The following is a 144,179-nucleotide window of genomic DNA, read 5'->3' as shown; positions in this document are numbered from 1 at the left end:
AGGTATTTTAATTTTAAATGATGGAAATAAAGTGATATTCTTTGTAGATTCTTTCGTGGCTCGCTTGGAATGCAAAGATTTTGATAAGGATCATCAAGGTTATCCTACTGGGTGTACTGACGTGTTCATTAAGTGTGGCGATGATCAAATTCCGAAGTTTCAGATTGTTGGCAATGAAATATTAACCACAAGAAATGCCATTGATTACAGCGCTTGTGACGCCAGCTACACACTCATTGTTGTTGGTGTGGACAATCCCTCGCGTGGAAGCCCTAGAAGTGGAACCATGACCGTCTCTGTCAACATTGAACCAGCACACTAACAAGGAAAATGTCGTTGAATGAAAGTGTTAAAGACTTTTTCCTATGCTAAATATCTTTAGGGATCTTTTTAACAAATCCTTTTACGTGCAACTAAAATAAAAAAATAACTTCGTATTTTATCAATGTAATCTATTTTTAATTTTATATTCCCAGGATTTTCATGCATTTCTGCTTAATGTTTTTCTCATGATTTTGATATCGACACTGAGTAATTATAGCCCATCCCCTAAACAAATCCTTCTTTATTATATAGATTTTTTAAGGATAAAATTATGCCTATTGCTAGTTCTTGCTATCTAAGCTCTTATATATTTGCTCTGTATACTTGTAAAATAAAGATTTTGTACAATGTTGTTATTCATATATTTTCATTTATATTAATATCAATATTATAGTGATTATGTGAGCAACTCAAAAATGTACATTTGGAGTTTAAAGACCAACAAGGTTATGGAAGCTCTAAACACTGATCACAGATGGGTTATAATTTTATGGTAGTTTGAAGTATTATAAATAAACAGAAGTTAACGATAACTGTAAATGCTAACGAAAACGAACAGTGATTAATCTCATAAAGCCTGTAAAGAATATGAGTCGTGAATTGGACAAAATCGCGGACCTCTAGAAACACAGAAACACCCGAGGTGGCATCAGGTGTCCAAGTAAAGTATCCCCTGACGACCGATCACATCCACCGTGAGACTTCTGTATTCCTTAGGTAGCAAACGTAAATATAAAAACATTTATCTAACAATTGTAGGAAAAATATCAGACAAAAATGACATTTTTTGAAATAGATTATGTATAACATTATACTACGCAAAGATATTGTAATTAAAAACATTATTTGCATGTATTTTCCCAAGGTAAGTATACAAAATTGATTTCTTTCAAGTTTTAAACATTTTTCCTAGTAAAATATTCCAGGTATCTTACCTCCAAATCGTCAATATGCAATTCAATATATGATGCAAGTTTCAAAACCAAAACATTTTCATTAGTGTTTAGAGTTTTCTTATCTTTACCATTTATTTCAAAGTGGATGTTTGTATTATTCTCACAAATTATGGTCTGTACAATGGCCTTGTCAACAAATACAGTCTGTCGTTAAGTCGAATGTTGACTGTCATTTTTCATACAAATTGTTAAGCTATTATTTTCAGACTTAATTGTCTATGGATTTTTCCATAAAGAGCACACGGCGAATAATGTGGGCGGTCGACAGGTGATGTTTATGACATCTGATCCTACCTCTAATGTTCTTAGGAGTCTGTATGCTCTTTTCCAATTCGTATTGTTCCAATGGACTTTAAACCTTGATTTCTGATCGTTATATTCCATTATTAGTTTTTTGTCTTAATTTTCTGTTTAAAAAAGGTGGTTGCAGAATTATTCATTAATGCACACTTTGCTGAGGAAATGGGAAGTAATGATTGCATTTTTAAAAAATAAGAAAGGTGATAACACTAGATATACAAGTTTCTTCTGAATTTTTAATTTCTTAAATAAAAAAAAGATCTTAAAAAATCCTTTACTTTCGTACGGTTTTCAGTTCTTTTGCTTCTAAATTAAATTTATAAACTCCATTTGTACAAAAGTTACCTAATGTCATTGACTCGATCGAAAAAAATATAGGTTAAATACGGAGAAAACGAACAGTATTCAAGGTCCATGCAAACAAAACAAATCAGGAGCAGAGAAAACTCGGACCTCTAAAACATCAGAGGTGGGACCAGGTGCCATGGAGGAGTGAGCATCCCTAGTCGATCGATCACACATTCACACCCGGCGTGTGTTCCTTGTCATGACCGGGAAAACGGAAAAATCCGTAGAAATTTCAGTGAGCAAATAATAAACAATAAGTATGCAAAACATCAGTCAGCATATGACTTAATGATAGATTGTATTTGCTGACAAGGTCATTGTATCGACCATAGAACTTGCAAAATGTTAACTTCAAACGAAACTGTTGTTATTCTTGTTTCAGGAACTTGTATGCCGATAGTTTGCCTCATTTTAGAAATATTAGTTGCTCATAAGTAGAGCATACTCTTGCGTATCGATTTAACTGAGAGACATAAACCTTCTATGTAGGTGATAAAGGTATATTAATGTATTTATATAAAACTGCAATGTCGTGCATCACTTTTATTTAACACGATATGGACGTTTTAAATTGCCTGTCTCAGAGAAAACCATGGATAATGGTTTGGAACCACTTTTCAGATAAAATAAAGATATTTAGCCTATATAATGCATACTATAAAGTTAAACTTCAGCGACTAAGTTTTATATTTATATTCCCAAGGAAAGTAGTGCTATACAACAACATATATATTCAGGCCAATTGAAGATAAGAACAATACAAATATTTGAATTTTACCATTTTTGGATACAAATATCAATAAATTTACAAAAGATACAACAAAATTAAATTAGTTTCTCCAAAATTGATCCTTCAATGTATCATATCTGCAAAAAAATTTCAATTTTCATATTGCCAAGTATTATTTGATTGTTTTACTATGAACATATCTGTCATGTATTAATTTTTTCCCAAAATTTGCCAAAGTTTAAGTACCTGTTTATCCTAAGATGGAATGTATATTCATTTTTTAGGCATATCATCTTTCTGTACTATCAAATGGTAATAAAAAAAATAAAAAATAAAAAAAAAATAGATAAAATAAAGTATGTAGTTCAGCTACAATATATCTTATAGTAGGGATCTACTTGAAGTTCAGTACCCTCCAGAAAATTGAAAGTATCATGAACTAGATAGAAAAACGATAGTCCCGGCTGCATTTTTTTAAATTGCTTGTCTTTTACAAATTCATCGTCAAGATAAATTTTTTACACTGACATTGACCTTGAACTTGCCCATATGACCTTGAATTAAGGTATTGAAAAGCAATATTTGTACGAAATATGAGGTTCCATTGTATTTTTCCATAACAAGACCATAGCAAGGAAAGGAATTTTACTTTATTCTTCAAGCGATCTTAAACTTGAACAAATTTCATTGTTAAGGTCAGGACATACCCACTTTTTATAAATAATCTTTGCGTAAAGTATGAATTTCCAATGTTTATCTCTTGGAAAGTTATCTAAAAGACACTTTTTGCATGTGATATATCAAACATATTTCTAAATTTGAAAATGCTTCAAGTATTTCTTTTATGTACAATAATTTCTTTTTTTTTTTAAATATACAGTTTTTAAATAAAAACATATACCTGCATGTTAATCTGCATGTATGATACTGAAAAAAAACCATGCTGTAATATCGTTGTGATCTATTGCTGATAGTATGTAAAATGAACTCCTGTAAATACATTTGTTAATGGCATCGTTGTTGCTAAAACTTTTGCAATTAATACTGTATCATTATTTTTAAAGCAAACTTTGCATTGTTTAAAGTAGGGATCATCGAAATATAATATCGTTGTCGGCGAACTTCAACAACAACTTTCATGGGGAAACCATTATTAAATCATTTTTATTAAACAGAAAACAAAAATATTATAATAACAGTTTATGTTAAAAATTATTGTTTATTTAATTCTTTAATTACATGTACCTTGTCTGGCTTTACAACGGTGAACTAGATAGCGTCAACTAATTAGCTGCTTCACTGACCACATGCACCCGTGGCAGTGTATAGAGATAAATGACACTTTGAAATGGACGTTTGTTGTGAAGACAGGGTGGCGGATGATAGTATGCGAATTTGGCGTTGTGAAGAGAATTTTATATAGCAGGGAAAACGTTGTTTGGAAATCATGGTGTTATTGCGAGAATGGCGATAAATCGAATGGCGATAATTCGAAAATTGACAGCTTAAAATTCTTCTTGAAATTAAACAACTTCAAGCTGAACACAATTCGTGAAAGGGAGATTTTTTGTCCGCCATATTAGTCTCCTCAAGACCACCCTTCTCCAGCCCCAATATAAGCCTCAGCTTTATTCACGGCTGTTCAATGTATTTCGCTTCGCAGACTTCACCTAAACACATTGTCATTTTGATATACTTGGGTGACAAAATGAATTCTGTATGCCTCTGCCAAGTCTAGAAAAAAGTTACCAAGATATTCGATATTAATTGCACAGATCAATGTTTAAAAAGGAAATAAACACAAATGCACGTTCAGTGAAAGAGGAGACCAGGTAAAAGCATGGGAAGGGTTTAAATGCCCTAGTACTGATAACAGAGATATGATTTTATATGGCGTATGCATTTTTACGAGTCGTGTTTAGCTTTAACTTCATCCTTCATGATTCTAGAAATATACTCTATCCAATGCACCATGCTGGATAAGGTTGGGGACACAATCTTTGAATAATATTTTTTGAGCGTAACACAGAATTACTCTTTTTTCTGTCGTTGAAAATTGATCTATCTAAAATTGAGAATGTAAAAGAATCTGTTATTGGAACTTCTCACTGGGTCTTTTACAACGTATTTTACGGTATATGCATTTTCAAACCTGAAAGTGTTAATGTATGATTAATTTCATTAACTGCGTTTTTTTTTTTTTTTTTTTTTTTTTTTTTTTGAGGGGATGGTTGTTTCATTGAAGATAATGTTATATATACAGTATAATACAATAGATTCCAATTTTATGGTTATTATTTTTTGGCCATTTTTTTGAGAAATCGTTATTTTAACTTTAATTTAGGGGTACTTGGTTTTAATTCTACGTCTGGAAATCCAGCTTATACCCACAGTTCACTTTCTAGGGATGAAATTCTTCAAAATCACATTTAAGTGTTTTTAACAAACTTGTAACATTCAAGTCAGCCAAGGTGACTTTGATCTGCCCTACCTTTACTGGATTCCTAAACTTTAAAAAAAATTGTGTTGCCAACGAGTACCCGGTTAACCGGTTAACCATCGAACGATGGGAGTATCGGATAGTAAAACTGCTACTCGGTTATTCGGATATACACAATTTTACGCAGTATTTTTCTCATTCAAATGTTATGACCAACAGGTTTCGTGACAGACAGACCGACAGACTGACAGAAATATATGAGCTTTGATGTACCCTCACTTTCGCGAAAGCAGGGGACAAAAAAATTCCTGTAAAATCGTGGATAAAGCGTTTTTATCGAAAAATAATGGGCGCACTAAGCTGAAATTTTCAGCAAATGTTAATTTATCATATTTAAGAGGCAGTCCACCAAAAAACCAGGCAATGGGTGGCACATCGCATGTCATGGATTTTAATTATTTTTTGCATGTGGACTTATTAAAGCAAATGTTTACACATGGTAACATCAAATTTTTTTTTAGTGTTCCTCTAGTCCTATTTTTGGTAAGTGCTTAATTTTAAGTGCAAAAAGGTCAACAAGTTGGTTAAAAATTTACTACGTTTTTGTTTTGTTTTATTTGAAACAGATACTCAAATACTGGATATGTCAATAAATATTATTTATAGTATAAGCCCTTACCTTTTATAATATCAATGAATAAGACACCAATTTATATTTCTTTAGGAAAAATTATGTGGTCTAAACTTGAGTTGAGCAAGTGACTTAATGAATTCACTATCCAATTTTCATTACGTTCTAAAATCCAATACATTTAAATGTCAAAACTTTCTCCTCATGTTATTATGAATACAAAGTACAAATTGTTGAATCAATTTAAAAAATTGGTGGGAACAGGTGTATTGAGAGAAATAAGAGGTGTCAAGTTATCTACTTTTCATAAATTTATCCAAATTAAACCGATCCCGACCGGAATTATATAAAGATGAAAGCTACTATGATTTCATTATGAAATTTGGTTGTTTTGTTTTAATATGGTTTACAAATTACTTGATTTATTTTTAAACATGTTTGCTAGGTGGCAATTACCATTAATTTAATTACTTAATAATTTTGCATTAATTTCGATCGGGATCGGTTTTATTTCAATCGGGATTGGTTTCCATATTAAAAATTAGAAATATTTTCTAAAATCTGCTCTTCGTTGTATTTTATCATAAGAATATGTCTGTATTTTATTTCTTTTCTATGAGTTACATGTTTTTAGATGATTTTATCCATAGATTACATATATCTTAATTACTAAATGTTTTTCAGGTCCATGAAGATCTTTTTAATTGCTTGTAAAACATCTGTTTGATTTCTTGATACACACCTATTTAAAAAGATATTTATTTCATGTAACAATTAAAAGCAAATTTTAAGCTTAATAAAATATCTAATTTCCAAGAAAAATAATTTTTTAAATTATCTAGAATAAAAAGAAAATCTAAAAAAAAAATAGTCCTGCAGTGGCGAAATTATACATGCACGTACTTTAATCCAGCAAGTATTTTTTATGTGTACAGCCTCGGCTTTAATCCATTTTTTTCATCCATTCATCATATTAATGAATATTTTCCTGCTTTGAGAAACTTAATTTGAAATAAATAAGAAAAAACCTGTACACTTACATACATATAATCATGATAATAGAGCCCAGAAATGATCGCACGAAAAAAAAGCGGGGGGGGGGGGGTGTTCGTCTGGGCGGCATCCGTTTTGTAACTGGTTTGATAATAATGAGATATTTTGGAAATTTACCAACCTACTGACTTATTTTAACTCCATATAAAGTATAAGGATATGTGGAACAATTGTCAAATTTTAAAACCGAAAATAAAAAAAAAATGTTCCATTGAATCATCTGCCGTTTTAGTGTCAGCTTGAAGTGGGGGCATCCAGCAGTAGTACATTTTATTAGAAAGATTTTCCTCTGGCTGCGGGAAGGACATATATGTCCTTTTACCGCTCGCTGCGGCAGGGACATATATGTCCCTGACGACGTCATATATCTTGAGGCGTCATTTCCCTCGAACATTATTGAAATATATAATATTAAAACTATTTTTTGACTGCATTTTTTTTTTGTTGAATTAAAAGATTTAAGAATTTTAAAGCTCCTGCCTTTTAAAACAAATTAAACGCTACAAATGTATTGTATAATTATTCATGTATTTTTTCATGCATGTGATTAAATCTAAAATGCGCAAATGAAATTCTTTCTCACATGTGCACTTCAATTTAACATATACCTGTAAAGCTTAAATAACGGTAACAGTCCATTTTGTTGAGGAAATAGTATAATCGTGTATGATAAAAAAAATTGTCTAGATATACAATAGTTATTTTTTTTTTAACATTTCCAAATCAGAGCAAATGAAAATACCCCCCCCTTTCAGGGAGAAATTCGCTTTATAATTATAGTATTTTCCCAAAATCACGTAATGTTTTCATTAACACATACAGTGTAATTTTTCCGACATGGAAAAAATCTTCGAAAATGATCCTATATTTGATCATTGAATCAGAATTCGACAGTGAAGAGGTTCCTCTGTCATCAGAGAGAATATGGACAGATCTAGGAGTAGCTACGATGTGTGAATGATTTTGCTTATTCGCATGCGACGAAACGATTTTCCCGACACATGGGCTCTGTTAACCCACTTTACGTAAGTATTTTTAGTATCAGCTTGAAATGGGGGCATCCAGCTGTAGTACATTTTATTAGAAAGATTTTATGTATCAAAATTTGTTCTCTATGCTTGGACTTCTCAAATGAAATACGGTTAAAACTAATATTTATCAGACCCCTTGTTAAAACAATAAAGTGACTTCAGGCCCATAGCAATGATTTAACAAAAATGGGGGGTAGGGGGTGTTCCCATCCCAAAAAATCTGACAAGCAAAAAAAAAAAACAAAACAAAACAAAAACAAACCAAAAAAAACCCCACCTTATTAACTGCACTATTCTGGAATTTGCCAGTGCTCGACCTAACAACAACAAAACGTGGGGCGGGGGGGGGGGGGTAGAGAGAGAGGCATCTAAAGTAAAAACTACTATTATATAAATAGTGCACGTTTTTGAGGGTAATATTGTACTCAGAAAAAGGAGGGGGGGGGGCGCTTTCTACGGGCCAGGAATTTACGTTAAAATAAAATAAATGAATAAATAAAAATGTCCTTGTCAACTGATTTCTTCTTTTAAAAATCACTACGAATAGCTGCTTGCTTTAGTTTATAAAATATTCCATATAAATATTATGGCGAAAATTACATATACATTTGTAGATCTCTTTGTAAATGTTTATATGGAAACAGAACGTAAAATTAAACCAACATTCTAATAGACCATGACTAGATTGGTTTCTGACATAAAATTAAATTTTGAATTCTCATTGTCCTGACAATTTCTCTAATAAAATAAAACATTGTTCGTGTGTGTGTGTGTGTGTGTTTTAACGTACAGCATGATTTTTACACAAAATACAAAAGTGTAGATTGTAGAAATTGATGTCCCCGAGGTCATTCTTTTGTACAAGAAGATAAGTGGTGTCGACATGTCCGAGAAATCGATCATTGGAATTGTTAGAAAAACCCCAATATCAAATTCAACATGATATACATGTAGACGAAAATCCGCATTTACTTTTTTCTGAGAATTTCGTGTATATCAAATTTTGCTTCCGGTAAACTAAAAACATATTTCTATATGAATTTAACATAGATCTCATGTATAAAATATCGAATTACAAAATTAATGTTGATCAATTAAAATAACATGTACCTGTGACTTTTTTCAAACTACAATTTATCATCTTTCTTTTTAAGTGGTCTATACATTTTTCAGCTATAAGATTGTAATTTATCAGTTTTCTTATGTCCAGAATTATTTTTGTTTCAAAAACGTACGCGTGTTACATGTATATAGCCGATGTCTATGCATAATATTTAATTTACCGGCAAATCATGGGGCTGCAAACAAAAATGAGCCCGATAAATTTTTACTTCCGCAAATTTAAACATCAGACCGGAAGGTTTTTTTTTTTTAGTAAATATCGGCCCTTTTGTCAAATTAATAGAAAAGCGTGAAACTAAGCAACTTGATGGCAGATCTTTTCCTAATTCTTGGATGAATTTATGTAATCGGATATCCTATAATGAATCATTGAAAGTCAACATTAATGCCTAAATGAAATATTTACACAACCTCTGTAGAATTAATTTCAATAAATTTTAAGTCGAATTGTTTGTTATGAAATTTTTCTTAGAAAAATATTTTTGGATAAATTTATCTTGGTTTTAATTTAATTCTTGACGAAAAAGAAAAATCTGTGCGGAAAGCATAATCAAAATTAAAAAGTGGTACACTTCTTGCAAAGTTGGACTTTTTGTAATTTATTTTTTAGAACGCACCTCACCGTGAGAAATTGAATGCAGATGAAGAATAAGATAAAATATATAAGATACTCTTATTGATCTATATACGATATTGTTATTTTACGAGTACTTGATCATGAGTTAACAAATTGCCCATACTGATTAGGATTTTAAAGTTTAGTTGTATTTGTTTCCGATTTTGATAAATTCTTTCTTCATAACCGCTTATCGGTTTTATTTCATTGGAAATATAAAAAGAAAAAGAATCATAATATGATTAAATTGAGTAAAAAATATAAAATTAAGTCAAAATGTATAAATAAAGAACTTCTTAATAGTTTTGTTGATAAAACAAATAAATAAATTTCCTTGTACTCATTCCTATAGTGTTCTAGACGCGCACTTGGCGTAATTCTGAAATATTTTTAAAAATCCCGCAAAATAATGTCAAACAAATTGTGACGTCGTTTTAATCTCGCAGTGACGTTATATTTTCTGTACACTGACGTCGCAGCCAGAGGGTTAAGTAGTAAATTTATACATTTCTCTAACTTTTTTTTTTCTATTTCAGTTTTTTACATTTTTAAAAAATTAAAGTCTAAACAGAATCTGAACCACCGACACTAATAGTAAACAACCATTGCTAATTAGTGAAGTTGGATGTGACGAGTACTTCCTTCTTACAACTGTTAAAACTTATTCGGTCCGACAGTCGATCGTGAGCAATCGTATAATGCTGCATTTGATATTACTGCATATAAGTTAACATATTTAAGGTAAAGATCCATACCATGCTTTGAAAATAAGGAAGCTACAGATTTCTATGAAACTTCTCAGAATTTTAACTAAGTATGTGTCCTTTCCAGATCTGTGTAAATTTTGAGGTCAACCGGACCTCCTTTTGCAAGGACTGTTACTTTATTATTTGTTATTTTACGTGGTATGGATCATTACCTTAAGTATTAACAACACTTCATGGAGTACACATCTCGACTTTGTTGCGTAAATCTGGAATATTCATCATTACTGAATAATAAGAAATAATTCTTAATCTTTTCACATCCAAGTTTTATCAGAAATGTTCATAAATTACATTAGAAAAATTATTTTTAGGAATAATAAAATACCAGTATATACATGTGCTATTAACTCATTTAAAAAAATTAAAAAATTAATCCTTTTGTGATTACTGTAAAGACGTTTTGTACATGTATAAAATTCCTTATCAATACTGACTTGTATAATTGTTTTAAAACATCTATAGCTGAGGCACCGCCCGTGAAAATACATTCTGAGAAATTATTTAACTTAACTTTTTAAAAATCTTTTTCTTCGCACGTTTAATTAAATTTACCAACTTCCGCGGAATATTTGCAACTATTGTGACGTAATATTAGAAAGGTATTTGACGTCACTGATACATCAATGGAAACGTGGATTCAACCTGAATAATAAAGCAAATTTTAAACTAAATATTATGTTTGGAGGTGAAAATTAATTCCGTTTTTGAAAATAAACCAATTATTTTGGGTTGAATGATATTCTTTAGCGTATCAGTTCTAATTATCTCACAGGGATTCTGATAGTAAGATGTTTAGCCGATTTCCCGGTGCTACGGGAGATAACTCTTGCATCACAGAATTTCATAAAAATGACTGTCTATTTTGCAAGAAAACTACTATTGAAAATATTTTTCCTACTGATTTTATTTTTTAAATTGAAAAATGAAATATTTCTTGATTTAGTTGGGAGTGAATTATAAATCTGTTGAAAATGTATTAGAATTTACCGTTCTTTGTTTCCGACCTACATTCAATGGTTTATATAGGGGAATTCAAGAACACAAAACAAAACGATATTTTAGTAAATAAGCTATTTTCAAACAAATCTTTACTTACAGTATTCCATATGGACTACATTAATATCATTTTCAATAAAATATCAAATATTCGTCACATTCGATGTGCCGCCTATTAATACAATATTGCCTGGTTTTCTGGTGGACTGCCTCTTAAGTACATCTTAAGTTTTTTGATAAAAGGTAGACAAAAATAAAAATTGTATAATACTTGAATGTGTACAGGGTACAGTTCTATGGCGCATGATAAAAAATGAACGTTACATTAGAGAATACGCAAGTATTATTTCGAAAAAAAAAAATATGATATGGATATGATTTTCACTTCTTCTAGAATATGTTGTATGGCACAGTACCTCTGAAGTTTCTCCTTTACAGCATTTAATATTTTTTTAAGGAGGAAAGATAAGGGATTGGTAGAGCATTTGATTGGCATTTGTTTATAAGGATTTTTTTTTTTTTAGTGTTGTATGACTTTTATTAACCGGTTACTCGCTTAATTTTCCGATCGAGTAACCGATTACTCGGATGGTTTTTTTAAGACTTCAAAACATCAGTGTCTCGGTATAAATACTCGATAGTACTAAACTGTAATATAACGTCGTTACAATTTCTATATTTATCCGATCATTTGTGTACGGTAGGCCTATATATAAAACATAAATGCAAGGCATTTGAACAGTAATACGATTTTCAAATTTAACGGACCCTCTCCACACTAAACGGAAATGTCTTTTGGACATTGATAAAATTATAATGTATAAAGGTGTTAACATTTAATTTATCTTGCTTTTACCCCCATTAAAACTGTCAAAGTCAACAAAGGTTTGATTGACAGAAATCACTGTTGTCTCCTAAGTTGAGAAAAAGCATACAGATGACGTGTTCATTAATATATTTTTGCCTATCAAAATGTTAAGAATGCTTGAATTGATAAGAAATTGATTGATAAACTGTAGATTTCAATTTATTTTATTTTAGATTTGAGGGCAGATTACTCTAACTACATAAAAATACCACAGAATCACTCCCGCACTTGCACCATTACGGAGATCCTAAGGAGTTGTAGCCCTCTCCCAAAAAAAAAAAAAAAAAAAAAAAAAAAAAAAAAAAAAAAAAAAAAAAAAAAAAATCGGAGAGGGCTACATTATTGCAGCTGGTATCCTATATGTTGATAATGATATTTGAAAAAAAAGTACACGTGTATTTATACCTAATGTATTATCTCTCAATTAAAAAAATCATTTGTAAAGATGCATAGTTACATGTAAATTGGTAAATAAATTTAAAAAATCAAAATGATGAGTTTATGAAGATCTACATGTATATATATCATTCAATATTTAAATCTGCATGCGTATATGTGTTTTTTTTTAAATACAGACAATTCAGAAATGAAAGAACATCGGATTCAATTTAAAAAAAAATATGACATCATAAAACAGAGAGGTAACTATCAAAATCAGCCTTAATTCAATTGTAACGACTTTTAAGAGAATTAACATTTGTTAAAAAAATCGCTAAATATTCATTTGATTTGTAGCTGAAGATAAAATTGATGGAATTCGCCGTCCCAAGACTGGGGGAGGTCCACCACCGGCACCAATGACCCCAGCCGAGGAAACCCTCTATCAAGCTATGGATTCGAGACCTAATATTGTCGGATTGATCGGTGGGATTGATTCAGATGGTAATAATTAAGTTTTAACCAGGTTGATAATTTTGAGGGGAGAAATTCATGAAAATTAAAGTAACAATGTCCTTATAAAATATGTATACATCATTTTTGTCAAGAGTAGAATAATCATGTCATTACATATGTTGACCCATCAAAGTTCCGCTTCGAGTTTACATAAAGCGTAAGCATATATCTCAACCGATTGTAATCCCTAGTTTTCTACCAATTTGTTCATAAGATTTGACCGTTTTTTGTTTTTTGGGATTTTTTTTCTGAACAAGAAGAAGATTTTCAATGCGTAAAAATAAAAGTGAATTAACAAATAAACAGGATTTACAGTTTTACTTAGAGAACGTTTTCTTATGAAACTCAACATATAAACAGGACAACACTGCATGGCCAAGGACAAATGAGAAGTACATGAGCATTAATACATGTGTATTTCCATAACTACCCTGTTTGTCACTTTTGGTCACAAAATTTATATGCAAATACCTGTCCATTTGGACAGCTGCTCGTGTTATAATTTTTCTAACACTTCAGTACTAGTGTTTGCGCTGCTTCGTTTTTTCTTGGCAAAAATTAAAAAAAAAGGAAATAATGAAGATTTAGCATTGAAATCATACGACGTATAAGTATTAATTATAGGGGGGGTCAAAAAATCGTAAAAATATCTGGTAAATCGGGGAGTAGGCAGGTTTGTCTACGTTAACCCAGGTTGTACATTATAACTTTGGTAGCTTGAGTTCTAAGGTAAATTTCTTTTTATTTTTTACAATTAACAAATAGATATTTCACCGATTAGTCACAAAATGGAGGATGGGCCAAGTACTACATGTATCAATGGAACTGTAGAAGCCAGTGGTGACTGTAGCTCCGCCATCAAAGGTACGACGGGCATCATTCTATGATTTTTTTAAAAATATATATAGCATTTAGTTCAGGCAGGGTGATTATAAAAGTGTTGATTTTAATTTTTTTTAAAAAAATTTATATCAGACAGTCAGCCACATCGTGTGAGTCGAAAGTCCAACAACAAACAAAGGAACGGAAGGAGAGAGATAGAAGACGCAGAGATGGAAAATCTACATCTAGAAAATGAGAAAATGAAAGAAGAAATTGAAAAAATTAAATTAGAGAAAAGAAAGTTGGAAATAGAAATTGATTATATTGAAACAAAAAAGTGTATCTTCTATACAAGCTTAATGCTGAATTTCCATAAAATTTGATGGATGTACATGTGACCAGTTCGTAAATGAATTAACAAACGACAGCCATATGAGGAATGGAGAAGTCGTAATATTATTTATTAATATTTTTCAATTTCTTTATTGTTTTCAATACTGAAGACGTTGAATTGTCGTCATGCGTTTGTTTTCTTAATCCAAATCTTCTCTGTGTATTGCAATAGCATCTAAAATCAAAAACATTATCACCAATACCACCATCATCAAGTATTAACACAATATATTAAAAAAAAATACTTCCATGTTAAATCTATTTACGTACGTCTATCCAAAATATGCGTTTGCTATATAATCACGCATGTGGCTTCCCTCTTGAGCGTTGTAGGCTATGTACATAGTGATCAGCTTGATATGCATCTGCAGCGTCACAGGCTTTGTCCATAACATCGCCCTTCTCTATCCCCAGATTATGCAAAACAACACATGCGACAACATATGTTGCTGCCTGGTCAGGATTTGTCCTACAATATTGTAAACATGTAAAAATCACATCCTAATATAATTTTAACTGAAATATCCAAAAAAGTATTTTTTCATTGATCAATTTGCTTCATGCATTGTAATGAAAAAAAACTTGCATAAGTGTTGCTTGAAGGCATGCAAAACGCCTCTTTATAATCCCAAAGCTCTGCTCAACTAGCACTCTTGTTCGACAGAGCGAAGCGTTAAAACGCTGTTGAGCATCAATGGCTGGATTGAGGTACGGTGTCATCAGGTATCTACGGCAAGGATATCCCGAATCACCAAGAAGAAATCCATTATGTTCACCTGTTGTAAAAAGCTGTATATGTATATGCAGCAAGTATCAGCATTCAGCAGGCATTAGTTATAAAACTGTTGTGTATACATTAAACCTGCAGGCTTCAGAAGGAAATTAGAAGGGAAAGGTCACAAAGTGATGACTGACGGTTGGTGGGGAAAGGGGGGGGGGGTATTTTCAGTGTTGAAATATTTACGTTTTCCGAAGCATTTCCCCATATCAACGCCTCAATTATGCACGTACCTTGTTCAAACTGTCGACACAGGGCAGATTCCCTCCACACTCGGCTGTAGTGCACGCTTCCTGGCCAGGTAGCGCACACACTGGTAAATTTAAACTTTGCACCACATACCATCTAAACCAGAAATATTTATTATACAATTATTAACATTTTTGTTATATTTTTATTCCAGTATTGTGTATCTAAAATAATTAAGTACATGTACCCGAACATTGAGTGAGTGGAAACCCTTTCTATTGACAAAATCGGCTTCATTCTCAGATGGGCCAATAATTCTTACGAAAGTCCCGTCTATACATCCTAAGACGTTTGGAAACCCTTTAAAAAAGCGTATCAATCATGACTGATATTGAATTGTTTTGTTTGTGTGTGTGTGTGGGGGGGGGGGGGGGGTTCGTTTTGTTTTTTGTGGGGGTTTTTTTGGTTTATTATTAATATTTTTTTGTGACTTTCGGTATTTAGTTGCTCTTACAAGTATAATGTGTAAAGAAAGTTTGTAAATGAATACTGGTCAGTATTATATATAATTAGAAATTATGATTTTATATGAGAAAATGCATGAAACAGACACATAGCAACGGTTTTTGGGGGGAAGGAGGGCAACCTGACAAGCCAAAGATACAAAAAAAACCCCAACCCCGAACCAACTTTCTCACTGGAAAGGGGGGGGGGGTGCAAAATTTAAAAAAAAAAAAACACCTAAAAATATGAAGGCCAATAAAGATACTTTAATACAGACGATTATATAGAAATTTAAATGAATGTATTATATTCTCGTTGGAATTTCGCCATGACAGGTCATACTGACAAGTTTAACAATTAACTCTTACACTGTAGGTTAGTAGTAAAAAGTCGACTTTCCGACGTACGAGCTTTCAAAGATAATATTGTGCATTATCTCTCTTGTAAATTCTTAAAAAGAAAGTAAGGCCAGATAAATTTAAAATTTAGATTCTCATCTTAATTTGCTAAAAAATTGGGGCGGGTGGGCGGATTTTATTTTTTATTATTGAAAATATCTACATAACGCTCTTCTTACACAAAATTTTCACATTATGTTAATGCCAATATGAATATATTTTATTGTTTATTTTTTTCAAATATCTACCGAAGATTCTTGTTATAGAATATTAAATATTTATAGTTTTTATTAATGAATTTTCAAGTACACAGATACGGCACACGCCACACAAAATGGGGTGCGGATCCCAATAAATTGCATATGCTGTATGTAGTAGTCGTCACTGGCGACTTCTCATCAGCCTTTCTCCAAATACCTTTTAGTTTTACCAACAACTCCTTTTGTTTTGTGTGAAATATCACTGATTTCCACTGTCCTCGTACTTTCGTTCTTGAGACTTGACACGTTCAACATTAAAGAATGTCATTTTTGCAAAACAGGATCGATGTCTAAAACTGTAAAATATTCTACTGAAAAGCCTATGCTCAACAGTTTTAAGATTTACATGTACCATTTCCTTAGCATTATTATCCTCTAAAGTCTGCCAGCGATCTTTTTTTTTTCTTTTTTTTTTAAAGACAAAATCACATACAACTGGCGATTATTATTAAGTTGTAACTTGACCAGATGTCATTTTCTTCGTCTGTTTTTACTTGGTTAAAATCTCTTTAAAAACTTGCTCATGCCAGTGATGGTATCTAGATGTATTTATGTTATTTTTGCTTTTCTGCCTTCTCTATCCTGGCAAATTATCTTTTCCCTACATATTTAAACTGCTTTTATTGCCGATTTTTCTCCATTCTTCACATGGCTTTTGTGCTATAAATAGCGCCACGCGACTTTTAATACAGACGGGAGATAACTCTTAAATTTTGACTGATTCTTGCTGAGTCAAAAATACATGTAAATACTTTTGAAAACCAAAATAAAAAACAACGGGGCGGGGCACTTTGAGAGGGGCGGGCGGGGATGAGAATCTAAAGTTTAATTTTATCTGGCCTAAAGGCTAGCAGACTGGTTTTAGTGGGGGAAAGTTTACCTGCATTTTTCAGGAATTCTTGTTTGGTTTCTCTGGCCTTATGATCCTTAGGGAATTGAATAAAATCGCCTCGGACGCTGACGATTGCACTGGCCACCGCACGACATCTTCCTACCGTGCACTCGGACACATTGAAGCTATCCCCAATAAGTTTGTGGAATGCCCCGGTAGCAAAAAACCGTAAACACACCAAAAGTTGCAAAAGTGGAGGTAAGGCATTATTCCTCGCACTGCTTAAAAGATTGTTTTCAATTTTCTACAGAATATGTATGATGGTAGGCCGCCTAAACCTGAAACGCTCAAACAACTCATCGTCAGTATAAATTTTAAAAGGATTTGTTCTGTCTGTCTCTAATTGTCCTCTTCGATGGTTGATTTCTTAAACACAAAAACCTATTATACTTCCTACGTCTGCGACGTCTTTCCGCCATTTTTGTTCTTGAGGAAGATTTTAAGGTTACTTTAGAGCTACTCTTAAATATTCGAGTATTTACTCAAAATTCGGTTGAGGAAAACTCAATTTTTGCGTGGTGACGGTGACTTGAGGGTGAGGTTATGAATTTGAGGGAAAACCTCAGAGTTGAGGCTGAGTATTGAGTTGAGGATGTTGGTGACGGCGGGGCCAGAACTCTTTAGTGTGCAGTGTATAGAGGGGTTCTTAATCGACAAACGTAAAGAAAATTGTATAGTTATTTTTTTTTTATATAAATGTATCATCTTTCCGTATTCGTATCCGACACCCAAAATCAATGTTACTATGACATTATGGTTTTTTTTTTTTTTTTTTTTTTTTTTTTTTTTCAGGGTTAGAAATTCACTATATACAACTCGCAAAACGCGAGTTAGAATTCCCAAATTGCGAGTTAAAAATTAGGTAACTCGCAAAAACTTGCAAGTTGATTTTTTTTTTTGCATTGAAACTGTAGCAAAATTATATAATATGACAGAACACAATGCTTTTGATTTCAATCAGTAATTCAAATAAAAGTCACACTGTAGTTGTATTTTTGTATTGTACAGTAGTTACTTTTTCCTTAAGTTACATGTATTTAATTTATATAAATTTAACTTTATATGAAAATTGCGAGTCTTATAAAATTGCGAGTTCACTTTCTTGGTACTCGCAATTAATTGCGAGTTGTAATTTCAGGGAGTTTCTAACCCTGGTTTTTTTTTTTTTTTTTGGTTCAAGGTTACAAGGTTTTTACTGATTTTTATTTCTCATTACCAATTGGCAAAGAACTGTTACAGAAGAAGGTTTATCTTGTTGGTGTGCTGAAATAAAATAGTTTGTCTATTACTAAAGAATTGAAAGATGTTTAAAGTAGGTGAAAAGTTGCAAGATGAGGTGATTTGAGATGGCATCGAGAAAATGAATGTGTTTTAGTCCAATGGAAAGATTGTAAAGAAGTTACATTTATGTTATCTTCAGCCACAACTATCTGTGATAGAACATTGAAATCAAGGTTAAAATGGGCCAAGACAAACCTAATGTTTCTGTTTCAAATGCAATCAACACTTGTATTCAACAGGTATTGGATAAAAGAAAGAATCGTGTTTATTGTAATGCAGTAGCCATTTATATGAAAAAGAAATGTACAAGTTATAAAACATATACTTATTGTCCATTTTGTGACGTTCCTTTTATGCTTGACAGGGGAAAGAATTAATTTTGAAAAGTTGCACAATGAACAATGAGCATTGCTTTAGCAGTGTGTCATATATATGGAGAAAGTTAAGAATAATATCATCTTTCGAGACACACATATATGTTCATGTGTATTAGTACATATTTCTGCTTAGAACGCAGGATGAAATTCTGGTAATTTTATTAACGTCCTCCATTTGTCGTACGGATCACGGAAGACTAATGGCAGCGTTTTTGCTTCGTGGTCAGAAGGCCCGGGTTTCATTGTCGTTCGCCGCGCCGCTTCAAACCTTTATACCTGTAAACATAGATAGTGACTGTTCCTTCGTAAAAGCGCCCTTCATTAGTAGTGTAAGTCATGGGTCTTTCGGATGAGACCTTTAAAAAACGAGGTCCCGTGTCACGGTAGGCATTGGATCGAAAAAGAACTCTCACTGCACTGGCCCTGAGTGCCGAGCATAGGTCCAGATTTTAAACCCTTCACCGGAGTACGGTGACGTCCCTATATGAGTGAAGAATGGGACATTAAACAACATACAATCAATCAATCCATTTGTCTTAGCAGGTATAAACGTCCTTTTGGTCACCACTGAACAAAAATAAACCATTTCAACAACGGTATATTTGGAATATACAAGGAGTGCGGCTTACAGGGAAAAAGATAAAAAGGAGTTGAGTAAAAGCGAACGCCGAGTTCGCTCTAGCGCACCTAGAGCTGACCTCGAGCGAACTCACAAAAAACCCAGATCGCACCCAAAGCGCACCAATTTTATTTAAATAGCGGACACCGAGCGAACGCAAAGCGAACCCGGGGTTCGTTAGGGTTTGCTCTGTTATTAAATTGTGTCTGGTCGGTACTGTATACTATAATTTGATTAGTACATGTGATTTTTTTTCTGTTCATAATTTCGCCTTTCCTGAGTTTGTAATTTCCTTCATCCTACAGCCCAGCAATACTAAACTTAGAGACAATTTTTTATGCAAAAAATTCTATGATTTGTTTTATCAATTCCTTTCCTCTTTCTATCTCTCTCTTTTTGGTAGTTTTAGTCAGTTTTTGTTTTCATTTAAATAATACAAATACCTTTTTAAATTAAGCTTTTAATTTTTTAAGTGTAAACAGAAATTAACATTTTGTTTTAAATTCTCACTATAAAGGTATTAATATGAATGTTTTGTTTAAAACATTCCGTGAAAGCAACAACAAAACTATTCTAAACGTTTTTGTTGCGTAAAAATATGACGTGCTTTGCCAGTTTGGAACAAATTTCCATTTCCATAAAGATTAAATTAAATGGGGCACCGTCTACAATTTTATGGTGATTTAAAATAAAACTGCACTGACATGCATCCTTTTTTGTTAAATACGACATGGAACTTAAAGTGATGACACAGCCAAGGACAATTATCATTGTTCTTGTTGTACTGTTGGGGTTCTATGTTAAAGAAGGTGAGTAGATATAAAGAAAAAAATCATTTATAACCTTTTCTATTACTTTTTAAATTTAGAATATTCTACTTTGCAGCTGATATTAAGAAAATGAAAAAGGAATTTGAAAACATAACCTGATTCCAAAACAGGAAAAAATAATATATCAAAGACGTTTGATTTTTAATATATATTTGGCTTTTCGAGGAAGAAGTCTTTCAAAAGAGTCTGGTGTTTAATCTACATCTTTTTCTACACCTTTTTTAATTTCTTCAAAGAAAAAAAAAGTGATGAAAGACATACTTAAAATATGATGCTAATGTAAAACATCTATGAACGATTCTTTGTTTTCTATGTCTTTATTTTTTTTTTTCTCTCTCAATTTTTTGTATGATAGAGGGAAATGTTGACACACAATTTTATATTGATAGGAACAACAGCTGCAGTATGTACATACCCACCAAATAAGGGTGGCGTCACTGTAAATGTGTCAGAGGCAGAAGGTGTCGGATATAGAGTTTTCACTTACTCATCTACGGGTGGAGATATATTCTATATATTTGGAAAAAGCGATTATTTTGAACTTTTTGGAAAACAATTACGTTTAAAAAAGTCCCTGGATTTCGAACAAATTGAAAGTCATCGTGTTGGCAATGTTGGGTATACTTTTATCACTTAATTTAATAGTAGAATATGAAATACACCAGAAATTGGAGACAACTCTCTAAACGGTATCTTGCACAACTACTTGAAATAAGGAAAATGCATATTCTATTTTGACATTATGATTAAAATGAAATTCATCGTGTTAATAATATCTGGTGTAATTTCATAAATTATATTTACAGTAGAATATAAGATGAGAAATCGGAGAAAAAGTTCTTTTGCCATCTTACATAATTAAATTACTTACATCTGTAAGAAAGTGCACTTGCTCTTTTCTATATATATATATGTAGTCAAAAGTTCGGTGCGCTAAATAGGAAGATTCATTTACATAGTATTAATCTGCGTTAAGTGTTAACGTTTCTATTGTGCTGCCTTTAATTAGCAGCATAGACGAAAATGACCCAAAGCTTTTGATTTCAATTTATTTGAAATATAGGAAATAAAAATGCCTCATCAATCTATTTATATTTCCCTTCTTTAGTTTTATATTGATATCTCTTTGTTTACATATTATATTATATGATAACATTTGGCAGAACTTTTTGTGTTTCTTGTTAATTAATATAAATTATAAATTAACAAACATCAATAGGGTACGAGACCCCCCGACATCTGAAGCTTTGGGAGACTTTTGCGGGCCTGTGACAATCAACGTTCTCCCGGCAAATGAATATCAGCCTGATATACTCCCGAAATCTCAGACAGTCCAAATTCAGGAAAATCTCCCGGAGGGTTAGTAAATACATCTATATATAATTTTTCTCATTGCAGGTCTTTCTTTCAAAACGAAACCAATTTTGTATTTGATAATGCCTGATAATGTTATTCATATACTAAAGAACTGTGCTTAGATTTCTAGTTTCTGAAATTAGGCATTCGACTTTGTGCAAAAAAAAGCATGTTCGTTCAGTTTCATTTACTGACATACATAATTTGATATTCGATTTAAAATAACATAAAAAATATGTATGTAAATTCAAAATCCATGGAGAATCAGTTTTTATAATATTTGAATATTTTTATACGCTTTTTGTAAAGACGAATATCATTAAATGTGATGTCAAAAATGATGTAACTTTATCACAGGAAGACTAAATTTGCTAGTTCGGTAAAATCGCGGACAAAGCATTTTTATTAAAACATAATGTGCCCACTGAGCTGAAATTTCAGCAAATGTTATTTATCATATTTGAGTTCATCTTAATTTTTCTTGAAAAAATTTAGACAAAAATAAGAATTTGATTATACTTTAATATGTAGAAGGTATGGTCCTACGGTGCATGTCCAAAAAAAAATCCAGGGTTTTATTAGAGAATACGCGAGTATTATCTTGAAATAAAATAATTAAATAGATAAGGTTGGATAAAAAAAATTAAGACACCTATCGTTTCGTCATTTGGAAAAATTAAAAATATTTGCTATATTTTCGACAACTAACTGAGCATTTGAAATGAAAAGGCGGTAAACCAACACGCGAGAAATGCCAAAGTTTGATGACGTTACGGCGCATCGGAGAGCGGTTCTGTTTTTAGGTAGATTTAGTGATGACGCCTTTACAGAATTAAATATGATAACAGAAAAAAATAAAATAAGAAAATATGTTGAGGTATAAAAGTGGAATTAGCGTTTCAAGGAAAGGCGTTTTCATCGAGTCCGCGATAGAGCAAAACATACGGATGAATAGCAACTGGCGAAATACGCTATATCTCTTCAGAACTTTGAAAAAAAAAGATTGCCTACTTAGTTGTCTGTAGTAAAGGTACTGTCCATATGATTACTTACTACATGTAATACAAATCGTCAGAAGGTCCATGCGTCTGTGAGGTTGGACCTTTGCAAGTTTATTGAGGAATAAGGACTACTCGAGTGTGTGCATCAGTAAAATTCCAGAATTTGAGTGGGCTTGTCAAACTTTTTCGCAAAGGTGGAACGTTACATTACTTGAGACACTTTGACGTTATCATGCATGCGCTGTAAGGGCGATACCACACATAACATAAAATCCCATATTTTTTTTAAATTGCCATGTATCTCAATAAAAAAAGTACTAAAGAATCGTAAAAATTTTAGGACGCTGTGATGATTATTTTTTACTCTAGACAACTTGTTCACGAGTTAACCATACAATCCTCGTAAGTAGTATACGTTAAGAAAGATACTACAATAAGAAAGATACAATTAAAAATAAGATTTTTATCCAAGGAACCCCAGGAAAAACAAAATAAATGCAACCTGCTCAAATATGTACGAAATAAAGAATCATGTTCAAATATCTAATAGGAATATAGATAAGGGTTGGTCATTTGATCAAAGCCGAATAAGTATTAGTCAAATCCGTTGGACACGTCGACTATTTACTGCATTACGTCAATGAAAAATTATGTCTATAGGTAATGACTTAAGGAATTTATGATTACATGACAAACTTGTACTTAAAGTTTTATTAATATTTTTACATTCAGTTTACTTTTCTTCGTTGAAATCCATTTGAAATCTAAAACGTTCAATCACCTATGAACACGCTCTAAGCCTTGTCACTGGCGCAAGAATACAACAGGATATATAGAGGATATTCAATGTTTTGTAGATGAATATGGAATTTATTTCACGAGTGGGACAGGATTTTTTGATATTTTTCACGAGTGCGAAGCACGAGTGAAAATATCAAAAAATCCTGTCTCACGAGTGAAATAAATTCCATATTCATCTACAAAACATCGAATTTTCTGTTTATTACATTTTCTTTGATTTTCCCTTTGCCTCGGTCTTTTCTTAACACAGTGACATAGGCCTGACGTAATAGTTGAGCGGTTGAGACGTCATAGCTTAGCAGTTGTGTGATTGAAAACATTACATAGCATGGATTTTAGCAACACATTTGGGAAGGAATTTGCATTTAGTTACTATCTCTATCTTATGACAGGCCAGAAATTATTTTTTACTAACTTTGATATCTTTTCACACTGTGAGAGAATATCATTTTGGTATCCTTTCACACTGTGAGAGAATATCACTTTTATTAAATAAATAAATCACAGTATTTCACTGTTGAAAATGTAATAAAAATACATTTTCTGTAAGGAACACTATATAATGTATATTGTTTTTTCTCAATTAATTTGTAAATAAGTACCCTATCAAATTCTTGTAAAATTATAACAATTTTACGTTCAAAAAATATTTGTCATTTTCTTCCTAGAAATATTTATTTGAATTATGTGAAAATGACTCTTCCGTCTCATTAATCAAACATGCGCATAGTATCAGAGGGACTTGGACTGCCCCCCTTTTTTTTTTCAAAATAATGTTCTACTGTTATTTTAATATGAAAATCTTTATTGAAAGGGCGCTCGGCCCCCACACTTTTTTGTAGCATAGCCAAATCCTCCAATGTAAATGTTTTGAAAAAAAAAATGAAGAAAAAGTTGGAATATACCCTCCCCCAACCCCCCACCTTCACCCCAAAACAGTTCAAGTTTGGACTATTACATTTTTCTGCTTGACAAAGAATTTTCATGTAAGTTGTCAATTATTTTTCCGTCCCCACTTCCCCACTATTAAAAATGATACTTCGTGCCTGCCAAACCAGTTCTGAAAGACGCTAAATTTAAATAAAGATAAATGAAAAATAACATCTATAAAGAGAAAGAATAAAAGAATAAATATAAGCATTGTATTATTATTTTTGGATGTCGTCAGTCAAATTACAGCACCTGGCTGGCCAACAAATTATCATACCGCGCAAACGCGTGGTATTCTATTTGTCGTACAGACCAGATGCTATTATATGACCGACGACATAAAAAAAATCAAAAAAATAATAATTCAATGCTTGATAAATGCATTGTTCAAATAGTGTTACTTAAGCAAAAAATATTTGTAAATGTAAATTTAAAGATGAAGATTGGGGGAAGGAAATGGTACATCATTTTCTGCAACTAAATTCGTATACAAACAACAAGTATCTTTTTTTGAATGTATTATACATCTAGATTTTTGGTCAGCTGATGTAGCTGACATGCTCAGCATATAAAAGACTAAATATGAATTATTCTTTTTTTTTACATAGCATATATACTAATTGCAACTCCTTTTTCAAGATCTGATGCCATACATATTATAGAGAGTTTAGAAAACAAGTTGCAACAAAAAGTGTACGGTAGAAGAAGAATTGGCTTTTATGTTTTCAGATAAATTCGTAGCCACGTTTAACTGCAGTGATAAAGACAAGGAACCAGACGGTAATCCTGCTGGTTGTTCATCAATTTATATTGAGTCAGGAGATGATCCCCTACCAAAGTTTAAAATAGTTAATAATAACACAATCTACACCACTAACAATGTCATTGATTACGACAATGGTGACGTCATGTACACGCTAATTGTGGTTGGTGTTGACAGCTCGACCCTTGACCCTCAGAAAACAGGATCTATGACTGTAACCGTCCACATTGAACCAGTAAATGAGTTTACCCCTTTTATAGATGGACAACAACTAAGTATAAATGTAAGTAAATGCGTTAAAAGACTATAATTTGTAATCAAACTTTAAAAACTTTTCTTTAGTCACTTATCATTTTACATCATTTGTGCATGAACAAGTAATATAATTGTTTTGGTAAATAGCGCTGTTTTCGATTTGTATTCCTTATGACCTTTATGAAATTGATCACTATTCGACTTTTTCAATCAATGATTTAACCCTGTCTTATAATTTGTGTGCAGAACTTAAATTTTTTATTGCAAATTTAATTGATCTCTCTTGAAGACAATTTTTTGCGATTCCACTAAGTTATTCAAAAATCCCGATCTGCATAAGTCAATTTTATGATTTGATAATTTTGGTGGCTCGATGAAATGCTACGATTAACAATGACATATGATACATTTAAACAGTATAACACGCTTAAACAATTCAATTATATACATTCTTAAGAAAGATATCTTCATGTATTTCATTATCTGTTAAGATCATCGTGAACGGTAAACCATTTTCTTGACTTTTCATATCAAGCTCAGAACATTCTCAAAAATTTTCAGTCATTCAAATAATGAACATTAGAAACTCATTTTTGAAAATTGAAATTAACAAAGGGAGACAAACTTTTTTGTTTGTTTGTTTTTATGTTGATCTTGATCGGCAACTCGAATGCATTCTGCGGATTTTTTGATTCAATCAAATGAAGAGACTTAGATTTATAAAAAAAATAATAATAAAAACTTGTTCTTTTTGTGATTTTACTACAACATTTTTCTACAATATGTATTACTTGTATCACAGGTACTTCTTTCTGTAATAATTATTTAACCCATAGTATAATAATGTTATTTTTCTGTTATGGGTTAAAAAATATAATTGAAACTGGAGTCTGTGCTTTGTATTTGGTGCTAGATATATTCAAGGACCTTAAAGAATTAAGAAACAAACCATTTGGAAAAACTAAATATTCCGTCAACACTTACAATGTGCATCTATATGTAAGTAGTAGTTGACCGTAAATGCCTCGCTTAGCTGTTAGAAAATAAAGTAAATAATGTATTACTATACTTGGTTAAGTTACATTTGGAGGAAATCAAGATCTTAGGGCTTAGGGGTATTTGCGGGGGGGGGGGGGGGGCTTGCTCCGATTTTGAAGATATTTTCACCCCCCTTTTCGCCGATATACAATCCCGGGATAATTAGGAGTGTTTTCCTCCACAAATTATATTTATTAGACTTTTTAATCATGTATACCATACATTTTACACAGTCGCTATTTTTTTTTTTTTTTTTGCTATTTCCAGATTAAGTAATCTGTTGTAATCTGCATTTCTTTGTATAAATTTGCGATGCTCCCAAGGATAAAACGTTTTATAGTCGGTTAAAAAGCTCTACAAGGCTTACATGTTATATTGTTAAATTGTATGGTATATAATGCCGATTTTAGATAAAAAAATTTTTTACAGAAATTACAATGATATTGCATTACTAGTATTTCATATTTACCACGATCAAAACATGTTTAAGGTAAATAATTAATATTTTTTCTCACACTGGAACTTAATTTGATTACTTGTATCGTTCAGACAAGGATTGAAGATGTTGATGAAATTCCTTAATTTTAAATTAGAATGCATTGTTTACATTTTCCAAAGATTAAGACAAATGAAATGCCTGTTTAAAATCTCTGTTCTTTCTCACAATTTTTCTCACAATTTTCAGTAATATAATTGTAAAATAATTGATTGTTTTCTGCATCAAGAGGCTAAAATGGCGCGAAACTCAGAATAATGACGGAGCGTCATAATCAGTTTTACTTGTGACGTAATGAGTTAACAGTAGGTCCAAAATAGGCCCATGGCACTTAACGTAGTTTTTGAAAATAGGCCCAACATAGGCCCGCGGCACAAAGAATGTTAACGTCCCTCTCGAGAATTTTTCACTCATATGGAGACGCCACCACTTGCCGGTGGAGAGCTGCAAATTTTGTCCTATACTTGGCACTTACGGCCATTGAGCAGTGAGGGATCTATTTCGTACCAGCACCTACTGCGACACGGGACCTCGGTTTATACGGTCTGATCCGAAGGACCGGTCTCCACGTCCCACAGTTGGATTCGAACCCGCGACATAAGGATCAACTCCTTTCTCCGCGACTCTAGAGCAGACATTCTAACCACTGCGCCACGCGGGCGACGAGACAAACTTTAATAACATTTCAAATTGTACTTGTCTCTATGTAAATATTTCAGACAATTTGCAATCTTTTGATTAATTCTTAAACTGTTTCATGATTAGGCGGCCAGGTTTTCTTCCTCAAAACAAATAAAATTCTGATATTTCTGTTCCAATTTTGTTTGAAACAGAAAGGAATATTTGTGCCAATCATACACTAATGAATGCAACCATGTTATTACAGATCCCGGAGACTACACAGATAGGTACAGAGATTCTACCTGTGACAGCTACAGACAACGATACAGATATCCACGGAGAATTGACGTACAAGATCACAGGTAGTGCCTCCTTCATTTACGGCGATACTCTCATTTGTTGTAAATATATTTGAATCTTTATGTGTAAATCAAGGCATGTTCTATAAGAATTGCGTAACTGAGACTGATACGATCACGGATATCCTTAATGGACCTGGAGCTAAAGTTGAAACTTCTTACATGAACATCAAAGATGAAAATTAAGGCACAAACAAATTATATGTATAACTGCATGTTGAAATGCGCCATATACAAGTAAAAAGATGCCTAACAATGCCTTTTTTGTCAATTCAGTCCTTATACCTATCCCAAAAAATATTAAGTGTTTATTATCAAAGCACATTGCTGACAAAAAATTTAAAGTGAAGTAAATGGAAAAAACAAAATTCTGTCAAATTGATAAAAACTTCTTTGTTGGTAATAAAGGTTATGATTAAGAGAAAAAATACAGCTATTGCATGTCAATTTATATAACATTCAGATGAAGCTGTTTAAAAAAAATGACAACAACGATTATCTGCGTCGAGTCACCTTTCTCTTTCTGACTAAAACATAGACAATTACGCAAATTTAATACATGTATTATTTCATCCATTGTAAAGCCTATTATCTCATCAAATTAGATTTTAACAACATGTTAAGCATAACGTTTACAAAAGTACCGTGTTTTTCTTGCACAAGATGATATGATAGTCTGCATGTAAAAAAAAATAAATAAATAAATTTAAAAAAAAATTCTATCGTGACCTTGTCCAATCACCGGGGATCTGAACATTTGATTTTGATTTTGAATTGTACAGGACATAGTTATTTTTTTGCAAACTGGCATTATTTATCCCTGAGAAGATATTTTTTTTAAAAGGTATTTTTTTCAGTATGTACTTTAGAAAAAAAATAGCCTTTTAAGACTTTACTAAGCCACAGTGGCCGAGTCCTGCAAAGTGTGGTCCTGGGCATGATGTTCTTAAAACAGGCCTTAAATCCATGAATTGATAAATTTTCGTCGAATTTCAAATTTATATCAATTTGAAACGAATTTTCGTTTGTTTGTTTGATGTTAAACGTTTCTCTCGAGAATTTTTCATTCATATGGAGACACCACCACTTACCGGTGGAGGGCTGCAAATTTATACCCATACTCGGCACTCAGAGACGTTGAGCAGTGAGGGATCTTTTTCGTGCCAACACCGACTGCAACACGGGACCTCGGTTTATACAGTCTCATCCTAAGGACCGGTCTCCACGTCCCGCAGTGGATTCGTACCCGCGAGGTAAGGATTCCTTACTCCGCAACTCTAGACCAGACGCTCTAACCACTGCGCCGCGCGGGCGACTGAAACGAATTTAAAAATTAAAAATAGTTTGGATTGGAATTATATTCAAACTTGCAATTTTTAACCCTGTTTGTTAAATAAAAATCAACACATTCAAAACTTATAATTTGACTTTATTTTGGTCTCAGATCATTGTTTTTGATCCTGATTTCAAGATTATCCCGATATATGCACATGTAATACTTTTTCCTTCATTGAGGCTTCAATTGTGTCCTGTCCTGTTTACCCTGATTTGAACAAATTTGATTCTTTACTATTTAGGAATACACGAATAGTAATATAACTAAAGGTGTTTGTGCTGTTCTTAAAGGTGCTTGGACACAGATTTGAAGTTAATATTTTCTCAAATTTTCTGTATGATTTCATGACTTATATGTTGCTATAGCATTTCATACTAAAATATATTAAAAATCTTATTTCATTTCGAAGTTATTAAAACTTCGAATTTCAGGACGCGTTGGATTGACACATCTTTGCGCTTTCACATATTTTAATTTTATTCTTAATACTTAAGAAAAGTGGTAATTTTGTTGTGTATTTATGAAAAATATTAAAACTATAACCCAGAAAATTCAGAGTAGAAATGTTCGAAAGCAAAACCCACTAACATTATTGTAAGTCCGTGCTCAGTGGTGTGTGCAGAGTTTAACAATTGAACACACCCGGTGAATCGTAAACATTAACAATAACAAAGCTCGTGCCCTGTTTACAAAAACAGTTTACGTTTCACAGGTGTGTTCAATTTGTTAAACTATATACACATCACAGAGCGCGGACTGACAATACTGGTGAGTTGGTTTTGCTTTCGAACATTTCTACTCTGAATTTTCTGGATTATAGATGTAATATTTTTCATTAATACATAACAAAATCGCTTCTTTTCTTAAATATTAACTAAGGATGAAGTTAAAATTTGTGTAAGTGCAAAGATGTGTTAATCAAACACGTCCCGGAATTTGTAGTTCCCATGATTTCCAGATAATATAAGTTTTTAAATATATTTTCGTGTGAAATGCTATTGCAATATATAAGTCGTGATATTATACAGAAAATTTGAGAAAATATAAAGTTCAAATCTGTGTCTAAGCACCTTTAAGAGTACCTTTTACATATTATTTTTTAAAACAATATATTCTTTTCTTATATTTTGACCTCCACCCCCATCTGTCATCTCACTCCACACTCCTAACGCTATGTATTAAAATATTATTACAGAAATAGAGAATTAGAACCAGTAACCACAGAAAGACATTAAATACTAGCTCGATGCCACCTGCAACTCATACATTCGTCTTCACAAAAATGTTTCGTTTTGGACAAATTCATACTAACAATCATGAAATAGTTTTCATATGATAGAGTTTATAATACTTGATGCCTTGGGTTACAAGACAAACTTACTGAAGTCTGTTAGGAAACAGAACGTCTCAGAAAAAAAATAAAGTATCTGGTTAGATTTATTTTCTAGAGATGAAATTTTGATATTAACTACTTATGAAATACATCACAAAACTGTGATTTGCATGTTTTCAAGATGTCATATTTATTTTTTTCATAATCTAAACGGTACTTTTTTAATGTATGAAAAGCAGGGGATCCCACCAATATATTTCTGATGAGTAAAAACACAGGGAAGATCTACTTACGGAAGTTTGTTGACTACGAGGCCTTGGCAAGCAACACATATACTCTAACAATAGAAGTAGTTGACGGAGGAGGATTGAGTTCCACAGCTACTGTTGACATCACAATTGATGACGTCAATGATAACGCTCCAATTTGTTTACCAAACGAATTCAACAAAACTCTCAGAGAAGATGCAGCGAAAGGCGGGACCAAGGTATGAAAATCTAAAAGGTAACAAAAATTGTTCTCATTTATAAAGGATTAAAAATCAGTGCACAAACTAGTATATTTCAATTCGTTGTATTTGTTTTATATAAATAAGAATTGAAGAAATTAAATTTAACATACAATAACTACTCCCATTCTTCTTCCTGTTAGATTCTTTCCATTTCGTGTACTGATGGTGATGCTAATCCCTCTTTCACGTATCAGATATTATCTGGGGATGGAAATAAATTTCATGTCTCGTCCAATGGTGATTTAGAAATAGCTAAAGGTAAGAAAAAAATAAATTATTTTCTTTATAGTTGTTTCTTTCTTAGTCCCTATGAAGTATACAATGTTCCTTTCCTATTCAGATCTGGACTATGATCAAGGTATCACAGCTTACTACATGACGATTCAGGTTTCAGATGGTATTCAATCAACATATGTATGGGTTCTGATTCAACTCTCTGCAGTAAATGAACACAGACCAGGGTTTCTATCAAATCCAAAAATTACCGTAAATGAGAATTCTGCTATTGGAACAATGATTTTCAAATATGAAGCAGACGATGGTGACGCACCACCTCATGGGGTGACGTCATATAAGATATTAAACGGTACATTTCTTAAGTTATAAAAAATGTATTTTCAAAATCAAAACGGTAGTAAACTCGTAAAATTAATATTAAATAAAATTGGTTTCATATAAAACATTTCTTTTCCAAGTGAAAAACGGAAACCAAAATTATTTTTTACTGGACAAAACATCTGGAAAAATCTTCCTGGGAGAGAAGCTCGATTTTGAGAAAATACAACAATATGAAGTTGTTGTCATGGCAACAGATGGCGGTCGGGACACAGTAAGATGATTAATTATTATAATAATACAAATATGAAAAAAGGAAAAAATAGTAATGCTTGAAATAAAACTTCTCATCAGTTTGTGGATTTTCTTGGAAATTAACCAGCAGCGTTAATGTACTTGAAAGGTTAATAGAATAAGAGAATTATGCAAGAATTTTTATTGCATGTTTTTATATCTCAAAATTATTTTAGTCTTAAGCATGATCGTTTCATTAGCTATGCCTAATTTAATTCTATGTTCATCAGACTACCGGCACAGTGACAATCAATATAGATAACGGAAATGACCACGCCCCCTTTTGCAAAAAGTCATCAGATGCAATCAGTGTATCTGAATCTGAAGGTAAGTCTTAATGATAATTTTATCTTTCACTTCAGGTTTAAAAATATAAGAAAAAAAAACAAATCTTTATTTGGTGTTGTTCTTCTCGATCATTGGCGTAAACCGCAAAGTGTTTATCGGATTTACTTAAAGAAGCATGACAATAAACTGTCCGAGTTATTGCTATTTATAAGCTCTCCACTTGGACACTAGTAGTAAAAGAAAGAAATTATCCTCCGTAAAGTTAAATGTTATTTTCTGTGACTCCAGCTATAGGTCACGTGGTAGTGGCGGACTTTGGATGTTATGACGTGGACAATAATCCTCTTACCTTCTCCCTGAGTCAGAATCCATCAGATAACACCTTCGTGTTGGACCCTGCAACTAAACAACTCAAAGTGAAAGGTAGTAGGTGACTAAGGATTGTGTTTAGAAATAAAAACAATCTGATATTTCTACTTCTATTTTCTACTTCTAAAAGTTTTATAACCTAAACCCTAGTAGCAAAGGAAGCAGATCGTTCATTTAAAATCACCTGAAAACAAACTCAAAGCTTTGGTTCAATTCTTTTAAGGCTACATTTAAACACTTGGAAGATGTGCCTTGAACGTGCATGTATCAAACGTTCGGTGTCCATCTTTTTCCTAATAACAATGTTAAAACAATGATCATTAAAATGCTTCCTTTATGATTCAGTTATGATTAATTAAAGAAAAAGATGTATGTCGTTCATGTAATGGATATAATTTAAGGTACCCTTGACTATGAGCGCACATCTTTCTACAAGATTACAATTACCATATCAGATGGGATATTTTCTACGTCCCTCAAGCTTTCAATTAACATTTTAAACGTTAACGAAGTTGCTCCTCAATTTATTAAGCAAGGTAAAATTCTCTCTCTCTCTCTCTCTCTCTCTCTCTCTCTCGTTGAATTATTTGACTAGTATATGTCTTGCAAACTATGCATCTATGAAATGAAATACGAAATGATTTTCTTTTTGAAGATTTCCAGTCTACTGTGAGTGAAGCAGCCACCATTGGAACGTCTGTCGCTACTGTTTCTGCTACAGATAGCGATAACGATACAGTCACATATTCCTTCCTGGAACTTTATCCACATTTTGTGCTCAATCCTAAAAGTGGAAAAATCATCCTCCGGGCACCTGCTGATAGGGAGACCAGTCCTACTTTTATCCTGTATGTCTTGGCTTCTGATGGAGAGAAGAGTTCCACTGCCACCGTCTCTGTGACTGTAGAGGACATTAACGAACACCCTGTGTTTAAACAATCCAGTTATCAGTAAATCTCTTTTTTCTTTTAAGTTGGTCATATAATTGATAATTCTCTGCAAGATGAATATTTAAAAAAAAAACAAACAAGAATAAGAAGAACGTTCTTCAATTGCTCGAGCAAATTTCGAGAAAAAAATATTCCTAATAAAACTAAAAATATCGATATCAAACCATACGATACGTAGTAAACTTGTGTTTGTCTGATTATATGATTCTACTGTTTGTTTTTGGTACATGTCTGTGTTTGTTTACAGGTTACTGGTTTCGGAGAATACAGCGACAGGGACGACAGTCGGTAGTATTTCCGCTGTTGATGATGACGAAGGAATCAATGGACAAGTCCACTATAGGATTGTATCGGGGAATGACGATTCTAAATTTCACATCGATATATCTAAAGGCATTATATCCGTCGTTACGCCTATAGATTATGAAGATATTAAAACAGTTGTTATGGCAATTGAAGCCTTTGATCTTGGTTCTCCATCATTGTCTACAGAGTGTTCGGTAATTGTTAAAATATTGGACAAAAATGACAATGCACCAGAGTTATTACAAACTGTCTTACAAGAGCGAGTTTCAGAAAGTGCTCTGATTGGTCAGTCAGTTATCAGTGTGTTTGCTGAAGACGCCGATTCCTCACTTAATGATAACAATAAGATTACATATTTCTCCGCCTCTTTAGTGCCCTTCCAGGTGAACCCAGTCAATGGTACTGTAACTGTTACAGGTGATCTAGACAGGGAAACCAAAGACAAGTTAGTTTTATTGACATAAAGTACTAGTAGTTTACTCCTATTTCATTTTGAAAAAAAAATATTTAGCCTTGAGATAGACAACAATTTGTTTTAAAGAAAAAAAGTACAAATGATGATAGTTTGAAATGTAGGATTATCACTGTTCGGGATATTTAAAACAACCGCAATGTTGATTCTCTTACAGACATGATAGGTATACGATAAGTTTTTAAATTTTATTTCCAGATATGAAATGGTTATAACTGCCACTGATGGCGGAAACCCACGTATGACGGGAACCCTGTCACTAAAAATAATTGTATCTGACGTCAATGACCACGACCCAGTCATAACTGGGAGCTACGTCACCACTGTATCTGAAAACGCCCCGGAACACTCAGTTATTTTCAATATTAGTGCATACGATGCTGATACAGAGAAATTTGGAAAACTTAACTATGAAATCATTTTGGGGAACCTTAACTCAATCTTCAAGATTGAATCAAATACGGGAGTCGTGCAATTAGCAACAACATTAGACAGAGAGTATAAAGACAGATATGAGTTGATTGTAAAGGTCACCGACAATGGTGTCCCTCCAAGGTCGTCTACTGTGACCGCAGTGGTAAATGTAGGAGATGAAAATGATTCGCCTCCCGTTTTATCGAAATCTGTATACGAATTCAGCATACAAGAACACGTGAGACAAAATACCCTTGTCGGGAACATTGAAGCCACAGATAAAGATATTGGTAAAAATGCTAAACTGAAATATAGTATAGCTACAATTTGGAAAGGAAACACGGGAGTGTTCGATATAAAAGAAATGACTGGTGAGATCTTAACCAATGGGGTAGTGGATCGGGAAGCTTATGATGAATATTCCTTACTGATGAGAGCTAAGGACAGTGGAACACCCACCCTATTTTCTGATGTAATCGTAAAAATTAAAATTGACGACATTAATGACAATCCACCAATATTCAGACGACAAGAATTTTCAACGGCTATTTTTGAAAATCTTGCTGTAAACAGTAAAATTCACACGACTGGAGCCACCGACCGAGATGTAGGAATAAACGCTATAATTAAATATGAACTTGACATTTCGAACAAAAATGGCTTACTCGCTGATTATTATTTTGGTGTCTATGGAAATACAGGAGACATTTTCCTCAAACGTAGAATAGACAGGGAAGCCTATGACGAGTTGACATTCACAGTTATAGTCAGAGACACAGGTGTACCATCATTATCCAGCTCAGCAAACGTAACTGTCCAGATCCAAGACGTCAATGATAACAGGCCTGTTTTCTCCCCTGTGTTTTATAACTCTGAAGTCTCCTCCGTTAAACTCTGTGATGCTGAAGTAACAAAAATTACAGCAACGGACGCAGATTTAGGAAAAAACGCAGCCATAAATTTTGAGCTGGAAACAAAAGATCTACCCTTTGTCGTGTCTCCACTTGGTAAAAGCTTATCGAGTTATTTATAGTTTCATTTTTATCATTATCGGCAATTTAACATTTGCATAATTTTTTTATAATACCTGCCATTTTATTTTAGGAAAAGTAAAAGCTAACGGGAAATTGGTTGATTCTAAATACGTTTTCAAAATCATGGCACATGATAATGGTAATCCCTTTCTGACGTCATCAGATCCAGCCCTGGTCAGGGTTGATAGATTTGACCCTAATAAAGTTGTCATCACCTTTCATCTTGGTATGACCTTAGCATCATTTTATCAAATGGAAACGAACTTTCTGCAGCAACTAGAGGAAGCGCTCCTGGTTAAATATGTTACTCCTTATGTTAAAAGATGGTGTGTGCTAGAGAATAAGGAGTAAGTTTCATAAAAATAGACTAGATTTTTATCTTTTTTATCTTTTTTTGTACTGTACAGTCATTGAAGTAAAATAAAAATTAAAAAAAAAAATTAAAAACAGAAGGAAAATATTCAACAATTTCACACTTCTCTGTGCAATATATGGTGTACTATTTCAGATCAGTTCTTGTTTATATCTATGCCGTAAAGACTGAACTCACGAACGACATTAAAAACTTGCACAGAAACAAGGCATTCTTAACTAATGGCGAATTTCTAGACCTCCTTGAAATCGATGTCAATGGTAGACCATTTATAGAAGGTAACTTTGTGATAGGATTATGAATATGAATTTCAAAACTGTGTATCGAAAAACAAGGAGGATGGATGAATGGATAATTGCATTGTATTTTTCTACATAAAATCGATGTTGACGTATATATAATATGCTTAATGTGAATCATTTCAGATGAGAGGTGGGATGAATACAAGATTGAAAAGGTTGTTCCTTACGGAGGTAAACGTGTTAATGCTGACCCGGTGGTCTCCCCTGTGGAAGAGAGTGACACCAGTTTAGCGGTACCTCTGGCCTTATCTCTGCTCTTAATCATTGGAATAATAATTGCAGTTCTGATACTATGTCTGGCTTGGAGAAAGCGATGGTGTCGAAAGAAAAAGTAAAATTTTTGTGTGCTTTCAGACTATTTTGAAACAAAATAAGAATGAATAAATTTAGGATAGCAGGTCATCAATATGATGTTGATGTTGTAGTTTTTTAAGATCTTTGCATTTTGAAATCTGAATTTATTGCTAAAAATGAATGTGCTGGAATCATTTGTACACAAATTTAAAAGTAAATGAAGAGTACATAATTTATCACATTGTACATTTGATGTGTTTAAAATATCCTGTTATCAAATGAGTAATCTCTGCCAATTCACTGATGAGATGAAAAGAAAGAAACTATGAACATCTGATCCAGAGTTTTCCACTGTTGTGTCATATGTATTTCAGAAAAAAGGAAGATTTAAAAACCCGAGCACATATCATAGAAAAAATGGGTCAGGAAAATGATGGAACAGTCTTTGAGAAGGAAATGGAAAGGGTTCCATCAACAATTAATCCAACATTTTCTACTGCGTTCCTTTCTGCTAACACAGTTGACGAGCCATTAAAACCCACAAAAAATACAGAAAATACGTCTGCTGGAAAGGGACACGAAGGGGAAGACAATAGAAATAGTGGTTAGTAGTTGACAATGTTTTCTCCATTTTTTGCTTTTAAAAATATTATATTTTGAAATGCATAAAGTATATATTATCTTATATTCCTTTGTTATCATTTCAGAACCCAGCCCTTTCAATAGTTCTAAATTTGCCAAGAGGAGCCTTGTATCCCCGGCTTATTCAGGGAACGAAATTGTTAACCCCGTACCGACTAATGGTGAAAAGTTGACCAATTATGTATTAGCAACTTCTCCAAAAACGACAAAGCGCGGGAAAGATATCGGTAACTACACGTGTAACTATTATGCAAGAACATACCACACTGACATTTAAAGTAGCCGTGCAGGTATAATACTAAGGCAGTGCTCAGATCATTTTTCGGCGAATTTAGACTATTTTTCATAAAATGTAACATTGATCAATCGGAAAAGCCATAGATAAATAGCCATAGATTTAAACATTTACTATTATTATCCTTTGTATAGACGTCATTGAGTCTTGAGCAAATAGAAGCACTCCACTACGACGTCATCACGTGACGTCTATGAATAGAAAAATTGCCTTAACGAAAAAGTGAAAAGTTCAATACTGCCCCGGGGATAATTTATTTCTTTTTGTGAAAATAATTATGAAAAATCATGGGGAAAAAAAATGAAAAGTGCTGCTAGAATTCTACTCGCCCGAAACAGAAAAAAAAATTGTTCCAAAGTTTTGCACGAAACCTTACCATAATTTTCACATTTTTTACATACGATCTAGGAATTGTCATCAATTCATGTGAACCACACGATTCTAGCAGCATTTTCCAAGTAACATAGAATATAAGCTTTCGATACAAACAAAAATTATGTTTCAAAGTATGCGACGTAGTGTTGAACTTTCGCATCTTTGTTGTTAGAAAGCAGGGGAAAACTGCCTGTGATCATTATAAGAAAAAAATGGTAAGTATAAATCAGCGTACCTGATTCTTAATCTTTTATTCCTTATGAATCACACATGACATTCAGGGTATACATGTGTGCTTTAAGACCCCCATTTCATATTTTTTTACACGAATTCTCGTCACGTTTAATTTTCACCCGGCAAATATTTGATCAATAGTTATGACGTCATGGGTTTGGTATTTAACCACCGTGGTAAATACTAAGCTATTTATACCACCCAAAACGACAAGATTTAGTTTATATTATGTTTTTGAATGATTCCATTCACTTCTTGGACGAATTTAAACTTTAAATATAGATGTTAAGAAATCAGTATCTCTAAAGTTCACGTCATACAGCTTACTATGACGTCATACTGTATAGCCAAGTAGGATATCTGAGTGCAGCCTTTACATATCCGCACGACCCATCATAGCCTCAGAGAATAGATATGTTTTGACTGAATATCATTTTATTTAGATATCATTTTCATGTTAAGTATCAGTATATACGAGCACAACATGCCCTATTTTATGACCTTGTCCTGTCCTTGAAGAGTTATTTCCCTATGATTTTAAGCAATAAAAATCTATTCTAAAAAAATCTAGCTGGTTAAAAAATAGTTTTCAATTGTTTTCTATCCCTCATGATTAATTACATCTTTCCAGCACAGCATTTCTTGTTATTCTTTTATTATTTTTTATTTTCAAAAATTTGCTTGTCCTCATAGATATTGATGCAATCTTTATTGATTATTTATTGCTTAGATAATTACATTTTTTGAACTTTTCTTCTTGATAAATCCTTTTCTACTTTAAAATGCTTTAAATTAATATGAGTATTTTAAACATGGGTATTTGTGGTTAGAAAGTTAGGTCCTAATATGGGTCAGATACTTTTTTAAAAAGAATCTGCTCCGTGGCTATACTTTTTAAAGGTACCTTAAAGGTTAAATATCCTTTACAGTAACTGGATGGATTTATGAAGAGGATCCACAGACAAAAGTCAGGAATTGGATTCGTACACCGACTGGCGAAAATCAATCATCATACTTTTACTGAAACGTGTTAAACATGTGATAGAAATAAGCACTTGAATCATTTGTGATGAACCTCGGATAGAAATTAACACACACACAAACTATCAACATATCTGTTGATATGAAACGACAAATTAAATGTTTCACTTGCAAAAGCATTCTGTGTTAATTGCATAGTTACTGAAAAAGTTGTCTTTCCAGTAGAAAAAGAAAACAAACCTCTTCTCAAAAGAAATGCATGGATTCTGTATCATACGAAATCACAACGTCGTAGAATAAATCAACTTTTAACTTTTTTTGTTTTTATATTGCACATAAATCATACATATCTAACTATTCACAGGAACTTACGTTAAAGTATCCATAAAATATAAGAATAAAATATAAACATAAAATATAAATATAAAATCTGATGTGGACGATTCTAGTTCTGATTATTAAGATCATTACAATATCGACATAACAAAATGAATTAGACAAAAATAGCTGTCTCTCTTAAGAATTCAAATTCCATAACAGTAATCAAAAAGTTTTTGTTAAAAGTTTTATCATCTTTGGAAAGAAATACTTAATACTTTTAATAAAAATCTAGAAACAACTTTTATTTGTGTGTTCTTTTTCTGAATAATTATAAATCATTAAAGGAATTCAATTCTCGATTTTCAGAAAACTTAAGACCCCTTCCATTTATTAGATCTTTACCTTACAACATTATTTTCCATTGAAATAACTATAATATTTAATGAAAACCCGGCTTTCATACACAACCTTCGATGTTATCATCAAGGTCCCCTTGATCATGATATAAGGTAAATACTTAATGTTCAGAACACGTGTTTCGCTTTTCAGAAGACTACATTATACAATTCATAATCAAATATATCTATAAAATTTGTAAAATTTCTTCATTGTTGTAGGCTTATGTTTTTCATTGTGTAGTCCTTCACATCAGTAAATTTGTTTCTGACTGGTGTTTTGGTTTTATTTCTAAAAAAACGCCACATTTCAAAGACGTATTTTTTAAGCATTCTTTGTATCTCTCTTTAAAAAATCTAAACAATGTCGTTTACTCGCAAAGTCCTATAATTCCATAGATATTTTATACAAATTGTTTAAGACCAAAATGTAAAAAAAAAAAAAAAGCTTTGACACTATAAATAATGAAAATATTCAAGAATTGTAATAAATCAAATTGGTGACCTTTAATACTAATTTTGTTAAATAACACTGATCACGATAATGCTTAAGCTCTCAAGGCCTGCCTTAAACATCTTATCATTTGTCTGAGATACATCATGTTCTCACAGAAAATCTGATTATAAAGTAGACATAGCACTTCATCCATACCTCAGTTTGACAAAATGCAGTCATTCGCGGTTTTCGTTTTCTTCCTAGCGGTAAGTCTTTTCAGAATTGTACTTATTTGTATCTTCTTCTTTTTTTAAATTTTATTATAGAAAGTTCTTATATTTTTGTACTAATATAGCAAAATGTTTTTTTCTCTCTTGAAAAATCATATTGCTGCTTGTAGAAACTTATTTTTGTAATAACTGATTATCCTATTCTTTTTAGATGAACTATGTTCTCTGTGAACAAGTTATGTACGATCAGAAGCATGTAAGTATCATGTAGATATTTATCATATCATTTCATTGAGAATACTTTTAAGTCATGTAAAATCTTTATGTTCATTTTACAAATGATACATCTAATTGAACCACAATATCAATATGAATTGTCATATATTCACAGCCAATTGAAGCAATTAGGCTGAAAAATTATTAATTTTATCAATAAAATTTTAGAACTTTTATTACTGAACATAGATTATATATTCTCCTATGTCTTCATGATGAAATTTAAAAGAATATGTTTCAGAAATGTAAATATTAACAAAATATGTTTTAGCACAAAGCCATCATATACCGTCCCGGAACCGGATGTTATGAGTATCACATGAATCACCAGGAATCTCAGGATTCTTTTGATGATGCACTTAGACCAGATCTTGAGGTACTTTACTATTCTTACTACATCCTCTATTTTGCGCTGCATTCTGCAAAACAAGGAATATGTATTTTTAAACACAATCGAAATTTTTGTCTGTCAGATTTTCTTGATTCAATGATAACTTCTATTTGATAAAATTGAAGAAAGAGCCCATTTGATGAAAAATTAAATTGAAGACAAAATATGAATACATCCCTCACTCTAATCTGTCATCAATTAATTTTCCACCATAAATATTAAAAAAAAAACAATCAAATGTGTCCTTATCTTTCAATCAGTTCTAAAGCTTCTGTAATTACTTTCCCAATAAGAAACTTCTTAATAAAGTTTTCTTATTTAAGCTTGAAATGATTAAAAGAATTTGAACACAAATATTATGTCATATTATCATTATTGATATCTCTTCCAGATTAAGATGATCGAGAAATTAAACTGCAGCACAGATATCCATGAAGTCGGCCATCACAGTATAGATCATCTCACCACAGAAATCCGGAACGCTTGTGCTTCAGTACCTGTATACAGATTCGATCAGACGGGATCCGGATGTGCTACAACAACTGAATTGCCAACCATGTCCGGCTCATCTATTTCTAATCCAATGCCATAAGTGTGTTTAAAGTCAGTTTTGACTGGATATATTGAGAGGGAGTTAATAAAGTTTTCAACTTGCTATATATGATACATATGCAATTGTTTTGAATAAAATTGAATGCATCATAGTTTTTGAATATTAAATGACTTTTTAAAAATCTGATTGTCTTTAAAAAAAATCCACACTGTTATTAAAACGTTGTTATGACGCTGCTTTCAGTATTGAATCTATAATATAACTGTAAATAATGACGTTTTCTTGATCTCTCTCTCTCTCTCTCTCTCTCTCTCATACACACACACACACAGACACCGAGAGAGAGAGAGAGATTTCATATTGAAATTTATTAGTAGACAGTTAATTGTAATATCCTGAATTGTAACCATAGAAAAGTCTTGAAGTGTACATGTTCTACAATGCATATAAAAAGATCAATTACAACGCTAAATAGTTAAAAGAAAGAAAAATCAGAGAATTCTTTTAAATAAACATGACCGAGACATATTTTGTAGCAAAAAATAAAATAGATTTAAAAAATGAAATTAAAAAAATAAATAAAAAAGAAATAATAAATTTATTTCAACTTGGAATAATAAATATCACAAAATTTTACCAAAATCAATAATATCAAAACGTACGACTTTTCAATACTTTAAACAACCATTGGCCATGAATTAAAATTCAGGCTTTTTGACATCATAGATAGTTGCTTTTTCAATAAAAATGAAACTTGTCATTTTGCTTTATTTGCAAAATTAATTTGTTTAAAAAAAATCCTATTCTATACAAAAGCGCTCTGAAGTTGATATTAAAAATATGCTTTAGTTTCCGAATGACAATATCTGTGAAGATATCTGTTGGAATTCCCACGGGTAAAAAAAAATGCGCGCCATTTTTAGCAGACCTATTTTTGTATTCATATGTAGCCGAATTTATTTTTTAAAAAACTGCTACATGAGGAGAAGAAAACACTTGCTGTGGCCTTCAACTCGTGATTAAGATATATCGAAGACGTATTATCAATTAACAATAAAGTACTTCCATTCATGCTGTGGCCTTCAACTCGGGATTTAGATATATCGAAGACGTATTATCAATTAACAATAAAGTACTTCCATTCATATGTAGATCGATAAATCTTAATGAACTTGAAATAAAAGACACCACTTTCTGACACATCTGTCTTATATTTGGATATTTTACTGGAAAAAAACGTTAATGGTAACCTAACAACATAACTTAAAGAAAAATATGATGACTTCAACTTTTCTGTCGTCAACTTCCCTTAATTATGTAGCAGTATACCCTTATCACAACAATACGGGGTTTATGTCTCCCAGTTGATTCAATACGCAATAGCATGCTCTACGTACGACCAATTCTTAAAACGAGGCAAGCTATTAAACAAAACCTTAATGAAAAAAGAATATCAACAGTCTTTTTTGAAGTCATCATTTGGCAAGTTCTACCGCCGATACAATGACCTCATCAGCAAATATAATCTATCATTTATTCAAATTTTGACTGACTTTTTTTCCGTACTAATTGTTAATCCATTATTTACACACTGACATTTCTACGGATTTTTCCGTTATTTCCCGATCATGACCAGGAGCACAAGGCCGATGTGACCGGTTGGTAGGGGATGCTTACTCTTCCATGGCATCTGATCCGGCCTATGATGTTTTTGGAGGTCCGTGTTTGCTTTCTTCCCGATTTTTATTATTTCAATGGCCTATGAGCTTGAAAACTGTTCGTCATTTCAATATTTCATGTTTATTCCTTAAATGTGATATAATGATTTTGTCAAAGGAGAAAAGAGAAACACTTTAATTTTGCTTTTCCAGAAGTAAAGAAACATATATCACGTTCTGTAGGAAAAAAAATATGTACATTAAGACATTTTGGGCACCTAACAACTCCTCTTAAGACATACAGGCTCACAGCGGGTGTGACCGGTCGACAGGGGAAGTTAACGTCTTGTGTTTCCAAGGGATCAGTTTTTTGGCGTGTTTACATATACTTCACTAGATTTATCAGATGATATCTGATCGTTATTTTCAAATTTTAAACAAATCGAATAAAAAGAGACATAAAATTTAAAAAAAAAAATTAAATTAAAAAATATAAAGTAGGTAAATAAAAATATAAATGAATAAATAACTAACTAAAATAAAAAGATCTTCAAAGAAATCCTATTTGGCAGAGTTACTTAATAAATTGTTGAAATAAATGATCTTAGTTCTCTTAGTCTATTTATTTCAAATAATGTACTTAAAATTCGTAGTTAGTGTTGACATTTAAGGAACTCTGGATTAGATATCTCTATCAAGGATTTCTTTGTCATGTCTCTGTAAAATATAGACCAAAGCATTCGTGTTAATATTGAAGTTTATTGAAGACAAGTGATTATTAGTATTTCATTCAGAATAATTGTTTCCCTATTTTACACGCCTAAGAAGACAAAACCAAAATAAAAAGTAAAAGGAATGGATAAAAAGGATAGATAACATCACCAACAACAATAAACACAGAATTAGAGAGGGATTTTATAAATGTCTTTACTGCTGTAGCCAGGTTCCACCAGACTTCTACACACAAGTACTGTGAAGTTGTTATTAAAAGGATGCTGAAGTTCCTCATTGATAAATTCGGAGACCAGTTCTTCCAAAAAACTGTAGTAATTGCATTGGACACTCATTGTGTTCCATTATAAGCCGACCTGTTTTTATATTCCTAAGCAAAATTTATTTCAAAACTTCTACATGATAAGAAGAGAACACTTCACATTTTGATATATCGACGACTTTTTAATCAATTAACGATACCTAGTTACTTTCATTCATATGTCGACTCGATATATCCAAGTGAACTCGAAATAGAAGACACCATGGAGTCTGCAACATCTGTTTCATATTTGGATATTTTACTGACTATGGGAGGATGCCAACTAACAACTAATTTGTATGTCAAACAAGATGATTTCAGCGTTTCTATCGTCAACATTCCTTATTTTGTAGTTATATTCCGCTATCACCTGCATATGATGTTTACGTCTCCAAACTTTTTCGATAAGAGCATGCTCGCTCTAAGTACAATCAATTTCTTGTCAATGAGAAAATCCAGCATCCTTATGATATCAACTTCGGAGTACTTTTGTGATAATCATAGTAACTTTTTTGATAATCAGAGTGATTTTTAACATTCATATTTTGTCGATGACCAATCACAAGACTTGAAAATATTCCGAAATCGTTTTCAATTGAAAAAAGCTGTTGTTTTATTATACTAAAAATTATAGTTCTTAGTTTATTGTGAGGAATGGTTGTATAAAGTATAGAAAAGTCGTGCGTTTTTATGTTAATGACTTTTCAAAAAAGTTCGGTGATTTTGAATTATCCAAAAGTTCTTTGAAGTTCTTGAAAATCCACATCTGATTTACACCATCTCTAGAATTTGCTGTAGCACAGTACGTCTGAAATGTCTCCTTTGCTGCACTTAATATTTTTTGTGAGGAGTAAAGAAAGGGTTTGGTAGAGCATTCGCTGGACACTGAAATGTATCTTTGTTTGAAAGACTTTTTATGAAAATGCGGAGTCCAGTATAGTAGGGTAGATCAATTCCACCTTGGTTGATTTGAATGTTGAAAGTATCAAGGATTGAAATGCGACTTTGAAGAATTTCATTCTCAGAAAGATAGTTGTGAATATAAGTTGGATTTCCAGATGTAGAATTAAGCAAAGTTCTAAAATACAGTTACAATAATGAGCCTTTCAAACACTAATGTTACAAGCCATGCCTGCTGGAACCATAACATATTGTTTATGCATTCTTTCAATTCCATTTTCATTTCCGATCTAGCAAAAACGGATCGTTCGCATATTGCCTCCCAACCCTCAAACACGATTCCCAAACACTTTTCTAAAACGCCCAATCCGTTCTTTAAAAGTGTTCAAGTCCTACCCCTCACACTCCGCCCAAAGTCGTGCATAATTTTTGACAAAGACAGATTTCAGAGTAGAAATTAAGCTCTGTCGCCAACTGAAAGATCAAGAATCTCTTTATTTAGGACCTTTTAAGGTGATTGCTTTTAGGCGTCATTTTTAAGGATATTAACATCACCGGTAATGACGTGTCCAGTGGGACTGCTGTTGAAAAAAAAGAAGAAAAGTACACTTAAGAGTACTTTGTTTAAGATGTTCAATTCCAAGACACTGTAAGATTTGTTTATAATTGAAAAGTTTGGAACCAACAGTATGGGAACATCCGCAGGAAACGCTGGGTGTAGAAGTCAACCGGATTAAAGGCGGAATGCAAGAATGACATTTTTATGATAAAGATTAAAAATTCTACAATGTCCATTCGATCAGTAAATATTATTTATACCCCTATTTCAAAAGGAGATATGATCACCATGTAAAGAAGGCAATAGCATCCTAGTAATTTCATACAATACAATTGTAATCTGGACTAATTGGTATAGTTAAGGCCTCGGACTCCAACTTAAAACAGATGAATCAAATTTTGAAATTATCAAAAAAAAAAATTTGAAATTATTATGATAATGAAACAACCATGTTTTTGCTTTTATTATATATTGTACAGACTGAAATTATTTTCTTTGCTCCAAATATTCCAATAATAACACCATGTATGAAATAAAAATAAGATTTTTAAAATGGCAATTTTGACTTAAGTCTGATCCCAGTGCATGGTCTTGAGACCAGAACACAAAACAAAAGTTATAAAGAATATAATCAATGAAAATTATACAAGTCTGGTAATGGATCACATTGGTGATTTAAGGAACTAATTGTGTTTAATAACCAATCACGATATTGCTTCAGTTTTTAAGACAGAACCAAGCGTCTTATCAATTTCTTGTGATACCCTTTGCTCTCACAGACTATCTGATTATAAAATTAGCATATCATTTCATCGTTACCTCACTTTGACAAAATGCAGACATTGACAGCACTCGCACTACTGCTTGCGGTAAGGGTTTACAATATTATAGTATATTCAATGTTTCATATTAAATAAAAGGAAGTGGAACATGTTTTAAAATTAAATAGATAATGCATAAAACCTTTGCTTTTAAAAACACTCACAATTATAGAATGTTATTGCTCTTGATTATTCCTAGGTGAACTATGTTCTTTGTGAACAAGTTCTGTATGACAGGAAACACGTGAGTACATTGTAATAAATATTTGTAATATCTTGATATTTTAAGATTACACATATTTAAAAACATGCTTTTCTAGAAGGCAATGTTTACTGAAAAAATGAGTAACACATTAGTATTGACTTTTACTAATAATCAATTGAAAATATTCACAATTTAGACTAAACTATGAATCAATGAACTTTTATGAACACGTTTTACGTATTTTAAAAGTGTATATCCCCTCATGTTTTAGATTATTGTTCTCCGACAGGAAATTTTATATAAGGTATTACTTCTGAACTGTAAATATTAACAAATGTTTGTAGCACAAAGCCATCATTTTACGGCCCGGAACCGGATGTTATGAGTATCACATGAATCACCAGGAATCTCAGGATTCTTTTGATGATGCTCTGAGGCCAGCTCTTGAGGTACTTTCCTTTGTATTACTGCATTTTTCTATTTTTTAGTGTACTCTACTAAAATCTTTAAATGTTATTGTTAAAACACAGCTACCATATCTTGTCTACTAGATTTTGTATTAGCATATCCTTCTTTTGAAACCTTTCTGATTGGCTGAAATCAAACATGCTGGAAATCAGACACGAAATGTGAAGACAAAGGGCAGTATTCGTGCTCAAAGTCCAATTAAGCAATACGAATTGTGATTAGAGCAAACGTAGAGTTTTGGAAACAGAAGTGGGACCAGGTGCCTGAAGAAGCGAGAATCCCCCGTCGACCGGTCACCGTGCCACATGTCATGATCGGTTAAACACAAATATCTGTAGACATTTTAATGCGAAAATAACGGTCTCACAATTTGTATGAATATTCATTGACCTTTTTTCACATGGACCAAAATTAAAAAGGAAATTACTAAGATATTGGATGTGTTCATTTTTGTCATTCATTCAATTGCTTCTTTTCCTGCCTCTTTGGTGATTTCAGCAAATGTAAGCAACCAAGAAAGATTTCAAGGTTTGTTAAACGAGCTCATATCATTTTATCATTGGAGCATATAATGAAGCAAATAGTGTTTATTTATAGGTATGTTATATATTGTACTCCTCGAGTAAGCATATCAAAAAAATCAGCTATAGTTGTTTTTTGAAATACTCGAAATCAAAAAAAAAAATCTTATTTTTGTTAATAGGTTTCCAGTCTTATTTCAAACTGATATGACTAAATCAGTAGATCGCACTCAGATATCTATATACTATAAATATTACAGTATTAATATCTTTTACAGACTAAGATGATCGACAGATTAAACTGTAGCACAGATATTCATGAAGTCGGCCATCACAGTATAGATCATCTCACCACAGAAATCCGGACGGCGTGTGCTTCAGTACCTGTATACGGATTTGATCAGACCGGAGCTGGATGTACTACTCCAACTTCATTGCCAATCATTTCTGGATCACCTATTTCTAACCCAATGCCATGAGTGTATTTTATTCACACTTTTGACTGAATATATTGATTGAAATTTGGTGAAAGTTTCAACATGCTGTAAAGAGTACATCTTCGACTGATTGTTGAAAAATTATGAATATTAAATCAAGTGTTTTTAATTTATTTTATACATAATCAAAAACAGAGTGTATAAGTGTTTGTGGAAAAATTACTGAAGATATAAAAAAGCTCTCTGTGAAGATGTTAAAAATGTTAACAACATACATTGGATAGCGTTTGTATATGGGACGATAAGTTGCAGATATTGATGACAGTAGTAATTTATTCACTAAATATATCATTTATTTGATGAACATAAATTTTCCTAGAAGAGTTTAATTTTCTACTGATATCGCTAGAGAGAGAGAGAGAGGGAGAGAGAGAGAGAGAGAGGAAGTATTAAATAACATCGTATAATTTACACCTTCCAGAAATATTGTGGAAATAATTAATTGATAAAAATCGTAAGAAATTTAAAAGCAATTAAATTCAATTCTTTGTGGAGCGAAAAACACATTGACCATGATGTAATGATGCTTTCAAACAGTATGCTCATTCATTATCCATTCTTGTTTTTTAAATGAGAATTCCTGAAATTGGTTTATAACTTAGTTGCCGCATCTTAACCCTCAACTCATTCCCCTGTCCCTTTCCCTCCCCCTCCCCAGGTAAAAAAAACAATAATAGAAGAATTTGCATTGAGAACATATATTTAAAAAAAAAAACAACAAGATAAAAATACTTTTAATATCAAATGATTTTCTTTGTTAAAAAATCAAGGTAGCTTTGTTCTTAGGCTAAATATCTTATATAGTTTATAAGTATTCCCGTTTTCCTGTTTCCAAATAGATTTTTTACTTTATCAGAACTACATATACTATGAATATCCAACTTTTCCAAAATATTTTCTTCAATGCTGGACAGCATAAAATGATTGAACATTTCAGCTATGAAATATTGCTGTCATTAGCCCCTGATTAGAATCATCTCCATAGACCTTGGATAAGATATCTTTATCAGTATTCTATCTTAAAGAGGCTGGGGGGTTGTGGCCATTTTTAGACTATATTGATCTCCTTTAGAAGAAGAGCTCCATATGAAGATATAGAAAATGATCAAATTTTAAAACTAAAATTTTTGCAATTTTTCTTTGCCAAATGATAGTTGACAGCTTAAGATATCATATCTAAAAAATTAAGTTAAATCTGGTGGTTTATTTGTTGACCACCCAGCCTCCTTAATGTCGCTCTAAAATGTAGTCCAAAGAATTTCTGTGTGCACTGAAGAAACAATTATTCATTTTAGAATTAAAATGTCCAGTATTTCATTTCGTATATTAGTTTTCTTATTTTTTACATCCACATTTCCTATTAGAAAAAGACACGAAATAGCAAAAATAGGGGAAAAAATAAGCACCCTACCCCTAAAAAAATAAAGAAATAAAGACAAATTAATTCAAACCCAAAAAATCAAAAGAAAACATTAAACAAGAAACAAATAGAAAAAAAAAATCAAAATTAAACATAAAAATAAATAAATAAATGATAATGATAAAAATATCACATAAAACTAAGCAAAAGAACAATAAAAATAATATTAAAATAAAGATAACCCCGTGAATTTTAATTAAACATTCTAATCAATATTAAAATTTTATCAATATTATATCATAAATATTATTAAAGATTAAGCACTCTCCATGAACGATCGGCCTTAAATACTGTTCTGTGTTACAATAAGTTTACAGTAAACTTGTTTTCAGAATATGTATTGACTAATGTTTAAGGAAGGTATGTTCATTATTCCCTTAAACAGTACTTGACGTAAATATTATTAAAAATGTAACAGTTTGAGAGAAGAAGAGATTTGATTTGATTTTTATTAGAAAACTGAAAATATTTGTGAAATATGAGCCCAATTTCTTGTACAGAATGAACATATCAGTCCTCGACCTAAAACCCTGACATGCTTTGTACGAGATATACCATATTGCGTACTTCATATAGATGAGTAAGACCTTGATATAGTCATGTTCAGATTAGAACAAGTGCTGCAAAAAAATCTTGATTTGAATTTACATTGTTCCTTACAAAAAAATACTGTAGTTAACTATAGTTAACTCATGTACAAGGTGTTTACTTTAGTAAATTTAAGTTTTCACTATAGTGAATCTATGTGTTTTTACTATAGATTCCAGGTTGTTATATGTTATGTTCGCCAATTCATCTATGTATTTTTTTAATATTAAATGGAATAATTAGTTGTACATTCACATATCATTTTAAAACTTTACTGTTATTGAATTTAAGAGATTCTCAAACAAAATTTCAGAGTTAAGTATTAAGGAGGTTGGATCCTGCCATCAAAAGTAATGAGATTTTTTTATCAAGTATATTTTTAGAATTAATACACATAGCTCAACTAAAAATCAAAACAAAAAATGGGGGTCAATGCGCTTCTTTTGGCGCTACAGAGCATTTAGTTTGACCTTTTTGCACTGTAAAAACGTATTAGACATAAATCAATTTTTAAAGTTTTTCGTCCAATATTTTTTATTAAAATAAATTATGGGAACAGACACAGTCTTATTTCATCTTAAATAGACACATTAAAATTTGTGACAATGAAAAAAATTTCAAATTACTCCGCATGTTCAATTATTTGACCTTTTTGCACTCAAAAAATTCATTTTTCTGGCATTAAAAATTTAACAAGCAAAAAAATCATTTGAAAGTAATGACATTTTACTGAATTTAAGAAGAATGATTAAAAGTATCTCATATTTTCAGAAAAGAAAATTAAAAGTGGGGGTCTGTGATGTTAATTTTTAGATATTACTAAATTAGTGCTAATTTTAAGCTTAAATTAGGGCTATTTTTTTCTTGATTTTCACAATATATTTGCTATATTTATCAAATATGATGATAGAATTCATGACAGTTTATTTAATATATAATTTAAGACCAGTATAAAACAGTTCACTGCACAAAATAACTCTGTGTGCAGACTGAATAATAAAATAGGAATCCAAACTTTACATACTTTAAATACTTATAAAGAGAAAAAATGATCATTTTCTTCTAAAAAACCTTCCGCCATAAAATATAGTTCCTCACTTAATGCTTTTGGTATGGAATTTAATCATGGAATTTTAACTGAATATAGGTTAAGATAAAAATCTGCTCAAAAGCTCAGGAGCGAACCTCGTTAAGTAGTAAATCAAAGTATCAAAATGTGTACTTTAGTTAACTATAGTTACTATAGTAAACTTTTGTAAGGGGTATTACAAAATGTTAATGTTCTCCCTAAAAAAATTGAAAATCTAGCAGAAAAACCTGCAGGTATGAGTAGTATTTGTATGACTCATGAAAAGGTCAAACATTTATCATTTATAAGACATAACCTCCTTTCGTCGCCCGCGTGGCGCAGTGGTTAGAGCGTCTGTTCTAGAGTCGCGGAGTAAGGAGTTGATCCTTACGTCGCGGGTTCGAATCCCACTGTGGGACGTGGAGACCGGTCCTTCGGATGAGACCGTATAAACCGAGGTCCCGTGTCGCAGTAGGTGCTGGCACGAAAAAGATCCCTCACTGCTCAATGGCCGTAAGTGCCGAGTATAGGACAAAATTTGCAGCTCTCCACCGGCAAGTGGTGGCGTCTCCATATGAGTGAAAAATTCTCGAGAGGGACGTTAAACAACATACAAACAAACAAACAAAACCTCCTTTCAAAATCACAGGAAAACAACTACATTTTCATATTTATATTTCCCAGGACTATAACATCAATCATTAATACTTTATGTGCAGATTTATTGATTATAGTTTTTTTCTTCTTTACGTCCAAATATTATAACTTTCCATATAGTTAAACGTATTGCAGAAAAGAAAAATAGAAAAATTAATTATGAAATCATATCTGCAAAGATTTCAATTGTTTTACTCCATATAACACACCATAGGAAGATATTTAATTCATTATATCATTTTAGCAGAAAATACTGTAATTTATTGAATTAATAAAAGTGATATTTTGTCACATTGTGAAATTGTCAGAAATGTAGTAAAACTCTCGATTTTCCTACCCTCCGCGAAGAGTGTTGTAAAAAAAAATACTGTCTGGCTTGTCCAAAAGGTCAATACGGAAAACGCCAATTTTCTCTTCTGAACACTACTAAACATCTGGGCTTGCTGCTCTAAATTTACTGTGTATAAACCTCTTACTTCCGATGTATGGGTAGCCCCATCCCGGGGAAATCAAAGAACAAGAAGTTACAGTTATTTTGAAGTCAAATGACAAAGTCACAAACTGAAAGTAACAAAGGCCGCAGTGAGAATTCTATGGTTTTTCCCCAAAGATGGCTGGCAAGGGACATAAACTTTGAAAAAGTGTTGATTCAACTATAATAGAGCTCATTTGAAATATGAAGATAACGAACAGTATTCAATCTCGAAAGAATACAAATTTGGAGCAGAGCAAACAGGGACCTCAAACTTTAGAGGTGGGATCAGGTACCATGGAGGAGTGAGCATCCCCTGCCGACCGGTCACAGCCTCCGTGTGCTCCTTGTCATGATCTGAAAAAAACCGGGAAAATCCGTAGACAGTTCAGCGTATAAATAATGGCCTAACAATTAGTATGAAAAACGTCATTCATCATTTCACTCAATAATAGGTTTCATGTGCTGACAAGGTCATTGTATCGACCGTTAAACTTGCGAAATGATTACTTCAAACGAGATTGTTGTTATCCTTGTTTCATCAACTTGTTTTGTCAATTTCTTGCCTCTTTATCTGGTTTTGGGTTTGATGGGTCGACAGGTGATTTTAACTTCCCAAGCACCTGAGCCAACCTCTTGAATTTCCAGGGATCTGTGTTTTATGCCCTATTCACAGATTTGTATTGCTTTTATTGTTTTTAGATGGATCACTGTTCGTTATTTTCATTTCGTAAACATTTCATTCAATGGACTTTTGAGCTTAATTACTGTTCCCTGTCATCATATTTCATTTCAATAAATTCCAATACATGTATATGTAATAATCATTGCTTTTCTTTTTTGCCATAGGCGTTAGAACAGGGGATGCTTACTCCTCATAGGCACCTGATCCCACCTCTGCTGTTTCTGGTAGTCATTTTTTTTCACTGTCCACAATTTCTTTTGTTTTACTGAATTCATGAGATTGAGCACTAATCGCTTTCCTCAAGCTTCACATTTTAGCACTAAAACAAATGACCTTTTTCCTAGCAAATCATTCTGCAAGGCAAAATCTGAGTTTCTTTGTTTATCCAGGGCTCATTATTACCTTTCAACTTTTAAAAAAATTGTATGTAGCAGAGACAGATGGACAAACAATAGTTTTGTCTCTCGTACTTCGAAGTCTTATTTCTTCTTTCTTCTTCTTTAAAGATTTTTGATCAGTGTGTGATAAATTTAAAAATATATTGGCTTCATTTCGGAGTTGTAACTATGTTTATTGATTAATATAAATAAGACTGGAATAGATGGACAGTTTCTTTCAAAGAAAGCGTAAAAAAAACACTATTTAAGAAGACAGGGCAAATCGTGCAGGAAAATTAGAGATAATAAAGACATTAGATTGATCAATCAAACTCCAGAGTTCTTATAACAGTCCCAAATTGGAAACAAGATCCTTGATTTAAAATTTTACCGTGAGAACTATCAATATCAGAGCAGCGTTTATATAAGTGTCAGATAAACAGTTGTCTAGATTAAACAACATTCCTATCTTATTGCAGAAAGCATTCATTTTCATAACCATAGATATGTCTAGTTAAAGCTAAATTTAACAAGGAACACATATATCAAAGGTAAATGTAGAAAGAATTTACGATTTTTGATTGATGTGACTGGGGATCGCGTGATAAAACTCAAGTATTGTAAAGATTTTGAAATTTTTGGATATGTGCTATATATACAGCTCTAATAATCCCAGTATATGAAGTTCAATTTTAATAGTAGCAATTCATTTATTTATTTTTTTTTTATCTTGAAGACTCACCTTAAGAATTCAATTATTACTATTTCTTATGTCAGCCAATATCTAAGAATTTTCAGTATCAAGAGGATTGATTGATTGATTGTATGTTGTTTTACGTCCCATTCGGTGAAGGGCTTCAAATTAAGACCTATACTCGGCACTCGGGGCCATTGAGCAATGAGGGTTTTTTTTATCGTGCAGACGCCTACCATGACACGGCACCTCGGTTTTTAAGGTCTCATCCAAAAGACCCATGACTTTCAAATCTAATGCCGGGCGCTTGGCGATTGAAGGAACAGTCTCTACCTATGTTTACGTTTTAGGTTTGACGAGGCTCGGCGAACGAGAATCGAACCCGGGCTTCAAGAAGACGAATCGAACGCCATACCATGCCCGGTGATCAAAAGGAAAATTAAGTATTATTTTAACAGCATATATCAATTTAAAACATTTAAATTGTCACAGAAAAATTTGAGTCGATTTTGATTTTTCCAACTTTGCATGAGTTAATAAATTTATCTTAATACATTTCTAAAATAAGAAAAAATAGCCAATTATATTTCGTTTGTTAATGCGGGAATTAACGGTTGCAACCTTTGCAGGAAAAAAAATACATAACCGCCTGCGTATTTTTTTTCCTGCAACCGTTAATCCAGCATGAACAAACAAAGACATAGTAATTTTTTAATTGATGTCTATATAAACAAGCATTCTGAGAGTATTTCATTAGCAATACTAGTCCCCTACCGGCAAGTGTAATCTGGTTCCCGTTAAGAATTGAAAATGCCATAGTTCCGTCAAAAATCAACGAAGCGGGACGAAATGCAAACTTGATCTGTAACTCATCAAGATACATTCACATTCCAAAAATCAGCTCAATATCTGCAAGCGTTTAGAAAAAAGTGCGGAAAACCAAGTGTGACAGACTGACAGACTGACAGACAGACAGAGGGAGCGACAGACAGAGAGACAGACAGACAGACGGACGGACGGACAGACTCAGAGGAAACCTATAGTCCCCTCCGGTTTCACCGGTAGGGGACTAATAATCCCAATAGTAGTTTAAGTTTGTAAAATATTACATTCTTGATCTGTACGTCATGGTATAGAACCCGTGCTTTAGAAACTCTCATACAGGTGGCTTGAAAGCTGGTTTTAACTAGTTACCGAATATAGACAATTTGATATTCAATAACCGGAACTTCAGAAGAGCATCTGGATACAAGCTGGCAAGTTAGAATTTTCAAACGCTGCTAAGAATAATTGTTATAAATTTTGACAAACATTATCATTATACGGGCTTTTTACGTCCGTCAACCTGTCTGTCTGTCTGTCTTTACGTCACTGGTTGTTTTGTATCTAGTTCATATCTTTTAGGATCATTAGAGCTTGTCAGTTTATGTATCTTTAGGGAAGGTGGAATTCCAACCCAAATGATGGTCATTTTGGAAGTTTATGTCTAGTCATAGTCAACTTGCTTATGCTAGCGTAGGATCATAAAACCTTGTCAGCTGATGTACTGTTGAAATATTTTTCTCCGCGTGGTAATAATTTACGCTCTGAACGCAGTCCCAATTTTCCGCGGAAATTTATCATGGCGTACTTAATGTACTTTTAGGCATATGCATGTAGTGGGAATATAAGAAATCTGCGTAATTTTCTGCCCGCGGATAGAACAGAATTGTGATTCCACTGAATCATGGCGCCGTGGAAAAAGTACGTTTACAGTATGTTGGGAAAAGGTGTAATGCATATAAAATAGGTATAAATAATTTTATGTTGGAATTATATGCCTTCACATATCTAAATCGTGCCCATATCATGCCAAAAAGTATCAAATCTTGTAGTTTGTTGAATCTTTGGAGAAATATATAAAGCAGCCAATCAGTAGGTATCCTTGGCCTCATTTTGAATATTTGTGTCTATTTGAATAATTCCACAGGGGTCGCATCTTGTGTGGCAGTCGTGCACTTTATTTTTTTTCACTTTTTTTTTTTTTTTTTTTTTTTTTTTTTTTTTTTTTTTGCAATACAGCTACTTTCAGTTCGTAGAAGCTCTATTGAAAAAAGATACATATTCGATCAACTTTGAGCAAAATAAATCAATAGTATGTCTTATATTCTTTCCGAACCCTCATTGATATAAAGGAACTCTAGAAATGAAGACGGATGAATAGAAATATTGCGGAGAAATATGAATTCTTTTAATTTTAATTTAATTTAACGAATTATATTTAGCTTTAAATACCAGTGCTTTGTTTTCCTTAGATTGCTCACGTATCTTTGTAACTGTTTTTTTCCAATTCTCTGTTCAATTTAGTATTGCCCTTTCTCTGCTCTCTACCATAGTTAAACGTTATCAAATGGAAAAGGTGGGAATGACAATGATAAAGCTGTTAACCGACTAATTGGTCGAAAATATCGTAACCAATTAAAATTTTGATAACCGTTATTCGAAGCCTTTTGCAGTTTATGTTCTTTTTGCATAATATAATCATATTTTATCTTTTAAAATTTAAACTGATGGCGTGTTTAAATATGGAAGGTTTGAAACAACTACCTGTATTCATTTTACTTATTTAAACATGACTTAAGTTGTTATTTTCAAGATTTTTGATAATAGTTTCTTTCTATCATCTGTCCTTAATTGATGTTATTAAGTATTCGAACTGGTCATATTACTAAAACTAGATGGCATTAATACCGAAAGGCCACCATATACAAGAATACTTCTGGAAACTTCACAATAAAGGTCATAAAATTCCAAAGTTAAAACAAATACTGAAACACTTTGCATTTTCATCTATTAGCCATAGGTTGTCGGATGTATCCAGAGAAATTCCTCATGGTCGTGATATCCCATCATCCTCTGTAAGGCTTAGAGAGAGGAAGTCCCCGTCCTGGTTGATCAGATGTACTACATTATTGGCGCTGTCTGCAATAAGGATGTGACCCAATCAGTCGGTAGCCACTCCACATGGCTTAATATCCTCTTTTAGCGTTTTAGTTCCGACCTTCCCATCATATTTAAACCGAAGTATTCCACACTTGCTCAGTACGACTACTTTACTGTTTCTACCACAATCAGAGATACATAAATCACTATTGGCATTCTCACAGATAAACCTTGGATGAATGAAAAGTCTCTCCCCGTTCTGATCCTTCTGAAACTCCCGGATTTTCTCTCCACTGCTGCTGTACTTCACCACTCTGGCTATTTTTCTAAAACCCATACAGGCCAAGATATCACCTGATCTGGTACAACACAGTCCCCCAGGTCCAAATTCAGTATCAATAAAGTTTTTCTGGTTTTTAAGACACACTCTATAAATGGCTTTCCTGAGTCCGTAGGAATAAATCAGGCTTCCGTCCTGCATCACAGCTAGACCATCTGGTTCTCCGTCAGTGAAGATGTTATTTAGTTATCTAGTTGTGTACCTACTCTGTCTATGAACAGTATTCCAGGACCATCACCACTGATGTACGCTGATTTGACATCAAGGCAACTCACGTGAAATAAATTTTCCTTCTTCTTTTTTAATTCTCTGATTTTTACTGACCGCTCAAATACTTTTTTGGTACAAATTTTGTTGTCTGATTGTGCACTTTGTAAGCTATCATTGGATGATTTTTTATATCTTACATGATCTGTGGTGAATTTGCCAAACTGAAGTACATTATGAGATTTGTTTAATGTTCCAACTGTAAACGAAGGCGCAACAATTTTAACTTTGTATGGACATTTAAATTGCTTGAATATGTCAGGATTCTGCTTTCGGTACAATATAAGGTCGGCAGGATGGCTCGACTTCGTTAGATTTTCAAATCTTTCTATCAATAGATATAAGTTTTGATCTGATCTCTCAACCTCCGCTGTATTTTGAGACAATATCTCTAAATTTTTCCTCTCATTTTCCTCGGATTTATGCAAAGCTTCTTTCAGTATGATGCTAACCTGATCCATAAAATTCTGAGCTTGTTTCATAATTTTTTCTCTAATATCTTCATCGCTGGATTTCATTTCCTTTTCTCCATTTTTGACATCTTTCATCTTTTGAATGATCTCAGATTTCCATTGTGTCTTCATTTTGAACAATTCTTTTTCGGTTTCAGCCTTCTGTTTATTATAAAGATCCTGTATGTTCCTGATAGAATGATTGCGGTGCTCTCCTGAATGCACGTAATACAAACAGGGACTTGACAATCCTCACAAGCTTCGTATGCTTTGGATGAGTTGACTTCACACATTTTGATCTGATCAGAGGGGGGAGTCTCTCGGACAGACGGATGATGTTGTGTCCCGAGGGAACTTTGCTTTTAAGATGGAAGACTTTACATCGAGTACAGTTCATCTCAACACGGAAGACAGTGGAAGACAGCGGGCTCGTCCTCGCAGTATTGACATCTAATGACGTCCTGGGCTTGTGATTCGGCCATTACCATGTAAAATGAAAAAAAAAACTTGCTTTATAAAGAATTCAAAAAAGATTTGATATTGATAACAATATCAAAATGTTTAAACTAGATAATTTATTTTAGTCAATCTCATCAAAAAAAAAAAAAAAATAAAAAAAAATATGCACTAATAATTAAATATAACTGTTTTCCCTAAAGTGGCTTGTATTGTAGAAAGTACATGTTTTGCCAGTAGTGGGTATAATTATGGTGCTTCTCCATCAAATATATTATTATTATTATTGTAGACATCAGGCTATTCAAATTCAAGAAACAGTATATCGAGTTATGTGAAATTTGAGCAAATTTTGGTGGATCGAAAATAAAAAATAATACCGGAAAAGCTACTTTGGTTTTTTTAGGATTTAAAGCTGGGATTAAAAAATAACAACATTCTATATTTTCACTCACTGCAAAGCTCATCTCTCTCTCTCTCTCTCTCTCTCTCTCTCTCTCTCTCTCTCTCTCTCTCTCTGCTACCACTATATTATGGTACTATATTACAAGAATCTGTCAAAACATACCTGAATAAATACAAAATTTTTAAAATGATCTGGTAAAGTAGGTAAAGTAGCGCTTTCATCCATTGGTTGTTATTTATGAGTTTTCTATGGCGTATTTTGTGTCGCAGAGTAACTCAAAACTGACATGTAAAACATTTCGTGATTATGAGTATTCGAAAGTTCAAGGGCTTGAAATTGAAATTTGGTGGTAATGAAGCAAAGATAGAACATCATACTGTGGATTTTTTCTTGCATAATTTGTCGATGAATCAATAATTTTATTATTTAAAAAGCACATCAGGGGTAAAAAGTCAGTACAAAAGGTGTTTACAAATTAAATTAGGTGTTTTCAAAGCTTTTCAAAGTTTCAAAGTTTTCAAAGGTCCTTAAACAAAAAAAAAATCTCGAATTTGGTCTTTAAATTAATGTGGCATATTTCTGCCATTATTTGTCAAATGTATATCGACTTGTTAGATGTTTATGTGTCGACTTGTTAAGTGTTTATGTGTCGACTTGTTAGATGTTTATGTGTCGACTTGTTAGATGTTTATGTGTCAACTTGTTAGATGTTTATGTGTCGACTTGTTAGATGTTTATGTGTCAACTTGTTAGATGTTTATGTGTCGACTTGTTAGATGTTTAAATCATTTTGTAAGATTTCTATAGTGACTTGTTATACGTATACTCACGTGTTTAAAAATTCAACAAGGAAACATGCCCATGTCTATAATGTGCCATTCAGTTTACAATTTTCTTTTCTTCTCTTTCTTTCTTTCTTTTTTTTTTTTTTTTTTTTTTTTTTTTTTTTTGACAAGTTAAAATAAGGATCGCTCAGGTCGACATAAAGATCTGACAAGCCGGCATAATTATCTGACAAATCGACATAACATCTGACAAGTCCACATCAGATAATTATGTCAACTTTTCAGATAATAATGACAACTTGTCAAAAATTGTGGCGATTGACTTGTCAGATAATTGCGTCGACTTGTCAGATTATGTTGACGTCAGAAAATTATGTTTTCTCGTCAGAAAATTATTTCGAATTGTCATGTTTCAGATAGTAATGTAACTCGTTAGACAAATATGTCGACTTGCAAGACATTGTACGATGACAATTGAATTTCAGTACGTGGCAATAGCATACTTTAGGAACAAGTTATGCTTGACTACATTATTTGGATGAAAGTGGGGAAAATTAACTTAACTGTTCAATATAACATTTGAAATGTTGTAGAAATATATGAAATTTTGTTACTGTTAAGTTTCTGGAAACATTTTTAAGAGTCTATTTTTACATTTTACATAATTGAAATTTTCTAATTAGATTTCAGTTGCAAGAAATATTGAAAAAATAGCAATGTAACGTAACTCTTCTGTGTTGGAGATAAGAAAATTTGTATATGTGTATTTTTAATATCTGACAAGCCGACATTAACATCTGACAAATCATTAAGTTATCAACATAAGTGTATACCCTCAAAAACAAATTACCCGTAATCACTAAACAATAATATTATAGATGTGTTATTCTCTATCTTATTCTTTCGATTTTGCAGCTTTAAAGATGGCTAATGACAATATGATTACAGTTCCAAGAATCAAAGGCTGCACTACATTTAAAAACAAAGACACGTGTCATACATTATTTTATTGATCAATTAGCAAGTGCCTGGTAATTAATCATTTTGAAAAGTTTTAAAATCCTGTAACAAGGACTTCTCGACATAGGTTCTATCTTAATAACATTCTGCATCTTCATTAACAGAGGATATGACGTAGTCAGTTGAGTCATGTGACATGTCCTGCTTCTCTTCAACTGTTACATGTAATCATCAATATAAAGAGATATATCAAAAGGTCAGCTCCTGATCTACAAGGCACAAAACCCCGAAAACTATGAACATTTAAAAACTTTCAAAGTTTAAGGGCAAAAACTTTCGTGAAATAGGACAATTAACATTGAACTCGAATTTGATCTGATACATGTATTTGTAGATACATACAAAAAATAACCCATTATCTAGAAGCACGGCCAAAAAAGGTCCGGACAACTAACTAATGACGGAATGGTAATGACGAACGGGAAAAGGTTACATCACACGAACACATCCCGATCAATATTAAAGCGGGGGTATAAAATTTGAAAGCAAATAAATGAAAGCATGATTTATAAAATAATGTACCCAAAAAAAATGAAATGAAAAAAAATATGTACTTTTTCTACTGGCAAATAATTAATACATTTTTTACATTGATGTTTGAAAGATCGGAGAAAGAATCTTCCTTTATGATTTTATCAAAATCATATGGCTAATCAATCAACCCTTTATTCAACCATTCTTCACGATCAATGAAAGACCAGGCTTTTTGAAATCATACACAGACAAAATATTGACAATATCTATCTGGTTTTTGGAGACCAAGTCTTCCAACAATCTATTGGGATTCCCATGGGTACCAATTGTGCCCCCTTATTAGCAGACCTATTTTTGTATTCATATGAAGCAGAATTTGTTCAAAATCGTGTACGTGAAAAAAAGAAAATACTTGCTGTGGCCTTCAACTCGACATTTACATATATATCGGCGACGTATTGTCAATTAACAATGGTTATTTCCATTCGTATGTCGATACGATATATCCCAGTGAGCTTGAAATAAAAGATACCACAGAATCTGACACATCTGTTTCATATTTGGATATTTTACTAGAAAAAGACGTTAATGGTAATCTAACAAGAAAGCTTTATGATAAACGTGATGACTTTAACTTTTCAATCGTCAACTTCCCTTACTTATGCAAGAATATACCTTCATCACCTGCATACGGGGTTTATATCTCTCAGTTGATTCGATACGCAAGAGCATGCTCTACGTATGAATAATTTCTAAAAGAGGTAAGTTATTAAAAAACAGGTTGATGAAACAAGAATATCAACAGTCTCGTTTAAAGTCGTCATTTCGTAAGTTCTATGGTCGATACAATGACCTTGTTAGCAAATACAATTTATTATTGAGTCAAATGCTGACTGACGTTTTTCATACTAATTGTTAGGCCATTATTTACACAATGAATTGTCGACGGATTTTCCCGTCATTACCCGATCATGACAAGGAGCACATGGCGGGTGTGACCGGTCGGCAGGGGATGCTCACTCCTCCTTGGCACCTGATCCCACCTCTGATGTTTTAGAGGGTCCATGTTTGCTCTGCTTCAAAATTTGTATTGTTTAATGGACTTTTGAGCTTGAATTCTGTTATCTCCATACATTTCACACAAATGCTTCCTTAATAAAATTCGAATTCGGAAATTTTCATTTCTTGTTATTTATACCATTAAAAATTTAACTTTGTTAAAGATCATAATGATTCTATGCATAAATATTCTAAAGGTCATATTAAAAGATGTTGGAGTTCCTTCTTGACGTCATCTGATGGGCACTATTTGTGTAAAATATATTTTAAAATATGGACTGGAGAAGTTTATTGTAGTGGCCTTTAATTCGACATTAACATATATCAACAACAGTTTATCAATTTTCAATATTAACTTTCATTAATATATCTCAATGACATCGAAATAAAACACCACATATTCTGTCAATTCTATTTCATATCTGAACTGTAACGTAAATGATCAACTTACAACTAAACTATATGACGAATGACCGCAGCTTCTCCATCGTCAACGTTCCCTATTTACGAGGGTTGTCGATAAAGTTCGTAGACGATGACGTTTTTGTCAAAATGAATGGTCCTAGATATACTTATTGTATATCAAGATATTTGTCATGAAAATCCAAGACAGAATAGTTTGATTTTGATTGTTTGAACTTCATATTTTTGTAAAAATGGAGGTCTTTAAAGGTCGCAGATGGTGTGCACGGCCCAGGGTTAATATGCCATAGACTTTGAAATAAAGTGTTCTGAATAAAATGATTATTTTCTTTTTGAAGCAAGTCAAGGCTTAATAAAAATTAAATGTGTTGCAAATAAAGATGCTATCGTCATTTTCAGATATCTTAAGTATTGCTTACTATAGAGATAGTGAAAATATTTATAAAAAAAAAAAAATAAAAAAAATAAAAAATAATAATAAAAAAAAAAGCAAGAAATACGTTTCAAAAATTGACAGAAAAAGTGACGCAGGCCATCCGAACGGAACCGGTCCAATCAAAAAATTATGTTTTAATATGGTTAAAACGACGTCAGAGACAAAGTATTTATTCAAACAACTTGAAATTAGTTTATTGATTTGAAATTGGTATATACGATTTTTCAACGGTGGTTACAATTTTGGATACACTACAAGAAGTGAAAAACCACTGTTATTTAATGAATAGGATATCATTATTCATGACTTTGTTATAAATCTTAGCGCAATGCCGAACTGTGCTGCGAAGCCTGTGTATACGAAGTGTTTATCCTGATTACGCTCTTAAATTATCGTATATCAATTTGAACTTTAAAAATTAAATCCATTATGGTCTATACATAAATATTAACGCACACACTTGGCAGTGTGGCATAATAAAAAAAAATGTAGCTTGTGTCCGTAAACATGTAATAAAAAATCAAAATCCGTATTTTTGACGTTATCATGAAATTAGCTTTACGTGGGACTGGGCCGTCCGGCTTCCATATACAAAGTATTTACATCTATAACATTCGAAAATTAGTTTGTTTTGTTTTAATGTTTATATATATACTAAATCATGGTCCCAATTAAAATATCATACACGTTTGGCAGTGCGGTAATTATTTAGAAAATTATAGCATTTGTCCACGAACTCTATGGACAACCCTCGTATATAGTACATGTATAACTAACTTTCACATGCACAAGGCGTTAATGTCTCAGATACAATTTTGTATGCAAGAGCATATTCTTTTCGTAATCAATTTTTTAAATTAAGTCAGGCTACTGACAAATACGTTGACCACTATTGTTATCTTCGCATTTTTCATCACTTCTTCAGGAGTGTTTTAGCTATCACACTTTTTCATTCAGGAAAAAATGGATGAATAGAACCGAAAGACTAGATATGAGGGAATTGTTTGTTTATTTGTATGTTGTTTAACGTCCCTCTCGAGAATTTTTCACTCCTATGGAGATGCCACCACTTGCCGGTGGAGAGCTGCAAATTTTGTCCTATACTCGGCACTTACGGCCATTGAGCAGTGAGGGATCTTTTTCGTGCCAGCACCTACTGCGACAAGGGACCTCGGTTTATACGGTCTCATCCGAAGGACCAGTCTCCACGTCCCACAGTGGGATTCGAATCCGCGATGCAAGGATCAACAGGGTATTGAAGTTTAATCATAATTTGAAAGTCGTTTATCATTTGAAATATTCCATCTTATATACAAAGAGTTTAAACAATTTATTTCCAGGTGTATATTTCAAGTTTATTTTTAAAAAAATCTGAAAAGAAATGTAGGCTAATTAAAATGAATATCAACACGTTGAATTTAGATTGGGTTTTGTCAATAACTAAATTAAGGATCGACGTTTTAATTATTTATGATCAGGTCTTTGTAAAACACGGTCTCAAGACATAAAGAATCGTCAATTCCAATTTACATTTACATCCCAAAAAAGTTTTCATTTTATTAATGTACACAAGTACACGTACGGTTTATGCGTTTCATTCTGTTGTATATTAATACAAAGATCAGAATCTATTGTCTCTGTGCATGAGGCTCAATTGGGACATAAGATTAAAAGTTTATAATGAAATCTGGATACAAGAAATATATTTGTTGCTTATTAATTTCTTCCAACCGATTATATAATTCAATCCCAGTCTGAAACACTCAGAACATTACCAATCTTGATTTTTTTTACGTGCTTGCAGAGTAAAGAACCTTCGATAACCACAAGCAACGCATTTTATTATTATTATTTTCCAAGTCAACCTCAGTCTGTTTAATCAGCTTATGGCTTCTGTTATCATTTAATTCCAAGCAGTAGGAGATAGGGGAAAAAATTATTAAAAAAAAAAAAAAAAAAAAAAAAAAAAACTCAGGTGCAATATTTATTTAAATAAGAAACAGATGTATATAAAACATATAAATTATAACAAGGCTTTTTTGTATAAATTACAATCAATATAAATAGTGTGAATTTGTACAGGCTGCAAGCACATCTACTTTTTTCATAGCTTTAATTCAGAATCACCCCCCTTGAAGACCTGGATTTCCAGTAATGAATTATGAATTAAAATTTCCAGTAATGAATTATGAATTAAAATTTTCTATTCATACCATTTTTTCATTGTTCATTTTTATTAACAATTTCAAAATTATAAGTTAAGCCTTTTCAAGTCCAGATACTGGAAATTGTACAATGTTGTAAATACTGGATATGTTCTTCTTCCTTACAATAAATGACGTTCCACCTTTATGTAAAGAAGTTTAAGCTATATATCTGTAAAGCATAAATGTGCACTTAATCTATTTGGATGTAAATTTGATGACAAGCAAAAATTTACACTTTACACTTTTATTGGGGTGTGTATTTCATAACAAAGTAAATAAATTATCTACACATCTTCCTTGTATAATCAAATTGCTGGTACAACTGAGCCCTCCTCTTGGTACGTACAGTACAACCAAAGTCCGTCTCAATATTGTAAAATCAGCTTCAAGTACTTATCTGTTAATATATCTATTTCTTCAGCAAACTATATATATGAATCCAATAATGATTTTCAACAATGGGAGCTGTTTGTCTAAATAGTTAAAGCAACTGAATACAAAATCCAAATAAACCCTTCATCTATAAAAAAAAAAAATCCTAAGCAATATTTCATAGTTATCTGATCTACCTTACACAATATTAATTACTTTTTAAATACTCTTTTCTGAAATAAGAAAAACAGCAAGATTGCATAAAATGAACATTAATCAAAATGGAGATTTTTGAAGTACCCTTCGATCCAAGCTAAAAATGTTTGCTGAAGATACTCATTTGATTAAAATTTTACTAAGAGTGCCTTTACATATGTTTTAAATTGTCATGGCAAATTAATATTTGTATAATTGATTCAAAATATTTTTACTTTTTACACAATGCAACTTCCGCAATCCATGAACAATGGTTTATAACAATACAAACTCAATTTCAGAAATATATATATAAAAGTACAAAAATAATGGTTTAATTAAGATATGTTATGATTTAATGAAAGACTTGATGAAGTATTCATTTTAGGATTTTCTTCCAAAAATTTGGCTTTTCTTTTGGTCCACCAGGCTTTTTGTCGAGTCTTGTGTTAAACCCTGAAAAGACGTCAAATTTAAACAAATGCTAACCTAATATAAATGTAATAGCTGGTCAGGTGTGTGTTTTCAAATATTAATTTTCACATACATTGAAACTGAACCTGTTATTCATGGATGATTTTTTAATGAGTTTTTATGAGATATTGAAATCCTAACCTGGGATGATATTTCACTCTTTTCCATGAGATATTAAAAATCCTTGCTTGGCATGATATTTCACAGTTTTCATGAGATGTTAAAAATCCTTACTAGCCATAATTTTTCACGGTTTTCAACAGATGTTAAAATCCTTGTTTTAATGAGAAGTAAAAAATCCTTACCTGGGAGTGATAATTCACCGTTTTCATAAGTAAAAAATCCTTACCTGGGATGTGACTGGTATCTGTCCCCAAGTCTAAAACAAATAAATACATAAATAATAATAAAAGAAAGATATTAATTGTAAAAGTTATCTTTATAAATTTTTATAATTTTTTTTTTTTTTTTTTTTTTTTTTTTTTTTTTTTTTTTGCTAACTACTTTAGTGTAATTTCTCTTCTTCTTCTATAATAATGATATTTACACTGACAATTTCAGGTAAAATACAAAACAATTTGGCTTTTAAATTATCATTATATTTCAGCCAAGAACCAACTGTACAGTGCTACAACTATATTTTACATTCTAGAAGACAAGATGAAACGAAATCTTAAAATATACCTTTTCAAATACTAGTATACATTTAAATATAGAATAAAAAATAACCTGTCACAACAATATATTGTATTATTATATAGTCTATTTATAGTCCTTATATAATCTATACAAACGCAAACAGTTCATAACACTACATATTCACTGGTTTTGAAGCCGTATTCACCAGAGGGGCGGTGCGCGTGCAGCGGCATTGTGACGTCACAATCAACACCTTAAACAAAGTTGTAAACAATGGTTGCAACGGCCGGAGCCAGCTGTTTATCTGAGCAGGAAAAACATAAGCCAAGCCTATCGCAGGATTATTTTCTAAACATTTCGATGTCTTACAAACAGCAAAAGGAAAACACGGAAGTTATTACTTGTAATCTGGACATTTTTTTTTTATTTTAACACAACAGAAGTTCGTAAATAAAAGTGGTATCATCATGCAGCCTTCAATGCCTTATTTATTCAAATCCAGACTATATAATAAAACAATTACGGACTCTTTCGGTGGTGAATATGGCTTCGCCTCGGTCAATATCGATATTTTTCTGGTGAATAACAAACTATATCCACCACTGGAAGAGTCCATAATTGTATATTCTTTAAAATATTTAAATGATTTAAATTTTTACATTTGCTTTTTTTTCCCTACTAAATCAAGTGATTTGAATACAATTTTTGTGTATATTCACGCGTAGAAATATACATGGAGAAACTTGCGCTAAAATGACGTCACAGTGAGGCTAAAGAGACGTTGATAAAAATACAGCGATATTGGGCAGCGATATATTCAAATTTTGAGTGTAATTTGGTGCTTTTAAACATGTATATTGTAAATATAAGGATTTAAAAAAAAAAAAAAAAAAAGCTTTGTCTGAGGTATTGGTGTGTAAATCATACAGACGTGCACATGGGCATGCACGTTTCATGAAATATACCCAAGTGACAAGTCTGTGATTTACATACCAATTACTCACACAGAACTTAAAAAAAACATTCCTGAAATAAATCATCCATATAAAGGAATTTACACTATGAGAGCAAACAATGTGATTATACGTGACATGACTTAAATGAGTGTTAATCTTTATATGTGGCAGCCAAGGAATTTTAATCTGTCTTTAAATCAGTCCATTTATAAGTATTTATAAATATACAACTTACAAATACTTATTTGGTTTACAATCTTCAACGTTTACTATGGTACGATTGAAAATTCTAATAAAGTATATATCGTTCATTTCGAGAAGCAATAAATTGAAGCAATAATTAAAATTTTCAAATTCAAAATATGAGAATAGCAGATTAAAACTCTTGGCCATGATTTTGAAGAGAAATTCACAACTGAAAGAAGTGTTAAAAATCTCATCATGCAGTGATATACTTTCAAACCCTGCACAATACACCTAAAAATTCTCGCAAAATTTGTTTTTAACGAGTATATTAATCTGATACTTGATATAAAATTCAGTCTTTCATCAAAATTAGAACAAGCCCGTAGTAACGTTTCTCAAAGTGTGTGGGGTGTGTGTCTGTGTGTGTGTGTGGGGGGGGGGGGCTTCCAAAAATAAAAAGAGGACAAGCTAATGAAGAAAAGTAGCTGCTAAAACTCGTAAATCCTATTTCGAGGGAGGCATGGGACCACTTGGACTTTTCTCGAATTTTACAGTTAATTCTTTTATATGCTTGAATCTGCCATTTAACCGTACAGCAACAAAAAAAAAGGTGGGGGGGGGGGTGAGGGGGGGGGGGGGCGGGGGCAAGCAGCTTCCAAATAATAACTTACACTGTTCTATCGTACAGCAACAAAAAATGGGGACAAGCATCTTCCATAAGAAAATTTACATAATAACAAATACTGCAACAACAACAAAAAATACTACTGGCCTCGATACCATACTATATGAAGCAAAAACTTGATCAAGAGACTTGTCCCTAGTCTAAATCAGATGGTGAAGCAATTACTAGTAATTCTAGCAACTCTCTTTACAGTGTTCTCACACACTACCATTTTTCTTTACAATGTTACGCTAGTAATAAGCAAAGAAACCACAACAACGGTAAGTAATGACATTTAAGCGTCTAACTTACGCGGATCCTATTCTTCACCACGTTTGTAGGTATAACATGCAGTTCTAATTAGAAAATTTCACAGAGCTTTCAAAAGTTGTAAAAATAAGTTTTATTTCAAATATATGTTAATGATCATGGTACCAAGAATTTTCATCCGCTATTTTAAATACGAGAAAAGAATATAATGAAATAGGAAAACATATATTTTCATACCTCAAGAAGATACACAAATTAACGTTTGAACAGATAAAAAAAAAAGGAAAAAAGACGTTTAATTCTTGATATAGTTACTCACACCATGTGCTATTAGTTGTCAAACCTGTAGTTCACATACATGTCAAGTCCTTACTCGTGTGATCAAGAAAGCGTTTTAAGCAGTCTTAATGTTAATATTCTACCAAGTTACTTTCATTCTATGTTATAACAGTAAAGACGCAGAAAAAAATGTTAACTAAAGCTCGTAAGATTTAGAATTCCTCTTAGTTCATCAAGGTATTACGAATTATCATTTTTGGTTTCTATTAACTCCTTCATGCAGACAAAAAAGTCTTTCTTGCTCATTCAAACCAACAATTTTGTGGTTAAATAACTCGCATGCTCACCATTTTGATATAAGGGAGCACTGAAATGGGCAATTTACTGTTTGATTACCTTTCCTTTTGTTTCATAACCTTTTCTATGGATATTTGATTACCTTTTCTTTCGTTGTTACATAAACTTTTACTTTGGTTGTTTGATAACTTTTGACTTTGGCTGTTTTATAACCTTTTCTTTGGCTGTTTTTTTTAACCTTTTCTTTGGCTGTTTGATTACCTTTTCTTTGGCTGTTTGGTAACCTTTTCTTTGGCTGCTTGATTACCTTTTCTTTGGCTGTTTTTTTTTAACCTTTTCTTTGGCTGTTAGATTACCTTTTCTTTGGCTGCTTGATTACCTTTTCTTTAGCTGTTTGGTAACCTTTTCTTTGGGTGTTTGATTACCTTTTCTTTGGCTGTTTTTTTTTAACCTTTTTTTTGGCTGTTAGATTACCTTTTCTTTGGCTGCTTGATTACCTTTTCTTTGGGTGTTTGATTACCTTTTCTTTGGCTGCTTGATTACCTTTTCTTTGGCTGTTTGATAACCTTTTCTTTGGCTTCTTGATTACCTTTTTTTTGGCTGCTTGATTACCTTTACTTTGGCTGTTTGATTACCTTTTCTTTGGCTGTTTGATTACCTTTTCTTTGACTGTCTGAAAACTTTTTCTTAAAACGTTCTACCTTATGTTAACGTACCTAGCTGTGTATCTCATGATTATTTATTATAATGTAATTTACATGTTGCTTCTGAAACTACAAATATTTTTCAAAGAATAATATATCCTTCATTAACTGAAATAATGTTTTGATTAATTATGTGCATGTTTCTACTAACCTTCAGTGTTACTCCCTATGTTCAGCTGTAAGAAAACAATCTGTACGTTAATAAAAGTAAAATCTTACTGGTAAAAATACATTTAAAAAATATGTCTTTAAAAAAATTAAAACATTCATAATAATAAAATAATTCAAACCTTGCATGATGCATATTGGTCAGTTTATGAACATCACATAATTCTTTCTTGAATTTAAACAAATATAAATGATGTTACATTACTGTATTGTATTTATTTTATTTCATAGTTTGAACACACCTTATCTTTAATATTGTGCTTCAGGTTGGATAAAGCGTTGTTACCTGGCATGAAAGAGAAAAGAGGAAGATCATTTTACAATCACCTTAATTCACTTCTGGAGACAAGGATTCACATCAGTAATACATTTAAAAACCACTTTTTATCACAGGTTAACCATATATTACCTAGCATAATTACTTAAGTGCTTATAAATTTACTAAGAACAAATGCTTTCATTGATGTTTTAGTTTTGTTTTTTAAGACTCTAAAATAGCTTCTTTCTGTTATTTTAGATTGATAGATTTTACAATCAAAGTGATATATTGGTTGGTAATGCTGAGCGACACTTATTGTAGTAGTAGACAGATATTTGTTGATGTGTTGAGCTACGCTCATTGTAGTAGAAGATAGATATTTGTTGATATGTTGAGTGACACTCATTTTAAGAGCAGAAGAGAAATGTTTGTTGATAATACTGAGCGACACTTATTGTAGTAAAAGATAGACATGTCATTCCTCAGCTTCATAATATCTGTTTTACAACAGGACACAATTAAAATAATTACCTCTCAGAATTATCAACATATCACCACAAAAGAAGTTACTGAAGTTTATCTTCAGAATGCCCCCTCCTCCCACCCCCCTACCCCCCCAAAAATGTTAAGAATTAAAAATTCTTAGATATATAATAAGTTTTAATGAGAAAGGAGTCAAAGGTAAGATCTAACATATAACAAAAGGAAACACTGATGATTGTAGAAAATCTTACTTCTTGCATGTCAAGAACAACGTTGATTTTAAGAAAACTTTCCATAGCCCCAATCAAGACAAAGAAGAAAAGTGCTACCCCTACCTCAAAAAGGGAGACATACTCTGGTCTTATTTCCAGTAAGAATTTGGAAGTTTGTCTTTGGTGAATAAGAAAACAAGAGAAGTACACGGAAGAAGACTTTTAATTTGTAATAAATGTGTAAAAACAATATAAATATATCATGCCAATAGGTGGATAAGAGACTCATAATTATTTTAAGGAGATTTCACATAAATTATCATTGAAAGCTGGCTAATTTGAATTTCCTACACATTCAGATTGCATAATTATTTCCATTATAAAACAAGCAACAGAGCATAGGTTCAGCATAAGTTACAATATATGAGCTTTTAGCGATATGCATGTCATATGTTTCAGACATATGTTCAACATATGCTTGAAACACATACCCAAGAGCTTGTTCTACGTATGAACAATTTCTAAGACGAGGTAAGCTATTGACAAACAAGTTGATGAAACAAGAATATCAGCAGTCTCGTTTAAAGTCGTCATTTCGTAAGTTCTATGATCGATACAATGACCTTGTATGCAAATACAATTTATCATTAAGTCAAATGCTGGCTGACGTTTTTCATACTAATTGTTAGGCCATTATTTACACAATGAATTGTCCACGGATTTTTTCGTTATTTCCCGATCATGACAAGGAGCACATGGCGGGTGTCACCGGTCGGCAGGGGATGCTCACTCCTCCATGGTACCTGATCCTACCTCTGATGTTTTAGAGGTCCACGTTTGCTCCATAATTTGTATTGTTTAATGGAGTATTGAGCTTGAATACTGTTCGTTATCTCCATATACTTGTATCTCATTTGTAAGCATATATATCGAATTTTATGATTGCTAAACATTGTAATTATCCAAATATGAAACAACCATTTAAGATCCGTTTGTGAACACAAGTTCAATATATGTTGCTTGTCTTTTATGGTAAAGAAATGTTTTGAAAGATGTTTTGGACATGTTTACCTGTGCAAGTTAAAGGTGATAACAGACATGAAATATATCAAATCATGCATATATCATTTAATGAACATGTGTTGAGTAAAGGTTTATTACACTTCAGAGAGTTAAAAAAATATGACAGAACTGTGTCTGGAATTCACAAAGCAAACCTTTAAAAAGTCCAGCTGAAATAAATATTTTGATAATTAAGTTTTCTAAAATGGGAATCGGAAAGTAACATTTATCCAACTGATTAATAGGTTTTTATTAGGAGATTGAAGTTAAAAAGCTTTTACTAACTAATCCTCCATCAGAACAAAATTAATTGAAATAACTGTTAATGAACTGGATTCGGTTGTATCAACGGTTTATTAACTTTAATGAGTTATTAAGCCTAATGAATCATTAACTTCCTAATGATGCATTAGTTAATGAAGGCATTAAAACGTGTTGTACAAAACCTTTATTAGAGTCTTATTAGTTAATGATTCATTAAATATTTAAGAATTCATTAAAGATTTATTAACATTAGGGTAATATCCCGCAATGCAATGCGTTTCCACTTCCGGGGGCGTTTCCGTGGGCGTTTCCTTTGTTTAACATATACACGTACCAATTATTTAATAAATGAGCTTATAAGACCAATTAAAAGTCCGCCAAAATGGTCGCGGTTTTTAATTATGACGCAAAAAAAATAAATTACGTCATTTTATGAAGTCTGTGAGCGTCTTGAAGGTAATAACATAAAGAAACGTAATTTCATAAAAAAAATTGTGCTACAATGACCGAAGGAATTCAATTTAAATGTAATAGAAATCGGGGGAAAAATTTTGATTCTAGTGAAATTCAACTTTTAGCCGAACTGGTGGAGAGAAATATTAACATCATTAATAGCAAACTAACCAATAGTGTTACCAATGAGAAAAAGAAAAAAGTATGGGATAATATCACAGCGCAAATAAATGCGTTAGGAGTTTCAAGTCGCACTACTAAAGAGATTAAAACCAAATGGACCAATATGCATCAGACGGCAAAAAAGGAATTCAGCTACAACAAACTTTCACAGAGACAAACAGGGGGAGGACCCTGCGCAAAACCTCTTTCGACAGTCAGCGAAAAGATCGTTGATATCTACAAAGATTCTCCAACTTTTAATGGATTATCCGGATTCGAGACTCAGGCACCTGGTAAGTTAAAGTTCTCAATTTGCAAGAAATATAAAATACAAATTACTTATATTAAATATTATATGGACCAGATACAAGGATTGATAAATAAGGGTTTGATTTTTTTTTAATTTTTTTTTTTGGGGGGGGGGGGGGGTATATAAGTTCATCGGAATCAAGTTGCAAAATCATCTATATGTCATAAGAAATATTGTGTAAAGTAATAGTAAACATGTATCGGTAATATAAATCTGCGAAGAGGTTCTGAAAGGGTCAGGCAGTATAGACAAACAAATTGGAGTAGTTTTCTCCCTTTGCTTACAGTAGTTTTCACAGGTGTGCAAATGACAACGATTGACTTGATTAGAATTGGTAAGAGCAAAAATTAATTTATGCGGGCATCAAATTCATTTTTACTCCCATTATAATTCAATTAATTTGTTTTGTTGAATTAAAATTTAGAACGCAAATCTAACATGAAGTTGGGGAGGGGGGGGCTGTTTGAGCGTCTTTTCTTCGCTTCTCAAGCTTCATATATACATGTATGACTCCTCCAAAGAACTTCAAAGGTGTCTGGAAACCCCCCCCCCAGGTCTGCGCATGGCAATGAGGGTGGTTTGAAATGATGTCAATCTAAAACCTTTATGGTATACTGTAGTACTAGTATTATCTCTTTTTTTTTTTTACTTGTAACCAAAGATGAAAGCAACATCAATTTGATTGGCTCGCCAAATACCGTCTCAATTCTTACTGATCTGCTGATTCCACTTGACCACCAGCAAAATGAATTAAAACTTCAGCCAGAACAAGTCACACCAATCCAGGAGACTCATTGCTCGCCCGATCAGATGGTGGAAGAAATAACCAGCATAGAAAATAAAACTAGTACTGCAGCCACAAGCATGGAGACATGTGTGGAGTCAAGCATGTAATAAAACTTAGAAAATTAGTAATTTAAATGAACAGTTCAACCGTAGAAAATACAATAACTTGCTCACCATTTCATGGTTTAATCATAAAATTACCCAAAATTTATTATTTTTTTTTAATTTTATTTTTTCAAATGTACATTATAATGCATAGACGTGTATCAGTATATGAACTAGTACATAATAGATTTATTTAGTTTGGTAAGATCTTCATAAGCTACTCTTAATCATAAAAAGGTAATTTTACATACATACGTTAACGCTGAATTTCAATCCCGCATGCACAATCACAACTGTAAAAGTTTACCCTTGTGCATTGTAGGTCAAAAAAAGTGGGAACTCCAAATGATCGAGGTCAACGTAAAAGAATAAGGCCCGAAGATGTTACAAGAATGCAGTACGAAGTTTTGGTAGAACAGAAGAAAAAGATACAGGAGCAAACAATTTATTACCAATTAATGAATAAAAAATTGCGATTGGAGTTAAATTTATCCAATGAAGATTAATAAATATATGAATCATGTTATCAAATAGTTCTTTTTTTTTTTTTAAAGAATTCTAAGCATCAATTTCATAAATTAACTGAAGACTTCGTGTTCATGTTCATGTATTTTCCCGATTTAGTGCGCGATCGACAGTGATTTCTTTCAATCAATACATCGTAGGCTTTGAACATTTTTCCTGGTTGTATATGGCTAGACTACTACCCTGTGTTGAAAATGATATAAAAATAAAACTCAGTATTTACACCTTTATACGATATAATATTCTTGGTGTCCAAAAACATTATTATCAGTGTATAGTCTAGAGGGTCCTTAACTTGTTCTGTAGTGAAGGTTCTTCAAATTTTAAAATCCTGTTTAAAATTCTGTTTAGAGAGATAAAATTTACGTCAGTAGAATGGGAGTATTTAGCCAATGAAGTACTGTCCTATCTAGAAATAATGTTGTGTGATGTAATTCCTGATGTTCTTTCCATCCTCGGGTCCATTGTAATTTCCTTGTATATTTCCATTAACAGTTATATCTTCATCCATCGGTGGCTCGTTGTACATTATAGCCAGGTTATGCAAAACTGCACAAGCACCTAAAGTGTAGTTATGGAAACAAATGCATACATAAATTGTAAAGTTTTTAATTTTTTGATTTAAACTTCATTGTCAAACTATATTTAAACGCATTTCATATAAGATTATGATGTACATGTAATCTTATTCGTCTGTCAATTTTTCTCTCTGTCACAAATACACTTATACTATAACATAAACTTTAATATGCTCATAACTTTTAAATGAAAGAGGATAAGGTTCAGTATTTCCAGGGTTTGACACTAAGGCACGTCCGACCGACTCAGTCTAGTAAATGAGTGGTCCGGTCGTGTAAAATGTACGTGAACTAGACCGATTGGTCGTGTTAATAAAATACCTGTTAAAACCCATTTCAGTCTTTCAAATAAATATTCAATAAACTTTTTTAAGAATTTTTCTTAATTTGTGCGATTGTAAACACAGATATCATTCTATAAAAAAAATCTCTGTATGACACAATTGCTATTTTCAGCCACGGCTGTAATAGACAAGCCGCGGTAGAAACTAGCGTCCTTCAGTATCAATATGGTATAAAAAGTTACTGAAAAAATATATTCTGCAATTAATTTATTAATATTTAAGATGAAAAAATTATTAAAGTTCGTTGAATGATCTTTAAAGCTTACAATACTCGCATGTCTTGATAAACCCGGCTCAATTGGCTAGTTTGAAACAATTTCAAAATTACCTCATTAAAATTAGCAATTTTAAGAAAAAAAAATGCAGGTTTGGTCAGGGCTAGTGATTTTACGGTCAGGGCTAGTAAAAATTATGGGAAGTAGCCCGACTGGTCTAGTACTCATAAAAGTTAATGTCAAACCCTGAAATTTCACCTGTGCATACTTTGACCTTTGACTTATGATCTTTACTCTCTGAATTGCTTCCTTCTCTCTGTATCAGGCGCATGGTTAATTATAAATGACAGTATATTAACGAATTATATATTTACCAATAATTGTGCACACTCTCTCTGGCTTCATTCTGATTTCAGAATGAAGGACGTGGAACCGTCGTTTCCACCAGCCAAATGTCCTCTCAATGGTCACGCGTGTTTTAGAATGCGCTGTATTAAAGCGCTCCTCGGCCTGAGAGGAGGGTCGGAGGTATGGTGTCATAAGATATGGTTTACAGGCATACCCACTATCGCCCAATATGATGCCATCATTGATAGAGCGGAAGTCCCGCTCAATATCTTGCTTTATTCCACTCATGTTAAATATGTGGCTATCATGCGTGCTACCTGGCCATCTTGCCACGATGTTGGTAAATTTACCTGTATCAAAAAGGCACAATAACTACAAGTGCTAGGGCGGATCCATGAATTTTACTGTAAGGGGCAAGGGGTCGTGCTAAAAATGTCGAGTAAAAATAATATTGATCAGACAAAAAATAAAAAAGACTATCCAAACGCGAAACAGCTAGGAAGGGTTGCATACATCTTAACAAGGTACTCTCCATCATCTTTATCTGACCAACTCATGAGAGGTGCGCGTTTCCCAGGGAGGATTGGGGGGGGGGGGGTTATTCCAAGGTTATTTTGGGTTACTTTTACTGTACAATATGTTTCCGAAAAACTCACAATCATAACTGTATCATAATATGCTTCGGTTCTTAAAAAAGTACTCACTAATATTCAATTTTTATCCTATGTAATGATATTAAAACAATTTTTATATTATTATATAAATGCAATAACAAATAATCTCTCGCTAGCTTACGTAAAAAGAAGTATATATTTCATATCAAATCTCATTTTTACATACCAGCATTATCACAGATAGCTTGAACATTGATTGAGTGGTAACCTTTCCTATTCACAAATGCTGGTTCATTCTCTGACGGTCCTTGGATCCTCACATGAGTGCCGTCGATACAGCCTATAACACCTGGAAAGCCTGCTAATTTAAAAAAATCACTCTTGATGCTGGTTAGCTCCTCGTCTGTTGGCCATTTAATAAATCTGGGCGCAAGAGATACCAGTGCCTGCGACACTTTCAGAACGATTCGAGAGACTGTTGACTTGTCGACCCCAGTTGTGTCACCAAGAACTTGAAGAAAACTTCCACTGGCATAAAATCTCAAGGCAATCAGAATCTAAATTTGAAAAAAAAAAATTAAAATTTGTAGACTTTTTTATGCGCAATTTATAATCTGCAAATTGGTTTCATGTTTACTTTTCTGCGGAAAAAATACATAGGTGTACACGCATTATGTTAGATAAGTTAAATTAAAATAAGTTAAAATTATTTGTAAAATAATATCCAAGAAAATTCCAATTTACACTACTTTATTTTGGTATGGGTCTAAGAAAAAAATGGATTTACTACTTTATGCTTATGAAAAATAGGGTCGGTTTTAGGCAAAAGTTTGTTTTTATTTATTTATATATTTTTCAAATAAAGGCATAACTTTGAAATGTAATTTTTTGAAAATGGTGAAGACCTATCATATTAACAATTAAAATTACCATTGTAGAAATTGCATATTTTTATGTAATATATATATATATATATATATATATATATATATATATATATATATATATATATATATATATATATATATAATATATATATATATATATATATATATATATATATATATATATATATATATATATATATATGATTGAATAATTCCCATCTCTGATTGGCTGAGATCCAACAATGTTAGAAAAATACTACATTACATTGACCTGCACGTGACTTTCCAGGTCAATATCAGGAATTATGCATTCTACACTGGACCGAAAATATTTAGGGAAATTCCAAATTGATGCAAATAGTTTTGGAAAGTTATCTCACTTGCACCTGACTTCCACTCATATGAACATAACATTAAGGCACATAGATTCTCGGGTGAGGGTTGGGTTAGGGGGGGGGGGGGCAGGAAGTCTGCGCCTCCCCCTTCATTTTGAGAATGTAAAGTTTTAATTTAAATTTTAAGGATAAAATATTTCAATGAAAGCCCCTCCCTCTTTTATGGACCTCTACCTCCCACCGAATAAAAATTTGAGTCAGGAGAATTCCTTTCCTTGGGAGGGTTGGCTAGTCAAAGATTTTTTTAGGTAAGTTGTCACTTTTTCCCCCTTTTTCAAAATCAATCCTATATATATGCCTGACATTTATATTATTTACATTGCACCTAAACTAGAATTAAAAATTCCAAAATAATACAACTGTTGTTTTTAACCCTGTTTCTCTCATTATGTTCGGCTAGTACTGGATTGCTTAATGAGTGTGTGTAATTTTATCATTGAATCATATAATAAAACAATTATTGCTGTTTTTTTCGGGCTCGGTGAATATTGTATTCCTCAGGTGTCTAAATCATCGTATTGACCTCAAAAACCAGCATGTGGATTTCATACAAATGTAGTACAGTGTATATGCATATACATGTATATTAGTTCATTTTTTTAAGTAATTTATGTTACAGATTTTATTAATGTGGGCCTTCTCCATTTTTCATAATATTGAATAAATAAATCAACCTCATTAATGCGGTATATTTCCATAATGATGGCGAATACAATGAAGATATTACGTAAATTGTCTAATTAATCTTAGATGAAAGATTTTAAATGATTCAAATGATTCAAATACTACAGAACGCGGCCCACCGACGACTCCACTAAATGTATCACAAAACGTGATTTTAAAACAGCCACAGCATTTTGATTTTAAAACGGAATATTTTTACATTCGGCTGGCCTTTGATATCCCAGACACAGTCGGTTGGTGTTTTATACATGTTCAAGGACATATATAGAACCCCCCCCCCCCCTAAAAAAAATAATACTAGCATATAATTGCGGATCTTCAGTTTCCAAGCACCTGTGACATGCTTACATGATATGCACAAAGGGGAATAACTCTAATATTTTAGAATCACTCAAGAATTTTGTCGTCACAGTTCACCTGTGTATAATCAAACAAGATTATTCAAATAATATGAGATGTATGTATGTATAATCATGTTCATGTATAATATGTATAATAATTATTAATTATTCTTGTACTATATGGGATCCGCCACCAAGGTGACGCAATATGTGACGTAATCAACTAAAAAAAAACAAGGGAAATGGGAGGTTGTGGTGTTTGTTGACTGTTTTCGTATGGACAGTACATGTCAAAGTGAGTTTTTTTTCTATCAGTTATATACCTGTAATTCTGTTGATAATGCCTGCGACCTCCTAGTCCTATGGCTGATTACTGGGTCAAGTAAGTCCACGATTTGTTTTATTGATTCCTTTCCAAATCGATACAGCCTCCGAATTTCCTCTTCACTCATGTTTTGTACAGAAAAACGTTCTCTAAAAACCTTATCCGCTCTTCTTCTACCCAACTGACCAAACATTACGTTGGCCGCCATTGTTAATGAGCGTTTAAAGAAGCCCTCTTGGCTTCATTAAAATTAGAGAAGTTAATGAAGCTTTAATGCATCGATTCGTTCATTAAAACATTGATACAACGGAATTTAATGACACATTAAAAATGATCAGTTTAATTAAGCTTTAATTATTCATTAAATATTGATACAACCGGATCCTGTTAATTACTTTACAGTGATCAAAAACTGTTAGTGCATTTTAAGAGAGGGCTTAAAGCAAAGAACATTATATATATATATATATATATATATATATATATATATATATATATATATATATATATATATATATATATATATATATATATATATACATTCATATCTCATCAAAACGTAATCTGCAGGTATAAATCAACAGTTAGTAACAGAAAATATTACTTCCATTTTCTAACCGAGACAAATGATAAAAAAACTTAAGTTTGTGGTTTTGCTTTTTCTGTTTGTGTTCAAGAAAAGAGAGTGCAATCAGAAAATTATATTTAGGACAGAGATACTGAAATTTGAATTTTGTCAACAGAAACACAGTGAAGGTAAGATTGGAAAGTGATACAACTGTTAAGTGTCATGTGCATGTCATTTTATTTCCACATTATCAAATTTACTACAAGCTTTAAGGAAACAGTAAAAAAATGCAGGTCTCTACTTGAGTAATTCTTGACTATTTCTAATTGAAAAAAATATTAAATCTTCATTTTATCTACTTGTATTTATAGATCTACGGCCTTAAAAAAAATTGTGATTTATATATCACATATATAATATATACAAAGCACCCTAAAGCAGCATTGATTTGAGCTCCAGCAAAAAAATCAATAAGCATAAATGTATTGCAAGCTACATTATGCAGAACTTATTTTTTTAACAGCAAATTTTTAAGCTGTATTGAATATACTGGTACCTCTCTTGGTGAGGACATTATAATCCATGTCTATTTCAACATAGTCTGACAAAAGATAATTGTGTCATTCACCATATGTAATGATAATTTTTACTCATAAATTTATACACATGTAAATCTACTCCCTACATTTGTTTTACATCTTTTTCCAAAAGCAATAATCTTTGTATGGATAGCTGTAAACCTTTTTATCATGAAAATAGCTTGAATGGAGAGGGTCTCCAAGTTGGAAAATTACTACATTTATACTATTTGTTCTTAAATTTAAAATTCAGTCATCTTTTTTTTTTACGAAATATGAATCCTGCACTCAGTCCCTCACTTGGGAAACGCAATATACTTGTAACAGAATCTAAATTATCTGAGAAGAAATCTATGATTAAAAATAAACATAAAAATTAATTGATGACGAGTCTCAAAGTAGCAAAATTGACAGTGAAATCTTAAAGAGCTTTGTCACAAGTGTGTTAACATCTGGCAATGGCATTGCAAAAAACAAGGATTTTTAACAAGCAGTTAACATACATGTCACTTTAACATCATCTATATCTTTCCGTTTGTGGCTAAGTGTTCATACTAGCATTTCTAAGCTGTTTTAAAAAACACCTTTTTGGGCAAGCAAACAACACTATGTCTCATTTATTCGTGTGACCACATGAAGCATGCTTTCAGGAAGACATTCAAGGTCAAAACTTACTCGTTCTTCTCCTGCTAAGACCTAGAGTATTATTAATGTAAGTACTGCGTGAATATTAACAAAGTTCAATTTTAACACTGCTTCAGCAACCAAAGTTATTGCCCATCAGTGTGTACTATGTACTGTGTGAGAGATACATGAATAAGATGTCAATTTCTTGTCACCTGAAAACATCAAAATAAGCGCCGCATTGATGAAATTTAGTATTTCAAAAAATGTTTTATAGCAATATTTGAATGCAATGAAAAAGAAGTGCTTGGGTATAAGAAAAAACATACGTGCATCATTTGATTGGGTTGTGTATGTAACTTTTTCATTGTACTTCACTACAAAGGACACAGATTGATACATTTATTTCGACTGAGTCTCGGTAGAATATATTTCAGAGTTTTTGTGTTAATTCAGGCCATACTTTGTGTTAGTATTTAAACAAGCATTTAATTAATGTTTTTTGAGATTTAATTTTTTTCATTATATATTATAAATAAATAAATACATTCCATTCGCTATTATAATATAGTACACAAATAAATACATGTATATACAATAAGGTGAGTTTCCCTGCTAACAAGAAAGGTCACACACATTTTAATACTAATATACATTTAATAGGGTATCATGCTTTTTAACTTACCACAAACTTGAAATCAAAATTTTATATAAACAAATTAACTGGGAATGCCTTGTTTTATATATCTCAGTCATTGTAGACTGAATTCAACTCATTTATCTTAATCAATATCTAAGGATTTTAAAAACCTGAACTGTACAAAACATTTCATAACAAATATAGAATGGCAACGAGCAAATTTGAAAATCTATTAAAGAAAAATATTTCATGGGCTGGATGGACTACATAGTTTTTTTTTTTTTACATAAGTTATCTTGCGGACTTATTAGAAATGTTATATACAGTTTGTGCACAATGTCTCACAACTCCCAGTCGTGACATCCTCCTATAAAATCATCAATGGTGAATTGATTGTAATCTTTATTTTTACTCATTACAAGCACTATAGATACTACAAGACTACAACACAGGTTACATACATAGTGATGAATGTTATAGCAGGACACATATATATAATAAATTATATAAAAAAAACTATGAAATACAAAGAGGATGTAAATTTTTTTTTTTTAATAAATGACCTTACCAGATTTCCTCTCTAATGTAGTGAGTCCGTGAATGGTATGAGAGGGTAGCTGGGCCTTTGGTTCGTCTTCTTTGTAACCCCTGTTTGGAATGGGCGGGGCACTGCTGGAGTCCTGTATCAAGAAAAAAAATCTCGTAAAACAATGAATCCCCATAATTCTATATATTAAAGAAATCCAACAAAGGGGCGAAAAATATACAGGGGTGAAAATTTCCCTCCATATAGTAATACATAAGAATAATGGTTGTTGCTTACCATACTTCTAGGGTCTACCTCTGAAAGAGAAGAGAAACATATTGATTTAGAATTTTCTATAAGCTTCATGGATTAATTCTTCTAAATCCTGATTAAAGATAATCAATTTTATCACACATTTTCCTAATTGATTGTCTAAAATTCTTGATTCTGAATTTTTACCTTCTTTGCACAACATGTACTTCTTTATTTCACAAAACCAATTTCATTTCTTATAGAATATTCTCTTTTTTTTGTCACTTATTTTTTTTAATAATAAATTAGTACTCTTTTCAGTGGTTTAATTATCTAATCTCTATAAGAAACTACGCACCTGAATAAATATTACTTTTCATCGATGCCCCGATCTTAGAGTCGCTGCTTCTTTTCGAGTAACTCTCGCCTGTGATTGTCTCATACGTACTTTCAAAACGATTCATAGTTGGTCCAAAACTTCTAGAAAATGTGTCTGTTTTGTTGACTTGAGAATATACAGCAGGTTCTTGAGAACTCCTTGTGGGACTATCAGGGACAGGTTTGGCTTTATCATATAATTCATCATTTGCTAGTGGTAAGCCATTTGAGTTTCGTGAAGGATTAACAGCACTTTTGGTTTTTCCTTCCATTATTTCATTATTAACGTAAGAAATTCTGGGATTACTGCTAACTGTTATCACAGTCTTGTTTTTGGGTCCTGAGCTTGTTTGTCTGTGAGTGACTTTAGGTTTGCTGGGATCAGAACTATCAAACACTGGCCCCATGGGCTGCTGTGAAATTTGAGGCCCTGATTTAGCATGATTGGATTCTTGATGATCAGATTTTCTGTTGGCGGGGGATTCAAACTGGGGAACTGCCCTAGAACTAACTGGTGGTGGAAAAGAATTACCATTGTTGGAAGACACCTCAAACTGAGGGCCTGTTTTGGAGGTAAGGGACTGGTGAAATACTGGGCCAGATGGTTTATTATTAGCAAATTGAGGTCCAGATTTCCTAGAATCTACAAAAACGGGACCTGAACCAACAGTCTTTAAAGGTTCTTCCGGTTTAGGAATTAGAACTGGTTTGTCTTTTCTAGGAATTTTGGGACTTTTTTCTTCATGGTGGAATGTAAGATGGTCTGATTTGTTCATGTTTTCATATTTTCCATCATCACAAATGTTTTCATACCCAGTTGGGGTGACCCCTTCTTTTGATTCTGGTATAAACACTGGTTTGGGTTTAAGTTCTGGTTTTGGATAGGAGGTCCTCCGAGGTGCAGACTCTGCAGCTTTCTTTAGGTCCTGCAGTGCCTCTTCAAAAGCTTCTGGTGTTGAGTACATGTCTACTGTCTGTAAGGCGTCCCTTTCTAAAATGGATACTACGTTTGATGGTCTGGGTGACTCACTGACTGTAAAGGCAGCTTGATTCTGGTTCATTCCAACCATTTCATAAGGGTCCACCTCCCTATCTGAAGAATACAATTTTTGTATGGATATTACTGTAAATAAAGTTCTATCATTTAACGGGTAATTTCTGTGTTGTACAGGATTTTGTCTGCAATCAAAAAACTTATCTGTTTTTTTATCTTTTGACAACTGACTTTTAAATCCATAATATTCATTCCCAATTTAGACTTATTTTGTTTTTTGATTGTTACTTTTGTTTTACATATTCTATTTAATTTTTGTTAGAAAAATGTCCAGTTTATTTTAGTTTCACACTTAGTAAACTGTGTAAGAACTCACTCGGATCTGTGTGGCCATCTAGCTCCACATTATAATACTCATCCTTCAAAACAACAATGAAATCAAAAATATGCACATATTCATTCTACCTACATAATACTTATACTTTTATATAGAGACAGGTAGATTGTATGAATCAAATAAGATGTAAGCCATTAAGTATAAAAAAATTAATAGGTCATGTTACCAAAATATAATAATCAGAATTAGAAAAATCTTAACTGGACTAGACCTCCGAAGGGGCATACCTGAAATTATCTAATATTAAAAAAAAACTCAGCCACAAAAAATAATACTGCAATCATGTGGCTTTAATCATGCTTAAATATAAGGATGTGACACTTCCGGTCAGAAACAACCTTTGTGTCGAGTATGAAAGTGTGACATTCCATATTCTAGCTAGCAATAAAATGTCATGGCCAAAACAAGGGTTCGAAAGATGCAGCTGATCTATGTGACCTTGTCTAAACAACTTTGGCTAAGAATCATGACAGAGCATTTCTTAAAGGTTCCATAATATAAAATTCTTAAAGACCTCAGTTTGTTATTAAACATCATCAGGTCACAAACTTTTGCCAAGTATAATCCTCCAATGTCCATCCATTTCAAAGTTATAGCGAAGATTTTTGAAACCTCTCAACTTGACCTTTTCCAAATTACCCATTTTAGATCAAGACATGCTCTTTAGTCAAAAGCAACCTTCAGCAAAATTAACACCCAAAATACCTCCTTTCCAAAGTTTTCCCTACTGTACCTTGTGACCCTGACCTTATTATAAAGACCTTTGTACAGGGTTAACAAACACCCCTAATCACGACTTACTTTCTTGGCTTCAAAGTTTGGAATAAAATTCTAATCACAGAATTAATGTATAATAAAACTTTGATGTCACAATTTTTGAAATTTAAACAAATTTATCTAATAATTTTAAGTGCATAAGTAAATACAGATAATATTATTTCTACAAAGCTTGAAAATTTATTAATGAATAGATTTAAAGAAAATCTATACACAAAACATGTCTACATTCAGATAGACAGATGAACAGATAGACAGATAAGCCTGATTAAACAGATAGACAGATAAACCTGATTATACAGATAGACAGATAAGCCTAATTATACAGATAGACAGATAAACCTGATTAAACAGATAGACAGATAAGCCTGATTATACAGATAGACAGATAAGCCTGATTAAACAGATAGACAGATAAACCTGATTATACAGATAGACAGATAAGCCTGATTATACAGATAGACAGATAAGCCTGATTATACAGATAGACAGATAAGCCTGATTAAACAGATAGACAGATAAACCTGATTAAACAGATACACCTGATTAAACAGATAGACAGATAAGCCTGATTAAACAGATAGACAGATAAGCCTGATTAAACAGATAGACAGATGAACCTGATTAAACAGATAGACAGATAAGCCTGATTATACAGATAGACAGATAAGCCTGATTAAACAGATAGACAGATAAGCCTGATTAAACAGATAGACAGATAAGTCTGATTATACAGATAGACAGATAAGCCTGATTAAACAGATAGACAGATAAGTCTGATTATACTGTGGAATTGTTTTAATTCATGGGGGTGAATTCATGGGGGTCTATGTTCATGGGCAACCAAAACTTCACTGGTTTGTGGGGATGTAATTCATGGGTAACTCATGTACACAGAGAGATTTAAAAGACCTCTTCAATAATTTAATAGTAATTTTTTGTGAGGATGTAAATCTTGGAGTAAGGGTAACCCACAAACTCCATGAATATTGGTTTCCCATGAAGACTAAGATTCTACAGGGTTCCCTCCCCCAACATCATTTGCAGGACTTATAAAAATAAACTACAGACATAATTCGCTAATTTTCCAAGGAGAGGTGTTTAGTTTCACCTTGCATTGATTTCATTTGAATTTCCTCAATTTATACAGTAACTGATAAGACAGATTGTTTAGCTTTATAAAGTCTCTTACGTGTCCAGGCTGTGGTTCAAAGTTGGCGTAAATATTGCCATCCAGTGCCTCAATGTGCTGCTGAAATAGTTCCCTGACACAGCGGTGGGCCATCTCATACTGGTCCTAGGAAATTTTTACAAATATCTTTAAGGCAACTATCAGAGTAATATGCAAACTCACTACCTTTCTTTGGATCTCTGTAATTCTTTAATGTAAAATAGGAAATTATTTTTTTCATGTTTGTGAGAATGAATTCATTCTGTAGTAATTCATATAAGAACGAAGACCAATCTATCACATAGAGAAGTTAGTTTATGATATGTTACATCTATGGAGGAAAAGGAAAGCCTCTAGGATTTCCTGGTGTAAAGGTACAATTTGCACTCTGCAGTATTTTTCATATCTTTTTACTTGATTTATGATCTTTATCATTAATTCAAACACAGGAAGCAATAAGAGCCTTCTCAAACAGCTGTTGATAATGTGAATAAGGCACTATTTAAATAAACAGTGACCTATCAATTTCAGATGAAAATAAGAAAAAAAAATCATTAAATGATTTCTTTTTACATGTCTCTAAATTACACAAGGTATGCCTACAAATTTCAATGTTGATATTATTCACTTTGTACAAAAATCCACAATGTATAGTTCATTAATGGTCCTCTGAGTAAATTGTAACAATCCATAGATTAAAACAAAATAAGCTCATAAATAAAGCTATGTTACCCAAAAGCAAGAGAAATAGGATAATCAGGGATCAGCAAAATATTAATTTAGTACTCAATAACAAATCTTAAAAGTTAATCTATTTAATAAAATGACCAAAGGGTACAGAATTTCAAAATCTGGTAAAAATACCCCTGCTTATTACAACTTTCTATACACTTTTGCCTCCTAGATGCCCAGGAGCAGAGGAGGAGATTTTCAAGGAAATAATTCTTTTCACTATATGATCAACAGAGCCCCCCTCCCACAAAACCCCTCACCCTGGGGCCAAAAATTTCACAATTTTGGAAGAGGCACCCTTGATCATCATAACCATTCACCTAATTTATCTGCTTTATATACTGAGGGAGAGGAGAAGTTTTTTAAAAGAATTAATGCATTATCACTATATAATCAATAGAGCCATGCTCTAACACTAGAACCCCTAACCCAGAGGCCATGCAATTCACAATTTTAGAAAAGGCACCCTTGGTCATCATAACCATGCACCTAGTTTATCTTCATTATATACAGGGGGAGAGAAGAAGATTTTCAGAGAATTAATGCATTTTCACTATATAATAATTAGAGCCCCGCCCTAACACTAGAACCCCTAACCCAGAGGCTTTTACTTTATAATAATAAGAGTCCTGCCCTAACACCCAGAACCCCTGACCAAGGGGCTATGAAATTCACAATTTTGGAAGAGGCAACCTTCCTCATCATAACTATGCATTTAGTTTGTTTGCATAATACCCAGGAGCAAAGGAAAATATTTTTGTAGAAAAATTGCATTTTCACTATATGATCAATAGAGCCCACCTTAGCACCAGAACCCTTGACCCTGAGGCCATCAATTTCATAATTTTGGTAGAGGGCTCAATGCTTATTACAATCATGCCAACAGTTTGACTGCTTGATGTCCAGGAGTAAAGAAGAAGATTTTAAAGACTACATTAATTGTATTGGTTTTGGCCCCACCCCTCAGGCCCCAGGGGGACAGGGGCCATGAAATTCATAATTTTTGTTCCCCTTTACCCATAGATGCTTTATGCTAAAATTGGTTGATATTGGTTGACCGGTTTCAGAGAAAAAACTAAAAATAAATGCTACTCACTGGTGTCTGGATCATAGATTATAATGAACTAGAAATGAATGCTACTCACTGGTGTCTGGATCATAGATAATAATGAACTAGAAATGAATGCTACTCACTGGTGTCTGGATCATAGATTATAATGAACTAGAAATAAATGCTACTCACTGGTGTCTGGATCATAGATTATAATGCACTAGAAATGAATGCTACTCACTGATGTCTGGATCATATATAATAATGAACTAGAAATGAATGCTACTCACTGGTGTCTGGATCATGGATTGCCTCTGCTCTCTCATTTTCTTCACAATTTCATTCAAATCAAAATCACAGTCTAACCTCTGGGAAAGTCAAAAGAAAAATATACTAAACACTCTCTCATTCCTTATTAAATCGTTCAACTTTTAAAAATCCTGAATTTTTAAAACTTGAACATAATGCATATCATTCAATACCAATTTTGTTTACACTGTATCTATAACTGAAGAATATTTGGTAAATTACATGTATGATTAAATAATAACTTTTCAAAAATTTCTTTTGAATACTCACATATTCCATACTGAGACTTTTCTACAGAATAATTAAAGAATGAACCCTTTATTTTAGTAAAAATCACTAAACAAAACATACCCCACATTTTAGAACATCCCACGCGTAATCTACAGCACAGATAGTTCCCGTTCTCCCACATCCCGCACTGTGAACATAAATGTAACAGTACATTAGAATACATATAATAGGACATACATTACATTTGGCCAGACAACATTCAGATTAGACAACATTAAAGGGAGTTAACATTGTAATAGGCAAGCTTTTGGAATACACAGTATCTGGATAAGACAAGTTTTATTGTGTTTACACTTTCAATGGTAAATAAAATTTTGGAACCATAAATTTTATGATGTTTTTCATATTTCTTCCCTGAATTTGTCCATATGAGTATTACTTAAGTTTCATATTTAATATATATTCAAGTCTCTATTAAGATCTGCATTATAGAATAGAAGGGCTCATTTTATTACTACTAAAAATAAAACTGTGTTTAAACCAAATGTTTAATTTTGCAGAACCTGCAATGTACAACAACAGGTGCAAAGTTTTTGTCATGGGAACGGATTTCTCTCATTTTGGCGATCATGGTCAGGATGACATCAATATCATCTGGAATTCCATGGTCTGGCCAGCCAGTGTACTGGAACTGAGTGACAATGCGACGGTCAGACTGACCACCACGCTTCACCTCTAACGTTCTCTCCACACAGTCATCTGCCAACCAAAACTCCTCTTGCTGAAAAGTTATCACCAAAGATTATGAGGCTCATGTCAGTCTCTACAAATGATATGATTTTTATATCCCTGTCCAAACTACCTGAATCCTGCTCCAAGGTGAAGTAAATTTCACAAGTTTGGTATGCAAAGAGAGAGATAATGGGCATTCACTCTTGTCATGCTTGTGTAATAAATCTTATTTTATCAATTATTACACATGTACTTTATTCAGAAGGTCCATATTTAGCAGATATTGACAAAACTGCGAGTCAAAGTTTAATTTTACACTTCATGTGCTTCCTACAGCTGTTATCTGTTATTCTTATCATCAGTTCCTGCTGACAGTGTGTATAATGACAGATTTGGATAAATTTGAACTTTAGGAAGGCAGTCTTCAATTCACTAATTCATAAATAAAGTTCAATATAAAAACAAACTATCAAAGTGTTACCAGACAGTACAAAGAGGAATTTTGCACCAAAATAAAAAAAAAACAAAAAAAAAATCCCCAAAACAACCTCTCCTCTAGAACTTTGTATCAGCTGGCTACAGTAAAAATAGATATAACACCAGTATGTCAGAATTTCTGCAGTACCTAGTCTGCAGTGATACAAACTGCTCACAGAAAAAGGATTCATGACTCATACACAACACATACTTAAATCTTTATGAAAACAAACCAAGTCATTGCACAATTTGAGTTATTTTATTATTTACAGTTATTCTTTATTTACAGTTATTTCATTATTTAAGAGTTATTTTGAATAAAATGCAGGTAAATTGTATGGATCTAATACTATAAATCATTTTAAAAGCAGAGTGACACATGTATAGTAATGTGTAGTTTTTACTCTGTCACATGGAATAAGTTAAACATGAATAAACATGGATACTGTAAATTAAAGTACCCTGTATTTTGCATTTAATAGAAAAATGTCATTTATTTCCCTACCTATTGTAAATTCATTATTTAAAATATTAAGTTACATGGTATATACACATGTACATACACAATATGTATGATATCACTTCAAAAAATCTTTGAACAGGAAATTTTTCTTATTTCCAAAATACATGTACATGTATCTAGAAAAAAACAAAACCTAGGATATTAAATGTTACTTAAGGACATACGCAAGGTACCTTACCTACTGATAATTTTTCAAGATATTCTTAATTTAAGACTACAGTGCCATCAAATGTTCGTAGACAAAAAATCAGCATGTATTACCAGGGTTTTTGAAATGATATCAATTATTGAAAATTCTCGTATAATTCAAAGAAAAATACACAAAAATTACTAAACATATATTCTACATGTTTTGTTTATCCAAACTTGTTTTAGAAGAAGCGTACAACAGTATATATACACATTAAATTGTAACACACAGTTCCTTTAAGTATTGGAACTCTTCAACTCCAGGGGAAAAGACAATAAAGTTCAAACTACATTGTGTATGTCCTTAAGAGAAGTTATTATTTTATCTTGACTGAAACTATATTTAACATTAAACATACCCACATCAGCAATTTTATGAACTCTGCTGGGTTTTTTTTTCTTTCGTTTTTGTTTGTTTGTTTTTTTTTCTCTTTTGTTTCCTACCTTACAGTGGAAAAAAAATTCAAAATCACATAAATGAAAATGCAAGTTATAACTATTTAGGATGTAATAAAACCTGCATAATTATATCCGTTTTATTTGTAAATGGTGTATCTGGATTTTTTACCTGTACAAACAACATTTTAACACAAACATAAGACTAGTTACTGAAAAAAGAGGCCATAATTATGAGTTGAACATTTAATGATTTCTTAGTATACAAAGTTTGCAGTTCAAAATTAAACATTATTCTTCCAGCAGTTTTTCAATTTCTTCTTTAACAATGATTATAAATTTAACGATTAAAGAAACTAACAATCTTAATTCATTTGTGAATTTTGTCAACGTTTCCACATTGTCAACATTTCCACATTGTCAACCTTTCCCTTATACCTGGTATAGGGGCTAAGTTTGAAAATTGATATCCATTCTAAAATTATAATCCAGATTTATAAACTGAATTACTGTGGTTTCATCATTATTCGTGGAACACCAATTTTCGTGGATTTCGTTGTTGAGTCGATCCACGAAATCAAATGTTCATCGAAATTTGGTGCCTCCATTTTGATTTAGAATAAACCTTTAAAAAGTCCTTTCCGACTTTCGTTAATATATGCAACCCCCACTTTTCCCAACAGGTTGACCTTATAAACGTATTTTATCAGTTAAAAAAGAGGAAGAAATAATTTTAGATAATGATCTGGACTTTTTGAGTAAAAATGTTTTAATATTCTGCACGGAGATTAAAGAAAAACACACGTAGATCTGCCAACGCGGTGCATACCAATTAGTGGTATTACTCCAAATGTGTTAAATTTGTTATTCTCGAACAATCTAACGGTCCAACCCCCATTATCACCTGTACAATGAAAACAAAAAAAATTTATAAAAATTCAGGTAGAAATACTTAAATACTCTCTGTTCAAAACAGGCTAATTTCATACAAATTATCAAAACAATTCATTGCTATATGTAATTTGTCTTTTATCTGTTTATTTAGAAACATTTTTTTTTATGTAACGGGTATGTATGTTGCGAAAGTCCTGCAACTTAGTTATCGTCCGTATGCAGGTATTTGCGCCTATAAGATAAAATTCAAAATGTCTTAATATTTTGAGATGCTTGCACATCTTTTTCCCGAAACGTTGATTAAATAAACGTCTGAATTGTTTTTAATAATCTGTTTCAATATCCGATATTTAATTAGTCATGCGAGTTCACAGTGTTACATTGGAGACGGTACATGGAATGCCTCAACCTTAATTATTATACCATGAGTTGTAAACTCCTGAAGGTTCCGACTTTTAAAAATACAGATGAGTAATATATAAATAATAAATTAAAGAATTTTCACCTGTTAGTACATGTAATTCTTTTTAAATATTTACATACTCTTAACATTGTAAATGGCATGAAGGTTCCCGCTAAAGCATAAGGCGCGAGAAAAAATGAGAAGAAAACGATTTTTTTTTCTGTTAGCACTATTATCCACGAATTTACGTATCCTCGAAACTGTAATTTTTACTAAATCCACGAAAATTGATGCCCACGAATATTAATGAAACCACAGTATATTTTTTCTCCATAAAATAAATATTTTTTGAATGAAATACATGTATTCAATTTCATCATGTTCATAGTGAAAACTAACCATTTCATGCTTAATATTAAACAAAATTTGGTTCCCATTGAGATTCAACCAAATTATGACAGTGCCAGGTACTTTTTAAGACAGCGTAATTTTGACAAAAATAGTTTAAATATGTTTCAGGAAGATCCCCAAGAAAAATAAGTCAACGAGGGGAAAAAAACTTCCTTTTTTATCATGCCAAAGTTCATATAGTTCACTCAACTAAGGTTCATGTGTGCTTGAATTTCATTTCATATATAAATTGCTAGTAAATGCATTTTCATTTATGTCCCTATTCTCTAACAAATTAACAAACCAAGAGTGGATTTTATATTTAATAAGTGGTATCTTACCAAATGTACATTAATGGTTCCATATTGTTCATCCTCCTCCTTACTGGATGGCCAATACTTCGCACATTTTTTCTGAAAAAAAATTTAACCCATTTTTCATACAAATATATATATATATATATATATATATATATATATATATATATATGGAAACAAATTAAATTCAGCCATGTCATTTGTCAGCTGTTAAGGATACACTTATTGTAAATTGTAGAAGTTCCATATAGTTTAACCACTCACTGCAGAATAAAAAAAAAACTATATTCTACTTGTACCTAAATACTCTCATCAAAAACTTGATCTTAATCTTATAATAAGTACATGTAAAATTTTATGATCTAATGAAAGCAACTGACATTGTATAATACATAAGTATACAAATCTCAGTATAAACTATTAATTAAAGTATGTTTAAAATAACTAAGGCTTCAATTCAGAAATAATCAGGTACTCTGGATTTCATTTCAATTCAACCCTATCTTCATCAATGTACAACCCATTTAAAGACCAGTCAGTATCCTACATCTCATCTTTATACACCTTGACCCATCAGTATCTTACATCTCACCTTTGTACACCTTGACTAATCAGAATCCTACATCTCACCTTTGTACACCTTGACCAATCAGTATCCTACATCTCACCTTTGTACACTTTGACTAATCAGTAACCAACATCTCACCTTTGTACACCTTGACCCATCAGTATCCTACATCTCATCTTTGTACACCTTGACCAATCAGTATCCTACACCTCACCTTTGTACACCTTGACAAATCAATAACCAACATCTCACCTTTGTACACCTTTACTAATCAGTAACTTACATCTCATGTTTGTACACCTTGACCCATCAGTATCCTACATCTCATCTTTGTACACCTTGACCCATCAGTATCCTACACCTCACCTTTGTACACCTTGACCAATCAGTATCCTACAACTCACCTTTATACACCTTGACTAATCAGTATCCTACATCTCACCTTTGTACATCTTGACCAATCAATAACCAACATCTCATCTTTGTACACCTCGACCAATCAGTCACCTACACCTCACCTTTGTACACCTTGACCAATCAGTATCCTACATCTCACCTTTGTACATCTTGACCAATCAGTATCCTACAACTCACCTTTATACACCTTGACTAATCAGTAACTTACATCTCACCTTTGTACACCTTGACCAATCAGTAACCAACATCTCATCTTTGTACACCTTGACCAATCAGTAACCTACATCTCACCTTTGTACACCTTGACCAATCAGTAACCAACATCTCATCTTTGTACACCTTGACTAATCAGTAACCTACACCTCACCTTTGTGTACACCTTGAGCAATCAGTATCCTACATCTCACCTTTGTACACCTTGACCAATCAGTATCTTACATCTCACCTTTGTACACCTTGACCAATCAGTATCCTACATCTCACCTTTGTGCACCTTGACCAATCAGCATCCTACATCTCACCTTTATACACCTTGACCAGTCAGTAGCCTACACCTCACCTTTATACTCCTTGACCAATCAGTATCTTACAATGTCTGTCCTATTTAACAAAGGCTAACTTCTGAATTCTTCTCTGCACATTTGAACTTCTTAATCACCACTATTTATCTAGTACACTCCTCATTAATTTTTTACCTTGCCCATTTCCACTTCTTTACAGGCCATTAATATGACTCGGACCTTCTGCTCCCAAATCATCCTCCAAAAATCATCCACCGTGGTGGGGAGGGGCCCCTGGGATGCTATATAAGCGTCATTATTGTGGATGTTCTAAAAATAAATCAAAGGGAGATTATTGAGGATGTTCTATAAATAAATCAAAGGCCAATAAACCTCTGAAGTGTCAAGTACTAAATGTACCACAGATAAAAATTTTCTATATTGTGATATCTGTATGCATGTATTTTTCTCAGTTTGTAATTACTACCAAAGATATAAGAAAAGAATCACATTTTCTTGGACTCTAAATTGTTCAGAAGTTAATTAATATTAAGTAAGATGCACCTGTATATATAAACTGTAGATTTAGTACCTATGCAGGGTAATTATACCTACAAGTATGTAGCTTTATATAAACTTTGGATTTACTACCGACACAAAATAATTTTTCCTACCAGTATCACTGTATGTAGCTGTTTATAAACTGTAGATTTACTACCTACATGTATGTGGGGTAATTATACCTACAAGTATGTAGCTGTATATAAAGTGTAGTTTCACTGACTACCTACGTGCAGTAATTATTCCTACCAATATGTAGCTGTATATAAATTGTAGATTTAATTCCTTTACAAGGTAATTATACCTACCAATATGTAGCTGTATATAAACTATAAATTGAATACCTTTACAGGGTAATTATACCTTCCAGTATGTACTATGTAGCTGTATATAAACTGTAGATTTAATACCTTTACAAGGTAATTATACCTATCAGTATGTAGCTGTATATAGACTGTAGATTTAATACCTTTACTAGGTAATTATACCTACCAGTATGTAGCTATATGTAAACTGTAGATTTAATTACTTTATAGGGTAATTATACCTACCAGTATGTAGCTATATATAAACTGTAGATTTAATTACTTTACAGGGTAATTACACCTACCAGTATGTAGCTGTATGTAAACTGTAGATTTAATTACTTTATAGGGTAATTATACCTACCAGTATGTAGCTATATTTAAACTGTAGATTTAATTACTTTACAAGGTAATTATACCTACCAGTATGTAGCTGGCATTTATGTAATCTGAACCTTCCTCTCCTTCAATTTCTTCAAGGATAACTCGACTGTCATCAACTGCAAAAAAAAAATCCTAAGCATCACTGTTTCACAACATAACTTCCAATTTTCTTTTCCTTACTACAGGAAGCAAGGGCCCTATCAGTACAATTGACCATGTACACCTGCCTCAGTTATTTTACTTACAGGGTATAATATGTTTACAATTTACATATACAATTAAACTTTGTTATCACAAACAGGGATATCTTGAATACCAGGGATGTGTCAAAGTAAGCTGGCCATTCCTTTTACTCAATGTGTATTACCCTCTTTATCTCGAATCCTCAGTTATCTCGAAGTTTTATCTTGGTCCCTTTAAGTTTCAGATAATGAAGTTCACTGTACCATACCTGATACAACATCCCTATCATTTACATGTAAATCTGTATTGGCTAAAATTTAAAGGAAGCATTTCCTGTAAAACTTACACAATGTCTCAATAATTCAATGTCTCAGTAATTCAATGCCTCAGTAATTCAATGTCTAATGACTTGTATGGTTCATTATCTGTATAAAATTGTACATCTCTATCAGATATGCCTCAGTTTTATATCTCTATAATATCTATGACTTACATGGTACAATATCTCTATAATATCTCTATATGACTTACATGGTACAATATCTCTATAATATCTATGACTTACATGGTACAAATCTCTATAATATCTATGACTTACATGGTACAATATCTCTATAATATCTATGACTTACAAGGTACAATATCTCTATTATATCTATGACTTACATGGTACAAATCTCTATAATATCTATGACTTACATGGTACAAATCTCTATAATATCTATGACTTACATGGTACAATATCTCTATAAGATCTCTATATGACTTACATGGTACAATATCTCTATAATATCTCTATATGACTTACATGGTACAATATCTCTATTACATCTATGACTTTCATGGTTCAATATCTCTATAATATCTCCATATGACTTACATGGTACAATATCTCTGTAGCGATTCTTCTTTGTGTTGTAGGGCTGTTTTCCCCAGTTGGCAGGAAATGTGTCCTGTTCTTTGTGATGAGCAGCAAGCTCTCTCAGTTCCTGTCATTGTAAAATATCAGCATTTAACACACAAGATTCAGTATTTACTTTCCATTTCAAATAAATACTTGTTTCACAAACTCAAGTCAAGGGTAATTGGGAAGGTTGAGGTAAAAAAAAAAAATGGAAACAGTTAATAAAATTCTCACCAAAATATTTATCAGTGCATAAGCTTACATAAAAATATCTTGAATAGTTTTGAAACTGAGCTAAATGCAACATAAAGAAAAGTAAGGTCAAGGACATACATTTTTGACACACTTGAATAGTTCACACCAATACACATCAGTTCATGTGTTTAGATAAAAATTTAAATTTCTTTGAAATTGAGCTAAAGGCAAAATTCAGAAAGGTGAGTTCAAGGTCAAAAGAAAGGTCAAGATCAACAAAATGTTGATGTAGTTAAATAGCTCTCATCAATATGTATCAGAAAAAGAAGTTTTTATTAAAAAAAATATCTTGAAAATTTCCTTGAAATTGAGCTAAAATGTAAAGTGAGAAGGAAGGACAGACAAATGATGGATGGGCAGAAGGATAGAAGGATGGAAGACAGACATGACAAACACTATATGCCCTGGCCATATTTGGTGCAGCATAAAAAGTTGTTGGCAGAAACCATACTTTGGTATAAACATGATAAAAGAAGGAAGATAGACTAATGGATTGCAGGATTAAACTGAAGTGATAAAAATTGTTACAATTGGTTAAATGTCAGTCAGATCTATCTCTAACCCATGTGCCACTCAACTCATAACAGTTGTTGTTGTAAATTTATATATTTAAATGATGGAAACTTTTTTGTTATGCAATCCTAGAACAAATGGATTATAAATACTTTACAGATAGGAATATTTTACTTTATGTACATATATTTGTATTTTTATGTATATAGGTTTCTTGCTTCATGTTTACTTTCGGAAAAAAAATTCCAAGTTCTAACTCTGCACATTTAGAAGTTGAACTTTCCACAAAACAGGTTTAAAGCCCACTCAAATGGAAATCAATTGTTTCCAAGTATATGGAAATTGTCATATTTGATTCATTATGGGAACAAAGGATTATTATTATATTTATCATGTTTATGCCCATGACAATTTTTATGATTATTCATTAAAAAGACAATATTATCATTAGGCGTAAGTAACATAAACTATCGGTGTTCTTCACCGCGTTTCTCTAAAAGTGAACACAGATGACAGAGAAACTGGAGAGCTGGAAGGAAATTATTTTATCAATTTTTTTTTTTTTTTTGCATAAAAAGCAACAAATATTTTCCTTTATTTAGATGAACATGTACACACTGAAAGTTTTGAAAGGGCTTAATTAGAAAAATAAATAAATAAAAGATCCTTAATTCGTCCAAAGTTTTGTTTCTCCCAAATGAAAATTAATTTAATGGAAAATAACTTTTAAATGTCTTTAGGGTCATTGTATTAACAGATCACTTCAGTAACAATGAATTGTAATTATTTGGATACATATATCCAGGCCTTTCAAATCTACCAGTACTCGATACTTTTCATGATTGTACCGGCCAAAATATTTAATGGAGAAAAATTTGAAAAAATATTTATTTAAAATTGCTTCCACAAGGTACTGTACCTCCCATTTTTGTAAAAGTACCCCCATTTGTAATCTTTTTGAAAGCCCTGCATATCACTTTCCAGTATTTTGTAATATTTTTCAAAATGATATTTCCTATGATTTCATACTGAATTAAAGGCTCAAGTAATCATGCTAATTTTAAATACCCAGTACTATAAAAATATGTTATATCTGGGATGCATATACTTAGTTATATACGTCCCTGATTATATACTTGTACTATAAAACTAAAATCCAATAGATCATATTAGAAGATAGGACCACACAAACAAACAAAAAAAAACAATGACATGATAATGTCTTTGATCTTTTTTTCCTTCTGTTTAAATATCACAAATGCTTGTATATGTTTATAAATAATTTAAAATGAATACTACATACCTGAAAATGCAACAATTTATATTTTCGATTATAAATCATTCTTTAATTCTAATAACTTTCCCCCATTTACATATCCTGTTAGGGGCAGGTGAAAAACAGGTGCTCATTGGTCAGAAGCAGGAAACATGATTAATGAGCGATAACTCGTACAGATATCATATGTAAACAAACATCAATTTACTACCGCCATCTGGGATTTTATAATTTTTTTTTTAATAAAACACTGAATCAATTGTACTCAGATCACAAAATAAGTTAGGGATAAGCATAAAAAGGTTCAGCTGTATACGGTTTGTGTGTGCATTCGTCCGAGACGATGGGGTACAGTCCTACTTACCCTGTACTCTCGGTTAAACCCGTTTCCCGCGGGATCTTCCTCTTCTATCAAGTCGTCCACATGAGTGATGAACTTCTCAAGGGCCTGGCGAAGTTTTTTAGCAGGTTCATCCATCTTTTATTCAGCTTGATTTCTGCGGTGGTGTTATTGACTCGTTCATTACGGAAGTTTAATTTCGTGTATCACGTGATCCCGATCCCGAAAGATATTATTTTCTTTTCAATTCCTGTTTCGCGTATTTTAAACTTGCAACCATTTAAAACAGATTAATATACACTGATATAGACCTATTATAAACATTTAAAGTTTAGAATTTTTTTATTCATTCCTACCTAAGAAATATTTTTACTTCAGCAATCCTAATATTAAGTATAGTTCTTGTTCAAAAGAAAAAAAACTATTTCTGGTTTAACTTTGTTTAACCACCGTTAAAAGTAAAAAAAAAAGGTAGGATTTTTTTTCTTAGAAATTGTTTATTATTCCTATGAAGATATGCATGTTTGAATCAAAATAATAAAAACATACATGAAATATGTTGAGAATATGCTATTTAAAATTATCACTATATTAATTAAAAAATATTTTTATTGATAATAATAATAAAAAAGTTTAAATACATATGTGGCACACGTGTGACTATTTATCAATTTGTGTTATATGCACGATTATTTAGAGTCATAGTTGTGAAACATTTTACTTGAGGAAATCACCCACTATATAACGTACAACTGTGTAATGAGAGGATAACCAAGCCCTTTACTAAAATTGTAATATTCAAGACCCTAGTTGGGTCCCGGAGGGTTTGGCGCCTGGGTGGGTTTAGTTGGTCATATTTTGAAAGTGCATTCTTGGTTTCCCCTTGCTTCACGACATCTGGCTAACTGTTTTATGATTATAGTTTTCCTCTAGCTGCCAAAGTGGTGAAATACATGTCCCCATGCAGGGTTCATGATGACCATAGGATGGGGTTAGGTTAGTCATAATTATAGATAAATTCTTTGTATAACCCCACTCGCTGTATCCATTAACTAATTCACAATTAGAATTGAATCTAATTTAAAAAAAAATTCTTATGTTTTATATATAGAGAGGCAATTGACAATATTTGCATATTACTTAATTTTTCATCCAAATATTGCATTTCTAAATAACCGTATTATTACTAATGATTAGAAGGCCATATATCCGCCTGAGTCTATACATTTACTCTTTCACTGTACTTTTGTTTTCCACTTGCACCCTTTTGGGAGTACTCCTAGGAAATACGACACCACTGCGCCATTTATATATCCCTTCTACATCAAGTTTCAGCAAGTTCTTCATATAGTTTCAGTTTAGCGGAAACTGTACTTTTCATCCAGTGAAACTCTTTTCAAGCTTGACGAAAAATTGGATAATTATTGAAAATGTCTCTCTTTTTTTATTAAATTTCCTTTTAAAAATATTTATTTATTTATTTATTTATTTATTTATTTATTTATTTATTTATTTATTTATATGTACCTGGCCTCCATTAAGCATAAGTGTACATGTAAATTGTTTGCATGATTAGTTCATATATTTGGTTATATATTGAGAAGTGCCTTCCAAACATCTTTATGTCTAAATGTTCCACTGAAAAAAATGTTTCTTAATTTGTAATTCTCAGTTTTCATGTAGTTTTTGCTCTGTATATATAAATCAAGAGAGAGCAGCGAAAAAAATGTATTGTTCTACAGGCTACCTAAAACTCAATTTACATGTAGAAAAGTAAGCATTTGAATGATTTTTCATATTCATGAATTTTCATAGAACATAACTTATCCGGGAAAACTAAAATTATACTTGAAGTGTTTTTGGTAAAACTTGTGTTTTACTATAATGAAATCAATGGAAAACAGAAAATATTTTTAAAACACCCCCTCCCCCCCCCCCCCCCGATGAAATGTAAACTCCTTTACAGGTATTATGAATTGTTACACCAAAGCTATTGTTGTTTCGTTTCAATGCCAAAAGGGGGGGGGGGGGAGGGGTATGTTTAAAGCACTAAAAATGACCAACGACACGAACAATAAAAAATGTGAAATTTTCGGGTCGACCAGTCCCTTCCTCAGGACAAAGAAAAAAGTTAAGAAGACATATAAATTTAGAAAACAGAGAAAAAAAACTAGCACTATTACTAAACTACCAATTGCAAACACTATGCATTTACAATGGTACATGTTTAATTTGAAGTTTATAACCAGTTATAAAGAAAGAAATCCGGACCGCTATGAAATACGTCCGGTCTCTCGGGTGTACTCTGGTGAAGTGCGATTTACACAATTGAACGAATTAATTATCGCTAATTAATTACGACTAAGTAGTACACGGTCTTATTCTCTCAAAATAGCGTAATTATCCATGATAAAAAGAAACCAAAGAAAGATGATATGGAAGGGAAATTTTATTCTAATCTTAACCAGTTCTTTATAATGTATTGCCTGAATATTTGAATTATTTTACATTTTTAAGAATATCAGCACTGGTAAAACTTCCTCTTTAACATGGCGCCTTTGGAGAAAACCATTTATTTCCTCTTAAAAAATTTCCACAGCTAGCTAGAATACCGTCGTGTTTCATGTACATGTCACTTATAATACTAAATCCTGATTTTCATCACTACTGCATGTGTAACATCATTTATAACTCCTTCATTCATGACTTTTAAATATCGAAACATCTTTTTTTATATCACAACATCTTTTTTATATCACCAGTATATATTTTGCTTTACTTGATGCATTTCAAAATTCTCCAGTTAATCTTTTGAATTTGTAGAACGCAAGTGAACAAATTTTTAATCACTACTTTTTTTTTTAATCTTTATGACATTTATCCATTTTTTCCATAGCAAGATGAATTAAAATCATCTTTCTTATCGGATGATTATTTCTATCATTGAGGAGGGGACTGTAGGTTTCCTCCTCGTCTGTCTGTCTGTCTGTCTGTCTGTCTGTCTGACCCTCTGTCCATCTGTCTGTCTGTCAGTTTGTTCTACTTGGTTTTCTGCAGTTTTCTTCTAAATGTTTACAGATATTGAGCTGATTTTTTTTATGAGTGTATCTTGATGAGTTACAGATCAAATTTGCATTTCGTTCCGCTTCATTGATTTTTTGACGGACTTACGACTTTTTAATTTTTAAAGCGATATATGGCGTACTTGAGCTAAAAAATAAATACAGGATATTCAATGTTTTGTAGATGAATATGGAATTTATTTCACGAGTGGGACAGGATTTTTTGATATTTTCACGAGTGCGAAGCACGAGTGAAAATATCAAAAAATCCTGTCTCACGAGTGAAATAAATACCATATTCATCTACAAAACATTGAATTTTCTGTTTATTACATTTTCTATGATTTTCCCTTTGCCTTTGTCTTTTCTTAACACAGTGTCATAAGCTTGACGTCATAGTTGAGCGGTTGAGACGTCATGAGAGAATATCATTTTTGGTATTCTTTCACACTGTGAGAGAATATCACTTTTATTCAATAAATAAATCACAGTATTTCACTATTGAAAATGTAATAAAAATACGAGATTGAGTGTAAATGATCATGATATTTGTTATTTACGTTCAAATTAAAATTTTCACCGATTTTGAACTTGAATATCCCCACGTTTCTATAGTTAAATTGACTTTAAACTGTGTCTGATACTTAAATGCGGAGTCGGTAAATAAATCAGTTATTATTTTAAATTTCTGATTTCTATGAAATGCGATTGATTTAAATTGTGTAATTTACAGGAAAATTCTATCTTTATATAAAGTAATAAAACAAATAGAAAGATCTTTTTAATTTTAAGTCTGAACTTATCAAAAATACGCCATATATGACTTTAAGGGTTTCCCACATTTTTTTTATAAACACTTGCAGATATTGAGCTGAATTTGTGGGTTTACCTTGACGAGTTATAGATGAAGTTTGCATTTTGTTCCGCTTCAATGATTTTTTTTTTTGACAGAATTACGGCATTTTCAATTTTTAATGGGAACCCGATAAAACTTGCCGGTAGGGAACTAGTGTTGCTAATGCAATACTCTCAGAATGTTTGTTTCTCTTCAATCCCGTTTAAAGCAGGGTTTGCTACATCTTTTATTTTTATCAAATGCCAAGGGGTTTTCTGCACTTTTTTCAAACTGAATGTTTTTGTTTGCTTGTGTGTGTGAGTGTGTGCGTGTGTTTTGTTTAATTTACAAATGCATTACTTTTATGAAATATGAAGATAACAAAAAGCTAGTATTAATGTCAAAAAAGTCTCAATAATTAACACAGATTGGGGGTAGAGCTATCACGGTCTCCTGAAAACTTCAGATGAGGGATAAGGTGCCATGGAAGATTAAGTATACCCTGTCGATCGGTCACACCTTTTTGTAACATCCTCTTTATACACAATATCATCAATAAATAACTGATATTCTCCAGTTATCCATTATCTAGTTTATTTTCTATTGCCTCCATAGGTGGCATTTTAATATTGCTACGGAATTCATTTGTTTGGGCGGCAAACCATAATTTTAAACTTGATTAGTCTCATTTTGAACAACAAAATTGTTCTGACATCATAGCTTGGATATCAAATATTTATTCATAGTTCAGAGACAAAACTTTTTTGATCAAGGGAGTCAGCAAATAAAACGAAACTCAGTCTTAACTTGTCAGTCATAAGATTAGAACATATTGAATTGATGAATATTTGGTATATGAAATATTAAGATAATGAAGGGTTAACATGCTCAAAACAATACAAATTGTGAGCAGAGAAAGAAAACACGGTGGGATCCACTGAAAACATCAGAGGTGTGATGAGGTGACCTGAAAGAGTAAACATCCCTGTCGACCCGGTCACACCCGCCGTGTGCCCTTAATTTGTCATGATCGAGTAAACGGAGAAAATTCGTGGACAATTCAATATGAAAATAAAGGCCTAACAATTTATATGAAAAACGACAGTCAACATTCAACTTAATGACAGGTTGTATTTGCAAACAAAGTCATTATACCGACCAAAGAAATAGCGAAATGTTAAATTTAAAAGAGACTCTCGATATCCTTGTCTTGTATCATTAATTTATTTGTCAGTACCTTGCCTCGTTTTATAAAATGTTTATACGTAGAACATGCTCATGCACATCAAATCAACTGGGAGACATAAATTCATTATGCAGGTGATAATGGTATATTGATAAGTTAACCGCCCGCTGCCTACATTATTGTTCAATGCATCGTTTGGCTTTATAGATAATATACAAACTATCTAATAAAGTATACATTAATAATTACTTAACTTGTCTCACAAATCCAAAACAATCTTTGTGAGAAAGGCATTTTTTCGTAATTTCCGCCATAAAATACATGAACAATTTTGTTTTATTTGGAAAACTTTCAAAATAAAACTATTCTTTTCTTTATTAAGTATCCGTTTGTCATTTCGTTAAACAACCAACAGAGAGAAAATCTGAATGTAAGATTTTATTTTCAACCTATTAGTCAAACAACCCAAAGCTCATGCTATCTTCAGATTCCAACTCTGGCTCTAGTTTTTCCTTTTCTTCTCCAAAGGAGCGGCAGCTGAGATCTTTCAAGTATTTCTTGGTCTGCAAAATTACAACAAATTCTTCAAACCTATCATATAATGGTAAACAAAAAGCAACACATTATTACAATTCCCAACATTGCATATACAGTGCAACACATTATTACAATATCCAACGTTGCAAACACAGGGCAACACAATATTACAATACACAACATCGCGTATACAGCTGTACCTACAGTATCGATCAGATGTAACTGATGGTCATTTTTATTTATTTAAAATAAATGATAAATATTTTTAAAAAACCTTTTCAGCCTCTGGAAAAGTGTAGTCCGTTTCCACAGCAATGGCCAGGAGCCTCTTAAAACCGTTGGCAATAGAGAGGAAAACAGAGGCAGCCGTGGGGTACCCGTTGACGTGGGAGAGCGCAGTGATGGTTCTTACTTCCTAAAATAGACAGGGTGATTTCAGAATAAAGTCAAGTATAAATGATTGGTTTATATATAGCACATAAGACCAAACACTCTTCAGTTTTCTGCTTGCAATAAAGGAAGAGAAAGGTTGCATCTTGACTTGAAACTTAGTAGTTATGGCAACGCAGATAGATAGAATTGTAATCTTTGGTTTATTCTACTTGTGTTCAAAGTTTTAGTGAAAAAAAATCAAAACCACATGGGTAGAAGTTTTAGTGAAACAAAATCAAAACCACAGGGGTAGAAGTTATAGTGAATCAAAATCTAAATCACAGGGGTAGAAGTTTTAGGGAAACAAAATCAAAACCACAGGGGTAGAAGCATTTACAAAAACACAAAATGTTTGGTAACCATGGCAACGTCGTCCGTCGATATCAAAATCTCATATAGATATAATGTATCTTATTGTTGTCGAAATATTAACGACGTTTGAACTGCTATAGGAGTAACGTTTAGAAAAGTTATCTACAGACAGACAGATAGATACAGATATCTATTACCACATTTAGTCTTCGAGTTTTCGACCAGTAGAACTAAAAAAGCAACCGACCAGCCAAGCAAAATCAACATATATCAATAAAAGTGTTTTAAACGACTAATATATTAAATATCAGAAAAAGATTTTGAGAGGACAATGAAATCCGTAGAAAAGATTAGTAGAAAAAGTAGCTTAACATTTGGTATGAAGCATTTTTGTCAAAATATGACACAAAGATAGGCTTTATTTGCAAACCTGGGTCATTATGATAATGACAATAAAGTTAACAAAATTCTGACTATTAAGGAGACCATTAAAAGCCTTGTTACATCAACTTATTTGTCAGTTGCCTGCCTTCGTTTAAAGATTGATTGTACACAGAACATACTCTTGCATATCAGATTGATGGGAGAAATCCATACCAAAGATGCCGAATTTCGAATTTTGGAACATAAATATACTTAAGTTGTTAGTTTACTATTAGCGTCTTAGTTTATTCAGCTAAACATCTGATTATAAAATAGAATTCTCTGAGATACATTGCGTCGACACATGAATGAAAATGAATATTTTTGAAATATTTTGTCCCACGTTATCAAAGTCTTTATTTTTTAGCATATTTCAAAATACATTAGCTTTCAAACAATTTTCTATCATTATACCATTTTTTCTAAACTTTTCTTTCTTGCAAAGAACCCTCTGAGTTCAGCTATAATATTGACACACCAGGAATTTCAAAGTCTAATATATACATTTGTGGTATCTCTCTATTATATAAACATGCAGAAAGCAAATATCTTCATACCTGTATGAAGTTTTTCGAAGGTCATAGGTCATTACGTGACCTAATCGCACAGCGTAGTAATATCTACATTAAAAAGACTTACTCCACTAAGCAATATAGCATGTTTTTCATGCATAAAAATGTACAAAATACGCAAGTAAAATAATAATCATTTTATTTACAATGTAAACGAGTATTTAATACAGTTCTTGATCGATTTTACATAGAGAAAAGAAAACTACGTGTTATAAGTTTCATGTCTGAGCTGCATAGTCTCAACGTTTACCCTTATTTTTCTCGCAGACCTCAGAATGCTATAATTTTCTTTCATTAAACTTTACTCACAATAAATTTGAAAATCTGTTGAAAAATATCAATGTAATGCAATCACGCCACAAACAGCTGACAAACACTGCACTTTGGAAGTTCGGTAGGCACACCTCCATCATCGAGATCGTTGTGACGTGCAGTGTCTCCATGTCAACATCATAAATTAATAAATATGCCTTACTGAAATCGTAGAATTTATGTTTTTGAAGTTATCTGGTCCGGACAAGTGTCTCTATCCATCCCTTTCCGATCGAAATTCCTCCAACTTTTTAGTATCAAACATCGGACGTGTTTCTTGTGTTTTTTAAACATCGAATATGGGTTCTCATGAATACAAAAATTTCCAGACACCAATATGCTCACTATAATTGATCACAAGTAGCCTTTCACAGAATATTCCCTTCAAAACAATCCTTTGCCAGATGAATTTGAAGCGTAACCGCTTTTCAAGCCGATTTACACCTAGCGTAATTTGTCAAATTCTACGACGTACAGTTAGTGCAATATTTATATTCGATTACATTCGATTGTCCATTTCAAATGTATATATAAGTAATAAATAACAAGTTTAAAAACTTCAATGGGAATTGAAGTGGGTCGGTACGTGATCAAATCTTCTGAGAAGGCCTTCGGCCTTCACAGGATTTGATCACGTGACCGACCCACTTCAATTCCCATTGAAGTTTTTAAACTTGTTATTTATTTCTTAATTGGAATTTAATATTAGCTAATTCACGGCAATGGCCAAAATTTACATTATCAATTTCTGTACACTTAAAAATTGTTTCCGACTGGTTGTTTAAAGCTGTATTTATCCAGTCTTGCTACAAATGTTCGGAAATTATGACACTTATGTTTAATGATATTTGAAAACAAGACAAAACTATTCGATATCGTTTAAAGAAATGTGGTGGAAAAGCTCATTTTGAACGACTAAAATTGATAAAACATATTCTAAATGTCAAATTGAAACCCAAATCAAGAGTTTTCTTAGCTTCTTCTCGTGTAGAAAATTTGAAAAAAAAAATCGGCATTACTCTTTGAGGAAATTCATAATGGAAGTTCTGTCGTAATTGGAACTGATCAGGGGTAACTAAATTTCCCTCATATTGATACAAGAGGATGAAGAACACATGGGAGGATTTCGCTTTAGATGATTAATATCTAGGCCTTGGAAATATCTGTAGGAAATACAAAGGTGAACTTAAAAAATGGCGGAATATCAGACTTCTTTTAAAATTTCGAATGTTACTAAAGTTTGGAGTATCTATATATACCTTTGAAATTACAGGAAGAGCATTGCTGGACTTAAGGGATATTTTCACATCCTCGATCTGGCCTGTACTACAGATCTGTTGAATGTCAGTGTACGTCTCAGAATACGTCTCAGCAAAATCCCATGTACGCAACGATTCTAGTCTATCAAAATGGGCCGAGATTTGAGACGAGATTTTTTGTTGTGTAATGAAGAGTTGTATTTCTGAGCCATTCTCGAAAACCGAGGAAAGTAATGTTTTCGCCTCTCTAACTGTAGTACTAAACCGCTTCAACTCATCTGATACAGTATCGATAGTGTCAGTTTGTTGTTTATGAGCGACATCAAAACCTTTCAGCCACTGGGCATGCCTTTCGTCTATCAGGGCTTTGACTCTCTTTACTTTGTCTTCAAAATTTAGACATATTTCCTCCTTTGCTTTATTCAGTCTTTCCTTTTGCACCATATTTTCAATCTGTAGTGCAGCCAGATTATCTAATAAACTTGTCAGTGACTCCACATTTTTTCTAATATTCTCTTAATCAAGAAACAATGCAACATCTTCTATTGATTCAACACAAGAACAACGTCTATGCCGTGTTGCAAAACAAACACTGCAGCACATTTTCTTATGGTCTATACAAAATACTTCCACAAGTTTTTCTTTATGAACACTACATTGTTCCTCGACATCAACAGGTTCGCTCCACTTGAGTTTATCAGAGAAGCAGTAAATTTTATGGTTTCGGAGGACAGGTACTTTTCTATGAATACGATTACAGTCGTCACAGATAGGTTCAGCGCAGGTTTTACACCAATGTTTTGCCAACACTGTAAGATTCTCTCGTCTACAGAAGAGACAATATTTATTTGCGTCACTCGCCGAGTTTAGTGACATAGTCAATATCCATTTATTGACTGGTAGATCTTTTACCCATTCTTCGCTAGAAACCCCTTTTCTCGGTTCCATGGCTGAACTTCGGCAAACTGGACACTCAATGAAATTCCGAGTGTTTTGCTCCAAACGGGCTGCTGTACTAGATATGTAGGTCTGAATGCACGCCTCACAGAACGTATGTAAACATGGTAAATATCTAGGAATCTTCAGCTCTTCTAGACAGATCGGACAACAGAAAGGTTCCACCTCAACCTGCACACTCCCTGACTGTGTCATATTCCAATGTTTACTAGTAATTTACCGCCGATGAGAATGACCCGCTTTCTATTTTATTTGTTCAGATACCAACTCCGGTACGGGTAACAATTACAAAGGTCACTAGGATCTCGTTTCAAATGAAGAATTCCATTGCTATTGAATAATATTCCTCTTGTTCCCACTTACTCCTTCATGGCACCTGATCCCACCTCTGATGTTTTTAGAGGTCTGTATTTGCTCTGCTTTCGATTTGTATTGTTTAAATGAACTTTTGAGCTTGATTACTTTTCGTTATCTTCAAACATGTGTATACATATCGATATCATCAAAAATACATCCTCTATAAATTGATGTATGATATACTCAAAGTTATATTTCCTTTGGTAGATATGAGAAGATAGGAGTGAATATACGAAATAACCTGCCCACCGTCGAAACTAGAGAATATTAAGCAATCCACGAAAATTGGCCCTCACGAATTTTGATGATTCCACAGCATATAGCAATACATATTTAAATATATAAACAAAAGTTTACCTATTTTCACTTAAATTGCCGAAACTGAATTGCTTCTTGCAAGGACAAATAAAGATATATCAGAGATTGTTTAAAATGTGGAAGAATTCATTCATTTAAAATCCAAACGTGTAACATCACTACCCGTAATAGAAAACCATTCACCTGAGAAAAGTTCAGCTTTTAATAGATTACACAGAATTGCAGGTAAGAGTCTTGAGTGCGTTTATATACTTTTTATGCAGATAATGATCCATGTAGAAAAGAGTTAATATTCAAACAAGGAGAAATAATTCAATTTTGACGTCAGGTGTAATTTTTATCACACAGACTTAGAATTTCACCATCGCTTTTATCATGAAGGTAAAGGTAAGATTATTTTTAATTCGGAAAACAAAGATCTTGAATTATTGTTAGGCCTAATCAGACAGTGTACGCAATACGATCTTTATGTAAAGATGCTACTTCTATCTGTATGTTCAAAAAACGGAAGAAATAAGGCCATCTTTAAAAATGTTTGCTTGCCCTCTCCCGAATTAAGGTTAAAATAAAGGGTCGGTAGGTATGTGGGAAAATTTTTCTTTTAAAAAAAATTATAACAAACGTGTTGACGGGATGAGGAAGTTCAGGAAAAATCGTTTCCTGGAAGTTAAAAAAAGTTGAGTTGGGCCATTTTTAGCCAGTCGGTCGGGAGAGGGCAAACAAACATTTTTTTTAAAAGATGGCTTAAATATAGATTTACTTTATTGAATAAAATTAGAAGAGAACAGGTTTGTCTGCTACCTCATTTGACGTGCTTAAATGAACTTCTACTGCTATTTTCTCTAATGAGGAAAATAAATCACAGTATTTCACTGTTGAAAATGTAATAATTTCTTATATTGAATTTGACTTGGGATGTTTCCAGAGATGTTGTGGTTTGTTTCTAGGATTTTAGAGATTCTCACTGTCAATTATCTCCACCTTTCTCATTATTTGCATCTCTTCTATGTACATATATTGCTAAAGTGTAAGTTGCAAATAATTTATAAACAGCACATATGGTGTTTGTCCTTTAAATTAAAGATTTCATCCATAGTTTACAATAAGCGATAGATGACAGGACATATAAAACAAGCATTCTGAGAGTATTGTATTAGCAATACTAGTCCCCTACCGGCAAGTGTAATCTGGTTCCCGTTAAAAATTGAAAAGCCATAATTCCGTCAAAAATCAATGAAGCGGAAGAAAATGCAAACTTGATCTGTAACTCATGAAGGTAAAGTCACATACAAAAATCAGCTCAATATCTGCAAGCGAGCGTTAAGAAAAAAATTGCGGAAAACCCCGAAAAATTGAAAAGGTCGGAATTCCGTCAAAAATCATTGAAGCGGAACGAAATGCAAACTTGATCTGTAACTCATGAAGGTAAAGTCATATATCAAAAATCAGCTCAGTATCTGCAAGCGTTTAGAAAAAAATTGCAGAAAACCCCGAAAAATTGAAAAGGTGGGAATTCCTTAAAAAATCATTGAAGCGGAACGAAATGCAAACTTGATCTGTAACACATCAAGATACACTCACATACCAAAAATCAGCTCAATATCTGCAAGCATTTAGAAAAAAAAAGTGCGGAAAACTAAGTGGGACAGACTGATAGACAGGCAGACAGCTAGACGGACGGACAGATAGACTCAGAGGAAACCTATAGTCCCCTCCGGTTTCACCGGTAGGGGACTAAAAACAGATTGAATACCTGTTAAGTGTAACAGCTGTGTTATACACTGGTACTTTTAATTTTGTTACAGGAGCACTCGTCCTTGCTGGATCACTTGTCTTCAAAGATCACTTTATCAGGGACTACGTTAGCTGTGTTAACAATTCTAGTCTGCATTTTGTTAAGATGTTATACAACAAAGAAAAAACAAGGTTAGTATTCTCATGTTCTCCAGGTAATAATTCAAGTAATAATTGAGTTATAGATTATAGCCAGATTGTATGTGAAAATATTATTTTATATGATCTTTTTATATGATGATGTTCTGGACCGTCCGGCATTTACTTTTATCTTCATTTTGCAGATGATCGACGTGGTAATACAAAACAACACAGAGCTTCCAAATATTTCCTCACAGTATTCAGTCTCTTTCCAGTTCCTATAAATTTACCCACCACCTTAAAATCTATTTGTAAATATTATATAGAAACTCATAAAGTTTAAATATATAAGAAATCTCTTTTTACAGCATTCAGTCCTTTTCCAGATCCTAGAAATCTACCCTTCACCTTGACATCCATGTGTAAAAAGGAATCTTTTCAAAATATTTTATTTGCTCTAGATGGGAATATATATATATATATATATATAAACTTCAAGAGTACTGTGCAACAATATATTCGAGAAGTGGTGTAAATCAGATGTGGATACTTAAAGATTCCAAGGAACTTTTGGAAAATTTGAAATCGCAAGATTTTACCAAAATCAACAGCTTAAAAACTTATGACTTTTCTACTTTATACACAACCATTCCCCACGATAAATTAAAGTCCAGGCTTTTTGATATACTTGACAGCTGCTTTTTCAATAAAAATGGAACTCGTAAATATACTTACCTTGTCATTGGTCATTTGCAAAATTATTTTGTTAAAAAACATTCTGATTGTACACACAAGTACTCTGAAGTTGACATTAAAAAGATGCTTGAGTTTCTGATTGACAATATCTATGTGGTTTTTGGAGACCAGGTCTTCCAACAATCTATTGGAATTCCCATGGGTACCAATTGCGCCCCGTTATTAGCAGACCTTTTTTTGTATTCATATGAAGCAGAATTTGTCCAAAATCTTGTACGTGAAAAGAAGAAGACACTTGCTGTGGCCTTCAACTCGACATTTAGATATATCGACGATGTATTGTCAATTAACAATGGCTATTTTCATTCTTATGTCGATACGATATATCCTGGTGAGCTTGAAATAAAAGATACCACAGAGTCTGACACATCTGTTTCATATTTGGATATTTTACTTGAAAAAGACGTTAATGGTAATCTAACAACCAAGCTTTATGATAAACGTGATGACTTTAACTTTTCAATCGTCAACTTCCCTTACTTATGCAGCAATATACCTTCATCACCTGCATACGGGGTATATATCTCTCAGTTGATTCGATACGCAAGAGCATGCTCTACGTATGAACAATTTCTAAAACGAGGTAAATTATTGACAAACAAGTTGATGAAACAAGAATATCAGCTGTCTCGTTTAAAGTCATCATTTCGTAAGTTCTATGGTCGATATAATGACCTTGTCAGCAAATACAATTTATCATTGAGTCAAATGCTGACTGACGTTTCTTCATACTAATTGTTAGGCCATTATTTACACACTGAATTGTCGACGGATTTTTCCGTTATTTCCCGATCATGACAAGGAGCACACGGCGGGTGTGACCGGTCGGCAGTGGATGCTCACTCCTCCATGGCACCTGATCCCACCTCTGATGTTTAGAGGTCCGTGTTTGCTCTGCTCCTATTTTGTATTGTTTAATGGACTTTTGAGCTTGAATACTGTTCGTTATCTCCATATATTTCATACATGTATAATAGTAACCGGAATATCCTGGGGAACTGAAATTGAAAAGTTTTAAAGCATTGAGTTATGGTTCTTAATCACGGACGTACAAAGAAATATTCAGCTACGAATTTATTAATGTTGAAATGATCATGTTGTACTTGTTCTATATGTAAATTAATTAATTATGTAAAATTCCTCATTATATTGCCTTTTATTGTAGTAATCCCCCAGACCTACAGATCAGTACTGGAATTAGATATCACTGAAGAAACAGATTCCAAGACGGGAAAACCTGTTTGCAGATTTTGTATTAAAAAATAAAAAAAAATGTTCTTTTTCAAGGAGACGTTTTATTTCTTTTTTCTATAGCAGATGTCCTGCATTACAGAATAGCTGAAAACAGTTAAAAGATACATGTAAGACGAAATGAATATTTTAAAAGAAAATCTTAATATTTAAAATATATCACTTCTCGCATCTGGAAATGCCGGGGGTCGGTGTTTTTGCTCTGTTCTTAGATGTAAAAGGTAAAGAAAACGAGCAGTGACCGATCTCAAAAAATTATAAATAATACAAATCTGTGAAGAGGGCATAAACTCGGACCCTTCAGAGCTGGGATTAGGTGCCTAGGAGGAGATATGTATTGGTTGTATAAAAGATATCACAGAGTCTGACACATCTGTTTCATATTTGGATATTTTACTTGAAAAAGACGTTAATGGTAATCTAACAACCAAGCTTTATGATAAACGTGATGACTTTAACTTTTCAATCGTCAGTTTCCCTTACTTATGCAGCAATATACCTTCATCACCTGCATACGGGGTTTATATCTTTCAGTTGATTCGATACGCAAGAGCATGCTCTACGTATGTACATTTTCTAAAACGAGGTAAGTTAATGACAAACAAGTTGACGAAAAAAGAATATAAGCAATCTCGTTTAAAGTCATCATTTCGTAAGTTCTATGGTCGATATAATGACCTTGTCAGCAAATACAATTTATCATTGTATCAAATGCTGACTGACGTTTCTTCATACTAATTGTTAGGCCATTATTTACACACTGAATTGTCGACGGATTTTCTCGTTATTTCCTGATCATGACAAGGAGCACACGGCGGGTGTGACCGGTCGGCAGTGGATGCTCACTCCTCCATGGCACCTGATCCCACCTCTGATGTTTAGAGGTCCGTGTTTGCTCTGCTCCTATTTTGTATTGTTTAATGGACTTTTGAGCTTGAATATTGTTCGTTATCTCTATATATATTTCATTGTAGATACATTTTTGAGATCGATCACTTTTTTTTCATTTTAAATCAGTGCAAAGAGTAAAATAAGCATGCACATTTTTTTTTTAGAGATCAGTCCTTTGTTGTTGTTTTTTTATTTTATTTATTTACTTAGTTTTATTACATTTTGTTTAATTTTTATTTACAGTGTCCTTTTGGGGGGAGTGGGGTATTTTTGTTTTTTTTTAGTAAATTAAATGAAGTAATACATTTTCATGCTACTGTATAATCCTGTATATTACAGCTGATAAAATCTGTGTATACATAAACTAGACTTTCCATTCACCTCAATGGCCTCTTACTTCGGAAATGAACACGGATATGTTTTCAAATTAATTTATATATCCTAGCAAATTATTTAAACGTTATTAAAATTGATAGATGTTTGTTTATCAGTTTATGGAAGTCGAGGTAAGATGATTTCTATATATCACACAAGATATATATATATATATATATATATATATATATATATATATATATATATATATATATATATATATATATATATATATATATATATATATATATATATATATATATATATATATATATATATATATATATATATATATCAATTATACCTTTCTCCATATCAAATCAAAGATACATTGTAGGTATAATTCCATTGAACCTTTCTGTAATTGATTTAAACCTATCTGTAATGCAATTAAAGATAGGTGTAATTCATTTTAACCTAGGTTCAAATATTGAGATAGGTGTAATTATTTATACCTATTTTTATTTCATGAAGACCTACCTTTAATTCATGAAGACCTCTCCTCAAAATATTTGAAGTTCAATTATTTGAAGATATAGGTACAATTTTTTTTTACCCATCTTCAAATAATTGTATCTTCTATCTTCAAATCAGATGTACCTATCTCCAAATGAGTTGAAGAAAGGTTTAATTTAACTATTTCTATCTTTTAACTCATTTGAAGATAGGTACAATTGATTGAAGATAGTTATAATTGAATTAAAGGTAGGTACAAATACCATGAATTGAAAATAAATTTAAATTAAGATAAGTGGCATTAAATTGAACCTAGGTATAATTTATTTTTATCTATCTTTTAATCCTATGTGGAGATGTACTAATATTAACCCATCTTTAAATCAATTGTACCTATCTTCAATTAAATTAAAGATAAGTATAATTCAATTGAACCTATCTGTAATTGAATTGAACCTGTTTATAATGGAATTATAGATAGGTTTAATTCATTTGAACCTATAACTACAAAAATGTAGGTTCAATTATTTAATGATAGATAAAATTATTTATACCCATTTTAAATTCATTTAGACTTTTCTTTAATTCAATTGTACCTATCTTCAAAGTATTTGAAGATAGGTTCAATAATTTGGAGATAGGTTCGATTATTTGAAGATATGTACATTTTTGTGAATATAGGTACAATTATTTGAAAATATGTTATTATAATTTCGCATTCCAACACAATGTCATGCATAAACATTCCATGACGTATTAATAATATTCCAACAACAAAGCAAAACTATACAAATGAAAAAGAGTAAAGATAACCAACATTGATCGATCTCGTAAAAACTTCAAATAAATTACTAATCTTTGAATATGGCATAAACACAAAATAAGATGAAAATATTCAACAAAATACAAAAATTGCATTACAATGAAATAACGCATCGCCGATGAAAACTCAGTTTGCAACCGTTAATCAGCATTGATGGTCGCAAATTACAAACAAGAATGCAGTTATTCCATGATTTACTTTCTTTAAATATAGTAAAATAGAAATATATCACAAAATTAACAAAAGACACTTCATATTTGGATTTTTAAAAACATTTTTGAATATACATTTTGAACCAAAGTTAAAAAAACTGCTTTTTTACAGGAGCTCTTACCCTTCCTCTTTGGCGTGTTGTTCTCAACCATTGCAGGACGGATCTTCGCCTCAGCGGTGGCTGCAGTTTTAGTCTGCTATTTGTTTTTACTTTATCTCCAAAAACAAAAACAAAGTAACTATAATAATAAATTACTTGTGTTTCAAGATTTTTCCATATTGTTAACAAGGTTTATGATATATTCTTTTGTTTTATTTGTAGATGTGTGTTTATGTTGCGGCACAAAAGTCAGTCGAAGAAATTCACCATATTTGAAAGCAGCATTTAGTCTCTTTCCTACACCAATAAAACTACCAGTCAGCCTGGAATCCTTATGTACGTATTTGACAGAATCTCCTTACTCAAGTTCTTATAATATAGAGGATAAAAATATTTAGCTGTGACGTCATATTTTCCAAGGTAAAATGTACAGTCCAATAGCTACTACTGATTTTTATATTATTTGACTCTTCCAAGTAACTTTTGAAGTATATAGTTTATAGTAAATAGCAATTTAAAAAAAATATATTATCAAAGTAATGCTCATATACAGTAATATATAAAACATTATAAAAGTGCTGTCAAACTGTATTTGGTACGTGTCGCATTCAAATTGCAATTTTTTTTATCTATCCATATGAAAGTTTATATTAAAAGCAAAAATTTAGCAAGCACTTCTGCCACTGATTACCTACCCTAAAGTAAACATATCTCAGTAAATTGAAAACTTGTTTTTAATTGTTGTATAATTTGATATTCCTACATTATGTACATGTGCACAAATTACACAGATTTGTACAAAAGAATTATTCAATGGAGTATTTACAATAAATCATTGTTTTACTTGAACATAAAACATAAAAGTAGAGTCAGTATAGTTTTTTCTGATTCAATGATTATCAAAAACAAAATAAACCATTCCAAAATCTGATAGCATGTAGACCTGTGTAACGTTAAGTATGTAAAAAAAAAAAAAAATCTCTCAGTAAGTTTTTATCAAGGCAACATTGGTATCATAGATATCCGTAACGATTTAAAATCATTGCTTCCACAATCTTCCTCTGTTTCGTAAAAAATATTACGATAAAAAATTGAATTCATTCAAAGAGCAAGAGCCACGAACCATCAAAAATGGCCCTGTCTCAAAAAGTAACGGGGTTTTGTCAATTGATAGTGTAGACTTTTAGCTTTTCTTCGCCGTTTTTCTTTTTTCGATATCGATTATATTTTTGGAAAAAGAGAGTTTGAAGTATGACGGTGTTTTAAAAGAAAAATGCTAGTAGAACGTCATTTTTTGAAACGTAACGTCGTAGGGCGGAAAAATTACCTTGAGCGATTTTACATATGTGACTTTGAATTAAAACTAGTATTAATTGGGATAGATATTTATTATCTTACTAATAAACTTCATAATTAATTTAAGACAATTAAGGACAGTTGGAAATTGATTTCACATCGCAGTCTTGATGGCAACTGCGTGTTTAACTGATTGAAATTTATAGATACATGTACAGTAAAAATAATCTGTGTTACTGTCTCGGAAAGTTTTCACTCTACCTGGTCCCTATGCTAATATAATTTTTAAGAAGGAACATTGTATTTCTATCCCTTGAACACATTTTTGTGCGATGCATCGCTCCTAATTACATGTAAGTATTGAGTATTGAACATCATTAAAAAAAACATACGACTTGCTTCAAATGACGATAGCCTGTCCAACTTAGTTTTCCGGACTTTTCCCTACACGCCTGCAAATCTGATCTTTGGAATGCGCGTCCAGGCACGAAGTTTGTTTTTCAAAGTGGGGAAGAGGGCAGTCCGAAAAAAAAAAACGAGATACCTGAAATGATCTTAAAACGAATGTTTCTAAACTGAAGAACTACAATGTAATTCAATAAATGGATAGAAGTAATTGCAAAAAAATTTGTTTAAATGGAAATAGACTTTTAATGCGAAATTCTTAGATCCTTAACTTGCGAGTATTTTAACATATAAAAGTTCTAAATGATTTGGAAAAAGGGAGGAAGTAAAAAGTTGGAAAGACTTGTTTCTAATCCCTTTATATTCATTTGTAACAATATTTTGAACGTCGTTTTCGAAACAGAGACATAGATTAATTGAAAAGGGGTGTCGCAACTTATCAGAATGGTTTATTAAGCAAACAAAACTCATCAAAACATTGTCGCCCTAAATGTGAGTTTCTTTGGAAAAATATGGAATACATTTCCAAAAAAATATTCTTAAAAAAAAGATAAACCTGTTAAAAATCACTAATTTAAGGCTAAAGCAGAAAATAAATCAGCCCTGTTCATTATTTTATATTTATCGATATTTGCTAGAACCCCCCCTTCTCTTGCAAAATATTCGAATATTTCTCTCCCAAATATCTTAATTGCAAGGAATTTGTAAAGATAGAAATCTGCGAAAATTATATGATTATTTTTCATGTAAATGTACATAATTATTATTCGTTTTTAGCATACGTAACTATAGTGTAAAATTCCTACTTTCGATTTCATTGCACATAATGGTTTTTATGGTTTATAAAAAGAGTAGAGCTGCATTTATATTGCTGATATGTGCAGGCCCGTAGGAAGCAAATTCATTTGGGGGGGGGGGGGGGGGGGCTCAGCCATACATTTTCAGTTGACAGTTGAGGAGGCACTACCAAAAATTTCCTGACAAGCAAAAAAAAAAAAAAAAAAAGGTCATCAGACGTTTTTATTGAGGGGCACAAGCATATAGTATCTATGTTTATGATAGTAATCTATATATCGGCAAAATTATCACCCCCCTTCCGGTTCCTACGGCCATGATGTGGGTCACAGTCATAAGTGAAAGACATGTACGGGTGTTCATTTATCCTTGTCTTATTGTCCTGCAATCAGCGCAAGATTGATTTTATTCAACAAAATCTTGCTTAAAAAGGTAACACCCTCAGAAACAATAAGAGCTGTCCCTATATTTTCTTTTCAGTTTTCTTTATGAAATAGTTTTTGTACACAGTGGTGGCGCCGCACCAGGCACCCCTCCCCTTCTCACTGAGAAAAAAAAATGAGAGGAGTAGGAAAGTATAAAGCAATTTTCAATTTCTAGATTGATTTCAATTAATAAACAATAAAGAAATTTAAATTCAAGACAACTTATGGGATTAAACTTTAAATAATTACATTAATTGCAAGTTTTGCTGTCATTAGTTTGTGACCCCCCCTTTTTTTCAACCTCAACTGGAAATCTTGGATCTACCCCCCACCCCCACCCCCCCCACCCCCCACCAAGTCCTTTTTACATATCATGATACTAATAATTAATTAATACTGAGGAAGGAGGTACAAGTGTACTATACCAGAATAAGCTGACAATAGATTTAAAAAATATTATTATTTCATGTATTATAAAAAAAAAATCTTCTTCATTGGGTATAAATAACCAGCTATAAACAACTTACGCCCATACGTTTCAAAGAATATATTCTTGGTTTATTGTTTTGAGTTTTAAAAACATTTTAAGGAATCTCTCTCTCTCTTTCTCTCTCTATGAGATTTCATGGTGCTGAATTCTTAGATAAAACAAAACTGCATACTTACAGTCGCAATAAAGAAATGGTGGCAGATAAAAAAAACTTAAGAGTAATTTATATGTAGTGTACTTTATTTTATTTATTTCTATTCTTTATTTTGTCTAAATAGATTTAAAACCACTACCCCCAACTATCTGACGATCAGAAGCATAAATTATTTATATTGTGATAGTAACAATAAAATATTTGGAGCACAGTAAAAGATGCATAAACATTTTATACTGGATTTATAAAACATACTCTGATATTTTTTATGCATTTTTGCTCACTGGGGTGTAACTGAATTATGTTTCACAAATGATGACAAAATCACTTATGTGTTATATGTACACATGCATCATCAATATCCTCTCTTCGAATTTATTAAATGCAGACATATTGAAAAATATATATGCTTTTGAAGCAGGATGGAAATTCACCCTTTTGTGTTACATGCATAAGAATCATCTCAGAGGATTTTTTAAAATATACAGTTATTATATCGATAGCTTATATATGCTGGTACAAAAGAATATATAGTATATATGCATGTGTGTATCGATATCGGGTTTCGTCAAAACACTTGCACTTGATGAACCCGCGAACGTGACCTAGATTCTGTTTAGCCGAAATGTAGATGATTATCCAAATGCGTTTTTTAATTCCTTTTTTTTTTTAAAATTTTCACTTTGCACAGCAAGCTATGTTTTTATTATTTCGTTTGTTTCACAGAGGTCTAGCGTGATATCTTTGCTACATTCTCTTTTAATTTGTTTACAATTTGAGTCATGTCTGTTAACACGCAAAACATTATTAAACTTGTCGCAAGAATATCAAAAATAAATAAATAAAAATAAATATATATTTAAAAAAATGCTTAAATATAAAATTGTAGGTCTAATAACAGCTTTAAAATAGCAGGCATTGTGGGGGTGGGGGTGGGGTGGGTGTGTTAAGGGCAGTAAAGAAAACAATTTGGCGTGAATTTCTGATAATTAATAATCTGATGGTATCATCCAGTTGGGCTTAAATCATACAAATAATGACAGCATCCCAGAGCATAAAAACTTTTCAGCAACATTCCAAATAGTTTAGAGCCTTTATGACGTCATAACTGACGTATTATTAGTAACGTCATATATAATGGACCTACATGTATTCACAATAAAAAAATGTTTTGCAAGATATTTGTTTTAGAAAATGTTTATTCTTGAGGTTTTTTTTCCACAATAAGCGTTTTAAACGAACAATAAATTGCTTTTTTCGCATATTTTGTGAAATTTATAATTTTTTATTTTTGTATGAATTAAATGTTAACGATTGATTCACAAATTAGTGATTATTTGATGCATCAAAATTTAAATATAAAATCAAATTTCATATTGGCCACACCCACGAACAACAACGATGATAAGCATAAAGATTTGTATCGGCAATATCTATATCTATGTTAAGTATAAAAGTTGTTCTTGACTGTGGCCACAACTAACTTTGGAAAAATCTGTCGAAAAATCGGCATTTTTTAACGCTTTTATCACACCATCGCATGTTCCAACCGTCGCACGTGCTTAATGGCGCATTATTTAACAAAATAAGTTACGTATGGAAAATAAGTATGTTGTCCTCTAACATTTAATGTATAGGACTCTTGTTGAATCAAAACTTTATTTTTGTGAAAAACACAGGGCCAAATTTGATGGTTCGTGGCTTTAGCTCTTTAATCTTTTTGCAGTAAATCAGAAGACCTACAGATCCGTGTTAGAAATTGACGTTATTGAAGACACAGACCCAGGACTGGAAAGACGTGTCTGTAGATTTCTAAATACAGGCACCGATATCAATGATCTCGGACCTCAATGATCTCGTTGGACTTGTAAACGGATTTGCAAAATTACAGACAAGAATCCGTTTAATACTATATATCTTTTAGTTTGCTGTATTAAAATTACCTGAATTGTGCCAACCCTGCACTGAAATTTTTTTTTATTTACATAGATACGCATATAGAATTGTTGGAAATACATATAGGTCTGTGCAATATTGACCGGGGGTCACCTTTAGTCGTTACACATACAATGAACAGGTGTAGATAAAAAACGAGGATCTCAAAAAATCTATAAACAATACAAATCTGTGAACAGGGCACAAAACATGAACCCCTGGAAATTCCAGAGGCGGGATCAGGTGTCTATGAGGAGAAAACATCCCCTGTTGACCGGTCACGCCTGCCGTGAGCCTTATGTATTGATTTAGTGGACGGATCAGTCCCTTTTCAAATTCAGGCTTAACAATTTTATGAAACACCGTCAGCCAAAATGCCGCCAATAATAAGCTATATTTGCTAATAAGATCATTATAACGACCATAGTATTTACGAATTGCTGAATTTATACAAGGTTTATGAAATCTCTGTAACATCAACTTATCTGTCAGACGCTGGCCTCGATTTTAAAACCGATCATACTCGGAGCATGCTCTTGAGAATCAAAAAAGTTGGGAAATGTAAACACCATATGCAGGTGAGAGCGGGATATTATTACATAAATAAGAAAAGTTGACAATGGAAAAGCTGAAGTGATCTTGTTTGTCATATAATTTAGTTGTTAGTTGTCCCTTATCATCTCTTGTCCAATAAATCTGCTGTATGCAGTCATAGATTTAATTGAGTTGGTGCCTATCCTAACCTTTAGTGACTTTGTTATCATTAGGTACTTTCTCTACGTTTTATTATAAGTATTCAATGCATAATGATCATATTTTGTACCTAATAAATAAGAAGTCCGATTTTTTTTTTTCATTCATCGTAGCATTTTGAAGGTGTTATCAAATAAAAATACTGGTACTCCACCAAAGGAATGGAGAAAATTTTGACTATTGTCCAATTAATCCATCTTGAATCTATGAGCAGCGCATGTTTTATTAAGATAATTGTAGGAAGAAATTTGAACTCTTTTGGCGAAAATATGCACAAAGTCTCTCTTTATTAAAATGTAAAATAAAATGAATCAATTACCACAGGTATTTTGACAAAATTAAAATTTTCTTCTTTTCATTAAGGGCAGGTAACTCTTTGAAAACTTGTAAGGTGCAAAATGACCAGCTTCTCATATGTTATCAGTCATGTTAATTTGGTTTATTTCACTCTCTTTGTTATCTTGAAATATATAATTACTAGATAAATGATTCAAAATTGTTCAATATCCTTTCATTATACACTGAATACCATTTATGGATCATGCAGAATTGTCCACTTACACTTAATCATATCATTTATTATCAATTCTAAGTATAAATTAATATCATATGACATGTCCCTGTAGGACTTGTTTTAAGTTTACTTCAATAGGAGAAAAGGTTGAAATTATAAAAGAAAAACATGGTGGTTTACTGGTTGCCATAAAAAGGGGGAGAGCAGGCAAAAAATACCCAGATTGTGCCATTTCATTTCATAAAAATGTATATCCTAAAATGATTGCATCCCCCCAACACACACACAAATAACACTGACCTTGCAAAACTTCTCCTTTTGTTCTTGATTAGTCAAGTAATTTGAGTATATTATTTTGTCATAACATCTTTTTTATACATTAAAATTAACTAATAAGCACTGAAATTTTTTTATAACTCAAACAAAAACAAACGCAACTACAGTGGCCAATATGTACAAATCAGTTAACTGCTGTTACACAATGGACTGCTTATAAATGTTAACATATTTTATTTTTTAGTTTTGTAATTTTTTTTTCTTAGATAATGTTAAACATGAATTAACAATTGGTACATTGTACCTATAATACAGAAAGTCCCATGAAAATAAAATGTCTGATAAAAATATATATATATATATATATCTCACACACATCGAAACAAATATAAACAAGAGATGTTTGTGAAACACTTATGCCCCCCCCCCCCAAAAAAAAAAATAATTCCAAGGGGCATAACTCTGTCAAAAATTGCTCGGTCATACCCAAAACAGAACTTGATCTAGATATTTTTATGATAAATCTGTATATTAAATTTCATTTCAGTATGTGCAACCTCTGCGAAGAAAATGAATGGAAACTGCAAATAATTGGAATTTTTCTAAGTCCAAGAAGCATATCTCTGTCAAAAATACCTCGATCTTACCCAAAACGGACCTTGACCTATATATTCTTATGATAAATCTGTATACTAAATTTCCTTTAAGTATATGCAACCTCTGCAAAGAAAATGAACAGAAACTGCAAATAATTGGAATTTTTCTAAGTTCATGGGGCATAATTTTGTCAAAAATACCTCGATCATACCCAAAACAGAACTTGACCTAGATATTCTTATGATAAATCAGTATATCAAATTTCATTTCAGTATGTGCAACCTCTGCAAAGAAAACGAATGGAAACTGTTGGTGGACTGACAGACAGACCGACCGACAGACAGCAGCAAAGCAATATGCCCTCCTTTCTTCGAAGGGAGGTATAAATATACTTTCAGAAAATTTATTTAGAAATGCTCAAAAAATGGACATCTTTATGTTAAATGGTATACATGTAAATATAGACAAACAGGTGTTAAATTCATTGGATGAAAACTTTCACCTTTGACCCAACTATTGTGAATAATCAATAAATATTTCTGCAATTATAAAAAAATGACAAAAATGTGTTCACTATGTGAACTTAAAAATTCAATACAAATGCAAAAATTATTCTATCAAAAGTGTCTATATATTAATAACATCATTCAAGGCAAAGACCATAGAAGCAAAAATACAGCAAAATCAAAATGAATAAAAAATAAGTTACCATAGTCAGTGTTGCCATATTTAAAGTTTCAAGGAGATATGTATACACCTGTCACCTCCTCAGGTGTTAGTCTTTATGTAAGTATCACACATATAGCTATAGATTTAGCAGATCTAGAAAATCGGACGGAGTCAGGAGGGTGTTTGATGGAATTCCTTCCTTGTTTAAACAGTCATGGCCGACCACCTGGGAAGACAATACAAAAGTCACTGCTTAACAAATACATGTTAAGAGTACAGAAAAAATTTCTATACATGGAACAGCTACATTTCATTTTTAATCCAATTATTTATTTCATATTCATAAGATTTATCATCATAATTTATCATAATGATCAAAATACTTCCAGCCAGACATACATTTACAACATGGATGCCAAATCATCATTATTCTTTAAGTACAAGTATTCAATGTGTATACTTTATCTAGTAAGATTTTCTTTTTCCTGTATTATAAATCATCATTTGTAAGATTTGTAACATGATGTATTATCTCATTACAGACATGATATCTTACCCTCCAAAACACTCCTCTACAGTTGTCACACACCACAAGCTCATCTCCATAAATCCTCTTCAAAACTTTCAATTTCCTGTTCAATTCAAATCTAATTAATTATTTTTTTTCTTTTTTAGGTTTTCTCAAACTGTTTCCAGCAAATGCTGGCAGAGTACAGAACATTGATTCTTTACACTATCACAACTCTTTGAATGATAATTCATTGAAACAAGTTACAGTCTTTTCATAGGTAATATGTATGGTGTAAACTCCAAATAATTATAATATATAATGTACCTAGACACAAAAAAATTATGATCAAAAGTGTTTTTTTTAACACAGAGTAATATTTTATGCATATTTTATTTTTAACTTACAATAAGTCACATGACCACTTTAACTATGTCATATGACCACATTAACTAAAAGTCACATGAACACTTTAACAATAAGTCACATGACAATTTTAACATTGAGTCACATGACCACTTAAACTTACTTGCTGCAAAATTTGAAGACATCCAGCCAGTCCACACTGTAGTACTCAATATGGCTGATATAATCACTCATGGCCTTGTCATTGAAGTGGTAGAGACACATTGATTCCCAAACTGCATTATCCATAGCAATGACCTCCAGGGTGGAACAGGTCAAGGCCACATTAACAATGTCCCGGGGTCGATCCAGTTTCTTCATTATGCTGATGAGGCACTCCTTGGGTAAATCAAGGAGACAGAGGTTTCCATCATCTTCTCTCTGTAACAAATCAGGGTTAAGAATTTATAAAATAAATTAAAGCCTGCATTTAGTAATCATAAAAAGATGTTAAACTTAAACTGTGTTGTTAAATTGCAATGACAACACAAGAGGCCCATGGGTCACAACGCTCTCACCTGAGTAACTTTGGCCTTGCTGTTTTTCACCTGATTTCCCCCCTTTAGTACTCATTGTGGTCCCGCCCTATCCCCAGGGGTCACGATTTGAAAAATTTAAAATCTACTACCCCAGAATGCTTCCACATAAGTTTCAGTTTTTTCTGGCCCAGTGGTTCTTAAGAAGATTTTAAAAGATTTTTCCTATATATTTCAATGTAAAACTTGGATTCCCTATTGTGACCCCGCCCTACCCCCAGGGGTCATGATTTGAACAATCTAGAATCTACACTATCCCAGGATGCTTCCATATAAGTTTCAGCTTTTCTGGCCCATTGGTTCTTGAGAAGAAGATTTTTAAAGATTTTTCTTATATATTTCAATGTAAAACTTGGATTCCCTATTGTGGCCCCGCCCTACCCCCGGGGGTCATGATTTAAACAATTTAGAATCTACACTAGTTCAGGATGCTTCCACATAAGTTTCAACTTTTCTGGCCCAGTGGTTCTTGAAAAGAAGATTTTTTAAGATTTTTTCTGCATATTTCAATGTAAAACTTGGATTCCCTATTGTGGCCCCGCCCTACCCTCGGGGGTCATGATTTGAACAATTTAGAATCTAAATTACCCCAGGATGCTTCCACATAAGTTTCAGCCTTTCTGGCCCAATTGTTCTTAAGAAGAAGATTTTTAAGGTTTTTTTCTGCATATTTCAATGTAAAACTTGGATTCCCTATTGTGGCCCCTCCCTACCCCTGAGGGTCATGATTTGAACAATTTAGAATCTACACTACCCCAGGATGCTTCCACATAAGTTTCAGCTTTTCTGGCCCAGTGGTTCTTGAGAAGGAAATTTTTTATGACCCCATCCAATTTTTGTCTTTTCTTGATTATCTCCCCTTTGAAGGGGGCTTGGCCCTTCATTTTAACAATTTAAACTCCCCTTTACCCAAGGATGCTTTGTACTAAGTTTGGTTAAAATTGGCCCAGTGGTTCTTGAGAAGTTGAAAATGTGAAAACTTAACAGAGGACAGACAGATGGACAGATGATGGACAACGGGTGGTCAGAAAAGCTCACCTGAGCTTTCAGCTCAGATGAGCTAAAAAGCAAAAGAGATTTACCTGTGTACACTAGAACCTTGCTATTCTGACCAGAAAATTGTTGTGACAATCTTACCTGTGTATAATGGAACCTTGATATCCTGACCAAACAGTTGTTGTTGACTATTTTACATGTGTATACTGGAACCTTGATATTCTGACCAGACAGTTGTTGTTGACAATTTTACCTCTATATAATGGAACCTTGATATTATGACCAAACAGTTGTTGTTGACAATCTTACCTGTGTATACTAGAACCTTGATATCCTGACCAGACAGTTGCTGATGACAACCTTACCTGTGTATACTGGAACCTTGATATTCTGACCAGACAGTTGTTGTGACAATCTTACCTGTGTATACTGGAACCTTGATATCCTGACCAGACAGTTGTTGTTGACAATCTTACCTGTGTATACTGGAACCTTGATATCCTGACCAGACATATGTTATGACAATCTTACCCTTGAATACTGGAACCTTGATATCCTGACCAGACAATTGTTGTGACAATCTTGCCTGTGTATACTGGAACTTTGATATCCTGACCAGACATATGTTGTGACAATCTTACCCTTGAATACTGGAACCTTGATATCCTGACCAGACAGATGTTATGACAATCTTGCCTGTGTATACTGGAACCTTGATATCCTGACCAGACAGTTGTTGTGACAATCTTACCTGTGTATACTGGGACCTTGATATCCTGACCAGACAGTTGTTGTGACAATCTTACCTGTGTATACTGGAACCTTGATATCCTGACCAGACAGATGTTATGACAATCTTACCTGTGTATACTGAACCTTGATATCCTGACCAAACAGTTGCTGATGACAACCTTACCTGTGTATACTGGAACCTTGATATTCTGACCAGACAGTTGTTGTGACAATCTTACCTGTGTATACTGGAACCTTGATATCCTGACCAGACAGTTGTTGTTGACAATCTTACCTGTGTATACTGGAACCTTGATATCCTGACCAGACATATGTTGTGACAATCTTACCCTTGAATACTGGAACCTTGATATCCTGACCAGACAGTTGTTGTGACAATCTTGCCTGTATATACTGGAACCTTGATATCCTGACCAGACAGTTGTTGTGACAATCTTACCCGTGAATACTGGAACCTTGATATCCTGACCAGACAGTTGTTGTGACAATCTTACCTGTGTATACTGGAACCTTGATATCCTGACCAGACAGTTGTTGTGACAATCTTACCTGTGTATACTGGAACCTTGATATCCTGACCAGACAGATGTTATGACAATCTTACCTGTGAATACTGGAACCTTGATATCCTGACCAGACAGTTCTTGTGACAATCTTACCTGTGTATACTGGAACCTTGATATCCTGACCAGACAGATGCTATACCTGTGTATACTGGAACCTTGATATTCTGACCAGACAGTTGTTGTGACAATCTTACCTGTGTATACTGGAACCTTGATACCCTGACCAGACAGTTGTTGTGACAATCTTACCTGTGTATACTGGAACCTTGATATCCTGACCAGACAGTTGCTGATGAGATCATGATGTTTCCTCCTCAAAGCTTTACTTCCTATCATCGCATGTTCATTATCATTCATACAGTCCAACACTTCCTTAAGGGTGTGTTTCAGTGGCGGTATAAACAGTTCCATTGATATGGCTAGAAATATATGAAATAATAATTATTTCTGTTGTCATTTTTAGAGTTTTCAAGAACAACTACAAAACAATATTAAGAAATGCAGGTATGAGGAACAGATATCGGTTGTGTTGTGGTGCTTGCCCTGAAAAACTGAATTAATGGAGAAAAGTTTTTAATCATACTTGTTTTTTTTTCCATTTACATAATAATTACATCAATGAAGAATAGAATGGGCTGATTACTTGTCCCCTGCATCTGATGGTGCTGTAAAGTGTTTATGTAAACTGTTTTAAGTGTGTTTTTATTTTACATAAATTTGTACAAGTAAAATAACTGCATAAGAATTCCGTACCAGCGTTTGTCATTTGCTCCAGAATACCAAATACGTGTTTCTGTACAGTCCCACTGATTCTGTGGAGTTTATGCTTCACAAGGAGTCTGTAAAACTGATTTTAAAAATTATGTCATTATTAAGTATATATAGCAATCAAAAAAACTCTTAAATTTTTGAAATTAAACAAAATTATTCTTGTCTACTTTTAAATTAAATTGTCAAAGTGATAATCAAGGGACTGAGGTCAACCTCAGAATTTACAAGCAGACTGCCTGGTGTTACTTTAGGTCAACCTCAGAATTTACAAGCAGACAGTCTGGTGTTACGCGTACTTTTTATTCTTTCTCAAACATGTCTTAGTTAATCGAAAGCATTTTTTTTTCTATGTATAGAAAAAGTACTTGCATCTTGATGCATAAATATTGTTTCTAAGAAAATACCTCACAACAGTAGGCAAATTCTCTGAACTGTAGAGCATATTCTTCAAAGTTTAGTTTCTGCAGAACACTGCTTATGCTCTCATTAGTTTTTCTCTGTAAATTGAAACAAATTGGCATTACTTAATATCACAGCACTCTAATACAAAGCAAAACCTTTATTTAAGCAATAGATTGATTCATTATTGTTGTTTTACAACTGAGTCAGCAATATTTCAGCCATATTTTGGCAGAGATTATGGTGGTGTATTGTATTCTTTCATTGTTTTGTTTTTTTATTTTCTGTTTTTTTTTGGTCATTTGTTATTATTTTGTTTGTTTTGCTTTCAGAACCCATTTTTTTTCTTGTGATGACAAGGTAAATTAGCATAAGAGAAATTTATGTTGGGAAGGAATTGACACACAAGATTTACACCAAAAAAGAAATCCCTGATAAACATACATACATTAGACAGAACGTGTTAAGAGAATATACATTTGTTTTGTAAAGCCACTACACAAGTCAATCTTTTCTCATTGAGTTTCAAAGGAAAAAACTCAGCAACGATTTCAAGACATTCAAAAGCCAAAAATAAGGACTATCTATCTGGACTCTTGATATTGACCTTATCTTTCCAGTTATTTTTCGGTATTATCCCAAAAGTTTTTTTGGGGCTTTCTGTTAGCATTGAAAAATAAATGTTAAAAGTTTCACATATTTGGATTAAAAGCAAGACTTATGTAACAAAGATGCTTAACTATGGGAGATAGTCAAATAAGTTTAAGCTTGTCAGAAAATATTGCTTTTTAGTAAAACATCTGTTTAGAGTTAAGAGAATGCAGATAAACATTCTGGTCTATTATCTTCCCCTTAGTTAAATTGATGCCATGACCAGGATTCTGGGCAAAGATTCTTTTATAAAGAGGAAGGGAATGTACCAGTCAGAAGATTCACTCACAGCTGCCCTGTCTGGATCAGAAAATGCAGTTATTAGAACATTGGTACAGAAAGTTTGAGTTTTTATCCCATTCAAGACCATCACATTTCCTCCCTCCCTTTCAAGGAAATATTTAAACAAGATTTGGATTTAACACATTTTTAAGAACCTTAGAGATTATATTCATTAAAGGCAGCATTTGAAAGTCATGGTCCAACTCAAGTCAACATCAAGGAAATATTTAAACAAGCTTTGGATTTAACAAATTTTTAAGAACTTTAGAGATTATATTCATTAAAGGAAGCATTTTAAAGTCATGGTCCAGCTCAAGTCAACATCATGTAATTTGGCATTTTGAACTGTTTCCTGATTCCCTTTAATGTTTTTGCAAATCATGAAACAGTCAAACTGTTTACCCGGTCACAGAATGAACTGTTGCATGGCTGAACTGATCCATTATGACGTCACAATTAATTTCCCGTACTTTACAGCTATAATATTGAATTACATTTATGTATAAATTGAAGCATTGTCATGGCATTCAATTTGAAATTATCATTTCAAAAGTAATCCCGATACCCATGTAAATATATATTCAATTAAATATCACTTGAAAGAAGAGGCAAAGAACACCTTTTCTGAGGGTAATTAGGGAAAAATGTAGGACCCTTTCACTCACTATAGATCTTTGCATTAAACATTTGATTCAAACCTAAAGTCATCATTATGTTGTTTACTAAACAAAACATGTATACATCAATTTATTTGGACATGATAATATCACCCCAATTATTTTTTTCTGATTTTACATCAATCATTGTGAGAATTTGATTAATATTTTAAATCCATTGATTATTATGTCTATATCATTACTTTATCAAATTATATAGTAGGTTAGGTAATAAAACACTTATTTCATGACAACTTGGGAAACAGTCAAACTGTTGTCCCTTGATAATGGGGAAGACCTGGGAAACTGTTGCCCGAGGCCTTTGGCCTCGGGCAACAGTTTCCCAGGTCTTCCCCATTACATCGGGACAACAGTTTGACTGTTCCTCTCGTAGTCATGAAATAAGTGTATAATATATGATTACTTGTAATAGCAATGTATAATAAATGAACATTCCAGTCTGACTTTGATGAAAGAGAAAGGACAGACCTTAAAGTAGTGATTATAAATTATACAAGAGGCCCATGGGCCACATCGCTCACCTGAGTAGCTTTGGCCATGCTGTTCTTTACCAGATTTCCCCCCTTTTAATATACCTATTGTGGCCCCGCCCTACCCCCGGGGTCATGATTTGAACAATTTAGAATCTACACTACCTCAGGATGCTTCCAAATAAGTTTCAGCTTTATTGGTCCAGTGGTTCTTGAAAAGAAGATTTTTAAAGATTTTTCTTATATATTTCAATGTAAAACTTGGATTCCCTATTGTGTCCCGCCCTACCCCCCGGGGTCATGATTTGAACAATGGATGCTTCCACTTAAGTTTCAGCTTTTCTGGCCCAGTGGTTCTTGAGAAGAAGATTTTAAAAGATTTTTCCAATATATTTCAATGTAAAACTTGGATTCCCTATTGTGACCCCGCCCTACCCCCAGGGGTCATGATTTGAACAATCTAGAATTTACACTATCCCAGGATGCTTCCATATAAGTTTCAGCTTTTCTGGCCCATTGGTTCTTGAGAAGAAGATTTTTAAAGATTTTTCTTATATATTTCAATGTAAAACTTGGATTCCCTATTGTGGCCCAGCCCTACCCCCTGGGGTCATAATTTGAACAATTTAGAATCTACACTACCTCAGGATGCTTCCAAATAAGTTTCAGCTTTATTGGTCCAGTGGTTCTTGAAAAGAAGATTTTTAAAGATTTTTCTTATATATTTCAATGTAAAACTTGGATTCCCTATTGTGTCCCGCCCTACCCTCGGGAGTCATGATTTAAACAATGGATGCTTCCACTTAAGTTTCAGCTTTTCTGGCCCAGTGGTTCTTGAGAAGAAGATTTTTAAAGATTTTTCGTATATATTTCAATGTAAAAATTGGATTCCCTTGCATTTTGTTCCGCTTCATTGATTTTTTGACGGACTTGCGACTTTTTAATTTTTTTAAAGCGATATATGGCGTACCTGAGCTAAAAAATAAGAATACGAGATTGAGTGTAAATGATCATGATATTTGTTATTTACGTTCAAATTAAAATTTTCACCGATTTTGAACTTGAATATCCCAACGTTTCTATAGTTAAATTGACTTTAAACTGTGTCTGATACTTAACTGCGGACTCGCTAAATAAATCAGTTATTATTTTAATTTCTGATATCTATGAAATGCGATTGATTTAAATTGTGTAATTTACAGGAAAATTCTATCTTTATATAAAGTAATAAAACAAATAGAAAGATCTTTTTAATTTTAAGTCTGAACTTATCAAAAATACGCCATATATGTCTTTAAGGGTTTCCCACATTTTTTTTTTATAAACACTTGCAGATATATTGCGGCATTTTCAATTTTTAATGGGAACCCGATAACACTTGCCGGTAGGGAACTAGTGTTGCTAATGCAATACTCTCAGAATGTTTGTTTCTCTTCAATTCCGTTTAAAGCGGGGTTTGCTACATCTTTTATTTTTATCAAATGCCAAGGGGTTTTCTGCACTTTTTTCAAACCGAATGTTTTTGTTTGCTTGTGTGTGTGTGAGTGTGTGCGTGTGTTTTGTTTAATTTACAAATGCATTACTTTTATGAAATATGAAGATAACAAAAAGCTAGTATTAATGTCAAAAAGTCCCAATAATTAACACAGATTGGGGGTAGAGCTATCACGGTCCCCTGAAAACTTCAGATGAGGGATCAGGTGCCATGGAAGATTAAGTATACCCTGTCGACCGGTCACACCTTTTTGTAACATCCTCTTTATACACAGTATCATCAATAAATAACTGATATTCTCCAGTTATCCATTATCTAGTTTATTTTCTATTGCCTCCATAGGTGGCATTTTAATATTGCTACGGAATTCATTTGTTTGGGCGGCAAACCATAATTTTAAACTTGATTAGTCTCATTTAGAACAACAAAATTGTTCTGACATCATAGCTTGGATATCAAATATTTATTCATAGTTCAGAGACAAAACTCTTTTGATCAAGGGAGTCAGCAAATAAAACGAAAACTCAGTCTTAACTTGTCAGTCATAAGATTAGAACATATTGAATTGATGAATATTTGGTATATGAAATATTAAGATAATGAATGGTTAACATGCTCAAAACAATACAAATTGTGAGCAGAGAAAGAAAACACGGTGGGATCCACTGAAAACATCAGAGGTGTGATGAGGTGACCTGAATGAGTAAACATCCCTGTCGACCCGGTCACACCCGCCGTGTGCCCTAATTAATTTGTCATGATCGAGTAAACGGAGAAAATTCGTGGACAATTCAATATGAAAATAAAGGCCTAACAATTTATATGAAAAACGACAGTCAACATTCAACTTAATGACAGGTTGTATTTGCAAACAAAGTCATTATACCGACCAAAGAAATAGCGAAATGTTAAATTTAAAAGAGACTCTCGATATCCTTGTCTTGTATCATTAATTTATTTGTCAGTACCTTGCCTCGTTTTATAAAATGTTTATACGTAGAACATGCTCATGCACATCAAATCAACTGGGAGACATAAATTCATTATGCAGGTGATAATGGTATATTGATAAGTTAACCGCCCGCTGCCTACATTATTGTTCAATGCATCGTTTGGCTTTATAGATAATATACAAACTATCTAATAAAGTATACATTAATAATTACTTAACTTGTCTCACAAATCCAAAACAATCTTTGTGAGAAAGGCATTTTTTCGAAATTTCCGCCATAAAATACATGAACAATTTTGTTTTATTTGGAAAACTTTCAAAATAAAACTTTTCTTTTCTTTATTAAGTATCCGTTTGCCATTTCGTTAAACAACCAACAGAGAGAAAATCTGAATGTAAGATTTTATTTTCAACCTATTAGTCAAACAACCCAAAGCTCATGCTATCTTCAGACTCCAACTCTGGCTCTAGTTTTTCCTTTTCTTCTCCAAAGGAGCGGCAGCTGAGATCTTTCAAGTATTTCTTGGTCTGCAAAATTACAACAAATTCTTCAAACCTATCATATAATGGTAAACAAAAAGCAACACATTATTACAATTCCCAACATTGCATATACAGTGCAACACATTATTACAATATCCAACGTTGCAAACACAGGGCAACACAATATTACAATACACAACATCGCGTATACAGCTGTACCGACAGTATCGATCAGATGTAACTGATGGTCAATTTTATTTATTTAAAATAAATGATAAATATTTTTTAAAAAACCTTTTCAGCCTCTGGAAAAGTGTAGTCCGTTTCCACAGCAATGGCCAGGAGCCTCTTAAAACCGTTGGCAATAGAGAGGAAAACAGAGGCAGCAGTGGGGTACCCGGTAACGTGGGAGAGGGCAGTGATGTTTCTTACTTCCTAAAATAGACAGGGTGATTTCAGAATAAAGTCAAGTATAAATGATTGGTTTATATATAGCACATAAGATCGAACACTCTTCAGTTTTCTGCTTGCAATAAAGGAAGACAAAGGTTGCATCTTGACTTGAAACTTAGTAGTTATGGCAACGCAGATAGATAGAATTGTAATCTTTGGTTTATTCTACTCGTGTTCAAAGTTTTAGTGAAACAAAATCAAAACCACAGGGGTAGAAGTTTTAGTGAAACAAAATCAAAACCACAAGGGTAGAAGTTATAGTGAATCAAAATCTAAATCACAGGGGTAGAATTTTTAGGGAAACAAAATCAAAACCACAGGGGTAGAAGTTTTAGGGAAACAAAATCAAAACCACAGGGGTAGAAGCATTTACAAAAACACAAAATGTTTGGTAACCATGGCAACGTCGTCCGTCGATATCAAAATCTCATATAGATATAATGTATCTTATTGTTGTCTAAATATTAACGACGTTTGAACTGTTATAGGAGTAACGTTTAGAAAAGTTATCTACAGACAGACAGATAGATACAGATATCTATTACCACATTTAGTCTTCGAGTTTTCGACCAGTAGAACTAAAAAAGCAACCAACCAGCCAAGCAAAATCAACATATATCAACAAAAGTGTTTTAAACTACTAATATATTAAATATCAGAAAATGATTTTGAGAGGACAATGAAATCCGTAGAAAAGATTAGTAGAAAAAGTAGCTTAACATTTGGTATGAAGCATTTTTGTCAAAATATGACACAAAGATAGGCTTTATTTGCGAACCTGGGTCATTATGATAATGACAATAAAGTTAACAAAATTCTGACTTTCAAGGAGACCGTTAAAAGCCTTGTTACATCAACTTATTTGTCAGTTGCCTGCCTTTGTTTAAAGATTGATTGTACACAGAACATACTCTTGCATGTCAGATTGATGGGAGAAATCCATACCAAAGATGCCGAATTTCGAATTTTGGAACATAAATATACTTAAGTTGTTAGTTTACTATTAGCGTCTTAATTTAATCAGTTAAACATCTGATTATAAAATACAATTCTCTGAGATGCATTGCGTCGACACATGAATGAAAATGAATATTTTTTAAATATTTTGTCCCACGTTATCAAAGTCTTTATTTTTTAGCATATTTCAAAATACATTGGCTTTCAAACAATTTTCTATCAATATACCATTTTTTCTAAACTTTTCTTTCTTGCAAAGAACCCTCTGAGTTCAGCTATAATATTGACACACCAGGAATTTCAAAGTCTATTGGAATTTAATATTAGCTAATTCACGGCAATGGCCAAAATTTACATTGTCAATTTCTGTACACTTAAAAATTGTTTCCGACTGGTTGTTTAAAGCTGTATTTATCCAGTCTTGCTACAAATGTTCGGAAATTATGACACCTATGTTTAATGATATTTGAAAACAAGACAAAACTATTCGATATCGTTTAAAGAAATGTGGTGGAAAAGCTCATTTTGAACAGAATAAAATTGATAAAACATATTCTAAATGTCAAATTGAAACCCAAATCAAGGGTTTTCTTCTTCTCGTGTAGAAAATTTGAGAAAAAAAATCGGCATTGCTCTTTGAGGAAATTCATAATGGAAGTTCTGTCGTAATTGGAACTGATCAGGGGTAACTAAATTTCCCTCATATTGATACAAGAGGATGAAGAACACATGGGAGGATTTCGCTTTAGATGATCAATATCTAGGCCTTGGAAATATCTGTAGGAAATACAAAGGTGAACTTAAAAAATGGCGGAATATCAGACTTCTTTTAAAATTTCGAATGTTACTAAAGTTTGGAGTATCTATATATACCTTTGAAATTACAGGAAGAGCATTGCTGGACTTAAGGGATATTTTCACATCCTCGATCTGGCCTGTACAACAGATCTGTTGAATGTCAGTGTGCGTCTCAGAATACGTCTCAGCCAAATCCCATGTACGCAACGATTCTAGTCTATCAAAATGGGCCGAGATTTGAGAAGAGATTTTTTGTTGTGTAATGAAGAGTTGTATTTCTGAGCCATTCTCGAAAATCGAGGAAAGTAATGTTTTCGCCTCTCTAACTGTAGTACTAAACCGCTTCAACTCATCTGATACAGTATCGATATTGTCAGTTTGTTGTTTATGAGCGACATCAAAACGCTTCAGCCACTGAGCATGCCTTTCGTCAATCAGGGCTTTGACCCTCTTTACTTTGTCTTCAAAATTTAGACATATTTCCTCCTTTGCTTTATTCAGTCTTTCCTTTTGCACCATATTTTCAATCTGTTGTGCAGACAGATTATCTAATAAACTTGTCAGTGACTCCACATTTTTTCTAACTTTCTTTGTATCAAGAAACAATGCAACATCTTCTATTGATTCAACACAAGAACAATGTCTATGCTGTGTTGCAAAACAAACACTGCAGCACATTTTGTTATGGTCTATACAAAACACTTCCACAAGTTTTTCTTTATGAACACTACATTGTTCTTCGACATCAACAGGTTCGCTCCACTTGAGTTTATCAGATAAGCAGTAAATTTTATGGTTTCGGAGGACAGGTACTTTTCTATGAATACGATTACAGTCGTCACAGATTGGTTCAGCGCAGGTTTTACACCAACGTTTTGCCAACACTGTAAGATTCTCTCGTCTACAGAAGAGACAATATTTATTTGCGTCACTCGCCGAGTTTAGTGACATAGTCAATATCCATTTATTGATTGGTAGATCTTTTACCCATTCTTCGCTAGAAACCCCTTGTCTCGGTTCCATGGCTGAACTTCGGCAAACTGGACACTCAATGAAATTCCGAGTGTTTTGCTCCAAACGGGCTGCTGTACTAGATATGTAGGTCTGAATGCACGCCTCACAGAACGTATGTAAACATGGTAAATATCTAGGAATCTTCAGCTCTTCTAGACAGATCGGACAACGGAAAGGTTCCTCCTCAGTCTGCACACTCCCCGACTGTGCCATATTCCAATGTTTACTAGTAATTTACCGCCGATGAGAATATGACCCGCTTTCTATTTTTTTCAAAACTTTATTTGTTCAGATACCAACTCCGGTACGGGTAACAATTACAAAGGTCACTATGATCTCGTTTCAAATGAAAAATTCCATTGCTATTGAATAATATTCCTCTTGTTCCCACTTACTCCTCCAAGGCACCTGATCCCACCTCTGATGTTTTTAGAGGTCTGTATTTGCTCTGCTTTCGATTTGTATTGTTTAAATGAACTTTTGAGCTTGATTACTATTCGTTATCTTCATACATGTGTATACATATCGATATCATCAAAAATACATCCTCTATAAATTGATGTATGATATACTCAACGTTATATTTCCTTTGGTAGATATATGAGAAGATAGGAGTGAATATACGAAATAACCTGCCCACCGTCGAAACTAGAAAATATGAAGCAATCCACGAAAATTAGCCCTCACGAATTTTGATGATTCCACAGCATTTAGCAATACATATTTAAATATATATAACAAACGATTATTTATTTTCACTTAAATTGCCGAAACTGAATTGCTTCTTGCAAGGACAAATAAAGATATATCAGAGAATGTATAAAATGTGGAAGAATTCATTCATTTAAAATCCAAACGTGTAACATCACTACCCGTAATAGAAAACCATTCACCCGAGAAGAGGTCAACTTAATATTAATAGATTACACAGAATTGCAGGTAAGAGTCTTGAGTGCGTTTATATACTTTTTATGCAGATAATGATCCATGTAGAAAAGAGTTAATATTCAAACAAAGAGAAATAATTCAATTTTTGACGTCAGGTGTAATTTTTATCACAAATACTTAAAACTTCATCATCGCTTTTATCATGAAGGTAAAGGTAAGATTATTTTTAATTCGGGAAACAAAGATCTTGAATTATTGTTAAGCCTAATCAGACAGTGTAAGCAATACGATCTTTATGTAAAGATGCTACTTCTATCTGTATGTTCAAAAACAGAAGAAATAAGGCCATCTTTAAAAATGTTTGCTTGCCCTCTCCCGACTTAAGTAGGTATGTGGGAAAATTTTTCTTTTACAAAAAATTATAACAAACGTGTTGACGGGATGAGGAAATTCAGGAAAAATCGTTTCCTGGAAGTTAAAAAAAGTTGAGTTGGGCCATTTTTAGCCAGTCGGTCGGGAGAGGGCAAACAAACATTTTTTTTTAAAAGATGGCTTAAATATAGATTTACTTTATTGAATAAAATAATTAGAAGAGAACAGGCTTGTCTGCTAACTCATATGACGTGCTTAAATTAACTTTTCCTGCTATTTTCTCTCGTGAGGAAAATAATTTCTTATATTGAATTTGACATGGGATGTGACCAGAGATGTTGTGGTTTGTTTCTAGGATTTTAGAGATTCTCACTGTCTATTATCTCCACCTTTCTCATTATTTGCATCTCTTCTATGTAAATATATTGCTACAGTGTAAGTTGCAAATAAAGTTATAAACAGCACATATGGTGTCTGTCCTTTAAGTTAATATAGGTAATATTTCATCCATAGTTTACAATAGACCAGATGACAATTTAAGACATAAGAAAACAGATTGAAGACTGTTAAGTGTAACAACTGTGTTATACACCGGTACTTTTAATTTTCTTACAGGAGCACTCGTCCTTCCTGGATCACTTGTTTTCAAAGATCACTTTAACAGTGTTAACAATTCTAGTCTGCATTTTGTTAAGATGTTATACAACAAAGAAAAACCGGGGTTAGTATTCTCATGTTCTCCAGGTAATAATTCAGGTAATAATCGAGTTATAAGATAGCCAAATTGTATGTGAAAATATTATTTTATCTGATCTTTTTATATGATGATGTTCTGGACATTCCGGCATTTACTTTATTCTTCATTTTGCAGATGATCGACGTGGTAATACAAAACAACACAGAGCTTCCAAATATTTCCTCACAGTATTCAGTCTCTTTCCAGCTCCTATAAATTTACCCATCACCTTAAAATCTATTTGTAAATATTATATAGAAATCTTTTCTCAAAGCGTTCAATGTCTTTCAACTCATAAAGTTTAAATATATAAGAAATCTCTTTTTACAGCATTCAGTCCTTTTCCAGATCCTAGAAATGTACCCTTCACCTTGACATCCATGTGTAAAAGGAATCTTTTCAAATAATTTTATTTGCTCTAGATGGGAATATATATATATATATATATATATATATATATATATATATATATACATGTATAATAGTAACCGGAATATCCAGGGGAACTGAAATTGAAAAGTTTATAAGCATTGAGTTATGGTTCTTAATCACGGACGTACAAACAAATATTTAGCTACGAATTTATTAATATTGAAATAATCATGTTGTACTTGTTTTATATGTAAATTAATTATGTAAAATTCCTCATTGTATTGCCTTTTATTGTAGTTATCCCTCAGACCCACAGATCATTAATGGAATTAGATATCACTGAAGAAACAGATTCCAAGACGGGAAAACCTGTTTGCAGATTTTGTATTAAAAAATAAAAAAAAAGTTCTTTGTCAAGGAGACGTTTTATTTCTTTTTTCTACAGCAGATATCCTGCATTACAGAATAGCTATAAAAACAGTTAAAAGATACATGTAAGACGAAATGAATATTTTAAAAGAAAATCTTAATATTTAAAATATATCACTTCCCGCCTCTGGAAATGCCGGGGGTCGGTGTTTTTGCTCTGTTCATAGATGTAAAAGGTAAAGAAAACGAGCAGTGACCGATCTCAAAAAATTATAAATAATACAAATCTGTGAAGAGGGCATAAACTCGGACCCTTCAGAGCTGGGATTAGGTGCCTAGGAGGAGATATGTATTGGTTGTATAAAAGATATCACAGAGTCTGACACATCTGTTTCATATTTGGATATTTTACTTGAAAAAGACGTTAATGGTAATCTAAACACAAAGCTTTATGATAAACGTGATGACTTTAAATAACTTATCAATCGTCAACTTCCCTTACTTATGCGGCAATATACCTTCATCACCTGCATACGGGGTTTATATCTCTCCGTTGAATCGACACGCAAGAGCATGCTCCACGCATGTACATGTACAATTTCTAAAACGAGGTAAATTATTGACAAACAAGTTGATGAAACAAGAATATAAGCAGTCTCATTTAAAGTCATCATTTCGTGTGTAAAAACAATGTAAATATATTCATGCCGATAGGTGGATAAGAGACCCATAATTATTTCAAGATTTCACATAAATTATCATTGAAAGCTGGCTAATTTGAATTTCTTACACATTAAGATTGCATAATTATTTCCATTATAAAACAAGCAACACAGCATATGTACAGCATAAGTTACAATATATGAGCTTTTAGTGATACATATATCATATGTTTCAGACATATGTTCAACATATGCTTGAAACACATACCCAAGAGCATGTTCTACGTATGAACAATTTCTAAAACGAGGTAAGCTATTGACAAACAAGTTGATGAAACAAGAATATCAACCGTCTCGTTTAAAGTCGTCATTTCGTAAGTTCTATGGTCGATATAATGACCTTGTCAGCAAATACAATTTATCATTGAGTCAAATGCTGACTTACGTTTTTCATACTAATTGTTAGGCCATTATTTACACACTGAATTGTCGACGGATAATCTCGTTATTTCCTGATCATGACAAGGAGCACACGGCGGGTGTTACCGGTCGGCAGTGGATGCTCACTCCTCCATGACACCTGATCCCACATCTGGTGTTTCGGAGGTCCGTGTTTGCTCTGCTCCTATTTTGTACTGTTTAATGGACTTTTGAGCTTGAATACTGTTCGGTATCTCTATATATTTCATTGTAGATACATTTTTGAGATCGATCACTTTTTTTTCATTTTAAATCAGTGCAAAGAGTAAAATGAGCATACACATTTTTTTTTAGAGATCAGTTCTTTGTTTTTTGTTTTGTTTTGTTTTGTTTTTTTTTTTTTTTTTGTTTATTTACTTAGTTTTAATATATATATTTTTTAATTTTTATTTTTATTTACAGTGTTCTTTTGGGGGGAGAGGGAATTTTTGTTTTGTTTTTTTAGTAAATCAAATGAAGTAATACATGTACATCTCGACATTATTCATACCTGCAGTCAATAACTGGAATAGTCAATCTTACAACTTAATATTTATTGGTATTTTTTGAGAAAAAAAAAGGAAAAGTAAAGCTTTAAAAATGCAGAATTTCAGACCTCTGACTGTATAATACTACAACTTCAGACCTTATAACTATATAATGCTATAAAAAAAAACCTTTTGTGTAGCCTAGAGAAAGGGATAGTAGATAAAAGTTATATATGATAAAATGTCATTCAGATGGTAACATAAATTTTTTAGATTGATAAATATTATTGTTCGAGCAGAAAAAAATTCTATCATCAAGCAGAGTATTTTCTAAATATAAACAATGTATACGATGAAGCATATGAAAATACTCTTCCACATATTCAAAATGTGTTATTTCGACTAAAATTATACATAAAAAATAAAAATCATTCATTGGTTAATAGTAAACAAAACTACATATTCAGGGTAACAATGTTCAGTATCGCACAAAGCTTGAAGAACAAAGTTGCTTTTTAGCATCCATAATACGCATATAGCAAAAGTTAAATAAGAGCAACAAAAACAACACATATAATGTCCTGTCTCTTAATTTTCAATTTTAATGATAAATTTATTCCATTATCTACGTTTTCATGCTACTGTATCATCTTGTGTATAACAGCTGATAAAATCTGTGTATACATAAACTAGACTTTCCATTCACCTCAATGGCCTCTTACTTCGGAAATGAACACGGATATGTTTTCAAATTAATTAATATATCCTAGCAAATTATTTAAACGTTATTAAAATTGATAGATGTTTGTTTATCAGTTTATGGAAGTCGAGGTAAGATGATTTCTATATATCACACAAGATATATATATATATAT

General features: G+C 32.5%; 15 protein-coding genes across 27 annotated transcripts in view; 8 read left to right on the top strand and 7 right to left on the bottom strand.

Annotated features, from left to right (window-relative positions):
- Window positions 1-469, top strand: part of LOC133203742 (uncharacterized) — a 9,788-nt gene extending 9,319 nt beyond the window's left edge. Inside the window, exon 4 of the mRNA XM_061339524.1 lies at window positions 48-469. Coding sequence (XP_061195508.1) covers window positions 48-322 — 275 coding nt within the window. The 3' untranslated portion in view covers window positions 323-469. The remainder of the gene's footprint in view (window positions 1-47) is intronic.
- Window positions 470-12,761: 12,292 nt separating this feature from the next.
- On the top strand, window positions 12,762-14,281 carry LOC133203479 (uncharacterized). Its single transcript, XM_061339257.1, has 4 exons — window positions 12,762-12,823; window positions 12,918-13,064; window positions 13,842-13,940; window positions 14,052-14,281. Exons 1-4 carry the CDS (start codon window positions 12,769-12,771, stop codon window positions 14,279-14,281), a joined length of 531 nt encoding a protein of 176 aa, XP_061195241.1. The 5' UTR covers window positions 12,762-12,768.
- Window positions 14,282-14,591: 310 nt separating this feature from the next.
- LOC133203478 (putative nuclease HARBI1) lies at window positions 14,592-17,731 on the bottom strand. Its single transcript, XM_061339256.1, has 6 exons — window positions 17,703-17,731; window positions 17,301-17,533; window positions 15,506-15,618; window positions 15,303-15,414; window positions 14,878-15,067; window positions 14,592-14,760 (listed from the first exon to the last, which is right to left on the bottom strand). Exons 1-6 carry the CDS (start codon window positions 17,729-17,731, stop codon window positions 14,592-14,594), a joined length of 846 nt encoding a protein of 281 aa, XP_061195240.1.
- Window positions 17,732-21,070: 3,339 nt separating this feature from the next.
- On the top strand, window positions 21,071-28,257 carry LOC133203477 (protocadherin gamma-B7-like). Its single transcript, XM_061339255.1, has 4 exons — window positions 21,071-21,108; window positions 21,639-21,778; window positions 25,237-25,553; window positions 27,946-28,257. The coding sequence occupies exons 1-4, from the start codon at window positions 21,071-21,073 to the stop codon at window positions 28,093-28,095; spliced, it is 645 nt and encodes a 214-aa protein (XP_061195239.1). The 3' UTR covers window positions 28,096-28,257.
- Window positions 28,258-31,366: 3,109 nt separating this feature from the next.
- Window positions 31,367-39,713, top strand: LOC133203729 (cadherin-related tumor suppressor-like). Its single transcript, XM_061339498.1, has 15 exons — window positions 31,367-31,477; window positions 31,560-31,805; window positions 31,915-32,048; window positions 32,299-32,395; window positions 32,645-32,779; window positions 33,127-33,261; window positions 33,381-33,675; window positions 33,923-34,426; window positions 34,652-35,874; window positions 35,972-36,248; window positions 36,410-36,552; window positions 36,700-36,907; window positions 37,245-37,474; window positions 37,578-37,739; window positions 39,346-39,713. Exons 2-15 carry the CDS (start codon window positions 31,595-31,597, stop codon window positions 39,438-39,440), a joined length of 3,849 nt encoding a protein of 1,282 aa, XP_061195482.1. The 5' UTR covers window positions 31,367-31,477; window positions 31,560-31,594; the 3' UTR covers window positions 39,441-39,713.
- Window positions 39,714-40,962: 1,249 nt separating this feature from the next.
- LOC133203749 (uncharacterized) lies at window positions 40,963-42,071 on the top strand. The gene is made up of 3 exons (XM_061339531.1): window positions 40,963-41,035; window positions 41,327-41,431; window positions 41,838-42,071. The coding sequence occupies exons 1-3, from the start codon at window positions 40,991-40,993 to the stop codon at window positions 42,036-42,038; spliced, it is 351 nt and encodes a 116-aa protein (XP_061195515.1). The 5' UTR covers window positions 40,963-40,990; the 3' UTR covers window positions 42,039-42,071.
- Window positions 42,072-46,951: 4,880 nt separating this feature from the next.
- On the top strand, window positions 46,952-48,756 carry LOC133203748 (uncharacterized). The gene is made up of 4 exons (XM_061339530.1): window positions 46,952-47,018; window positions 47,170-47,214; window positions 47,520-47,624; window positions 48,443-48,756. Exons 1-4 carry the CDS (start codon window positions 46,983-46,985, stop codon window positions 48,641-48,643), a joined length of 387 nt encoding a protein of 128 aa, XP_061195514.1. The 5' UTR covers window positions 46,952-46,982; the 3' UTR covers window positions 48,644-48,756.
- An 8,850-nt stretch (window positions 48,757-57,606) lies between these two features.
- LOC133203476 (uncharacterized) lies at window positions 57,607-58,736 on the bottom strand. The gene is made up of 3 exons (XM_061339254.1): window positions 58,605-58,736; window positions 58,092-58,316; window positions 57,607-57,954 (listed from the first exon to the last, which is right to left on the bottom strand). The coding sequence occupies exons 1-3, from the start codon at window positions 58,734-58,736 to the stop codon at window positions 57,607-57,609; spliced, it is 705 nt and encodes a 234-aa protein (XP_061195238.1).
- Window positions 58,737-65,634: 6,898 nt separating this feature from the next.
- LOC133203731 (tyrosine-protein phosphatase non-receptor type 12-like) lies at window positions 65,635-100,397 on the bottom strand. Of its 12 annotated transcripts, none has more exons than XM_061339501.1 (21): window positions 100,206-100,397; window positions 97,774-97,882; window positions 96,750-96,826; window positions 95,656-95,790; window positions 94,000-94,071; window positions 90,218-90,435; window positions 89,775-89,841; window positions 89,405-89,482; window positions 87,353-87,457; window positions 85,363-85,405; window positions 83,973-85,085; window positions 83,660-83,679; window positions 83,405-83,516; window positions 82,526-82,573; window positions 81,551-81,595; window positions 73,246-73,260; window positions 71,317-71,360; window positions 71,058-71,082; window positions 69,946-69,969; window positions 67,261-67,290; window positions 65,635-66,893 (listed from the first exon to the last, which is right to left on the bottom strand). In XM_061339501.1, the coding sequence occupies exons 1-21, from the start codon at window positions 100,317-100,319 to the stop codon at window positions 66,817-66,819; spliced, it is 2,571 nt and encodes an 856-aa protein (XP_061195485.1). In that variant the 5' UTR covers window positions 100,320-100,397; the 3' UTR covers window positions 65,635-66,816. The 12 variants fall into 12 exon arrangements, with proteins under 12 accessions (XP_061195485.1, XP_061195483.1, XP_061195486.1 ...); XM_061339499.1 differs by lacking the exon at window positions 69,946-69,969 and adding an exon at window positions 69,669-69,712; XM_061339502.1 differs by lacking the exons at window positions 69,946-69,969; window positions 82,526-82,573 and adding exons at window positions 69,669-69,712; window positions 82,248-82,268.
- A 5,289-nt stretch (window positions 100,398-105,686) lies between these two features.
- LOC133203739 (large ribosomal subunit protein uL10-like) lies at window positions 105,687-109,612 on the bottom strand. Its single transcript, XM_061339521.1, has 3 exons — window positions 109,112-109,612; window positions 106,076-106,216; window positions 105,687-105,827 (listed from the first exon to the last, which is right to left on the bottom strand). Exons 1-3 carry the CDS (start codon window positions 109,553-109,555, stop codon window positions 105,717-105,719), a joined length of 696 nt encoding a protein of 231 aa, XP_061195505.1. The 5' UTR covers window positions 109,556-109,612; the 3' UTR covers window positions 105,687-105,716.
- Window positions 109,613-109,627: 15 nt separating this feature from the next.
- On the bottom strand, window positions 109,628-110,263 carry LOC133203475 (RING finger protein 207-like). The gene has a single exon (XM_061339253.1). It carries the CDS (start codon window positions 110,261-110,263, stop codon window positions 109,628-109,630), a length of 636 nt encoding a protein of 211 aa, XP_061195237.1.
- An 805-nt stretch (window positions 110,264-111,068) lies between these two features.
- On the top strand, window positions 111,069-114,640 carry LOC133203474 (uncharacterized). The gene is made up of 4 exons (XM_061339252.1): window positions 111,069-111,130; window positions 112,549-112,669; window positions 112,822-112,929; window positions 114,540-114,640. Exons 1-4 carry the CDS (start codon window positions 111,119-111,121, stop codon window positions 114,638-114,640), a joined length of 342 nt encoding a protein of 113 aa, XP_061195236.1. The 5' UTR covers window positions 111,069-111,118.
- A 10,335-nt stretch (window positions 114,641-124,975) lies between these two features.
- Window positions 124,976-130,866, bottom strand: LOC133203738 (F-box only protein 25-like). 2 transcript variants are annotated; one of them, XM_061339520.1, is made up of 7 exons: window positions 130,732-130,866; window positions 130,310-130,403; window positions 129,822-129,975; window positions 128,379-128,394; window positions 126,830-127,086; window positions 126,349-126,424; window positions 124,976-126,018 (listed from the first exon to the last, which is right to left on the bottom strand). In XM_061339520.1, exons 1-7 carry the CDS (start codon window positions 130,846-130,848, stop codon window positions 125,929-125,931), a joined length of 804 nt encoding a protein of 267 aa, XP_061195504.1. In that variant the 5' UTR covers window positions 130,849-130,866; the 3' UTR covers window positions 124,976-125,928. The 2 variants fall into 2 exon arrangements, with proteins under 2 accessions (XP_061195504.1, XP_061195503.1); XM_061339519.1 differs by lacking the exon at window positions 128,379-128,394 and having other exon boundaries at window positions 129,806-129,975.
- A 4,775-nt stretch (window positions 130,867-135,641) lies between these two features.
- On the bottom strand, window positions 135,642-139,188 carry LOC133203473 (large ribosomal subunit protein uL10-like). Its single transcript, XM_061339251.1, has 3 exons — window positions 138,020-139,188; window positions 136,031-136,171; window positions 135,642-135,781 (listed from the first exon to the last, which is right to left on the bottom strand). The coding sequence occupies exons 1-3, from the start codon at window positions 139,169-139,171 to the stop codon at window positions 135,671-135,673; spliced, it is 1,404 nt and encodes a 467-aa protein (XP_061195235.1). The 5' UTR covers window positions 139,172-139,188; the 3' UTR covers window positions 135,642-135,670.
- Window positions 139,189-139,989: 801 nt separating this feature from the next.
- Window positions 139,990-141,724, top strand: LOC133203472 (uncharacterized). The gene is made up of 4 exons (XM_061339250.1): window positions 139,990-140,060; window positions 140,834-140,939; window positions 141,090-141,197; window positions 141,624-141,724. Exons 1-4 carry the CDS (start codon window positions 140,049-140,051, stop codon window positions 141,722-141,724), a joined length of 327 nt encoding a protein of 108 aa, XP_061195234.1. The 5' UTR covers window positions 139,990-140,048.
- Window positions 141,725-144,179: the final 2,455 nt, after the last annotated feature.

The sequence above is a fragment of the Saccostrea echinata genome, unplaced genomic scaffold (assembly GCF_033153115.1).
Source record: "Saccostrea echinata isolate AGI-Se365-2 ecotype Australia unplaced genomic scaffold, CSIRO_AGI_Sech_v1 ptg000051l, whole genome shotgun sequence".
Lineage (NCBI taxonomy): Eukaryota > Metazoa > Mollusca > Bivalvia > Ostreida > Ostreidae > Saccostrea > Saccostrea echinata.
Note: the sequence above shows the minus strand (reverse complement) of the source record. Positions and strands in the feature narration are given on the sequence as shown.

What these genes read in the sequence shown, in the direction of transcription:
- LOC133203476 (XM_061339254.1), bottom strand. Translation starts at nt 58,736, where the DNA reads ATGAAGACACAATGGAAATCTGAGATCATTCAAAAGATGAAAGATGTC. An exon ending in CTCAGAATTTTATGGATCAG is followed by an intron (nt 58,317 to 58,604) that starts GTTAGCATCATA and finishes AATGTACTTCAG; the next exon opens with TTTGGCAAATTCACCACAGA. An exon ending in GAATACTGTTCATAGACAGA is followed by an intron (nt 57,955 to 58,091) that starts GTAGGTACACAA and finishes CTTAAAAACCAG; the next exon opens with AAAAACTTTATTGATACTGA.
- LOC133203474 (XM_061339252.1), top strand. An exon ending in TACAACAAAGAAAAAACAAG is followed by an intron (nt 112,670 to 112,821) that starts GTTAGTATTCTC and finishes TTCATTTTGCAG; the next exon opens with ATGATCGACGTGGTAATACA. An exon ending in CACCACCTTAAAATCTATTT is followed by an intron (nt 112,930 to 114,539) that starts GTAAATATTATA and finishes CTTTTATTGTAG; the next exon opens with TAATCCCCCAGACCTACAGA.
- LOC133203729 (XM_061339498.1), top strand. Translation starts at nt 31,595, where the DNA reads ATGACGATTCAGGTTTCAGATGGTATTCAATCAACATATGTATGGGTT. An exon ending in TAAACAACTCAAAGTGAAAG is followed by an intron (nt 32,780 to 33,126) that starts GTAGTAGGTGAC and finishes ATATAATTTAAG; the next exon opens with GTACCCTTGACTATGAGCGC. An exon ending in CTTTGTCGTGTCTCCACTTG is followed by an intron (nt 35,875 to 35,971) that starts GTAAAAGCTTAT and finishes ATTTTATTTTAG; the next exon opens with GAAAAGTAAAAGCTAACGGG.
- LOC133203738 (XM_061339519.1), bottom strand. Translation starts at nt 130,848, where the DNA reads ATGCCAATTTGTTTCAATTTACAGAGAAAAACTAATGAGAGCATAAGC. An exon ending in AATTTGCCTACTGTTGTGAG is followed by an intron (nt 130,404 to 130,731) that starts GTATTTTCTTAG and finishes TTTTAAAATCAG; the next exon opens with TTTTACAGACTCCTTGTGAA. An exon ending in GTCTTCAAATTTTGCAGCAA is followed by an intron (nt 126,425 to 126,829) that starts GTAAGTTTAAGT and finishes TGAATTGAACAG; the next exon opens with GAAATTGAAAGTTTTGAAGA.
- LOC133203748 (XM_061339530.1), top strand. Translation starts at nt 46,983, where the DNA reads ATGCAGACATTGACAGCACTCGCACTACTGCTTGCG. An exon ending in CACTCGCACTACTGCTTGCG is followed by an intron (nt 47,019 to 47,169) that starts GTAAGGGTTTAC and finishes GATTATTCCTAG; the next exon opens with GTGAACTATGTTCTTTGTGA. An exon ending in CTCTGAGGCCAGCTCTTGAG is followed by an intron (nt 47,625 to 48,442) that starts GTACTTTCCTTT and finishes TATCTTTTACAG; the next exon opens with ACTAAGATGATCGACAGATT.
- LOC133203479 (XM_061339257.1), top strand. Translation starts at nt 12,769, where the DNA reads ATGAAAGAACATCGGATTCAATTTAAAAAAAAATATGACATCATAAAA. An exon ending in TGACATCATAAAACAGAGAG is followed by an intron (nt 12,824 to 12,917) that starts GTAACTATCAAA and finishes TTTGATTTGTAG; the next exon opens with CTGAAGATAAAATTGATGGA. An exon ending in CTGTAGCTCCGCCATCAAAG is followed by an intron (nt 13,941 to 14,051) that starts GTACGACGGGCA and finishes AATTTATATCAG; the next exon opens with ACAGTCAGCCACATCGTGTG.
- LOC133203473 (XM_061339251.1), bottom strand. Translation starts at nt 139,171, where the DNA reads ATGGCACAGTCGGGGAGTGTGCAGACTGAGGAGGAACCTTTCCGTTGT. An exon ending in CTCTTCCTGTAATTTCAAAG is followed by an intron (nt 136,172 to 138,019) that starts GTATATATAGAT and finishes TGTCTATTTTAG; the next exon opens with GAAGTAAGAAACATCACTGC. An exon ending in CTTTTCCAGAGGCTGAAAAG is followed by an intron (nt 135,782 to 136,030) that starts GTTTTTTAAAAA and finishes GTAATTTTGCAG; the next exon opens with ACCAAGAAATACTTGAAAGA.
- LOC133203478 (XM_061339256.1), bottom strand. Translation starts at nt 17,731, where the DNA reads ATGGCGGAAAGACGTCGCAGACGTAGGAA. An exon ending in AGAATTCCTGAAAAATGCAG is followed by an intron (nt 15,619 to 17,300) that starts GTAAACTTTCCC and finishes GCTTTTTTAAAG; the next exon opens with GGTTTCCAAACGTCTTAGGA. An exon ending in GTGTCGACAGTTTGAACAAG is followed by an intron (nt 15,068 to 15,302) that starts GTACGTGCATAA and finishes TTTTTACAACAG; the next exon opens with GTGAACATAATGGATTTCTT.
- LOC133203477 (XM_061339255.1), top strand. Translation starts at nt 21,071, where the DNA reads ATGAAATACACCAGAAATTGGAGACAACTCTCTAAACG. An exon ending in TCAGGAAAATCTCCCGGAGG is followed by an intron (nt 21,779 to 25,236) that starts GTTAGTAAATAC and finishes TTATGTTTTCAG; the next exon opens with ATAAATTCGTAGCCACGTTT. An exon ending in GACAACAACTAAGTATAAAT is followed by an intron (nt 25,554 to 27,945) that starts GTAAGTAAATGC and finishes ATGTTATTACAG; the next exon opens with ATCCCGGAGACTACACAGAT.
- LOC133203749 (XM_061339531.1), top strand. Translation starts at nt 40,991, where the DNA reads ATGAACTATGTTCTCTGTGAACAAGTTATGTACGATCAGAAGCAT. An exon ending in TTATGTACGATCAGAAGCAT is followed by an intron (nt 41,036 to 41,326) that starts GTAAGTATCATG and finishes AATATGTTTTAG; the next exon opens with CACAAAGCCATCATATACCG. An exon ending in CACTTAGACCAGATCTTGAG is followed by an intron (nt 41,432 to 41,837) that starts GTACTTTACTAT and finishes TATCTCTTCCAG; the next exon opens with ATTAAGATGATCGAGAAATT.
- LOC133203731 (XM_061339499.1), bottom strand. Translation starts at nt 100,319, where the DNA reads ATGGATGAACCTGCTAAAAAACTTCGCCAGGCCCTTGAGAAGTTCATC. An exon ending in GAAAAGTAATATTTATTCAG is followed by an intron (nt 83,680 to 83,972) that starts GTGCGTAGTTTC and finishes CTTCTCTTTCAG; the next exon opens with AGGTAGACCCTAGAAGTATG. An exon ending in AGATACCAGTCACATCCCAG is followed by an intron (nt 66,894 to 67,260) that starts GTAAGGATTTTT and finishes ACGTCTTTTCAG; the next exon opens with GGTTTAACACAAGACTCGAC.
- LOC133203475 (XM_061339253.1), bottom strand. Translation starts at nt 110,263, where the DNA reads ATGACACAGTCAGGGAGTGTGCAGGTTGAGGTGGAACCTTTCTGTTGT.
- LOC133203472 (XM_061339250.1), top strand. An exon ending in TACAACAAAGAAAAACCGGG is followed by an intron (nt 140,940 to 141,089) that starts GTTAGTATTCTC and finishes TTCATTTTGCAG; the next exon opens with ATGATCGACGTGGTAATACA. An exon ending in CATCACCTTAAAATCTATTT is followed by an intron (nt 141,198 to 141,623) that starts GTAAATATTATA and finishes CTTTTATTGTAG; the next exon opens with TTATCCCTCAGACCCACAGA.
- LOC133203739 (XM_061339521.1), bottom strand. Translation starts at nt 109,555, where the DNA reads ATGGTGCAAAAGGAAAGACTGAATAAAGCAAAGGAGGAAATATGTCTA. An exon ending in CTCTTCCTGTAATTTCAAAG is followed by an intron (nt 106,217 to 109,111) that starts GTATATATAGAT and finishes TGTCTATTTTAG; the next exon opens with GAAGTAAGAACCATCACTGC. An exon ending in CTTTTCCAGAGGCTGAAAAG is followed by an intron (nt 105,828 to 106,075) that starts GTTTTTTAAAAA and finishes GTAATTTTGCAG; the next exon opens with ACCAAGAAATACTTGAAAGA.